The following is a 142,972-nucleotide window of genomic DNA, read 5'->3' as shown; positions in this document are numbered from 1 at the left end:
CTCCATAGCCTTAAGAATCAAGAAGAAGAAATCAAAGGAACTTTGAATTTGGCGAAAACCAAATCTAGCGTGAGAGAGAGATATGGGGCTGTTGTTTTTTTCTTTTTCAAAGAAAATGAACTAATGAAAATCACTCTCTTTTACAAATAATCATTTTCTTTTATAGTAAAACTTTAATGCCCTATTCCCATATGGAATAGCCTTGGGCTCCAACCCAAACACCTCATGTTACCAAACACTCCCAAATTAGATATTTTATTTATTTCGTCATTGTCTCAATTAAACTCAATTAATATATATTTAATCTATATGTTAACATTTAACAATAATGATGATTTCATTAAATATATGCGAACACATATTTAAACGTAATTTCACTTATTTAATTTTTCTAATAAATTAAATAAAGGCTACGACCTCTGTAAATTTAATTGCACTGTGAAATTATCAAAATACCTTTTTGCCTTAAAAAGACTAAAACTCCCTTCCTTCTTCTTGGATCTTAAATTATCTTCTATGTGTGTGACCCATAGGCTCCTCATCATACCGACAGTGTATAGTATCGCGATTAACACCAATTAATCGTCTCACTAATACATAGACCAAGATTAGCCCCTAGTAAGGCATCATGGCCACCTGATAGATTCAGATTCAGCAAAGTAACTACCTGTCAATGATATGGTTACCGTACAATTCGATCCTTTCATCATTCGTTATCTCGACGAGACGAAGGCATAGAAATAGTATCAACCTCTGGTTACTCTCGATATTATGTATTCAGTTTCTGGACTAATGACCTGTATTATAAACCGGATAGAGCAACAACTCAATCCCACTATGGCCACAGTTTTAATGTCACTGCCATATACTGAATTACGCCGTGAGATAACTTCTCCCATACCCAAGAGTGATGAATCCTCTGTCAATCCACCATAGTCTTGATACACTCCTTGATGCAGCCAATCACTATCGTATTGACAGCTCTGAAAAGAACTGCGTTAGGCTAGTGTCAAACTACACCAATTGGTGCACAAGGCACTCTGGTGATCTTAAGTCTAAGGATCACATGCACCACCATTCGTTAGAGGATTTGTTCCACAGACACTGGGGTTACTATCCATATGGAATCCTCTGGTGGGTCAGTCCAGTGAACTTGCTGCGGTGTATTCACCTACAGCAAGCACCCATGTGTTGCACCAGGTTGTCACCAAACAACCTTGACAAGTGAGATCAGTCACTGCCTTTCGATAGGGTCGTTCAACACTATAATAGCCTTACTGTATTATCTATGCCCTTACTTCAAAATAATACTGGGGCTACAGACGTTTCTAGAATGGTCACCATATGTGCTCATAGGGTTCTCACTATCAAGATTTGAAACACCTGATACTCTCGTCACGGTTCTACCATTCTAAGGACATATATCAATACATATTGCAACAATAATGATTTACGCGATATAGAATAAAATGCCTTTTATTGATTAATGAACATTATTACAAAGAGTCAATTCTACAATAATTGATTGGCTCTAGGGCATCTACTCTAATAGATTTGTACTACCGCTCCAAACAACCAACGATCAAGGGAGGAATATTTGGTTATCCCAGCAACGTGGGAGCTTACGAGACCTAATATTTTTTCTTTAAGAACGACGATATCTATAAATTTCAGGAACTGAGTAGGTTTTTCCCTTCAATTTTTAGGTCGTTTGTCATTTTTTACTTAATTTTTTTTTTTCAGAGTATAAGCTAACGAACTCTTTCCTTTGTAGAAAACAAAATGAGCAGATTGCAGCTACTGACTGATCACAGCTGCATTCAAGCATTTGGCCAACTTCTTGACAAAGGTCGCAACGCGAAGCTGCTCATAATGACTGAAGGTTCGGAAGTATAAATTTTTCCCTTCAGCTGCATACTTAGACGGTTTAGCTCGTAAGTTTTTCTTAAACTGAAAAACCCAAGTCTTTTACACACTTAGACTCCTTTTGCCGATTGCGTTTGTATGCCATGCAGTCGAAGAAATCAAAGGGATCTGCGGGGATCGCTTTCCTGAGATTGAATCCAAACTCGCGAGCTGGGCAAACTTCAAGCGATGTCCTTTTGATGGGGACCCAAGCTAGTGCCAGAAGGCAATTGGTTACGGAGCGGCATGAAGAAGCTCCCTAGCCTGCTGCGACACGTCCGACGAAGAAGAAAACCATAGGCTCAAAGAAAAGGAAGACGATAATAATCGAAGCATCTGAGTCAAAATCAGACGACTTCGGGATACTGCTGGGTGGTCTGCAACCTACCCAACTTCCTACTTTTAAGGTCGCTTCGAAAGATGTGCCGAAGGCATCGCAAGGGAAGGAAGGTGCAGCCACTCAAGGATAGGCTAGCCAAGAAAAGACCGAAGAGATCCCTGCCACGGGAGGTCGGGACCAATCCGTTTTAGACCTCCTTGGGCAGATACCAGATCACCTAATGTAGGTGGTCTTCACTCTCCTTGAGTGCCAGTTGGAGTCAAGCTTCAAAAGGTACATAGCCTCCAGGCTAGGCCGTTCGATCTTCTGACCATTGCGCTCTAGATGCAAAGCCAAGTAAAACAAATCATTTTTTCTTTAACATTAATTGAGTTCCTTAGTTTTTATAAAAAAAAAACTAACTCTTTATCCTTTTTCTTTTGCAGCCTGTGCTCGCCTTGAACATCGCTCACAACAAAATGAAGATGAACACCAGGGGACAACTTCATGGAATGAAGGAAGGGATCACCAAATTGAAGCAAACTTTTGCAGCTTCAAACGAAGCCGTAAGTGATGCACAGTTTTAGGCAAGCGCGTTTCAGGCAAGTGCACTGCAGGTGATGAGTGCTGAAATAATGTATATATGTATATATATTCCGTGCTTTTATGGGTAGATTGCGGGGAATTCATGATTTTAATAGATTATTTTTATACAAGTTTCTTTATAGATTTCTATTTTCAAGAATTACGAATATGTGTATGAGTTTCAAGTTTTTAGACAGAAAAATGGTGACTTTATACTAATATGATGGTTGGAGGCTTTGGATGTGCTAAGGAGAGAAATTAGATCGTCAAGCAAAAGAAATAATGTGAAATTGCTAGATGGCACTACGACATGGTTTTTTTGTGCCACGGTCTGAAAAGATTAGGGTAGAAAGTTTATGCCACGACGCGAAAAAGTTGGTGCCGTGGCATGACAAAGCTTTAAGGTTGCGGAAGAATTCTGTGTCGCGGTGCCAGAAAATCACGTTTTGTCATGGATCGCGAGAAAAATAAAAACCTCACCTTTTCCAACTCTGACTTGAACTTGTATTTTCCCAAAAACACTCCTAGCAAAGGAAAAGTTAAATAAGACTTTGTAATTTATTTTATATACTCTTTTACCTAAATTGAGAGCCACTTTGTAGCAAGAAAGAGAATGAGATTCTTCCTAGGGTTTTGGATTATTCATGCTTTTAGGGGAATTGAGGTTTGCTTTCTTTATGTCAATGTGTAGTTAAATTCTTCTCTAGGGATCCAATGTAGCCTAATTGGAAGGCTCTGTGTTAAACATATGTTATTGTTATCAATTTAATGAAAATCTTGATTCATTCATGTTGTTAATTTAATCTTTAATTTTCATTATTGTGTGACAACACTTATGTGAATTATTAGGTTGTATGTGTTGAGATTAGGCATATATTATGTTTTAGTCTTGAGGCTGATTCTTTTCTGCCGTAGGATGAAGAGTCTCATAAGTAGTGAGCCATTTTTCTAGCATGAGGGTCAACAATTCTGGCCGTGGAATCTGGCGTGGAACATAGGTACAACTAGGAGCACATTGACTGTCAACCTTGAGGAACAAAGCCTTATCAATGAGATCTGGATGACGGGGTGAAGCAAGATCAAAGGCATGATTCTGAACACGGTAGACCAGTTGATAATGAAGGGTTGCCATGAACTAACTGGTTTTAGGGATTTCTCCAGCAACTTGAAGTTTTTATTGCTATTCTGATCTGCCTTCGCTTTTATAGGGAAAGAAGGAAACCTTACAAGCGACACATATTACATTGGGATAAGATAGAACAAAATCTAAAGGGCCTCTTATTTACGCCCATATGTTCCATACCAAACCCCATCCAATTTTCCAAACTACTTATTTTGCACGTTTTTAGAATGGTTCTATCCCGAGTCGTCTGCATGTTTAGTGACGGCTTGTAAGAGGATTTGGCTATAGTCATGCGGAAGTGAGTCCCATGGTGGGGAGTCTGGATCATGTCTGGGCCAAAGAAAGGGAAGAATGTATTTGTTAATGTGACACATGTGGGTTTCGAAATGTTTAAGTTTGTCAAGGTGGAAGGGCCTACATATGTTTCTCTCACACTAAAACTCCTCTGCATTAGTTTTGATAAGAAATACACTGGTCGGAAACTGCCCCATTATCACAGACGATTCTTCTCTTAAGAGGCTCTCAGTTCAGCTCTGCCGCGGTTGCCTCTTAGGCTTAGAATATTCTTGTGAGAGCTAGTTTGAGGAGGGCCCCAAGGAGGTGCATTCTTTTTTAGCATGGCTTGGAGGGGCCGAACCAAGGGGGACAACTTTTTGATGAAAGGGGCCTAAAAAACACTGTCCCTGTTCAACAATATACCTAACTCATCAATCACAATCCTCCTCAGACTCTTTATGCATACGCCCTGACAGAGTATTAGTAGGTTCATGATTTCTTGAATAATTAGTGTCTATGCATACGCCTTGACAGATGCGCCTTTGTTCTTGATTTCGAGTATACCTGTGTTTAATGGGTTTTTAATTCATAGGCTAGACTAAACACCGTAGCTAGTCTTGTGTTAAAGATACTAGGTTAATCCTGAAAGCCTTACGATAATACCTTGATTTTGTGAATGCGAACCCTAGAGACTGAATTGATAAACAATAGAGAGATATTTGACATAGAGTTGGATAGTTACAGTGAAATTGGAGCCATAGGTTTTGATCAATTGGGTTTTAGATAATTTTCATAGTTGTTTAATTTTTGTTTTAATCAGTTGTTGTTTTTAAAGTGATCGTCCTTAATTCTTCATTATTAAGTCTTGTTGTTAGTTTTAATTGAGGCATAGTTATTAGGATTAGTAAATTGCTTACGAAACTCTGTGGGATGGACCCTTGCTTTTGCACACTAGATTACGATAGCGATTCGTGCACTTGCGAGGAATTAAAATTGTTCATCAGCAGGCAGAAAGGGATTATGCTCGGCGAGCAATAGAGTTCCAGAATTAGGAGCTTCAAAGGAAGGACTACCAAACCAAAGAGCTTCAGTTGATAGTGGCGAAGCTCGCTAGAGATCTAAGCTCGCGAGAGCAAGAGCTCTAGCAAAGAAATCAAGAGCTTCAACAAAGAAATAAAGAGCTTCAAGAGAGCTTGGATCATGAGAAGGAGATCGAAAAGACTCGAGATGCTCTGTGGGAGAAGACAGAGAAGAAAATAAAAGCAAAAGACACAGAGCTCGAGATGTCTCATGGGCAGATCACTTCGTTGATTGAGTAGATGCGACAACTTAGCAATGAGGTGGAAAGAAAAGCTAACCATTGGTTGCTGCAAATTATGCATAGTTTGAGAGCAGACAATCCAAACTTAGACATTTCTAACCTCCCTAAAGAATATCAGGTAGTTCTCACATTGATGCAGTCAGCTGATGAACAAGAAGACCAAGAGATTGCTCAGGAGGAAGATCAACAAGAGACAAAGAACCTTGAAGACCAAGCGACTAATCTCGAGATCGTAGCAACCGAAGTCAGGGATCTTGATATTCAAGAGAAATGATCAATCTCCCTTCTGCCTGCTCTCGAAGAACCTCTTTTGTTTATTTTCATTTTTCTTTTTGATACAGCTCGCTGGTCATCTATATGCATATTTTTTCAATATATAAAAATAGACTTTTTGACATTTGTGAGAGCACTTTTATAACTTAAGTACTTCACGAAATGAATATAACCGTTCTGATCATAAAACTTGTAAAACATTGTAAATAATCAAGATTATTAAAACTTGAGATTACGATACAAGTAATTCTTGAAGAAGAATGAGAATAATCTTATTAACGATATTTACAAGTAAAATAGATCGCATAAGCTATACAAGAGTTTGGAATTACTAATAATAAGGGCATAAATGTTCATCATTCTAAGCTCGAGGTACTTCAAAACCATTAAGTCTCTTGAAATGATATAGCGACTTGATATGGACCTTCCCAGTTAGGCCCTAATACCCATGCACTTGGTTCTTTATATCGAGAAGGACTTCTTTGAGGACCAGGTCACCGACCTGGAAGCATTTTCTCCTGACTTTGGAGTCAAATAATCTTTAAGCTCGCTGCTGGTAAGAAGCTATCCTTAACCGAGCTTTGTTGTGGTGTTCTTCAACCAAGTCTAGACTTGCATGCATAAGTGCTTCATTATCTGCCTCATTGTAAAACTCTCTCCGAAGTGAATAAGTTCTTACTTCAACTGGGACCATTGCCTTGCAGCCATACGCTAGCGAGAAAAGGTATTCTGAAGTAGAGGTCTTCGGAGTTGTTCCATATGCCCATAGAACTTCCAGGAGATCTTCGACCCAATTGCCTTTTGCTATGTCAAGCTTGGCCTTCAAAGTGTGCTTAATGGTTTTGTTGACAGCTTCAACTTGACCATTGGCTTGCGATCTTACTATTGAGGCAAATTTCTTATAAATCCTTAGCTCTTTGCAAAATTGCTTGAACTTTTCATTGTCGAACTGTTTCCCATTATTTGAGATGAGTGTATGAGGAACTCTATAACGACACACTATATTCTTGAAGACAAAGTCTTTGAGTTTCTTTATGATGATCGTGGCCAAAGGTTCTGCCTCGACCCATTTAGTGAAGTAATCCATTGCGGCCACATCATATTCGATGCCACCCTTACCGGTAGGCATGGGACTGATGAGATCAATTCCCCATATTGCGAATGGCTAAAGACTGGTCATCGTTGTTAATTGGTGGGAAGGAGCTCATGGGATGTTCGCGAATCTTTTGCACTTATCACACTTCTTCACAAAGTTGTAGGTGTCTTTATGAAGCAAAGGCCAATAGTATCCCTGGCGGATAATTTTATTGGCAAGAGATTGTGCGACAGTGTAATGTATCTTCATTTGTCACACATCGGATGAGAGGAGTGCTAAACCCTTGCTTATACAACTAATCTTCGATTAAGGTGTAACAAGCAGCTCTAGTCTGTAGGAGTCTTGCCTCAGTTTTGCTGTTAGGAAGAACCCCTTCTTTGAGATATTAAATTCAGTTGTAGCCACTGTCTGGTCAGGTGAGTTGATGCTGGAAACTTCAATATACTTGATCGGGATATTATTTGGCACATCAGAGTCCAGCGATGAAGCTATCTTTGCCAAAGCATCTGCGATAGAGTTGCTATCTCTCGGGATCTACCTGATTGTATAGTTCTTCAAAGGCTTTAATGCGGCCTTGGCTTTCTTCAAGTAACTAATCATATTTTCTTTTTTGGCTTGATACTCTCCCAATATTTGATTAACTACCAGCTGGGAGTCGCTATTGATGTCAATCATATATGACTCCATCTCTCTTTCCAGTCGTAAACCAGCAAATAACGCTTCATATTCAGCCTTATTATTAGTGGCTTTGAATCCGAACCTAAGGGCTCTATAAATATGAGTTCCCTCAAGACTAATGAGCAAAAGACCAACTCCAACTCTTCTTTTGTTGGAAGACCCATCAACGTAAAGACTCCATGTTGACAAGTTCCGAACAATTTTTTGGATGACTTCGCTAGCTAGCTATTGGCGTTCCCGATCTGGCTAATAAGAGAACTCCGATATGAAGTCAGTTATAGCTTGCTCTTTAATAGCGTTTTTGGTTTGTAATATAGATCGAACTAACTTAATTCCATGGCTTACTTAAGTAATTAACCCGAGATCTTTGATTTTTGAAGGACATGTCTGAGCGGATAATTTGTTGATACATGGATGGTATGGGCATGAAAGTAAGGTCGTAGCTTTCTAAAAGCGATCAACAAGGCAAAAGCTAATTGTTCCATTTCTGGATACCTTGACTCAACATCTAATAACCATTTGCTTATGTAATACTTTGGCCACTGAATTCTGCCTTCTTCTCGAATAAGAGTTGCGTTGATCGCATACTGAGAGAGAGATAGACAGGTAGAAAAACAATATTTCCTTGCGAAGTGGCTTGGATAGAAGAAGTGGTTTTCTGAGGAGCTCTTTTATGCTCTAGAAGGCTTGCTTACACTCTAGAGTACATTCAAATTTCTTGTTGGCCCTACGTATATTGAAAAACTGCAAACAACAATTTGTTGCTCTTGATATGAAGCAACTGAGAGCCGTTATTCTCCCATTCAAGCTCTAAACTTGTTTGTGATTTGCGGGACTTTTTATATCTTGAAGAGCTTGGATCTTCTCAGGGTTGACTTCAATTCCACGATGGTTAACCATGTACCCTAGGAACTTTCCTGAGGATACTCCAAATGAACACTTAAAAGGATTAAATTTCATTTTATATCTCCAAAGTATATCAAACATTTTCGCGAGGTGGACTGTGTGATTTGAAGCAACATGCAACTTGACTAGCATGTCATCGATATAGACCACCATTTTTTTCTCGATCTACTCAAAAAATATACGGTTAACTAGACACTGATAGGTCGCCTAGCATTTTTCAGATCGAAGGCATGACTTTATAGCAGTATAGTCCTCTATCTGTGATAAATGAGGTATGTTTCTCGTCAGACGTGAACATCAAGATCTGATTATATCCCGAATAGACATCCATGAAGCTCAGCAGCTCATGTTCGGAAGTGGCATCAACGAGCTGATTTACTCTTAGTAGAGGGAAACTGTCTTTTGGGCAGACTTTGTTGAGATTGATGAAATCAATGTAGGTTCGCCACTTGCCGTTGGGTTTTTTCACCAAAATAGGATTGAAGACCCAACTGGAGTAATGAGCTTCCCGAATGAACCCAATTGAGAGCAGCTTATCCACCTCAACCTTAAGAGCCGCATAATGCTCTGGGTCCATAGCTCTTATCTTTTGGTGAACTGGATTGACTCCATTGTTGATGTTGAGTGTATGACATATAACATCTAGGCTGATCTCAATCATGTCGACATAAGTTCATGCAAAAACATCTATATTCTGTCTGAGGAAGCTCGCTAAATTAGCTGAGAGTTGAGGACTGAGGTTACTTCCGATTCTCAGCACACAAGTCAGCTCATTTTCATTTATAGATACCTTAGATAAAGTCTCAACCGACCTATTATGGGAATACTCCTCTTAAACACGAGGATCAATACTGTTTTCCACTGGACTAGGCTGTGGTTTGATCCTGTTGATCGTCATTGCCTGCTTGGGAATGCCTTCAGGCTTCTATTTCCCTTTGTATGCCATCTGCACTGCTTTATTATAGCACTCGCGAGATTCACATTGTGATCCTCTATCTTCCCCACACCCTATCAAAGTGGAAAACTTCATCTTCTGATGGTAAATTGAGGTGATAGCCTTGAAATTCCATAGTAGAGGTCGTCCAAGGATGCCATTAAATGCTAAAGGACAATCCACTACCAGGAACTTTGTCAATTTAGTCACTTCATGGGGATCTCCTAAAGTGAATGGAAGAGAAATCATTCCTCGGGGAGTTAGATGGTCCCCTGTAAAACCATAAAGAGGAGTGGTGATAGGCTTCAAGTTTGTCTCTTCCAATTTCATCTCCTTAAAAGCCTACTAAAATAGGATATTTACGACGCTCCTATTGTCCACCAACATTCTGTGGACTTCGTACCTTCCTATCTCAGCCATGACAACCAGTGCATCCTCATGAGGGTGGTACACTCGTTTCGCATCTTTCTCAGATAAGGTAATCTCCTCTTCTCTACACAACTTGCTAGGTTGCGATTCTAAATTTAGAACATTTAAGAGCTCATGCTGAGCTTCTCGGGGATACTTTTCTTGTGTATTCCAAGAATTCTCGGCTATATGAGGTCCCCCAAAGATAGTCCCTACCAGGTAAAGACCTTTGTGACCTTTGCGCCTTTCCCTGCCACCTTCCTGATCCTTCTTCCCCGTGGGAGTTGGACCATTCACATACTCCTTAAAGTGACCATTTTGAATAAAGTCTTCAATTGCTTACTTAAGAGCTTGATACTCATCAGTGTGATGCCCATTATCCCAGTGGTAATGACAATATTTCTTGCCATTCCTTTTAGATGCGGGTTTTTTCATGGGCTCTGGCTCTGGCTCTCTGAGCAAATTAGCTTCTTTCGATTTATCCAAAATAGCTAAAACCGATGCATTGAGTGGACTAAAATTATCACGGTCATGATAACAACGAGGGACTAGAGCATAGGATTTCTTGGGCTAAAAACATTGTTTCTTTCCCTTTCTCTGATCGTCATTAGCCCATTTACGATAAGATCTACTACTACTCTCTCCCAGGTATTCCTCCCTCCGACTGGGAGCAGTGGTCGAAGATTGGGGTCATGGCAATTTAAAGCTGCCACTGAGTTTTCTATCCGTATACTTCTTTGTTAGATTGTAGAAGTGAGTTAGGGAAATATCGTCCTCAGATTGCAGTTTCTTCCACATGTTGGTTTGCGGACAAAGTCCTGTAATAATCAGAGTCCGAATTGAATCCTTGAGTGTATTAGCCACCTTGTTCAATTCCCTATGAAATCTGACAATGTAGGACTAGAAAGACTCATTCTTCTCTTTCCGTATGTTGCTGAGGTAACTTAACGGCATTGAGAACTTCCGATTGGCATAAAAGTGTCTCAAGAACAACAAGTTCATCTGTTGCCATGAGTTGATAGACCTTGGTGGAAGTGATCTAAACTAATGCTTAGTGTGGGCAGTTATAGTCATTGTTAAGTAGAGGCATTTCACCAAGTTGGAAACTTGGTGAAGCTCCATGAGGTCGTTAAACTCATAGTGGTGATCTTGTGAATAAGGATTCCCATCAATTGCCTTTATGTCGAGCATTCTGAATCTTGACGGGAGAGGAGCAATCAGAATTGCTGGAGAAAAGGGTGATGCCTTAGCGACCTACCTTTGCTCATTTTGCTGAGCTCTTAGCTGATTCAGAGCTCACTGCAACTCCTCTATTTGAGGAAGTGGAACCCTCTGGGGATCACTCTCTGTCATGTAGGTACGCTCCCTATAATTGCGATTAAGGAAATACCATAGGTCGGAGCTTTCCCTGCCTTAGTTAAAGCCTTCAGCATGCCTTGACACATGCTAGCCAAAGCCTTGTGAAGGCACTGAATGGCTTAAGGAGTTTTCCCTACCTCTGTGGTGGCCAGAACTGACCCGTTGATGTGGGCACTTCCCTCGCGGTAATGGTTGGGACCATCATTCCAGCGATGGTGGGAATCTTCCTGCCGAGTACTCTTGTGGGGGTGCCATTGTGATGTGGCATGGGACAACTCTTAATTCGATATGTTGCCAAGTCGTAGGGCCACATGTTTTCTAGTTAGCTTGTGACTAATATTCGCTTGCATTTTAGAGCTTTTTTGCCCATGTCCGACCACTTGCTTTCCCTTGTCTTTACGCGCAATAGTGTACGTGGTATGAGTTTTTGCCTTTTTCTACGCTTTAGCGCGACCTATAAGCATTTTTGGAGGTGGTACTACCTTGTCAAAATTTGGTGGCATGACCTAATCAAACGATCTAGCCTTTGTCTCATCGTTTGGAGGGTGTTGTCTAACTTCTCTAGGTAGTTGATCAAAACAAGTTCTACCTGGGAAGTTGAGGGGATGCCCACCACAATACTCTAGGGAGGTGGAGCTACTTCAGGAGGAGTAGTCTCTTGAATGTGGGGAATCTCCTCGTTGTTGGTGCTAGTACGCTCGGTTTCAAGACCATGAGCCATGAGTTGTGTGGTGAAACTGATTAGTCAGTTGAGAGTACTGGATAAAGAGCTAATGTGAAATCTCGCCCCCATTCTAGCGCCAAACTGTTGATGCGTGATTTTGACACTAACGACCTCGCACGTGCAAAGTGCTAAGCAAGTCTTAGAAATTACATGTGTTTAATATGAGATTTAGGTTAAGGGTACAATTGCATGCAAAGACTAAATAATAAATGAGACAGTGAGAATTTTTATAGTGGTTCAGATGCTTAAAACGATTCCTACATCCACTGTTTTCTTTTATATGAGTGTTCTTGGTTATTAGCCAAGTTACAAGAGGTCACGAGTTGCGAACAGGATTACAGGGGCTTGGTATTCAGTGAGAATACTAAGCCAGTCTCTTTTCCGTAGGTTGTCTTTGCTATTTGTTTTGTTGAAGTCAGAGAATCTGATCATTCATTCATGCATCATGATTTTGTGAGGAGGAGTCCTTTATTTATAGCCGCTGAGTTCAAGGTAATGATTACAAGTCTACAAGTTGGTAGGTGCTGTGCAAGTCCTTCCTTGCGTCCCATTGGCTGATAACTTAGGAAATATCCTTAAATTATGTGGGGGCTTGGATAGGTGTGTGGACCACATTCATTCATAGATAAAACTTGAGCTTGTTGGGTTGGTGACAGCCGTAATCTTTTTGTCTTGGGGCGACGTGGTAGATTCTAGGCGGCGCAAAGCCTTCTTGAACTCTGATTGGTGCTCACTGATGTAAGCTTATGTCAGCCTTGATTTTTTAGGCATAACAGTTTTCTTTAAGAAAGTCTTTCCAAATGAAAAACTTATAGCTTCATTATGAAAAAACTTTGTATAAGATAGACATATAATAAAATCTTATTATATGTATTTTATTTTAAATTGTGTTATATTAAAAATAGAATATTCAAATAATAAGAGTTTATCCTTAGGAGACATAATTGAATCGATTTTGTCTAATCGAATTGCTCTATTATTAATTTTATTGATTTTCTTAATTTCAAACTTCAATTCATCGTTTGTCACATTGATTTGTATATGTGTTTGCTACAGAAATTTGCAATAACCAAAGAGATTCGATTGACCTTGACAGAATCGAAACATATGTGTGCGTGATTACTAGAATCAGTAGTGAATAGTAAAATAGTTGCAAAAATGAACACATAAAGATTTTTAAAGTGGTTCGGCGAGCTATATCTCAAACCTACGTCCACTGTTTTTCTTTTTGCTTTTGAGAGTTACAGGTAATGTATTGGGGTTTTTATAGAAGAATTTTGAATAGGTAAGCTCGACAAATCTGAGATGGTGATCTTGTTCGATATGAATCCTGTGATTTCCGTGATTGCGCAATATCCCTTGACCTATCAAACAACTGTTAAGTAGGTCGCAACAAGCTTCATAGACTTCCGAGCTTCATACCCTTGCGAGTTTTAGAATGCAACGAGCTTTAGATCACTATGAGCTTTACGTTGTAGTGACGGGCTTGGTGTTGGTCAAGCTACCAGAACTTTCGAGCTTTACAACAAATTCACGCATAACAATATGTAACACAAAACGATATAAATAAAGAAAGGAAAATAAGTGATTCAATGAATGCAAATTATGTAACGATAAAAATATATTGTGAAGTTATCATATAAAAATTCTTATGAATTATTAAGCTCGAAATCACCAATGTAGCACCTCATTTGAATAATGTTTTATTCCTCCGATAAATGCATAAACAATTTGCATGACGATCCAACCCACCGTGAATAATTTTTTTCCTTTTTCTATTAGCCGAGGACAGTGGTTAGATGGCTGAGATTATTGCAAAGAGATAAATCATGTAAGGGTGTAGATCTTGTTGATATGGATTAAAGTCCACGCATCAAATACGAAGACCAAAGGTGGATTTGGCCTTCTCAATTAGAGAGTCGGAGGAATAGAGACGAAATTAGAGGTGAATGTGTTGAGGTTTGAGTCTTAATTTTGGAATTTATAGTTTTATTATATGTATTTTTTTTTTTTTTTTTTTACAATGTAGGCTTGGATGTATGAGGCCATACCTGTCTTCGCTAGGGGGGGAAGAGCAACAGTTTGGATGTGCAACAGCAATTTCCTAGGATGTTGCGGTGGCATGTCCAGAGGTACACCCATTCAGATTACGAGCAAATAGACATTGAGATTCAAGCGGCTGGGGTAAGATTAAAGGACTAAGCTTTTGCATATGCAGTTGCTTTAAAATGTCGCTTTAATCTGATTGATTTTGTTTCTTATTGCTGGGACTCGTCCGTCCCTTTCTCACCGCTATTGGGGCTGAAACGGAAGAGGACTATGTCAAATCTTTCAANGTATTTTTTTTTTTTTTTTTTTTTTTTGTGATTTAATAAATTCCTACACACTATTATAGTACCGATTTCTTATATAATAAATATGATTTCCAAAAGTAACATAAGTGAGTTCTCTCAATGTGAAATCTAAATAATAAACAAGTTTTATAACCAATGATCCCTAGTCAGTAGCGTGAATTAAATCTATTTCCTCCCTAAGAAAAATTATAATTTCTGGACACTGCCAAGAAGATGTGTTTGTTTAGAAATTTTTTCATGAATTCTCAAAATTTTTCATTGTAACCAATCATTCTTCAAGCCATGAATCTTAACTTAATTTGTTTGTTAATTATAATCAGTTTGGAGACTTTTCTTTGTTTTTGTTTTAGTTGAAAGAGTGCACAAATTTAAAATACACTGAAAAGTCTTAAAAAAACTGTTAATTTCAGTAAAAAATTTGGAAAAAAAGATATATATATATATATTCTTAAACCAATAGTTAAAAAATTATTATTTTTTGTTAAAAACATAAAAAAGCATAAAAAATAAATTAATTTTGAGAATTCATGAATTTTTTTTCATGAATTCTCAAAATTTTTCATGAAAAATAAAAATTAATTTATTTTTTTAATATCAATTTGTTACTTATATTACTATTATGTAACTACCAATTGTTGTGTATGATTTTTCCATCAAGCTCGGAGAAGTTAGAGGTCAGCGAGGTTATAGCCCGATTTAGAATCAGTTCTACTCAATCAATTGTTCGACCCCAACATAAGCTAGTTGCGACCAATCTCAATAGTTGTTCAATCAGCTCACAGATAACTTCAGATTTCGGAAGGGATCAGATCAATAGCAATCTTGGCGCAATCTTAATGCTCAATTGCGAGAATATTGGAGTTGCAGTTCAATCTTAATTGTAATCCCTTTATTTTCGCTCTTTCCTTTGTACAAAGTCTGTATATAAATCCCCTCCAACGATGAGAAAGGGGTTAGCAAATTGTCCTAGGATTATTATTGTAAGCTCTCATAGCAAATACAAAAACAATGGACGTAGGTGTTAGTGTATGCCCTAGGAACCAATTGTGTTGTCGGTTCCAAGGCATTATGTTTTGTATATATATGTTAATGTATATATTTTGTATATACATTTTTATCTTATCAATAGAAGAAAGTGTTCTTATTTCACATGTGGTTTATTGCTTCATTTATATATATGTATTACATGTGAAATGTCCGGATGATACAAATATTTAGAAGATCAAAATCATCAAAGTATTCCCTACATAGGTAATATTAATTGGGCAATAATATTACATAGTAGACATGCTGGATGCCTTTGTAGAATATCATGTGATGGTATTAGTGTGGATGTTTATAAAAGTTATATCATTAGGGCATTAGCATGGATAAGCCGTTAGTGAACTGTTTATTGAATATGGCCATTTATGATGAATCACATGGACATTTAAAATGTAGTCAATGATTCATCATAAGATCGTACTAATACATTATTAATCCTTATACCTAAGATATCATAGTGGGATTCTACATAAACGCATACGGTTCATATGGTGTATAAACACGAGGCTAATCATGTCATGTGTTAATAAGTCGATTTGATCATGTGTTGTTTATGTGTATGGACAAGTGATAGTCAAGATGGGATCCGTTGACTTGGTATAGATTGATATCAAGTTCCTAGACAAATGTCAAGATACATTGGAAAAGGGAAATCTCTGGCCGGGATATATAAAATGTTACCTGAAAGGTTGTTTCATGGTGACACGTTCCATATGTATTGATTGCCAATTTGATATAAAATTAAGATAAGGATTTTGACATACCATGAATCCATTCTTAATTGGGATTAGACAACGGAAGGATTTGATTATACAATGCGTATGATTCTAAAAGAGTTCGTTGGAGTATATCTTCATTGTGACTTAGGAGTTATGGAGCATTGTTAAATGCCTACCATAATTGGTGGGAGTTTTGTTCATAAAGAATTATGACAAAACATATTGGAATAGACTATGATATTGGGCCCACGACTAGCCCACAATATACCTAAGAGGTCACACATAAAAATTAAAGAGAATGGAGAAATAACCAAAGAGAGTTAATTATCCAAGATTGGCTAGTACCTACCAAGGGTAATAAAGTTATTTATATTATTATCATTAAATTAGATTCAATGGAGAGTTATATTAATTATTGTGAATTTAAGAGTTAAATTGCTAATTGGAATTAAATGGAATTCCAATTTATAATTAATCATTTTCTTTATATTAAGTTGTATTTAACAATGGGTTGTAATTGTAAACATATGAACAATTTAAGGGTTAAATTGTTATGTAAACAATTTAAGAGTTAAATTGTTAATTGTGATTAAATGTTAATCCAATGTTATTATTTAAAGAAGTTTAACAACTTTATAATAATTATGGAATTATTGACAAATCCAAAACAATCATGGAATTGTTTAAGGAAGTCCAAAATAATTATTGAATGGTTTACCAAGCTACACATATAAAGAAAATGATATATCAATTTTGATATAGAGATCAAAATTTCTAAGAACCCTAAATGTCTCTCTTGGCCTAATTCTTCTTTTACCTTAGTGTGAATACTCTTTTGTTTAATTTCTCTTGAAATTAAAAGTCTCCAAGATTGCTAAAGACTTAAGGTAACAAGTTATACCTTACGTGTTTTCAATTTGATTGATTTTTTTTTTTTTTGCAAAATATGAATATACATGTTATAGTATCACATGCATCATTCTCCATGCATTCCATCTTTCAGTAGGCTCAAGAGTATAAATCGCCGAACCACTTTAAAAACTCTTTGTGTCATTTTCTTTACTGCATTTGATTTATTATATTGCTAGTTATTCATAATCATGCACACATCGGTTTCGATTCCATCGAGGTCAATCAGATCGCTCAAGTTAGTGCAAAATTTTGTATCAACATTTTGACACTAGAAGGAGGGCCCGGGTTTACTTGGGCTAAGCGTGCCGGTTTGTGCCCATGCCAAACCTCCCAAGCCCCTTGTTTTGGGGTTGTATTGATGTCAAACTCCCACATTGGCTAGGATACGAGTGCCTTGCTCGCTTATATAGCACAAGTATATCCCACCACCTAGAGGCACATTTTCAGGACAAAACCATGCGGGTCTGCTAGCAGTCCAACCTGTGGCCCAAAGCAGAAAAGGAACCCACCTACCATGTGACTGAAGACGACATAACAACAGTTGGTGCTAGAAGGAGGGCCTCCGCCAAATATCAGAATTTTTGGCAAACAATCTCAATGACCCAATCACTCAAGGCCTACAATGGTTGATACAAGATCACAAACCACTACTGAAAGCAATGACAATGTGGAAACCACCCATCAGGAGGTGCATCATGACACCATCGGGCGTCAACCATTAGTGCCACTGGTGTAGCAGGCTGCAAACTAACAGGGTCAAGGATGTCGAATCCCGAGAATGGTCAACTGGTGGAGATGATAAGAACAATGGTTGCACAAGCAGTGCAACAAAACGTGACTGAGTTGAGAAACCAGCAGCCAGCCCTCTAAGACCTTGACCGGCCGCATTGCATAGATGTCATCCTAACAGGTTGGAATTCAGCCAACGACAAATCTGGTTCATCGACACCAAGGAATGGTCGACGATCTTGGCATCACTAGGCACATTTCACCCATGAATGAGAGTCCCGTGGGCAAACTAATCCCGAGAGGTGATCGGGCAAACAACCCATAGGGGAGGATGAAGATAATGGTTGCTAGAGGGAAACTCGACCTTCTTGATGATATCCCTAACGTCAACGTGCCAAATTTAACCCACGCCAAAGGTAGACTTAGACCTCGCAAGCTCGCGAGATGAGTCATGTGTGCCAATTTGGCAATGATCGACGTTTCGGTTTTAACCAACGTCACGAGCAACGCATTGATGAGTATGATATCGCCTATTAGCCCAGCCATCATGACCCAACCTCTCATATAAATGCGCACAATGGAGGGGGCTCATAAGCAACATATTTGTGAACTCACCTACTCAAGGTAAGACTGAATAGGGTTAGCCAAGGCAATCCCCATAAAGAAGACTTAGATCGGGTACAAAGAATGCTCGATGATCTAAGGTCCTATTAGAACAACGCGGCAGAAGAAATAGTGAGCTCTCTATTCACAGATGAAGTTTGTCAGGCCTTACTTCCCCAAGGATTTAGGGGGCCAAAGAGCAAGTTCAATGGGAAAGGGGATCTTAGAGACCACCTGGACTCTTTCAATGACCTGATGGAGCTACACCAGGTTTATGACTTGGAAAAATGCCGCTGTTTCGCGGTCACATTGGTAGGGGATGCCAAGAGGTGGTACAAAAGGCTCAAGGCAAACTCAATTAGTTCTTAGCGATAGTTCTCCTCGTTGTACCTATAATAATTCCAAGCAAGGAGACATTTCGCAATGCCGCTCAGCTATCTGAGCAATATTTGTCAGGAAAGAGATAAAACATTGACCTCGTATTTAACGAGGTTCCAGAATGAGCAAGCAAAGGTCGCAGATACACTTGAAGAGTCAATCTGAACTTTGCTAATCGCGGGTATTAGGCTGCAGACGGAGCTATGAAAAGAGCTCCAAAGTAAAGACCATGTGAGCTTGGAAAAGTTCTAAAGGCATGTTCATCGCCGCTTTATGGATTCATCGGGGATAGCCTAGTCCCTAAGGGAACAATCGACTTGCCTGTGACCTTGGGGGCGGAACCCAAGATCAGGATGGTGATGACATAATTTTTAGTGGTGGATTGCCTAACACTTACAACGTCATTCATGGAAGACCGATCCTGGATGATTTGATTGTAGTCACCTCGTTACATTGCCAAACAATGAGGTTCCCAACTCTAGGTGAGGTCGTAACAATCAAGAGCTATAGGGAAGAATCTTGGGAATGCTACAACCAAGCTATTCATGTTGCACTGAAATGGTTGCTCCCGAGAACCATGGTCATCACTGAGTTTGAGCCAAATCCCAGACCTTTGGAAGACACCATAGATTTTGGCATCCATAAAGAAGAGCCTATAACAGGGCCAACAGAAGAGTTGCGAGAAGTATCTGTTAGCGAGGAAGACCCAACTTGTGTGCTAAAATTTGGCAACAGTCTGAGCAACGAGTTGGCAAAAAGTCTTGTAAGGTTCTTAAAAAAAAATATTGATGTGTTCGCTTGGGTACACATAGACATGGTGGGGATCAGCCCTGAGGTAATGTGCCACAGACTAAACGTCGACCTAGGAGCTTGACCAATTAGATAGAAAAGAAGGTCTATGGATGCAGAGCGGTCCAAAGTGCTCAAAGACGAAGTTGACAAGCTCCAAAACATCAATTTCATCAGGGAAGTGAAATACCCAGACTGGCTCGCCAACCCAATCCTAGTGAAAAATTCGAATAGTAAGTGGTTGACTTGCTTCACAGATATGAAGAAAGCCTATCCCAAAGACATATTTTCGCTGTCCGGATCAACCAATTGGTAGATGTGATAGCCGGGAACGCACTACGTAGCTTCATGGATGCATACTCGAGATATAACCAAATCCCCAGATCAGCCCGATAAGGAACACACCTAATTTATTACTGACCGAGGCATTTACTATTATAGGGTAATGCCATTTGGCTTAAAGAACGCTGGAGCGACCTATTAGCGTTTGGCGAACAAAATGTTCTCCGAGCAAATTGGCAAAACAATGGAGGTGTATATCGATAATATACTTGTCAAATCAAAGGTCATCGAAAGCCACATTGAGCACTTGGGGGAAATGTTTGACATCCTCAGAAAATACAGAATGAGACTCAACCCTCTGAAGTGTACTTTTGGAGTAAGCTCGGAAAAGTTTCTAGGTTTCCTTGTTAATCAACAAGGTGCCAAAGCCAACTCGGACAAGATTCAAGCTCTCCTAAACATGAAGAGCCCGACTAGCATAAAGCAGGTTTAGAGCTTAACAGGGAGTGTGGCCGCACTTAGCAGGTTCATGTTTGGAGCAACAGACATGTGCCTACCTTTTTTCAAAACCCTGAAGGGAAACAGGGTTTCAAATGGATAGAAGAGTGCGAGAAAGCATTCCAGGAATTGAAGAAGCACTTGGGGCAACCTCCTTTGCTATCAAAGCCCATCTAGGGTGAGCCTTTGCTTATATATTTATCAGTATCTAAGTCCGTGATTAGCGTGACTTTGGTACGTGAAGAGGGGAGAGTGTAGTGACTGATGTATTATGTGAGCAAGAGGTTACTCGACGTTGAGACAAAATACCCTGAGATGGAGAAACTCACCTATGCACTAGTCATCACTACTCGAAAGTTGTGACCCTATTTCCAAGTGCACTCCATACATGTGCTGACGAACTTTCCACTAAGAAAGATAATGCAAAAACTTGAGGTATCGGGTAGATTGATTCAGTAGACCATGGAGATAAGTCAGCATGTGATGAATAATTTTATAACCTCGCAAGTGCACGAATCGCTCTCGTAGCCTAGTGTACAAAAGTAAGGGTCAATCCCATAGAGATTTGTAAGCAAGTTACTAATCCTAATAACTATGCTTCAATTAAAACTAAAAACAAGACTTAATAATGAAGAATTAAGGAAGATCACTTTAAAAACAACAACTGAATAAAAATAAAATTAAACAACTATTAAAATTATCTAAAACCTAGTTGACCAAAACCTATGGCTCCAATTTCACCATAATTATCTAACTCTATGTCAAACATCTCTCTATTGTTTATCAATTCATTCTCTAGGGTTCGCATTCACTAAATCAAGGTATTACCATAAGGCGTTTGGGATTAACCTAGTATTTTTAACACAAGACTAGTTAGGACGTATAGTTTAACCTATGAATTAAAAACCCATTAAATACAGGAATACTCGAAATCAAGAACAAAGGCATATCTGTTAGGGCGTATGCACAGACACTAGTTATTCAAGAAATCATGAACCAACTAATATTCTGTTAGGGCGTATGCACAAAATAGTAATCATTCATTCAATAATCTCAACACAAACAACCTACTAATTCACACTAACTATCGTTACACAATAATGAAAATTAAAGGCAAAATAAATACATGAATGAATCTAGATTTCCATTGAATTGATAACAATAAATATATGTTTAAACAAAGAGCCTTCCAATTAGGCTACATTGGATCCCTAAATAAGAGTTTAGTTACACATTGACATTAAAGAGAGCAAACCTGAAATTCCCCCAAAAGCATGAATAATCTAAACCCTAGGAAGAATCTCCTTCTCTTTCTTGATAAAAAGTAACTCTCAATTTAGGTCAAAGAGTATCCCTAAAATAAATTACAAAGTCTTATTTATACTTTTCCTTTATTAGGGGTGTTTTTGGGAACATACAAGTTCAAGTCGGAGTTGGAAAAGGTGAGGTTTTTATTTTTCTCGCGGTCCATGCCACGGCGTGATTTTTTGGTGCTGCAGCGCCAAATTCTTCCACAAACATAAAACTTTGTCATGCCACGGCGTTAACTTCTCACACTATTGCATGAACTTTCTGTCTAAATTCAGCTTCTCGCGCCGCAGCTCAGAAAAACCATGCCATGACTCCATCCAACAATTTCATATTATTTATTTTGCTTGATGACCCGATTTCTCTCATTAGCACATACAAAGCCTCCAACCACCGTGTGAGCATAAATTCATCACTTTTTTTGCCTAAAAACCTGAAACTCATACACATACCCGTGATTCTGGAAAATAGAAATATACAAAGAAACTTGCATAAAAATAATCCACGAAAGTCACGGGTTCCCTAAAATCTACTCATAAAATCATGGAATATATATATCATTTCATCAATCATCAGCATGATATCAAGTACATCTCGAGAACAACAATAAAGGGGCAAGTTTTGGTAGACTTTATCTCGAAGTTCTCCTATCAACTCGAGGGCGAAGTAAGCTCACTAAAAGCAGGCACTTCAGAAGCAAGTGATCTAGAGAAACCAAAGTTTGACAGTCAATGGTAGTGGACTTTGTATGTAGATGAGTCCTCAATTGAGAAGGGGGCAGGAGCTGGTTTCTTGCTTAAAAGTCCTAAAGGAAACTCGATCCGAGCTGTAGTTAGATTCGGATTTGTTGCTTTGAACAACGAGACAGAGTATGAAGCAATGCTCATGGGGATCTGCCTCGCCAAAGAAATGGGAGTAGAGTCCATAAAGATCTATAGTGACTCTCAGCTTATGTTCCACCAAATTTCCGAGGAATATCAAGCAAATGAGGACAGAATGGCATCCTATCTCTGGCAGGTAAAATCTGAGCTCGAGTAGTTCAAATCTTTCATTGTTCTTTAGATCCCGAGAGAGAGAATTCAGTGGCTGATGCTCTAGCTCGCCTGGCTTTGACAATGAGTCAAGAAAAGACTGATTCAATACCTGTCGAATTTCTCACAAGTCCCAGCATCCTTGCTTCACAGGAATAAGTCTTACTAACAAGGTAGAGATACAACTAGATGGATGCAATAATTGCTTACCTAAGAGATGGAATAGTGCCTGAAGGAAGAAACGAAACCAAGACACTTCGAGCAAAGTCAATTCGATACACGCTCATCAATGACAAACTATATAAGCGTGGATACAATTCGCCACTCTTGCATTGCATTGATCACGAGGGTGTAGAATGTCTTGAGAGAGATCCAAGAAGGCATTTTTAGAAATCATGCAGGAGGAAAATCTTTAGCATACAAGGTGCTTTGCCAAGGTTATTACTAGGAGACAGTCTTTAATGACGTAACAAACTTCGTATGCAAGTACAACAAATGTTAGGGATTTGCAGATGCTCCGCGAGCTCCACCCCAAGAGTTAACAACTCTGACAAGCCCTTGGCCATTTGCGATCTAGGGAATCGATCTAATAGGCCTTTTGCCTTAAGGAAAAGGGGTTGTTAAGTTCGCAGTGGTCGCAGTTGACTACTTCATCAAGTGGGTAGAAGCCGAGCATTTGGCTACCATCACGTTAAACAAGCTGAAGGATTTCATCTACAAAAATATCATTTGTAGATTCGAAATTCCTCATATTATAATAACTAATAATGGGAAGCAGTTCGATTGCAAAGACTTCAAATCTTTCTACAAAAGGCTTGGCATCAAGAAAAGCTTCGCCGTTTTTTATCGACCTTAAGCCAACAACCAAGTAGAGGTTGTAAATAAAGTGATCAAACATACCATCAAAAAGAAGCTCGATGCCCTTAAAGGAAGATGGGCTGAGGAATTGCCCGAGGCTTTATGGTCTTATAGAATGACAACTAGAAGCTCGATAGGAGAAACCCTGTTCTCACTTTCATACGGGTGTGAAGTAATGGCCCCAGCTGAAGTGAGGATCAGTTTGTTTCAGATAGAGGTCTTTAATGAAGAAACAAACAAAGATCATCTCCACCCGAGGATAGATCTAATCGAAGAACATCGAGCCAAGTCTCAGCTAAGGCTCCCCTTAAATTAGCAGCAAGCTAGACGATACTTCAACTCCAAGGTCAAAAACAGGGACTTCAAAGTGGCGACCTGATCCTCAGAAAGATCATCCAGGGTACACAAAACCTAAACTTGGGGGCACTTGGGCCCAAATGGGAAGGTATTTTCAGGATCTCTGAAAAGCTTGCACTAGGAACTTTCCACCTAGAACACCTTAATGGTGAAGCTGTATTGCAAGCATGAATTCCCGAGCATTTGTGAAGATACTACCAATAAGTAGCTCGGGTTTCAATCATGTTTTGTTTTTTATTATTTGATGTAAGGTCTTTTACAGCCAAATTTCATTCAATAATAAAGAGGTATTATTCACAAACTCCATTTTGTCTGTTAAGTTTTATTTATTGTTATTTTGTTCATCATTCATTGTCTACTGTTTCAAAATCTCAACCTAAGTGATCACATCTAAAACTCAAAGTCAAGAGTTCAAACAAGGCAGCTTAGTTTTATAAACCATGCCAAAATTCAACTCATGAAGGGAGAAATTCCCAAAATTGAAGCCAGCGACCAAAACTCAAGACGGACAACTAGTCTAAACTTGGAGTAGTCGCACATAAGATTTCCTTATAAGTTCGAAAAGTTCCTCAAGAAGTGAGATACGCATAACTTGGAGTAAATTCGAATTTTCTACAATTAAGTCCAATTAGGACGATTGAAATGACTCTATAGAAATAAAAACATTGCTCAACATAATGGGCAAAATAATTTTTTTCATTAATTGTATGTAGTTTAGTTACAAGCTAAACTAAAGAAGAAAAAAAAAAAAAAAAAAGAGAAAAATCTAAGCAGTAGGACCGGGGAGATCATCACCAATGGGGCAGGAGGATTGTCGACAGTGGGAGTCTTGGCAACCTATTTAGGGGTAGGAGCTAACATATCCTTTTGAGGCTCGATTGAGAGAAGGTTGACAATAATAGGAGGGAGAGTAGCTAGAGGAGGCGGATCTTTGACCTTTTGCTTAATACCAGCATCATCCTCTCCCTTCTCGACCTCTTCTTCACCCTCACCATCGGGCTCAAAGTCATCCAAATAGACGTACTCTATGCCCTGGGCCTCAATTTTCATCCTATCGACCTTCTTTTGATCAACTCTTAGAAGGAAGGAAAAGTCGAGTGAAGGGTGAGCTTCCCACGACTTTTGTATGAGAAAGACCGACGTTTCCCAAGCATGACTTGTGATGGCCGAGTTCAACTCCCCAATATCGAGCCTGAGCTGTTCAACCTTAACCTCGACCCCTTTGCGACCTTCCACCTCCCTGGTAAGCTCGAGCGAGGCCTTCTCATACTTGGCCTTTCAGTCTTAGGTAGCCTTTTGAGCTAAGCTAAGCTAAGCTCGAAATTCAGCTTGTTGTTGGCACCTCGCTGTTGTGCCAAACTCTTCTCAGCCTTGATCATTTTTGCTACAGCCTTTGCTCGAGCGGTCTTGCTCGTCTTGATTTTGTCAAGGAACTCCCTTTCCTTGACCTCAAAGGCCTTGACCTCTTTCTTGAGCCGCTCAAGCACGACTTGCTTTAAGTCATTTTCCTTCTCTGTCACATCGGCCCTAGCCAAGGCATCCTCCTTTATCTTCTCTGCCTCTTGCCACCTTAGGTGAGAACACTCTAATATGAGCCTTCAAATGGATCGGGGGTTTTCTTTGCTGGGCCCTTTTGGAGCTCAGGGGCAGCCTTCTCCCTAACTACCTTGGAGGCAGTCGCAGGCTTCTTAGCACTTGGGCCTTCCCCAAGCTCACCACCATTGCACTTGAGGACTAGGTGTGAGGCACCTTGCCTAAGCGTCCCAACAGTATCAGCGTGCTGCTTCTTCGTTGAAGTGATCGACGGTTTCTTGGCAACCCCAGGCGCTGTTGTCTTTTTCTTTAAGCCCTTGTGTTTTTCGGCCCACATATATGCGAAGGAGAAGGAAATAGTCAGCAACCTAATAGAGCAAAAAAAAAGCAAGCAAGCGAGCACTTACCTTTCTCAAGAATGGTGTTGAATTTGGTGTCGCTGGCACAAAAATCATACTCTCTCAACCGAGAAAGTGTGATAAGCTTGGTAATGTTGTGCTCGTTGTTAGAGAGATTACTATAACACTAAAGCCGCTCCAAGCTCATTTCAGGAAGAAATTTTTGCTCGATGTATACTACAAAGCTTGAAAATTCAGCGACCTATCCACAATTTGCTTTCAATTTAGGCACCTAGGGTAGCCCATGTCGGACAACAGACACAAGCGAGCTACCAGGATTCTGGCTATTGCCACCGTAAACCCTCCTTAAACCCAAAACCGGCGGAAACACACTCAAAAAACCCTAAAAAGCATTATATGGCCATGGAAATGGCCACCCTCAACCACAAAAAGGTGTACAAACAAGTAAATAAGGACAAAGAAGCCTTACCAAAGTGAAAGATGGAAAAAACTCGCTAGAAAAGCGTCGTGAAATCGAAAGAGCAGTAACTGAGTAAGCAAAGAAATCTGGAAACTTTTGCAATGTCTGTAGGAATTCTGATGAAGTTGCCCGCTTTTATAGAGGTTGCATGGAAGACGAAGGGGCGGGATTTGACTGTAGCTGTCAATCTACAGTGAATCTCAACCCTCTATTTGGCGAGCAATCTTGGCCATTGGACGTGGCCACGTGTCAATCACCCACGAGGGTCGATCAATCGTCAAATTGCCATAATCATAGTCATCATCGCACATTGCCTCCACTTCCCGCATGGACAGTTATAGTCGCCCATGCGCGACGAAAAGTAATTGCCAAAGGCTACTGCATTTAATGTGACATGACCATGTGGAATTTACACATATACCCTTCATTTAAATTCCAAGTTTGTCAAGAATATCATAGCAAAAGAAAAACCAAGTGTTGAGTACGTTGACCGAAGGTGAGTTCGACTCACGAAGCTTGGTCAAATCTGTATTCAATACACAACCGACGAAGTCTGAGCTTGATTTCAAATCGAGCAATAGTCTTCGAAGCTCAAAAGAGCACCGAACATTAAGGGGTAGATGTTGTATGTGATTTTTCCATCAAGCTCGGGAAGTCAGAGGTCAGCAAGGTTATAACTTGATTTAGAATCAGTTCAACTGAATCAATTGTTCAACCCTAACATAAACTAGCCGCAACCAATCTCGACAATTGTTCAATCAGCTCACAAATAACTTCAGATCCCGGATATCTCAGAAGAGATCAAATCGACAACAATCTTGGTGCAATCTCAGCGCTCAACCGCGAGAATATCGGAGTTGCATTTTAATCTTAATTGTAATCCCTTTATTTTCGCTCTTTCCTTTGTACAAAATCTGCATATAAACCCCCTCCAACGATGAGAAAGGAGTAAGCAAATTGTCCTAGGATTATTATTGTAAGCTCTCACAACAAATACAAAAACAGTGGACGTAGGCTCAAGAGTATAACTCACCAAATCACTTTTAAAACTCTTTGTGTCATTTAGTTTACTTAATTTGATTCATTACATTGTTGGTTATCCATAATCATACACACATCGGTTCCGATTCCATCAAGGTTAATCGAATCGCTTTAGTTGGTGTAAAATCTTGTATGAACACCAATTACAAATTTGTATTTGTCAAAGTAAAAGATAAAATCTTTATTTTTTGTCAGAAATTTAAATGGGAAAGTAAATTTATTTGGTGGCGTAAAATTTTGGGAGAGAATCTTGGTCACTAAGGAATAACCTTCATCAGGAAAAAAAAATTTGTGTGGTTTTAATTACATATTCACAATTTGAGTTTAAGAGGGAAAGTAAATATATTTTTTCTCAATTAGAAAACTCAAAAACGTTAAGTTCCTGTAATTTTCCTAATTATTTAAATATCCCGTTTCAATTTCATTGTGTTTTAATGTTATATATAATGTCCATATTATTTCACAACTGAAATTATCGGTTTTCATTTTCGCTTCTGCAATTTCTGAACATAATAGGTAACCGTTAGCTACTTTTTTATTGGATTTTATATTCTCATTCATTTGAAAACTCTCATTGTTATTATTATTATTATTATTTTTAGCTTATTGTTTTGGTTTCAGAAAAGCAATAATGGACTGGGAAACAGCATTGGATTTGTTTGTTCATGGTGATGGTGATGGCGAGTATGAACCTCCAGCAATTCCTAAGGTGGAAGGCTTGAAAGGGATTATCGAACATAGCATTTGCAGCGACCCTTTTGAGAAGCAGCTGACAAATAGTGACTTGAGCCTGAGTCAACGTGGATTGTTACTATGCAAATCTGACGTGGAAGAATGTTTGCTTCCTCTGTTGAATGACGATGAGGATATTCGTGGAGGAATTCCAGTAATTACATATAATATGGATGGGAAGAAGTACCGCATGGTTTTCCAACTTCGGATTTCCAGAAATTTTTATGTTCTTGGCGACGACGGATGGATACAGTTTCAGCGGGAAAATGACCTTGAAGTTGAAGATTTTGTAACAATATGGATGTTTCGCCATGTTAGGACTAAAAATCTTTGCTTCGTTATTGCTAGATCGGCCTACTTCATCAGGAACTAGAAAGTTAAAAGATTTGAGAAGTTAGATTAGATTATTAGTTGAGTTCATTTACTTTAAGTGGTGCTTATTGAAATATTTGATATGATTCTAAATATTTATTTCTTTTAATAATAGACGATAATTATTATTTTGGTAACTTTGATGGCATTGTCAAATCAGATTATTAAATTTAAAATACACTGGAAAACCTTAAAAAACATAAATATTCTTAAACCAATAGTTAAACAAATAAATCTCGATTAAAAACATAAAAAAGTATGCAAGTTATAAATTGGAATTCTAATGACAGTGCCAACTTTGCTATTAGAGATGACCATTACAGCTTTTACCCGACCTAGGTCCCAGAGATTAGTTGAGGTATCGAACACTCCTAATCATAAAAAAAAAAAAAGAAAAAAAAAAGAAACTTTATTATTTCTTTCAATTTTTTATTTTCATAATTGGTTTTTATAATTATTTTCATTAAACATTGAATAGAAGGTAAAATTATATTAGTTTTACAAACTTATTTTGGTTATTGATGTAATAGATAATTAACAAAATTTATAACCCATGATTCTTATTAAAGAGAATTAGGATAATCTTCGGACTTGAATTTTCTTGAGCTTCCAAGGATCGATTTATTTGTTATATTACTATTATGTAATTAACAATTTGAGTTTAAGAGGGAAAATAAATAAATAAATATATATTATCTTCAATTAACGAGATTGATATTAGAAAACACAGAGAGCCTATTTGATTCCAATAGAATAACTTTTATTTTCCTAATTATTAACACATTTATGATTTTCCCATTTATTTCCTTTTCGTTGACGAATTTAATTATAAAAATAAAGTGGATATTTTTGTTATTATAATTAGTTTATGAGGAAGATGTGTTTGTTTAAAAATCTAATTGAATAGCCGATTAATGAGATTGGTATTACAAAACAGTAAACAAGGGTTTGATTCCAACCAAACTTGCCTGAGACAATTTTTTATTTTTCCTTTTCTTTAACCAATTAATTTGGATGATATAAATAATGTCTTTTTTATTTCTTAACTCTCTTCTCTGCTCTTGGTGTTATTCTGAACCTTCAAGGTTAGTGTTACTGTCTCAAATGAGTAAAATATATATTTATATATCATATAATTATTAGACTAACACTAAAAACTGTTGGTGGTAATCAAATATATATTTATGTTTTTCTGCTCGAAATATATAAACTTAGAAAAATTGGCCTTGAATTTGTTATTGTTTAAGGTTCTATTCTATTTTAATGAGGGTATTTGAAAGGTTGATCGAAATTTAAACCAAAGGGTGGCAAAATGTTGTTGGTTGTAATGATTAAACCATCAACTAATATGATTTAGTTTTGATGTAATCTTGGTTTTTGCAGAGGAAACAAACCATGGACAATGATTCTCATCAAGAGTTGAAAGCTGCTCTTACTCTTGTTCGCATGAAGAAACAAAAACTCGACAATCAAACCGCAGTTGCTTTGAATAATTTGATCAAACCCAACGCCAACTCAGGTGACTGTTATCAGCCCCCAACAATTCCTCAAGTCCCATGCTTGAGACGACTTGTTCAAAATTCCATTTTCACCAAGCCCTTTGAAAAGCTACTCACAATAACCGATTTTAGACCCGATCAAAGCCGATTGTCATTGAACAAAACCCATGTCCAACAATGTCTAGTTTCGATGTTGACTGAAGATGAGAATCTTACTCTAGGAATTCCAGTAACCACATATAATATCAACGGGAAGCCTTACCCCATGATATTTAAACTTTGGTGTTCCAAATTTTATGTTCTTACCAGTGGATGGACAGAGTTTCAGCAAGAAAATAAGCTTACAGCTGGAGAAGATTTTATAACAATATGGATGTTTCGCCATGTCGAGACTGGAAAACTTTGCTTCGTCATCACTTCTAGGAAATCCGCACAGCTTCCACAACCATTCAAGACTAGAAAGTTAAGGATTAATTGAGAACTGATTCATTACTGGATTTTAGAGATATTTTTGTTTTAATTAACTAATCTATCCTATGAAGACGACATTCCAAATTTATTGCCAAAGAAGCTAAATTTTATACAGTTGAAACCATATGTACCCAAATGCTTGATAATATTTATCTGTTGAAATGTTTAATGTTGTAATGCAAAGGCTCATTAAGCTTGTTTTTGTGTTCAATCTTTGTTTTTTGCCTTCTCTTTCTGAAGCAAGTAATTTTGCTCGGCTTCAGGAACTGCTAGCATTATCGTGTGCAGTTTGAGATTCATTTCTTCAACTTTTTCCATAAGTCTGTCATTTGTAAACAAGCCGAGGCAAACACTTTGGATGGTTTCCCAACTTTCAATTAATGGCAAAGCTATAATCACTGCTGATCCAATTGTGCCCCATGCTATGGCTACCACCGCCCAGAATTTGAAATATCCCAAACTGAATTTCCCTACATTACGAGATAGTGAGAAAATTTCAACTCAAAGAGGGGATTAATTGCAGATTGCTAATGAAATTGACATTTACCTGCTGGAAGAGAGAGAATAGGCCACAATATGACAATCACAATAGTGAAACCAACACCCCATTTCACTATCCATGATTTTGCTTTTATTAGTTTTTCCTCATTGAACTCTTCTTCTGGTAGCTCACTTTTCTCTTTTTCAACCACTGTGATCTGCTTAGTGGTATCCCAGTCATAATTTTGAGGCCATAAAAGACTACACACTGTGTGAACAGCTCCTCCGGTGAGTATGGAAACAACGTTTCCGGCAAGCATCGGGGCATTTCTGCCAGTAGTGTCAAGGTTTATTCTGCCATATTCAACTGCTGTGACCGATAACCACGTTACAATGCCAAGAACGCAACCAGAAATCGTTCCAGCAATGGCTCCGATTGCATTCGCCTTCCTCCATAGAAGCATGAAAGCTATTGGGAGGACTGCTGAACCGATAAGCACTCCCATCGCAAGATACATCCAACCCAATGAAACTCCAGCTTTGTTCAGAATCACTGCTAACAAGCCCATGAAACAACCAAAGCCTAATACAACTCCTCTTGAAACTTTGAGAATCTTTTTCCCACTTGCTTCTGGATTTATGTAAGTGCGGTAGATATCATATGTGCATAAAGAGGAAACTGCAATTAGCTCAGAGGAGCCAGCAGATGTCACTGCCCTGCTCATTAATATCAGAAAAATTTGAATTTAAAAAAAGATTTCACAGTTGGCAGTTGGTTCCAATTTCAATCTAGGTAATATAAACTTCTAACTTACATGAAAAGCATAGTAAGAAGAAGAATTGATCCGCCTTTTCCCATCAAAGCAATAGCAGTAGCAGGAGGAACAAGTCCATGGCCCGCCTCACTTGCTGTTATTGGTAAATCAAGTGCAAGAGCTCCCAGACCAAGCGCTGTTGCCAAAGAGAATGGCACTGCAAACCACACCAGTCCACCCAACAAGTAGCCCTTGTGTGTTGATGAAGGCCTTGCAGCAATAGCACTCACCCAATATCCCTAAACATTTCCATTTTGAGTTTTAGATATACATAATTGATGGTGTGTTTTTTTATATTCAGTAATGGAAGAGCAGGGAGTTGCAACTATGACACCAAATCAATGGTACTGAAGCTTACATTATCAAAAAAAACAGTGCCGAAGTTGCCGACGATGTTTATGATTCCAAACACAAGCCCTCCAGAACTCAACATTGTTAAGTAAGAGCCTTTGTAATTTCCATTAACAGGGCCACAGGATTGCCCATCATGGGAAAATGGCTCTTGACATATCCTTGACTTGCTTGCAACCTCCAGTAGGTGGTTGTATACCACACTGGGACTACCGAGCTCACTGCTCGCCGTGTAAACTAGGTACACAAAGATGACTAATACCACATGAACTGAAACCAATCTTGCAACAAAATTAACTATCAAACTTGTAAGAATTTGTATAGATGAAATGTTGTATGGCTAATATGTATATAGAAAGGAAGAGATTGAAAGAAATTTGAGAATACCTATTACAGAGTGAATATAGCTTGCCAAGAAGGTGGCTTTGAGTCCTCCTGCAAGAGCGTAGACAATGACTCCCAGCGGTATTAGAAAGCTGGCAGCGTAAATGTTTACTCCAGTAAGAGCATTTACAACAGCAGAACCGCCAAGGAGCAGCATGGCGGTCACTATGATATTTGTCAAGAAGCAGAAACCAAGAAAAACAAGATGTGCAGGAGTCCCCCAACTGGATTAAAGAGGAAGATTGTAATACTACATCTATATGTTTATAAAAATATGAACTTTTAGTGGCAGATTATAACATACCGGGCTTTGACAATTTCACAAACAGTATGAGCATAGGGAGCCTTTCTTTTAATCTCTATGGCCATTATACCAAACAGAAGTACCTGTTGATTTGCATACAGCAAAATTTAAGTACCCAAATCTTCAAAGTAAAGTATTTTTGAGTAAAAGATTCAAAACATGCCTGGATGGTGGCTCCACTTGCATACCAGAAAGGTCCACTTACTCCATACTCCCAAGCAACATTGGAACTTTGCAAAATTGTAGCAGCCCATGTCCACTGTACAAATGAATTCAACATTAAGATGAATTTAAAATCCATCTAAATTTACATAAGCAGTTGCAAGATGGAAAACGTTACCTGGGATACAATCACACTAGCAATTAGCCCAGTTTTAACATTCCTGCCTGCAGTGTTGAACCATTCAGATGTGTGGCGAGACCCCACATATCGCTTCTCTAGCCAAACCTGTTAATTCCAGAGTTTGAACAGTTAACAACCAACATGAATTTGTGCTAGAATGAAGACTGAAGATGCCAATCCTACAATGATGGTCCAAACCTTCCAATGTATTGCTATTAAAAGAATTTTAGACTTGCACTTAAACATGCTTGGTTTGTAATGTGAAACATCAAATTTCTTGGAAGTCAGTCTCCCCTTTGGCTAAAATATTGTTTTTAATTTCACATTACGTTCCATTTACTTAACAAACCCCAGTTTTTTTTTTTTAAATTTTGAAGTGAATACTGAATAGTAACATGATAGGATGTTTAAACAGTGAGTAAAACAATATTGAAGAAAGAAAAACAAATCAGGAAAGGGAGGCAAATGAAAAGACATACCAGAAGGAGATGAAGACCGCAAAGAAAGCGCCAAAACCAAGAATAACAGAGTAGCCAACGCCCTGATTCAACACAGTTTTTCCTTGGAAGAAACTGCTCTGTCTCACACATCCTGTTAGATCTTCGGAAACATGGTAATATTTTCCCGAGAAAGTAAGAGGTGGGCACTGAGAACCCATCTTCCAATTCCTTCAGTTTCTTCTGAGCTCTCTTCAGTCTTCACTCAGTTAACCACCATCTCTTTCTGTAACAAAATCCAAACGACTAATACGGATATACAGAGGCTAAATTTTCTTGTTGTAAAGATACCAAATTAAGAGTTATGACCAACTCTTTGCCTGCCAAAGAATCTCCTTGGCCGAGGAATCTCTTGGTGACGCATCATTACCCATTATTTTAACATAGTATTTTGTCTAGCTTGAAGGAGTTCGATGTAATTTGAGTGGTTTGATTTGACAGGTGAACAAGAAGTGAGGCTGCCATTGGTGCTTGGAGTGTCTGATTATTGAAGCTGGGTTGGTGACTTGGCGTATTATTTTGACTTGATGCTTCCCAAGTCAATTATTCTGCTCGAAAAGGAATTTCCATTTTTCTTCATTTTTTTCTTTCTATTGGGACATTTAGAAAGAAATGTGTAAAAGCTTGTGTAAGGAGAAGAAAATGCAGAGTGAAAGTGATAACAGTCGATGGAAAAAGCTATTATTTTTTAGGTCAAATAGTGTTTGGGTTTGAAAATTAATTCCTAATTTGGCTCTAGTGATCATAAGATGAGTTCGAGTATGGAAGGTTTCCCACCAAAATTAATTTTGAAAGAAGCTGGGCATGGCCAAATAATTTGATGATGTGTGCGGGGCCAAAAGACTTAACATAGAAATATAATGCACTTGCTGTTTTCTTAAGGTGTGAACCCAAATTATGGTTATGAGGAGTGATTCAAAGTCAAGGGCGTGGGGCCACGTCTTGTTGATTTTTTTTATCTTTTTTTATGGTTAACTCCCTTGTGGTTTGCCTAAATCCATATAACTCTATGTAAAGCTTGTTTCAGGGAATTTTCTATTACTGAAAAAATAAGATTACTTTCAAGATTAATGAAGAAATGTTATACTAATATGTATAGTTAGATAAATCAATATAAATAATTAATATATTTAGTTAGGGAAAATAAAATATTATCGAAAGAGTTTTACTGAATTGTCCTTCCATATTAATATTAATACTATTATATTATTATTATTTAGAACATTCTATTTAACCCCCTCACATTTTGAGAATTTAGCTAAAACACCCCAACAACAAAAGTTTAAAATTTAATAAAATACACCTAACCGCCCAAGATAACTGCTAGCTACCAACCACCACCGTTGGATGTCGCCGACAGTCGTCGAAACTAGTGCGTGCTTTCACAAACATGCATATGTAGCAAGTGCACTAGTCGCAAAAAGTAATAAAATGATCAGTAAAATATCGTTCTCATGAGGATAGTGTTACTAAGTACCGATTTCTCTAGTTTAAATCCTAATTGAAGCAACAATAAATTGGATTGATGAAAAATTAACAACTAAATACAAATTAACAAAATATAAATGAATGATAATGAAATTAAAGCAAAACCCAACAAGTTAACTAATTAAACAATGCTAAAAAAATGTTAGTGTATTGATTTCACCTAGATACGGTAACCCAAATCATAGAATCTATTACCCAAGTTCTAATTCCTTGATTGAAAATCGAATTCCCTAAGTTGTTTGGTACTCCTTCTCAGGTTATACCACCCCACCTATTCCTATTAACCTTCCGAACCCAAAAATTGAAGTTTAATAGTTTAAGGTCTCTTAAGTTTTGAGGAACTCTATCTAGATTTCATAAATCGCGTTTATCTATCTCTATTTTTTGCTCAATCTATGGTATTTATCCCAAGAGACACAAATCACAAATCACTTCTCAGTTTCATTGTGAACAACATACATTTGAACGATGATCAAGCATCCAAAAGTCATTAAGCAAAGAGATAAACACTCAATCATGAAATTAAAACTCAAGGTAAATCAATTCATATAAATTTGAATTATTGTATCAAGGTTATATCAAACCCTAGCTAAACAACTCGGTTCACACCCAAAAACAAAATAAAATTACAAAAACAAACTGAATCAAGGTTCATCATTGAAAAACAAGCAAAAGATGGAGAAATCTTCTCTAATTTGAAGCCCAAATCTTCAATAATCTTCTCCTTCCATGAGCTGCCTCCCAAATCACGAACCAAGCCCCCTTTTCTCTTCCTCTTTTGCTCTAATTTATACCTCTCTCACTTAAGGACGAAGCCCTAGCAAGCCAAAACGCGTCGTTTTATTTTTCACATCTGACGCAATTTCGTTGTAGCAAATATTTTTTCTTGCCGCGGTGAGATCTTTCATGCCAAATTTGAGCATGCTAGAATCTGAATTTGGAAAAGTGGAAAACATTGAATTGTATCCCTTTAAATTATCTTTCTATGAGTTCAAGAATCAGCCCAATCAGAGGTCTACAGATCAAGTTATGGCCAAAATACTGAAGCATGTCCAAAGACGTTTTTCTTCAGTTCCCAACATACTGTTCACGACTTCAAGCCAAGTTTTCACCCTCTTTCATTCAGAATTAGGAAAAACCCAAAACATAAAAGTTGTAGCTCTGCTTCTCAGCTTTTCATAGCTTCTAACTTTAGGTCATTCCAAGTTTTCAAGCTCAAGTTATGCAATTTACACTCAAAACCATCATTTATGCTCAGAATCATCGTTTAGGCTTGCAAAGAAAAATTAATAGAATTAAGTAGAAATTATGGCCCAAATTATATGAGAAGTATCCTAAATCCTATTGAAATTCAATGCAAAATCGTAGGGAAAAATAGGATTATCAAAAACGGCCCACGATCGACCAGATCTAGCCAAATGGTCGGAAAGCCAGATCCATTCTGGCCATTAACAGCCAGATTTGTGGCCGTTTATAGCCATTGATCTGCTCGTTTTCTGCCAAATCCACCGCCATCTGGCCATTTTCGGCTTCCGATCTAGCCGAAAACAGCTAGATCGGTGTACTGTCGGTCAGATCCACCGCCATCTGGCCATTTTCGCCATTTCGACTACTGTTAACAGTGACCGATGGTGGTGGCTGACGGCCGATAGTTGTCTTGGGTGGTTGGGAGTATTTTGGGTATTATCTATGTAAATAGTGAGGGTATTTCTATTCCCAAAAATCAATAAATGAGGTTAAAGAAGTCATTTCACACATTTGGGCTAATTGTTATTTAGTAGACATATGAGGGCATTTGTATCCAAAATGTTTATTAATTAAGGGTAAAATTGGTATGAATAGTTTATTACCCCGGTAATAAAAATAACACACTTTCAGACAGTAATCAAACTACCCCTTGTATTACCTATAGTAACCACTATTGGTATTAGTTGACTACCAGAATCTTTGATTACTTGATAGTCAAACATGATAATTACCAAATTAAAAGATAGATTACCGGTGTTATCTTTTATGACCCTAAACCAACGTTCACTGTTAGTTTTAAAAATTAGCACTAACCACCCTTGCCATCCATGTACACTAAAAAAATTTGCTTGTAAAAGCACAATTGTTAGACATAGAATGACTATATTATCCTCACAATTTACCTATCACTACAAAGTTATTTTCTCCACACTTCTTTTTGGGTCTAGCAAGAGAAAATTCACAATGGACATGATCTCTATCATATTTATAGATAACACAATCATATAATACAACTTACTAAATCTAATATAAAATTTCTAAATCTTTTCAAAGGGTAGAAGTAGAACGATATGAATAAAACTCTAATTTTTCTTTTCTTTACAGAGATAGGGTAGGTTTTGCAGGTATTTACCTTTCCCTCCCTTGGTTTGGGGTATAATTTTCCTCATCTCCTCTCCCAACCTTGAATTTTTCTGGGCCCGATAGAATCGAGTTTTTCTAAGTATCCAACTCCATTGATTTTTTATTATCATCTCTAGATGCTATTTGGCCAGTAGCAATATGGAGTGTTGTGTGGTCAATCTGGTGAGGATAATTCCTTATTAGGAGAGAAGATATTTAGATTGGCTCAATTTGGAAGGAAGATATTCAGATTGACTTAGATTCCAACTAAGGTAGCCGAAGATCATGCAACTTCCTAATCCTACGTATTTGAATCTTATCTCACCTCTATCATGTAAATGGGTGCTATATAAACCCATCATAACTTATTTTCAAGGGGGTTGGGCAATTTTTCTAAGCAATTTTTCCTAGGAATTATACTATTCTTTGTAAGCTCTAAAAAACAATAAGATAACAATGGACGTAGGCTCAAATTCTAACTTGCCGAACCATTTTAAAAATCTCTCTACCATTTACTTTATTGCATTTATTATGCATCAACTGCTGGTTATCTGTAATCCCGTGCACATTCATTCTGGTTCCGACAGGGTCAATCGAAATTCTCTGGTTGGTACAGATTTCTGTATCAACATTTTGGCACTAGAAGGAGGGCCTGATTCACAGCAGCTCTCCATGTTTTTCCCTCAAGTCTCAACTTCTTCAACAAATCCCAACTTCTTGATCTAGAATCATGTCTTCAAATGTGAAAATCTAAGCAGGATAAAGCCTGAATCTGGCTAAGTGGTAAACACAAGAATTGTAGCCCTTCGAGTTAGCTTTCTAACGGTCTAAGAATCATCCAACTATGAGGTCTACAGCTCAAGTTATCATTAAAATACTAAAGCCTATTTCAAATCAAAGTTCTCAGATTGCATGGTCAGATCGCTTAGATTGTGCGCTTAGATCACTCTGATCTTCAGCTTCAAATCACGTGGCCAGATCACGTGCTTAAATCTCTTAGATTAGAAAGAGCTCGCTAGCTCTCTAGCTCTTAAGCTCTTCAAGCTTTCTGATTGAGCAATGCTCTCAGATCAAGCTCTCCATACTTTCTGATCAAGCTATGCTCTCAAATCAAACTCTCCATGCTTTCTGATTGAGCAATGCTCTCAAATCAAGCTCTCTAAGCTTTCTAATCGAGCAATGCTCTCAGATCAAGCTCTCCATGCTTTCTGATCGAGCCATGCTCTCAGATCAAGCTTTCCATACTTACTGATCGAGTTATGCTCTCAAATCAAGCTCTCCGCTCTTTCTAATCGAGCAATGCTCTCAGATCAAGCTCTCCACTCTTTCTAATCGAGCAATGCTCTCAAATCAAGCTTTCCACACTTTTTGATCGAGCTATGCTATCAGATCAAATTTTCCACGCTTTCTGATCAAGTTATGCTCTCAAATCAAACTTTCCACGCTTTCTGATCAAGCTATGCTCTCAAATCAAACTCTCCACGCTTTCTGATCGAGCGATGCTCTCAGATCAAGCTCTCCAAGCTTTGTGATCGAGCAACGCTCTCAGATCAAACTCTTCATGCTTTCTAATCGAACTATGCTGTCAGATCAAGCTCTCTATGTTTTCTGATCGAGTTATGCTCTCAGATCAAGCTGTCCATACTTTCTAATCGAGCTATGCTCTTAGATCAAGCTCTCTGCGCTTTCTAATTGAACTCTTCGCACTCTTAGATCGAGCTCTTTATACTCTTTGATCGAGCTCTTTATGTTCTCAGATCGAGCTCTTTATGCTCTTTGATTGAGCTCATAAGTTCGGTCGTTTGCTTGAGATCACATGTTCAAGATCTCTTAGATCGTGCTAGGCATAATTCAAGCTCTTCAGTTCGAGACTGCAGCCTATAGTGTGATAGCCATCCAGATCAAAGACATGAGTTTTTGAAGCGCGATTATGCACTCCAAAAACTGGGGGGCTATTATTGTGTAGTCAATCCGGATAGGATAATTCCCTATTAGGAGAGAAAATATTTAGATTGGCTCAATTTGGAAGGAAGATATTCAGATTGACTTAGATTCCAACTAAGGTAGCCGAAGATCATGCAACTTCCTAATCCTACGTATTTGAATCTTATCTTAACTCTATCATGTAAATGAGTGCTATATAAACCCATCATAACTTGTTTTCAAGGGGGTTGGGCAATTGTTCTAAGTAAATTTTCCTAGGAATTATACTGTCCTTTGTAAGCTCTCAAAAACAATAAGATAACAATGGACGTAGGCTCAAGTTTTAATTTGCTGAATCACTTTAAAAATCTCTCTACCATTTACTTTATTGTATTTATTATTCATTAACTGCTGGTTATCTATAATCACACACACATCTATTCTAGTTTCGACACTGTCAATCAAAATTTTCTGATTGATGCAGATTTTTGTATTAACATGAAGCAACCAGGAAGTACCGGGGCAATAGCAATCTATTTCTATAGCAACCAGGATTGACCTTGACCTTAAAGTTACGATCTCAGTGACTACGTGCTTCTCCTTAACTGCTTGTAACGTCAATTCCACCAGCAAAGACAAATCAAATAGAAAACTCCTTCTCTATTATTGAATTAATCAAAGTAATAATAAATAATTTAAGGGTCCAATTAATAATGTTATTCTCTATTTTTTCTATAAATATTTTTGTTGAATTTCAGGTTAACTAGTACACGATTATTGGAGCGTGTCCAACAAGGCGTGTCCAACAAGGACTTACGACTGTTCACCTGTGAACTTTCAACCGTTCACTTATGAACCTTCTTCCTTTTTTTCCAATCTGTTCAATATAAATCGTTGTCGTTTCAAATCAACACTCATACTATATAGATATATACCAATCTTCTACCTTCAAACTACAGAAAAAGAAAAAAAAAAAAAAATCTTGCCTTCAAGTTTCAGATTTTCCATTTTTATATCTCAAAAGCTTTGAAAATGAGTCATCATGCTGCAGCAAAATTATCCAGGTCGATTATATCTCAACTTGGTACTCGCGGCTTCTCAGTAAACATTTTTGAAACCACCCAAACCTTTGCCAGACTGAGGCCTGCATTCGCGATTCGGAATTTGAGTACTTCAGTTTCCCCCAGTGGCTCGCCAAAGGACGAGAAGAATAACTCTATCAACTCTGATAAGCAGAATGATAAGATCATTCCTAGCTATTGGGGCATGGCACCCGCTAAGCTGACTAAAGAAGACGGTTCAGCCTGGAAATGGAACTGCTTCAGGGTTAGTGTGTTTGTAATTGTAGTTTAATTCATTGCTAAAACAAATTATTTGGCTAATTTTTAACATGCTTCAAATTTGACAGCCCTGGGAGACCTACACGGCAGACGTCTCCATTGATGAAACAAGGCACCATAAACCAGAAAACTTCAGGGATAAATTTGCTTATTGGACTGTCCAGGCTCTCAAATACCCGACTCATTTATTCTTTCAGGTACTAATACGATCCTTAATTAATGTCGATATAATAACACTAAAGATTCAATACTGTTAATTTTTCATGGTGAAAAATTACAACTTGGAAATGCCTGCAGAGGCGCCACATGTGTCACGCAATGTTACTAGAGACAGTGGCGGCAGTTCCTGGAATGGTTGGAGGGATGCTTTTGCATTGCAAATCGCTGAGGCGATTCGAACACAGCGGAGGATGGATAAAAGCTCTACTCGAAGAAGCCGAAAACGAGCGAATGCATTTGATGACATTCATAGACTTAGCGAAGCCTGCGTGGTATGAACGTGCCCTTGTTTTTGCAGTCCAGGGAGTGTTTTTCAATGCATATTTTCTGGCGTATTTAGCTTCTCCAAAGCTCGCTCACCGCATAGTGGGCTACTTGGAAGAAGAAGCAGTTATATCTTACAGTGAATTCCTCAAGGATTTGGACAATGGTAGCTTTGAAAATGTCCCCGCTCCTGCAATCGCCATTGATTATTGGCGTTTGCCTCCGGATTCAACTCTCCGAGATGTTGTTGTGGTCATCAGAGCCGATGAGGCTCATCACCGCGACCTTAACCACTATGCATCGGTAAAGCAAGAACCCTTCATTTTCCTAATGGTGATTTTTCTTTTTTTAAATTTCTTGATTGATTTTGTTACTTGCATTGCAGGATATTCAATGTCAAGGACATGAGCTCAAGGACGCACCAGCTCCGATTGGATATCATTAAATTGATCCAAATGCTCAAGGACTATTTATCATGTAAAACTTCTTATGTTATGAATGAAGTTTTGTGTTTTAATTAATTATAATTTGTATAAAAGGTTGTAATCTTTTTTAAATTAAAATATTTATTTTCGAATTAATATACATATTTCTACCAATTATTCATTCCATTTAATTCAGTGATTTATAGTCAAAGTCAAAAATTAACATTTATTCTTACCGTTTTGAGCATATTTCTTAACATTTGTCTTGTATTAGTTAAAGGAATTTTTTATAAGAAATTAATGGCATTTGTTGATACAAAATTCTGCACCAACCAGCGTGATCCGATTGACCTTATCGGGATCGAAACCGATGTGTGCGTGATTAGTGAAAATCGACGATGAATATGAATGAAATGAACTAAGAACAAAGAGATTTTTAAAGTGTTTCGGCCAGGTTAATAGCCTACGTCCACTGTGTTTTTGTATTTGTTGTGAGAGCTTACAATACGGTTTTTTTATCTAAAATTCATAACCCCCTCCTCATTGTCTGAGAGGGTTTATATACAAAATTGGTACAAAGGAAAAAATGAAATTTAGGGGATTACAACTGTTTCGAATCATAATTCCAATATCCTCACGACTGGGCGCTGTGATTGTGCAGTGATTACTGTTGATCTAGTCATTCCCGTAATATCTGGGATTTGAAGTAATCTAGGGATTGATTGAATGATTCCTTGAATTGGTCACGACTAGATTATGTTGGGTCGAGCTATAGCTCGACGAGCTTATGCTGGGTTGATCAATCATAGTTGTCGAGCTCATTCTGGGTCAAACTATATCCTCGAGTTGGCCCGAGCTTGGCAGAAAAATCACACACAACATTTGCCCCCTAGTGTTCAATGCTTGTTTCGGGCTTCGAAGACTATTGCTCGATCTGATGCCAAGCTCAACTTCAACAATGAGTCTTCGAGTGCATGTCTGACCAGGCCCCCGTGATCGACCTTGTGCTTAGCTGACGTACCTCACACTTGGATCTTTATTCCTCATGGTACCTGTCAAAACTCAAAATATGAATAGTCAGGGCATACTGACAATTTATGCATGGTCGTGCAGCATTAAATGCGGCAGCCTTTGTCAGTTACGTTTCGTCGTGCATGGGCAACGTTAGCTATTCACGCGCGAAGTCAAGGCGATGTTCGACGACGGTTATTATTATAACAATCTGACAGTTCGTCACTCCTCGCAGATGGTCGACATGTGGCCACGTCTATGGGCTGAGATTGCTCGATGATCGAAGGGTCATGATCGACTGTAAGTCAAGGGCCACGATTAAACTCTACCCCTTCGTCTCCCATGCAAACCACTATAAAAAGTGACGAAAAACCTCAGAATAGTCACTCTGAAAGTTATTCTAACTCTAATTCTCCTTCGTTGTTGTTCTTACATCATCGTGGTGGTTTTTCTCACGAGTTCCCAACATTTTTCTTATTCCGGTAAGGCTCTTTTCCTTATTTTCTTCTATTTTTCTGATTTTTGTGTCAAAGGGTGGCTACTGTAGTGGCCACATTGGATGTTTTAAGGTTTTAGTAGGGTTTTTGGTTGCGTCTCCGATGATCTCAAGTTTTAAAGGGGTTTAATGCGGTGGCCGCGAGTATCCCGGGTAGGTCGTGTCCCTTCGTTGTATTGCGCGAGCTATCTCAGGTGCATAAAATAGAAGCGCGTGTGGAATGGTCGCCAACTTGTTCTAGCTCTGACACATGTTCGCTTCTTTTTTCAAGTACCTAGAGGCGAGCTACAGCCATGTCTTCATCCAATAGTCGTACCATAGACCGAATGTTCGACTCGCCGGTAGACTCGGCAGCCCTTGGGGATGTGTCCCCCGAGGTTTCTAAAGAATTCATCGATTGAAGCTCAGACCCCGACACTGTGGGCTTGTCCGACCGTGTTTCGATTCAGCTGGCCCAATCCCCACCATCTCCATCCCATAGGCTACGAAGAGAACCACAATCCTTGATTACCCTCAGGGATCTTGAACACATAAGAGCAGTCTACACATTGCAACTTAACTTGATGGTTCCGAGGGGATATTTTCAGAAGAACCCCCATATAGATGGGTAGCCACCTCTGAGACTCTCCTTAGGTGAGGGGTATCCATTCCCCCGCGCTATTTCATTGATAATGTGTTGAGGCGATTCGACATTATTCCTCTTCAACTAACGGCCAATTCTTATATGATCATTATCGCGATGTACATCGCGTACATGATTGCTGACTTGGGCGAGCCGTCTGTCGAAGAGCTTGTTCACTTGTATAGGCTCAAAAAGGGGCAAAACCAGACATACCACCTTTCCAAAGTGAGGAGAGTACTTTTTAACGGGCTGGTCGACGTCTTGAAGAAAGTTCCACACTGGGATTCACAGTTCTTTTTCTACAAAGCCCGAGAGATTGGTGTCTTCGCTGCGGAAGTGAGTAAGGCTCGGACTTCCCGTGTTCGTGCGAGGATTGTTCTCGAGCTATACATTCTAACTGATCGTCCTGTCTTGTTTTTGTAGTTAATGTCGAGCAGAGTTATCTTCCAACTGTGAGCTTACAGAGGCTACAGTGTTTTAGTGATCTTTTGGATGATCAGCGCAATGTTAATGAGCTTCTTACCCTTCCTCACCTGAAAGCGTACGGCTTTTGTCGGGACGAGGCCAATTTTCTAGCACTTTTGGAAAAAGGTTAAGTTGTTACTTGCTTGCGCTTGCTTTCCCACACAAATAGATTGCTAACTCGTTTGCCTTTTTCCTTGCAGAAATATGGGATGAAAAGCCAAAAAAGAAGAAAACGGCTACCTCTACAGCCATCACGAAGGCTTTGGCTACTTCGAGGACGAAGCAACCCATGGACATTGCCGGCTCGAAGTGTGCCTGTGGTGAACTTAGGGGAGGGCCAAGCACGAAGAAGCCTGCGACTGCCACTAAGGCAATTGGAGGGAAAAGCGTTACGAAGCCCCGAGAAGTGCCAGCGAAGAAGACATCCGAGCCGATTGAAGGCTTGAGAAAAAATAATACACCCGAGCAAAAAATTGGCTCAGGCAAAAAGGTTGCCACGCAAGCCAACGACTTTTGAAAAGAAGCGGCCAAAGGCTTAGGCAAGAAGAAATCTGCTCTTGCTGGCGAGGCAGGTGCTTTTGGGGGGAGTAAACCTAGCCATAGCTAGTAGACTTCTGTACAAGGAATGCAATGACACTTTAGAAGCGAACCACCAGAAATGGCAGGCTGTGAAGACGATGAAGAAGGATGCTCTAGCTAAGGTCGAGCTTGTAGAGAAGGAGAAGGACGCCAAACACACTGAGCTCTAGCAGCTCAAGGGGGAAGTCGCAACCTTCTAGGTCAAGGAAAGGGAATTCCTTAACAAGCTTAAAGTGAGCAACACTGCTTGCGCTAAGGCGGAAGCTAAGGCAGCAGAGGTTGCAGAGGCTTTGGAGCAGCAGCGTGGTGCCAACAACAAACTGAACTCTGAGCTGTCATCGGCTCAGAAAGCTATCGTGAGTTGGGAGGCCAAGTCCAAACAGTCTTCGATCAACCTTGGCCGGGAGGTGGCAAGTCGCCAGTAAGCCGAAGTTGAGGCTAGATAGCTCAAGCTTCAGATTGACGAGCTGAACGAGATCATTACTACTCAAGCCTGGGAGACATCCGTCTGCCTTGTCCGAAAATTTTGGGAAGCCCATCCTTCAATCGACTTCTCTTTTCTTCCCCGGGCTTATTAGAAGGAAGTGGAAAAGATGAAGGTCGAAGCTTGGGGGGAGACCTATGTTTACTCAGACGAGTCCACGGAAGAGAGTGAGGGCGAGGACCAAGGGGAAGTCGAAGGAGGCGAGAAAGAGGCCGGGCCCTAGTTGTAGGTCGAGGATCCAACTCCCCTAAACATGATTCCACCAGCTGAGGTTACCGACCTTAGAAAGGAAGTCACCACCCCTCTTATGGACAAGTCATCTCTTCCTCTCGGCGATGACCTTTTTGGATAGGTCGAGGTTAAAGCTCCTACTCCCCCACCCACCTGAAGAGCTACTTTTTTTTTTTTTTTTTTTTTTTTTTTTTTTTTTTTTTTTTTTGCGTTTATAATTAAACTTAATCAATGAAAGAAACTTTTATCCTTTCCATGTCGAACAATATTTATTATACTTCTACGGAGTCGATTTGTCGTCTTAGTAGGACTTGTAACACTAAAACCTGAATTTGCTTAAGGTTACGCATAGCTCGCTTTTTAATAAGCTTTTTCAAATTTGTATGAGGAGATCTTATGCGCCGTTCAACTTCGATTTTGGACTTTATCGCCCTTTTCAATTTTTTTTTTTTGGGCGTCGGCTTAAGGTAGATTTCCTTCGACATGTTTTTCCTTGAAATTAATTTCAACTTTAACTTCGTCAATTTGGGGGTGTTTCACCCTCAAAGAGTTGGATTTTGACGTGACTTGTTCGAGAGAAGCTGCCTTTCTTAAACTCTTGATTCCGAGTTTTTTTTAGAACACCATTGCTTAGGTTGCGATTTAGTAAAATGCTAATGGTCTTAAGATGTTAACAATGAATCAAAGAAAATAATGAATAATACCTCGTTTATTGATCAAGTATTTTGGCCGTGAATGGCCTTACAATGAACATGAATGCAAAACATAAGAACAAGTGAAACCCGAACTGCTTATTAGTAATACCTTCGCAAGTTCTTGGTGTTCCAAGCTCACATTATTTCTTCGCCATTGAGGCGTTCTAGGTGAAAGGATCTTGGTGCAAGCTTTTCAGATATCCTGAAGGGACCCTCCCATTTGGGCCTAAGTGCCCCGAAGTTCGGGTTTTGATTACCCTAGACGACCTTTCTAAGGACCAGATCGCCCACTTCAAAGTCTTTGTTTTTTACCTCGGTATTGAAGTACCGCTTGGCTCGCTGTTGATATGAGGCGAGCCTCAACTGAGATTTGGCCCGATGTTTTTTGATCAGGTCTAGCCTCAAGCAGAGAAGGTCTTCGTTTGCTCTTTTGTCAAAGACTTTTCTTTAGAACAAACTGATTCCTTCTTCAACCGAGTCCATCGCCTCACATCCATAAGATAAAGAAAATGGGGTTTTTCCCATTAAGCGACTGGCAATCGTTCTGTAGGACCATAAAACTTCTGGCAGCTCGTCAGCCCATCTCCTTTTAAGGTCGTCGAGCTTCTTCTTTATGGTGTGTTTTATTACTTTATTCATAGCCTCTACTTGTCTGTTGGATTGAGGCCGATAGATGGCAGCGAAACTCTTCTTGATGCCGAGCTGCTCATAGAAGGTCCTGAAATCTTCGCTGTCGAATTGCTTCCCATTGTCGATTATTATTGTGTGGGGAATCCCAAACTGACAAACTATGCTCTTATAGACAAAATCCTTCAGCCTGCTCGACGTTAGTGTTGCCAGTGGTTCGGCTTCTGTCCACTTGGTGAAATAATCCGCGGCAATTATCACGAATTTAATGCCCCGTTTTCCCTGAGGCAATAGGCCAATAAGGTCGATGCCCTAGATCGCGAATGGCCATAGGCTTGTAAGAGTGGTCAATTCTTGCAATGGAGCCTACGGAATATCTGCAAATCTCTGGCATCTGTCACATCTGCATACGTGTCATCATAAACTGTTGGCTAGTAATATCCCTGGCAGAACACCTTGTAAGCTAGAGATCGACCCCCTACGTGGTTCCCGCAAATTCCCTCGTGTATTTCTCTCATAACATAATTTGCATCCTTATGGTCAATACATCGCAGCAACGGTACATTGAATCCATGCTTATACAGTCTATCGTTGATGAGCGTGTATCAAGCTGCCTTCGTGTGGAGTGCTCTAGCTTCGGTTCTGTCCTTTGGCAGTATGCCGTCCTTCAAGTAGGTGGTGATTGCATTCATCCAGCTGTACCTTTGGCTTGTGGTTAACACTGGATCTTGTGGAGCGGAGATGCTTGGTTTTGGGAGGATTTTAACTAGGATTAAATCGGCCTTCTCATTATTCATTGCTGAGGCCAAGCGAGCCAATGCATCTGCCTGCGAGTTTTTCTCCCTTGGGATCTGATGAATGGTAAAGGATCTAAACTGTCTGAGCTTGGTCTCTACTTGCTGAAGGTAGGATGCCATCCTATCTTCTTTTGCCTGGTATTCCTCGGTAACTTGATGGACCACGAGCTGTGAGTCACTATAGATTTTGATGGACTCTACCCCCATTTCCCTAGCGAGTCAGATACCTGCAAGTAATGCCTCATACAACAATGCCTCATACTCAACTTCGCTATTGGAGGTGTTGAACCCGAACCTTACTATGACTCTGATTGGGTCTCCCTCTGGACTTTCAAGCAAGAGGCCCGCTTCTGCTCCCTTTTCATTCGAGGAGTCATCTACATACAGAGTCCACAGCCATAAGTCGTCATTCTTTTGTTTCCATTGCTCGATCTCTCCCGAGGTATCTACTTCTGGCAGGCTTGGCTCGGCCTCTGGTTGATAGGAGAACTCGGATATAAAATCCACCATGGCCTGGCCTTTGATCAATGTGCTCAGGATATACTTGATGTCGTGTTGACTCATCGCCATCCTCCACTGGATCAGTTTACTCGATGCTTCGGGCTTCTACATTATCTTCTTCAAAGGGAAGTTTGTCAGCACATGGATGGAGTGTGCCTGAAATAGGGTCGTAGCTTTCTGACAGCAATAACAAGGGTGTAGGCAAGCTTCTCCATCTCCAAGTACCTTGTTTCCTCGTCGAGCAGTCTCTTACTCATATAATACACTAGCCATTGTATTCCTTCCTCTTCGCATATCAATGCTACGTTGACAGCAGATTTTGATACCGACAAGTACAGTAGTAGTGGCTCACCCTGAATGGCTTTTGATAGCAGGAGAGGTTGTTTGAGGTGTTTCTTCAGCTCCTAGAAGGCTCTTTCATACTCCTCTATCCATTTGAAACCATTATTCCCCTTCAAGGTCTCAAAAAATGGTAAACACCTATCTGTGGCTCAAGAAACAAACCTGCTAAGCGCGGCCACACGTCTAGTCAGACTCTATACCTGCTTTATGTCAATCAGGCTTTTCATGTCAAGCAGGGCTTGAAACTTCTTTAGATTAGCTTTTATACCCCGTTGGTTCACGAGAAAGCCTAAGAATTTTCTGGAGCTTACCCCGAAAACACATTTTAGTGAATTGAGTTTCATTTGATACTTTCTGAGGATGTCAAACATTTCCCTCAAGTGCTCAATGTGACTTTCAATGACCTTTAATTTGACAAGCATGTCGTCGATGTATACTTCTATGGATTGCCCGATTTAGTTGGCTAACATTTTGTTCACCAAGCGCTGGTAGGTCGCCCTGGGGTTCTTGAGGCCAAATGGCATAACCTTGTAGCTATAGATTCCACGATCAGTAATAAAAGAAGTATGTTCTTCATCAGGCTGGTACATCAGGATCTGGTTATATCCCGAGTATGCATCCATAAAGCTATGTAGTGAGTTTCCCACTGTCTCATCTACTAGTTGGTCGATCTGTAGTAGCGAAAAACTGTCTTTTGGACAGGCCTTGTTTAAATCTGTGAAGTCGATGCAAGTCTGCCACTTGCCATTCGACTTCTTGATTAGGACTCGGTTGGCAAGCTAGTCCGGGTACTTGACTTCCTTGATGAATTTGATTTCTGGGGGTTTGTCGACTTCATCCTTGAGCACTTGAGAGTGCTCTGCATCCATAGCCCTTCTTTTCTACCTTGTGGGTCGAGCCTGTGGGTCGAGGTTCAACCTGTGGCACATCACCTTGGGGCTGATCCCAACCATATCCACGTGCACCCATGCGAATACGTCGAGGTTCCTCTTCAAGAACCCCACCAGATTACTAGCTATTTCTCTAGTCAAGTTGTTACCGATTTTCAACACGCGAGTTGGATCTTCCTCGCTGACACTTATTTCTAGTAGCTCTTCAGTCGGTCCCACTACGAGCTTTTCTTTGTAGATGCGAGGATCTATAGTGTCTACTAGTGACCCAGGGTTCGGCTTGGATTCTGCGATGATCATTGTCTTTGGGTGCAGCCATTTTTGTGCCGCGTTTATAACCTGATTATAGCATTCTTGAGATTCTTTGGTGTAGCTCCTGATCGTCGCGACTCTTTTGATAGTCAGAAATCTCATCACTTAGCAGCGCACTGATGTGACTACGCTTAAATCATCCAAGACTGGCCTTCCAAGGATGACGTTGTATGTGATCGGGTAGTCCACCATTAAGAATTCGACCATCACTGTTTTAACCTTTAGTTCTACCTCTAAGTTACGGGAAGGTCGATAGTACCTTTGGGAACCAGGCTATCCCCGATGAACCCATTGAGTGGCGAAAGGCACACTCACAGGTTCCTTTATGTGAATCTCACTCCTCGGAAGGCTCCCAAGAAAATAATGTTTGTCGCGCTCACGTTGTCGACCATAACCCTTAACACTCTTGCATTGCCAATCCTGGCCACGATTACAATCGTGACATGATTATAACGTGGGCATGTTTCGCACTCATCAACTGTGAATCTCACTACCTCGCTTTCCTGTTTGGGCCGCTTGAGTGGCTTCCTCTCGTAGCTCATTATTCGGGGGACCAAGTCTGTCCTTGCTTCCCGAACATACTGCTCGCGAGCCCGTCTCGAGCTCCCTGTTATGTCGGTCCCTTTGTAGATCATATTCATGAAAACTTCATCGGGATTTGGTTAAGCCTGTTGAGCTGGAACCTGAACCTGTCCTGGGGCCTGACTACTTTGCTCGCCAGGGTTTTCACGAGTCGGTTCTACCTTAACAAATTCTTTCAGGTGGCCTCTTCTTATCAGGTCTTCGATGGAGTCTTTCAAGGCTCAACAATCATTCGTGTTGTGCCCGACATCTTTGTGGTACCAACAATATTTTTGCCGATCTCTTCTGCCTAGAGGCCCCCTTATCCTTTCTAGAGTAGACAGTCTATTCCCCTCTCGGGACACTTCGTAGATGTAAGCGATGTCTTAAGTGAAAATTGTGTATTCTGCATACCGCGGGAAAGGTTGTTGTCACCATAGTTATCTATCATTTGTTTCTTCGGGGACCTGTTGCGATCCCTGTTGTTGCGATCTTGATCCCCACGCTTATTTGAGAGGCGATTTTGTCTCTTGTCCGAACCCTCCATGTTGATCTTCTAGCTAGCGCTGCCAGCGAGCTCTCTACTCGCTGGTATTTCACGGCCATCTGGTAGAATTTGGCCAGGCTTACATGATCTTCACTCTAGAGCTCTTTCCACAGCTCTGTGTTAGGTTTGATCCCTACGATCAGCAAAGTTTGAATGGATTCTTCGGGGGCGTCAGCGACTTTTGTCTGCTCGTTCTTGAACCTTGTTAAATACGAGGTCAGTGATTCGTCTCGCTCTTGGCGAATGTTGCTCAAGTAGCTAAGTGGCATCGCAAACTACCTCCTCCCCTGAAATTACTGTAAGTACAGTGAGGAGAATTGTTGCTAGGAGTTGATGGAGTTCGCCTTGAGCCTTTTGTACTACCTCTTGGCATTTCTAACTAATGTGACTGCGAAACACCGGCATTTCACTAAGTCATTGACCTGGTGTAGCTCCATCAGGTCATTGAAGTTGTCAACGTGGTCTCTACGGTCTCCTTTCCCATTGAACTTGTTTTCTGGTGCCCTGAACCCTTGTAGGAGCGAGGCCTGAAAAACTTCTTTTGTAAAGGGGGAACTTATTACTTCCTCTGCATGCGATCTAAGTCTTCATTTTGGTTGCCCTGGCAGGTTCTGTTAAGCCTCACCTCGAGCATATGAGTCCGCAAGTCGATTGCTTGCGAAGCTCCTCCTGCGTGCACATTGATGCATGAGGTTGAGTCATGATGGCTGGATTGATATGTGCTATCATACTCGTCAGTGCGTTGCTTGCAACATCGGTCATTGCCAGATTGATGCACATAACTCGCTTCGTGAGCCTGTAAAGATCAATCTTGCCTTGGGTGTGGGTTAAAACCGGCAAGTTGACGTTAGGGATACCGTCGAGCTTCTCGGTGGTGCTCGTCGCCTTCGCTTTGCCTCAGCGATTGCTTCCCCGGTCGCCTCTGGGGGTTTGTTTGCCCGCGAGATTCACGCTCGTGCGTGAAGTGCTGCCTGCGAGGTTGGAGGTGTTGATCGCCCCTTGCCGGTGACGAAACAGACTGTCCACCTACAGAATTCATACTTGTTAGGATTGCGTTGGCGAAACGTGGCTGGTCGTGGTTCTCGGCAACTAGTTGTTGGTTCTTCAGCTCAGCCATGTTCTGTTACACCGTCTGTGCAACCACTGTCCCAATCATCTCCATTACTTGGTCATTCTCGAGGGCTGATGTCCCTGCCCCCTGGTTGCTCGTAGTGTGCTGAGTTGCGGCACAGGTGATCGACGTCCAACATTCTCCTGTTGCACCTCCTAGTGGATGGTTTCCACGTTCTCATGATTTCTGGTGGTAGTTTTTGATCTGGTGTACACCACCTTGGTCTTAGAACAAATAAATTGCAGTGAACGTTTGCCAGAATCTTTGAAATATTGGCGGAAGGCCCTCCATCTAGTGCCAAAATGTTGACGCAGAATTTTGCACCAACTAGCATGATCCAATCGACCTTGCCGGGATCGGAACCGAGTGTGGGAATCGAGTGTGCGTGATTAGTGAAAATTAACGATGAATATTAATGAAATGAATTAAGAACAAAGAGATTTTTAAAGTGGTTCGGCCAGGTTAACAGCCTACGTCCACTATGTTTTTGTATTTGTTGTGAGAGCTTACAATGCAATTTTTTTATCTAAAATTCGTAACCCCCTCCTCATTGTCTGAGAGGGTTTATATACAAGATTGGTACAAAGGAAAAAATGAAATTTAGGGGATTACAATTGATTCGAATCATAATTATGATATCCTCGCCACTGGGCGCTGTGATTGCGCAGTGATTACTATTGATCCAGTCATTCTCGTAATATCTGGGATCTGAAGTAATCTGGGGATTGATTGAATGATTCCTTGAATTGTTTGCGACTAGCTTATGCTGGGTCGAGCCATAGCTCAACAAGCATATGCTGGGTCGATCAATCATATTTGACAAACTCATTCTAGGTCGAGCTATATCCTCGAGTTGGCCCGAGCTTGGCAGAAAAATCACACACAACAACATTAATAAGAATATACACCATAATAAAAATATGTGTGTATGTGTGTGTGTGTGTTTTGGATAATTAATAATTTTATAACGAATAAAGAATGACATTAACTGGGAAAACCCTAAGCTCTACAACTCGCATGTCAAAGCACACGAGGTAAAGAAGTAGAAAACCTAGCTAGAAGGCGAGGATTTACAATCTTTTACGAGCAACTCAACCCAAAGCAGGTCAAAAGCAAGGGGAGCCAGATCAGAGCCAAAAACAAAGCAAAAACCAGAAAAGAAACACCACCACCATCTGCACAGAGGATCAGCAAAGAACCAGTTAAGAGCTTATATATATACACACACACACACACACACACACACACACACATTAGAATAAAGCACCTCTTCTAATGCAATATGACGTTGGGAGAGGTGATTTATCTTTTTCGACAAAAATTATAATTGGAGTAGTCTTTAGGCACTACGATACAATCTTAATGTCAGTCATGTACTTTGTCCTCAACATCAATGTGATTCTGGTTGGATATAATTTTAACGGGAGTGTTTGAGCCAATTTCCGTACACCTTAACTAATTCCTTGAGACCTTGAAATTATCGACCAGGTAAGAGTTTTAGTGGTTACCTCTATTAGCACTTAAGAAGAAACTTAAACTCGGTACATCTTAAGTAATACATCCAAAAATCCTTATTGAATCACTTGATCACATCGGTCAGAGATAATTAATTAATTTCCAAGTTTATTAAAATCAATTATTGATAGTGTTATTTTTTTATTAATTAAATTTACTAGTTACATGGCCCCGAGACATCATCGAAACGGCCAGTGAAAGTTGAGTAAATTAAGGTGGCTCTGGCTTATTTTGGGTCAATAATTAAGCTAGTTTAATATTAAAATCGTGTCGATTAATTAACTAGTCACATGACCCTGACATGACCACGTTAAGTGGAAGCCCCTGACATGATCACGTTGAGTGGAAGCAGATTGATTAAGGTGGCTCAATTTGGGTCAGTAATTAAGCCGGTCAATTAACTCAACCCGGTCAGCCCCCACACAAATTGGACTCCTTAACCATAAGACGCCAAACCAGACACGTTCCTTCCATTTCCATTTTTCATAGAAAATTCAACTTTTTCATTTATTTTTTAAGTCTTCTTGATCCCCAAGAAACTTCTATTTCAATATTTTAAAGTTTAAACTTGCTCTCCAAGAAAGTGTAACCAGAAACGCACCGCCTCTAAATTATAATGAAATAAATATCTTGGTCTCCAGAAATTTCTCAATGATTTCTCCTTTATTACCTTTCCAGGTTGGCAACTTAATTGGCTACTATAAATTAAACCTTCCTTAAACCCTCCGTAATATAACCAAGAAACAGTCAAAATTACGTACAAAAAACTCTGATTTTGTTGGTTTTTGATCTCTGAATCTGAAGATGATGAGCCGTAGTGGAAGCAAGTTATTGGGTAATTCCATGTTGGCCGTGCTGGGGCCTCGCTTGTTCTCTTCTGTAGCCACTCGTACGGTGTCCGGAGAGTCGGCGGCTACCGGGATCCTGACGGGTTACAATTACAAGCTTGGGATTGTTGCCGTGAGAAATAGGAGTACTTTGGTTTTGGGTGAGAAGGAACAGGAGGAGAAGCAACAAGCGAAGGAAACAGCCGGTGACGGTAACAATGACGAAGAGAAGAGGATCGTGAGTTACTGGGGTGTTGAGGCTCCTAAGGTCACTAAAGAAGATGGTACGGAATGGCGATGGAGCTGCTTTAGGGTACACAGATCAGACCTTTCTTCTAGTTTAATTTTCTGCATTTTTTTTATATAAAATATTTATGATTTAATTACGTTTATTGTGTATTGCAGCCATGGGAGACCTACAGAGCTGACTTATCAATTGATCTGAAGAAACACCATGCGCCTGCAACATTTTTGGACAAAATGGCTTTTTGGACTGTCAAATCTCTCAGATGGCCAACAGATTTGTTCTTTCAGGTAATATACCCTATAATTCTCTTGTCAAGACGTCGTGTTATAATTGTATAGATGAGTCCAGATTGTCTTGATGTAATTTTATCATCTGAATTGCGAATATGATTAAGTATACGATCCGGACAGTTTATACCTGAACTTTCTGACAATAGAACTACTCCATGTTTACAGATCTTCTGTTTATTTATTTATTTTAGGGTTCTTCTGCTAAACCAATTTTTGTTTGCTTTTACGTACAGAGGAGATATGGATGCCGGGCAATGATGCTTGAGACAGTTGCGGCGGTGCCTGGAATGGTGGGAGGCTTGCTGTTACACTGCAAGTCATTGAGGAAATTCGAGCACAGCGGCGGCTGGATCAAAGCACTTTTGGAAGAAGCAGAGAACGAAAGAATGCATCTCATGACTTTCATGGAGGTGGCGAAGCCCAGATGGTATGAGAGGGCTCTAGTTTTTACAGTCCAAGGCGTATTCTTCAATGCCTACTTCTTGGGGTATTTGATTTCTCCGAAATTCGCTCACCGCATGGTGGGGTACCTGGAAGAAGAAGCAATTCACTCTTACACAGAATTCCTCAAGGAATTGGACAAAGGAAACATTGAAAATGTACCAGCTCCGGCAATCGCCATTGATTACTGGCGCCTGCCTCAGAACTCGACTCTTCGTGACGTTGTGATGGTGGTGAGAGCCGATGAGGCCCATCACCGTGATGTGAATCACTTTGCATCGGTAAGGCGTGGGTGATTTAATTGAGAATTTCGGTGATTATTAGTGTTAATTATTGATTATTAATGGAGTTAAATTTGGATTTGCAGGATATACATTATCAGGGGCGTGAATTGAGGGAGTCTCCAGCGCCAATTGGGTATCACTAAAATTGATGTTAAATGTTTGGTAGAATAAACATATTCTTTGAGTATTCCTTCTCTGTTGACTATTATGTAAATATAATGTACACTTTTGGAGTGTGTTACTGTTACTAAACTAATAATATTATTAAATTCTTAAGAATTAAGGTAAAAGATCTTTTGGTTAAGGGATTATATATTTTGACAGCCATTTTCAAGGCAGATCCTCGGTTTTAATTTGATTAATTTCTACTGTTGTATTCTTCATAATTACTCATTTAAGTAAATAAATATGTACTCGAGGATAAATTGGTTATTACATATTGAGTAAACTACATGTTTCCAAGTTTCTGTCCTGAACTTCATAAATTTCAGATTTTTACCGTTAAATTAATAGAAAATTATGTAAATTAACGGTTCAAGGGTATTTAAGTTTTTTTATTCAGAATAACCCTCACCTCTTTAAATTTACTCATAACCCAATCGTTCCTCTTCGCCTCCAAGTTCAACTCTTCCACCACCACCAACCCTTTGTCACCTCAAACACCATCTTCTAGCTGCCAAAAAACCCCATATGCACAACTTTTCGTCTTCCACTGCCGTGCTACTTTCTGGCCAGCCTTTGGTGCACATTAGCAAGCATCGCCCTCTGTCGTTTTGCCACTTTTTTAGCGACGAAAATTGCTTACGACCCTATTTTTTCACTCATTGGCCCTTCCTCTTCCATCGCTACCCACCTCCTTATTGCTTAAACTCTCTAATAGCCGTTGACCGGCTTGTTAAGGATTTGCGACTTTGTCACAGTTTCTTCTCCTTTCTTTGGTTGGCCTATTCACAAGAAATACCTCCAACCATTGGCATTCGAACCAACTGCACTTCAAAACCCCTTTTGAACCTGTCCTCCATCTATTGTCGATTTGCCACCGCCTCCTCTCAAAGGTGCTTGGTTGAATGACGAATTGGGATTTGGTTTTTTTGACATTTTAAGCATTTTTTTGAACTTGTTTACTGGAGATTGTTGCATTGTTGTGTTGTGTTGCCATGTTTGTTGTTTTTCCGATCATCATTCAACTCCAACTATAGCTTTTTTTTATCGTCAAGGTTGGCACACCAATCGTTCAACTAAATTTCGTTAAGAAGCCAACGCACATTTGTTTGAAGTTTGGTTGGATTTTGGAATTGGATTGTGTTTGAATTTATTTTGGAAGTGTAGATTGTTCTGTGTTTTGTTTGTACAGATAATGTCAGAGTAACAAGCTTGTTCCGTTCTCTCCATTGGCCCACAGTCACCCCCACACAACACTCTCTACACTCATTCAGGAATTTATTATTTATTAAGAGCAGTTTGGTAATAGCACTTGTTATACTGTATCAAAATCCAAAAATCACTAACATCGTTTAATGGAATTTATGAAACATAGGTGGGAACTTGCCGATTCACAAAACCTTGGTGAGAACATTTCGTTTACTCTTACATATTTTCTTAGAATTCATTTATTGTACGATGCCAAAATTTTAAAAGTTGGGGTAGGATATTGTAAATTTATTTTTAACCTAAAATTGTGTTTAATTTGACTAATGGTATGTTAAAATTTTAAGGTTTTTTCTTTATTATTTTTCCAAATATCAAATCGACAACTCTTTTAACATTGGATAAAAAGATGATTATTAAATGATGCCAATTTTTTTTTTAAAGAGATGTACATAACAAATAGGATTTATAAATTAAACGCAACTTGAACCATTTTAATAAGCTTAATTAGAGCATCTGTACTCTTTATTTTGAAGAGTATATTTCTTATAAATAAAGTGCATCTTCATTCATTTTTAAATATAAAGAACACAATTTTTATTCAAATCCAATAAACTCTTTAAATTTAATGAGGATCCTCTTTATTTTCAAGAAATAGACTTAATGGGAGAAGAAATAGACTTAATGGGAGAGAGAAATAATAAATAAAATGCATAGAAAGTTGTAGTTTATTAATTAAAATTAGGATAGAGAGTGAAATTTGACTCTCTACATGTGGAGAGTCAAACTCACTCTTTAATTTATATTTTAAAGATAAAGAGCCTGTTGGACTCTTGTTTTATGGATAGATTCTTTATAATAAATAGTTTAGGTCATATAAAGAGTCATTTGGAGATGCTCTTAGTACACTAAACAATGTGATATAATACACTGTTTTAGCAGGCAATAACATATAGAAATTAAATTAGTTGTAACCAAAATTTTATTAATGACAATGTGTTAAGTAAACAAAATTAATTTATTTTTTAAAATACACTAGCTATTCAAAATTTGAAAAAGTAGACTGCTTCATAATTCCAAAGTCAACATAAATTTAATGGATTAGTTATATAGTTTATACTTAAATTATATAATAAATATATATATAAAAAAAAACCTTTCTATGACCTAGATTTGAACAAAAATAGGTATTTAGAATCAATTTTTGACACAAAATAAACTTTTATTGTAGATTCAATTAAATTAAATATTGATCTACAGTAATTTTTGAATTAAGAGAAATAACCATAATTTAAGAGATTAAACCTTAAGGTGTTGCCCAAGAAGGTTTGTTTCTTTCAATTCTTAGGTTCAAACTTTTAACCATCTACCACAATAACATTATGGCTTACTTGGTTTTTTGTGCTTGTAAGATGTTTAATGGACCTTAGAGATTAATTGGGATACGCGTAAGCTGACCCAGACACTCTAATTACCAAAAAAAAAAAAAAAAAAGTGAGAGAAAGATTTTCTAACCATAAAATGATTAAAAAAAACCAAAATTTAAAACAAAAATAACCAATGTTCTAAAAACCGAACCGGACAATGACCCGTTCAAGGGTCCGGTTTTCGGTTTGACCTGTTGGATCGGTCGGTTGGACAGCAATTTATAAAATTACTTTTAGTCCCTGAAGGTTTGACATTCATCAAAAACACCTCTATAATACTCCCTTAAGGTTTGAAATCTATCTAAAACACCCCTGTTGTTCGAAGATTCTGGTGAGTGGTGGCGGCAGCGATGATCGACGCCCAATCGAAGCTGGAATCTTGGGGCTTTTGATGTGTAGGTGTCGGAGACTCTGATGGTGGTGCTAGGGAGTTCCATCGTGGTCAGAACTCGCCGAAATCAACGAAAGAAATCCGACGTCGTGTCACGCGTGAACTTTAGGTGGACGGCATCGACATAGGTTGGACGACGGCGGCTGAAAATGGATGGTTTTGGTCGTGGAGATGCCGTCTGTCGAATGGGGGTGTTTTCTCCGTCGAAAGATGCCGGAATCCGGTGGGGTTTAGCTGCGATTGGACCGCGATTCGACACTATTCCGGCGGTCCAACCGCAGTCCAATCCAGTTTAAATCAAAATGACGGTTTTTTATATATACCGGACCGGATTTGCCGCCGGTTGCCGGTCGAACCCGTCCGACCGAGTGGTCCAGTCCAGTTTTCAGAACATTGAAAATAACCATATTTTCACCAATGTCACTAAACATTAGACTTGGCAAAACGGGTCCAAACTCGCGGGTCCACCCTATACCCGAGAAAAAAAATATAGGGTGCAGGTCCTTGAAATTGAACCTGTTTTTTTTCGACCCGTACCCGGCCCGACCCGTATTGTCAACGGGTTAGACAGGTAAACCCGTGGGTGCCCACGAGTACCCGTTTATTATTTTTTTCAAAATAAAAAATTTTGAAATCCCTAATATCCTAAAAGTCTATCACTATTAGTTCGACTCTCCTCCCTCCTGCCTCTCATCTCATCCCACAGACGCAACGCAACTCTCTTCTCTCACCGTCGCCATCTCCTCTCTCACAGTCTCACATCATCACACCGTCACCAACTATCCTCCCTCCCACACAAACGCAACTCTTCTTTCTCACATCGTCACCGTCGCCGTCAACATCTCCTCTCTCACATTGTCACCGTCGTCGTCGCCATCTCCACTCTTCATTACTTTTCATTTTGAGTCCATCACACCTCCACCATTGTAGATCTGTGAGTTTTTACCAAAGATTATAGATTATATTTTTATTCATTTTTGACATCTGGGTTTTTCTTATTCCATCAATTGCTATTTGGGTCTTGCTATTACTTTAGAATCACATGCACACTTTTTTTTACCCTTACATGAGCTTTTCATTCCAATATACAGCTGTTAGTGAGCCCTAAAAAGATTCAAAAGTCTTGACATCTGTGTACCCAGTTGTTGATGGTCTATCCGAGGATATCACTCCTTCTCTCGATGGTCTATCCGAGAAAGAGATGGGTGTTTTTGATGATTGGGAGAAGAAGTTTGAAGCTAAGTACCTAGTTGTTGGCTGTGTTGCTTCTTAAAGTTATGTGGGTGTTGGGTAGGAAGGATTGTGTATGATCTGAACTTGCTGGTATAGCGAATAATTGGATTAATAAAATAAATGGGGGTTGTGTGAATTTGGCTTTATTGTTCTTTTTATTTTGTTTGGTTTGCAGTTGTGTGCTCTGGCCATAGTTTGCCCCATTTTGTTTGTAGGATGATTCATTTAATTCTTGCAATGAATTTGAGATCCTTGCTGGTCTCTTTGGTTTACTAAGATGCCTTTAATTCTTAGTATCGGTAGGAATTGTGTGGATGCATGAATGAAAAAAAAAATAAAGGACGATGGAGTGAGTTTGGGATTTTTGTGCACTTTCAAAAGTTATTCCTAGGGTGAATGCTTATGTCTATGTATCTCAAGCTTGATTCTGCTGATCTCTTGGGAGGAGCTTTAGTTTCTAGGATATGTGGTTTTGTTGACTTCATGCGTATATAGATGTTAGGAGTGAATTTTACGGGTGTAACTATCATAATTGAAAACTATTGGGGTGAAAATAATAATTAAAACCGAAGAGAGAAAAAATGGGCACCCACTGGTCCACCCGTACATGCATAAGGTAGGATACGGGTTCAATATTTTAGACCCGTATATCTCGACCTGTATTAGGTCCATACCCATGTCCTTTGGGACCCGTACCCATGATAACCCGACCCCAACCCAGTCCACCCGCCCGTTTTGCCAGGTCTACTAAACATATAAGTATAGTTGAAGTAAATTTCTAAAAACCCCTCATAGCATTGATAAGTAGAATGCCAACCCAACTACTATATCTGCCTTCTGTAATCACCCCATTTTTACTGTTCTTTATTAAACCAAAGGTGATGGGCAAGGAGGAAGGTGAGGCATATGACAACAACAAATGATTAATGGGCGATTTAAATACTAGTAAATGAAGACCAAAGTGAAAGTGAAAGTGAAAGTGAAAGTGGACCTTCCAATTTGAACGCACGCCCTCAACATAAATGTCTTCTTCCTCCCAAAACCCATATCTCCAATCACCAGATAAATGGTGCCGGTGACTCAATTTCACCCTTAATTTCCATTAATTTCACTTATGGATTCCGTGCAAATCCCTCACTCTCAGACTCAGACCTCCAAGAAGAGTTTAAATTATGTACTGTTTCGGATGATCTTAACCCTCGTTTTCCCAATCTTCATCTTCTTTTTCTTGTCGTTTTCGATCGGCCTCGTCGCAATTTTGTTCGGGGAATTATCGGTTTCTAGTTCCATTTTTGTTCAGACTCAGTGCAAGATAGTCTCCAGTAGTAAGTTTATTTATTTATTTAGTATTAATATTTGATTATCTGAATACAAAGCTTGTTCATTTTTTGGTTTATTAATCTTGTTCAGGTGTTGATATAAGGTCATCGAAGGTTTGTGAACTTGGGGTGTTGAATTATAAAGCGAAGCGTGTGTTTTACCCTTTTGAAAAAAGTAAATTTCGGTGTCGGTATGATTATTACTGGGCTTCTGTGTTCAAGGTAAATGCCAGAGCTTTGGTTGATATATTGTTTTTGGGAAATATTATTGTTCTTTCAAGAAAGCATGCAACTTTAGTATGTTCACTAATCACAAGTTCAGTTTGAATCTTCAACATGTGTATGTGCATATTTTAGTTGTAGGTTTTTTATGGGTATCGGAATTGGGACAATGAATGTATTTTTTTATGTTTCTTTTGTTGATTATGTTTGTGACTTTTAACAATTTCAGGTGCAATATATTGATCATTCTCGGGGTCAAATACGATTTGCTTTGGCAGAGGCTCCAAATGAGGCTCTTCCAGTTAATTGCAGGCCAAATTTTGGTGCTGCGTGGTTGACCAAAGATAAATTTAAGGTAGGGGTTGCGAAAACTTGAGGTCTCAATCTTTACTTGCTACGGAATTTAACTTCTATGAGTAATTGAGTTGAAGCTTTATAAAGAAATTTCTAATTTGGTTAGATGGTAGAGATGGATACATGCTGCTATTTTGTAAATTCTTTTCTGTTTTTCTTAAGAGAAATGAATGTTTATGTACTTTTTCCGTTTCTTTTATTTTTTTAGGTAAATGAGACCTATGAATGCTGGTATACATCTGACGTCTCCAAGGTGAGCTTGTATCATGATGGTTTTTTCAGCTGCCAGGCAAAAGAACCATCCGCAGTTGAGATGTTTAGACGATACTCTATCTTGTGAGTAAATATGCTTTATTATTAGTCGTATAGTTGTTGCCCTTCTTATTTGCTTTGTATATGGCCTTTGAGCATTGTAGGCATATGGTTGGCCTTGTTTGCATTTCATTGTAGTATGCGAGTAGGCTCTAGTTGTTTTATAAAGATATAAAGAGACTAAAAGCAAGAAATCCTTCCTATTGGCTATGGTGGATAAAGTTTCCTCAAATGGAAGAGAGAGGATAGAAGAGTTTGGGAGCTCCATGCTTTCGAGATGTTTTCTTACAAATTCTCCATTTTTGGTTAACTGATGATCATTGTTTTAGTCTTTCTTACCGGCTTGCATGATTTGTGAAGCAGAAGTCATGATTTTTGCTTGGACCAGTTCTTCTTGCATTGTAGTGTTTCTTTAAGTTTATGTTTTAGTGGGTATAAACTTATTGAGACAAAAACAATGAGTTCATTTGGCCTCTTGGGGTGACTTTCATGCAAGACTCTTTTGTGGTTTTGGCAAAGGAGAAAAGACCGAAGTCTGTGTTGTTTTAGCTGGTTTGTGGGTAATTTGGCAAGTAAGAAAAAGAAGAATTTTTGAAGATGGATGTGAGAAAGATGCTGATATTTTGTAGGGTAAAGTCTATTGTTTGTTTGTGTTCCTGCTTCGGTCTTTAAAGCTTTTAAGGATACTTCTCGCTTCTGCATTCACTTAAATTGGAAAGGGATGGAAGGATTTCATTGATTCTTGCTTCCAGCATTTTTATTTGGGGTGGATTGGTATTGGGGGATTACTGTTCTTTTAAAGGAAGAAGGGAATTTTTTATAAGACTGGGGAATGTTGTGGAGGGTTTGCTCAAGGGATCAAAGAACAAAGACTATGTCAAGCTGTTTAAGGTTAAAATCAACAGGTGATAGCATCATTTATGTTAATGGCAACCAGACTATGGAATCAAATCAAATTGGTTATGATATTTCGTTTGAGCGAAGAGGGCAGGTGTTTAGCTCTCTTTTGGGCCACCTACATGGGATAATATACAGTTTCCTTAATTACAAGAGTTGAATGGGGTCCAGCAATTATCAACAATTTTAAAATAAGGGCAATACATGAGAAAACTAAAGGTATGTCAAAGTAACATAGAGATATCTAAGAAGTCAACTAGGTCAATACCCCTGCTATTCAAGGATTGCAGAAATCACAGTTCTGTCCCTAGATATAAATTTAACCTTGAAACCTGAAGTAACATTCCGAAATAGAAACTGAACTAATCCTAAAGTGCCCCTACTGTGCAATATCTCATACATTGAACTGTTAGAACTAGATATAGAAGCAGCCATAAATCCTATTCTCCACGTCTCCATGATAAGATTTTAAATCCAGTGGGTTAATGGAATGGAAAGCAGGAAGGAAACATATCAAATTGCCTTTAATATTCTGGATGTTATCTTCATTTTGACTTTATACATCAGTATGTGCTCCCTTTGTGATTAATGACTGCATTCAACTGAACTGCATGTGTGGGCATGCGTGTTTGTGATTTTTTAACGAATTCTTTCTCTAATTCAATATTTTTTATATGGCTCTTTATCATCAGGTCCACAAAGATTTTACAATCTTGGTTTACTCACAACAGAAAAGCCAAGTACTGGAGGTGGGAGACAATAATTAGTGTTTTTTCTGGTTTCTTAACTTCATTGATCACCATCAGCGTTGTTAGAATTCTACAAACAGTTAAGTCTTGGACGCTAGCTCGGGTTTTCAATACTGTCTTCTTCAAGCGTGTTTGTTTTCTTGTGGTATACTTATTAGTCATGGGTTGGTTGGCCATTTGTTATGGAAAATGGCTTGGTCTTCTGTAGATTTTTCACAGTTAATAATTTCCTAGGGAGCATTCTCTTTTACCGGTGCTTCTTACTCTTTCTCCTCCTGAGGACCAGAGTACTGCCGCTTCAAAATTGCAATATATGTAACATTCCTTGTGCAACATACGTGATAAAGTACCTAGATAAAATGAAGAATATGTAGCTGAGGTGAATAGGAAATTCTGAGTATATAGGAGATTTGTGTTATGAAACAGCCGATGTAACATATAATACATTACGTTTAAGCATTTGATAAGTTTAGAGTTGGAAGGCAAGATATAGTATTTAATGTATAGCTGTAGTCAGATTGATTATTGCTTCTCATTTTCCATTTGGTGCGCTTAAGAGTACCGCAATTTTATAATTCGATGTGGGTCAAGGAAAAAAAAGGAACATTTGAATGTTTTCATACTACTTTTATACAGTCAGTTTGCTAAAGTTATTGCACCATATCAATGTTCTCAAACACTGCAATTTTACTTGAAAGAAAGCAGCTGGGTGACTACATTGGTGGACTGATTGCTTTCTTGGCCATATATGATTCTCCAGAGAAAACTGAGCCCTGATATATGAAGTCAAATGGCTTTTGCAGCATAGTGTCTTTTACTTTTATCAGCAAGAGAATGAGAGTAAAGAACAAATTTATAGATGCTTGTTGGCTTCAGGAGCAGCAAAACTTTCTCTGAGATATGAATTTCTCAACAAATTGGAGTTTGAACTTTCCAAAATCTACTACAACCAAAGTTAGAAACTGGATTACTACCCATATGATATGGGTTTTCTTTATCTGTATTTACCAAGTAAGCCACCCTGCCTATACAGATACATCAAGGGCAGGCTTTTAGTCTTTCTTTTGCTTATTCATTTGCATGTTGATTCCCGATTGGTTTCTGAACTGGATCTTTGGAATTGGAACCTTTGAAGTTTTGCTTACTGCTAAAACATATGGGGAGCTGGAAAAAGACTATATAAATCAGTTCTACATCTTTCCTGTTTCTGAGATGATCCGTTCGATCTCTTCCAGGAGACGCTCCTTTTCATCCATCAAATCTTCATTCTGCTTCTGAAGTTCTTCTATCTGCTTAGTCTGTTCAGAATCCTTCCTGAAATTTTATAGTGCAAAACTTGGTTCATAAACTAGAATGTATTCTAGTTAATATTGCATGAAGTTTTTCAAAGAAAACAAAGTTTAATTTCTTTACCCATTACCTGTTCATGAAAGACAAGTTAAGTTTGAGTGATCGCACTTCCTTTTCAAGATTTTCACACCGCTTTAAGACAGACTGCAGATCAGATGGAATTGCTGGTGTCAAATTCCTTTCCTTTGCCTCTGCCATCCTACACCACCAAGCCATGATATATAATTATAATTTTAAAATACAAAACTTTGGAGCATTGAAGAACAAATCATAATGCAAGTTTTGGGATGGTTTTACATACTTTCTCGACCGCTCCACCCTTCGCTTTTTTGTGGGATCTCCTTTGTCTGCTGCACAGTTTAAGTTGGTCAGAGACGTTAATAATTCTATCTTATAGCTGTTCAAGTTATTTTTCCAAATAAACAACTTGTATCCAGGATCAGTGGTTGAATAGGGAAGCTACATTTTTCATACTAGTGGAGCCTAAGCATAACTTATTACCTGAACCAGCTGAAGTCACAGATCCACACCGAACTAGTTCTCCCCTCTGTTAAACATTCCAAAACAACCATTAAAGCAAACTGGAAATCAGTAAAATCTTGCTAGTTTTAAAGAAAAATTGTCCTTATTATCCAGGTTTGGAGAATACCTTCCGGTCATCTTTCAAATTGTCAATTATTCGTTCTCGGATATCTGCAGTTTAAGAAACAATAGTTAAGAACAAAGAATGAATGTGCATAAGTCAACAAAAGGCTTTCCTCATCTCTATGTGAACAGTGTACCTTTTGCTCTGGAGCCATTTTCTATGCTTCTAGAGTTTCCAGCTTGTCTCCTGGAGCTCTCACAGATGCTTATAGTTTGACTTGAGTTACTAGGACCATCACATACTTCAAAACCAGATGAGATTACCGGTGCAGCCGCAGAAGATTCACTCTGCGAAGGTTCCCGAGAAACTGTGCTCACCTGAATTGGGTGAGCAGGATTTACAAAACCTTCCAAGTCAAGGTCCAGAGATCCTTGTAGAGTTACAGGATTCTTCACTTGGCCTGCAGATAATCCTTGAAAAGTTCCAGGCAGTTCATGAATCTGATTTACATGTCCCTGACTGAAACTAGTATGAACTATAACTTCTTGAGCTGGATGATAAATCCCATTTGAGCATTCTTCAACAGCTTCTTTCTCAATCTGGTTACTAAGTTTCTTGCGTTCTAAGGTACCCTTTAGCATGCTTACAACAGAGGACACTTGATCGACATTACCCGTTTGCGGAGTGTTGAATGTAGATGAGGGTGAATTGGATAGAGACATGAATGAGCCTATTTGGTTGGGAATCTCACACATAGGAAGATCATTGAAACTATTTGGATTTGCAGATTCTTCTCTCATTTTTTTGGGGCCATACAGCGAAGCATTGTGCACAGCTTCCACACCTAGTGTTGTTTGAGTTGTTTGCATAGCGGCATACCTCCTCCTACAAAAAGAGCATTCATATCAAATCAAGCAATACTAAATCTAATTAACCAGAAGGATAAAAATGATACCGCAATTCGGAGGATCGACTTCTTGTCATTGGTTGAGAACTATGAAACCAGGCCTGCACAAAAGTAGAGATGCATCAGAAGATCTTGAACCTTTCTGAACCTGATAGGTATAGATTTTTCCCAGCAATTCAATATCAACAAACCTTGGCTAAATACAGATTACTGGCCTGGAGTCCTCTCTCAACAGCGTTCCTGGTGAAAATGGAGACCAAATATGATGATTTTTTCGTAACACACATATTAATATTAATAGTAAGCATTGAAATAAAAAGAACAAATCTTGGAAGCTAGTGATTGCTACCTGATCGAATGTTGATTGAGGTCGCCGGGGATTTCTTCGACCGAGGGATTGTTCTGTGAAAATAAGACATCATTGCTTTTTTTCTTCTGTAGCATACTTCCATGTTGGTGACTAGACAAATTGTTTAGCTCTGCGGATATCCTGAAAAGTAAACATGTTTTAAAGTATGTAACATGACATTTTGAAGAGAGAAATTTATGATCAATTCTTGAAGGAGATCTAATAAAGATGACTCATTTCAGTGTCAAATCAACTTAAGAAAACTTTTATGGTTTCTTGAACTGACTACTTGACTTCTAAACTTAAAGAGTGTTCATTGAATATTTTCCAAGTTGCCCGCAACAAATTCAAAAACAGGACTGTGGGGTACGAACCCCCTCGGGGGCTTCTGCATGGCAAATGGCGGGGCTTCAGTTTCAAACTCACACTCACGTGATATTTCTGGATTATAAAGAAAAGAAAATCCCAAAACAGGGAAAGCTTCCTTATCTAAGAGAATTCTTTTTCTTGAATCTACTCACCTTCTTGATGCCTGTCTCGTTCGATGTGCTATGCCTGATGAATTATAGCCATGATTCTGCAAATTGAACAAAAAACAATTCAATCAGAAAAGCAAAAATCTTAAACGTCTGCTATAATATTGCTACATTATAAATACTCAAATAAAAATAACAACTTGCCTCTCCATTAGTGAGCCAGCTTTTGAAGAGCTCTTCACTATCAGTTCTTAAAGTCTGAGAAAGATTTTTAAACCCTAACATTTCCATAGTTGGAGCAGGCATTCCCATGGAAGTCTCCATTAACGACTTCAAAAACATCTCCTCGCTTGTGTTCCTACACAAATCTGAAAACCCTCTTTCTTCAGCCTCCATTAAACCCTTCTCCCCCTCACTCCTCTGAACCATCTGTCACTTGAAAAAACTAAACTTGACCTCTAAAATCCACCCATTTTTTCAAAACAAAAACACAGAGAACCCAAGTTGAAGATGAAGCTGAAGCTGAAAAATTAATCTGCTTTCAGTTGACCTTTACTTAAAGCAGTTCATTACTATGATTGATTATATGCATATTCTCATAATTTAGTATAATGCTAAGCATCTAGCAGGCATGAATTTTCAGGTTTCTTTTTTGATTCTATAAACTAGATATTTGTCTTTTTCTGTTAATTTCTGAGGCTTTCAACGGATGGAAATTGGCGGCAAAATTACTGCATCAACTAGACCCTTAATTTTTAATATTAAGATTTTATATAAATAATGTAGTCGTTGAACACCTTAATTGTTTATTAATTATTTCGCAATCACAATTAATAAATAAATATAAACATTGCAAAAATTAATTTCTTGTGTTAACATCACTCCACGCCACCCCACCATGGAAGAGAGAGTACGTAAGTTAACAATAATTATGGATTTAAATATGAGAGATTGATATTTATATCTACTCCTAAAGTGCTTTTTTTATACCTAATTATTAAAAAATTTTCATTTTATTCATCTCCAAATCCCAGAAAATAAATAAATTCATTTCTCCGTTCTAATATGGTTCATATTCGATCTCAATACAATTAAAAAAATTCGTAATATAATAAGATTTATTTAGAAAAGAAGTATTAAAAACATACCCTTTCAAAGGGAGGAAGGAATTGTTTGACTCGAGTAAAAGGGACATATTAACGGGTTTGACTGGGTGAGTTTAGTTGTTAAATATAATATAATTTGATGACACAACAGATTACGTAATTGTGGCATAATTCCATCAAATTTTGATTAATTTAAATTAAATAACCATTAATGTTGGCCGGCAGTATTTATAATTATCTTTAATCAACAATGACACATCTAATAATAATCTTAATTTTTTTTTTTTTTTTTTAATTAGCTGAATCGTTTCCCATTAATCATTTATAATTGCCCTTGTACTTGCTTCTTAAATTATGTAATAAATAATTTGAACATCATTTTTTTATAAAACTGAGATTAAATAAAGACACCAAAATTTATAATTTTTGGCCGGTTTTGAAACAGGTTTTGACTCATGACTGGTAATTTGCTCATGAAAATCTGGTGATGTATGTATATCGGATCAATAACGACATATAAGTAAAACGTTTTCTTATTGGTTCACACTCAAACAAATATACTTCACAGAAAGGAAATGGGATGAAGAGAAGTCTTGAGATAAAAACTTGGCCAGCCAATTCTCATTCCAATAACTCTTTACAAAAGTTGAGTGTGATTCTTAGCAAAAATCAATTGTGCATGAATAATAATGCAAACATGCACAAAAGATATACTCTACACCTCAGCCAGTCAGCCTCACGACTGCACCACATTCCTAGTAGCCATCTGGGCACTGGCATTAACAGAAAAAACCATATCAATATTCAATAACTGACCAATGAAGCAATAGAAAAAAGAAATGGAGCCAATGCTTAGTGTAATGCCAAGTCTAGGACTGAAGAACACAAGCTCTTGGGGTTCAAGCCTTGAAAGTGCCTACTTTGTTGAAAAAATGCTAAAGGATACAAACATAAACAATAGTTCCTAAGAGTTGGCTACTATCTTTTAATTAATATTTCGTTGAAACAATTCTCTAAGTTCATTATTTTTGCAGAATCACACGATAGATACACATATTAAATTCCATATATGATTTCGTATTTTCTACATTTAGATTGGATAACATATACTAAGAAGTAAAAAGCAAACATTAAAAACAATTACGATGCACATCACATCACATCAGTACCTATTTCAAAGGTGCAGGATACATACTCGTTCACTGTGGTCCGACAAATCGGTGAACCATGAAACAAGAAATCTCCTCCAGCATCTATCATTTGGCAATTTCTCGAAGATTATACTTGGTAAGTGTGCTTAGCAACAAATTGTCAGGCATGATTCCATTTCTCAACATATGGTCATACAATTGCATAGCTTCAGTAAGTCTCCCAGCCTCGCAATAAGCATGAATTAGGATTGCATAAGTAACCATGTCAGGCAATAACTGATAATCCAAAGCACAATGAAAAACATATAATGCTTCCTCCATAAGTCCTTTTTTGCAGAGACCATCAATGAGGATGCTATAACTAACAATATTTGGAGATATATTGCTTTCAAGCATCTCTCCGTAGAGCTCAAAGGCTTTCATATTTTGAGATTTGAAATAACCATCAATCAAACAGCTATATGTGACCACATTCGGTTCAGGACCCTTTTCCAACATTTTTGAGAATATCAGCATTGCATCATCAATTCTACCTTCTTTGCAGAAAGCATCAATCAGTATAGTAAAAGTAACAGAATTGGGTTTGAATTGTTGACTTTCCAGCTTTTCAAAAACCCGAACTGCCTCATCCAACCTTTTCAATGAGCAGTAACCACAAATCATAGAATTGTATGTTATAATATCAGGTTCTAGACCTCTATCAGCAAGTTGTTTAAAGAGTCCCAATGCAGCATCTAATTGGCATTCTTTAAAAAGCTTATAAATGAGAACATTGTATATCGCAATATCAGGATCTAATCCAGTTCTTTTCATCAGCTCAAAAATCTGCAGCCCAGCAATGGAATTTTTCTGCTTGCAAAGCCCATCAATGATAGCACAATATGTTATGATATCTGGTGACAAACCTTTCTTCAGGATTTGGAAGAAAAACAATAGAGCCTCATCCAATCTTCCTTGGTTAGCTGTCTCTCTAATAAGCATAGTATATGTAAATATATCTGGTTTTGTATTATACATCCCCATCAACATGACCAACTTCACAGCATCTCTTGTACGCTTCAATCTAAAGCAACCATCAATTAAGGTGTTAAATGTGTAGGTATTTGGATTTAAACCCCCACTTACAGCCTGAAAGAAAAATGTAAGAGCATCACCCATCAACCCTTGTTTGCAAAGACCATTTATTAGCAAACTATAAACAACAACATCAGGTTTAAGGCCATTCTTTATCATACTGCCATATAAACAAAACCCATCTCTCAATTTTCCTGATTTGCAGAAGCCATCAATGAGACTACTATAAGTTAACAAAGATGGCTCAAACCCTCGTTTCACAATTTGACCAAATACCCCATATGCCTCAACAACCCCACTCTGTTGACACAACCCATTTATAAGGATACTATAAGTAACAACATTAGGCAAAATCCCTTCGTTCAACATTCTACTGTACACCTGCACTACCCTTCCAAAATCCCTATTTCCCACGTACGCAGCCATAATTGAGCTGAAAACAACCACATCCAACTTTATACCTCTATCTAAAACCATCATAAAAAAATCATGTCCCTCCTTCAATCTACCTGCCTTCAGAAGGCCGTCAACAAGAATACCATAGATGATTAAATCAGGCACCACACCCTTCTCTATCATAACATTATAAAGCTCAAATGCTTTATCCAATTCCACCTCCTTACAATATGCATTAATCAAAGTGCTAAATGTCACAACACTTGGCTTCGGACCAACCATTAGAAGCATCTCAAATAAACTAGAAGCAATTCCAATCTGACTAAATAGGCAAAGACATTTCAAAATTCTATTACAAGCAACAATATTAGGCATAAAACCTCTCTGAATTATCTTTCCATGAAAACTCAAACCATTTTCAATTTCACCCCTCTTCAAAAAACCGTCCATCACAAACTCATACACACAAATACTCTTCACTCTCATTGCTTTACATAACTTATAATACTTTTGTACAACTATATCAACACAATTTAAATCAACCAAACAACCCAGCATTCTCTGCACCACATCAGGGGATACACAAATACCCATCTCACAAACATTAGCAAAAATCTCAACAGACTCACCAACCAGTCCATTTCTACAATAATTATCTATCAAGAAGCTATAACAAACACTTGGGTTCAAATCAAAATACTTGAGGCCATCACAAAACACAGGAAAGAAGTCATATTTGTTCCCAAATTGATTGACCATTTTGTCAAAAACTTGCGAAGCAACATCGAACATGCGGTGCTGCAGCAACATGTGAATGAGAGAACAGAGGGAAGGCACAGTGAGGGGAAAGTTCAGGGAGCCTGGATGAGACTTCAGTAGTTTCACTAGAAGGGGTTTAATCAGGTTGGGGGGTAATTGCAAATTTGAGAAATGTTGTATTGAGTTGTTTTTCGAGGAGTAATATTTGTTAATAGTAAAATAAACGGGAATTAAAATGTTTTTGCATTTGGGTACCTTTGAAGAGCAGAAAGAGAGCATCTCTGAGTATTTCCATTAATTTTCAGAGACTATTCTGCTTTTGCGACTTCAAACAAACACACGGGAAACCAAATATTCAAAGGATTTAAAGCTTCTATTTCTTTATAACCAAAGCCCTTCTCTTCGGGCTACGCAAAAACATCAGTAGATTTGTCTTACTGTTTAGTTCCTTTACCTTATAAAATTTATAATGTGAGGTTTGGACTTTGGAGGGATCGGGACTTTTTGGCAGCCCAAAAGGTTTTGGTCAATGATAGTTAACCCCCTACGAGTTTTATAATCTAGGAATTTGTTGATATTTTTTTAATTTGGGGTAGATAGATGTATTGTTTTTTACAGTATTTGGGTAGACTGGGGTTCTGAGAATAGTGGTTTGAGTGATTTGATTGAAATAGGCTTTTGTAGATTTTAGGGTTTTCTTTGAAGGGATTGGGGTCTTATATAGTTGAGGTTTGATTCAGAAATTCGGTATTTTTAATTACAAAGATGCAAATTTTTTTTTTTTTTTTGGGGTTATATTTTAGAGTAATAATAATCATATTTATAGTCATTAAACTTTTAGGATTTAACTAATATTAAACGAAAAGTTTAAAGTTTAAAAATTACCGATTACCCTATTTATAGTTTCATAAATTTTGGAACAAGTCCGTTTATTTCAACTAATTAGTCACTAATTACCCCTATCTCTAACACCATCCAATTGAATTTAATGTTGAAAGGGTAAGAGCATCTCACATTGATTTATTGAATTTACTTTTTATGGACCAGTAAGTGAACACGTGCTAAATGGATTGATGGCCACAAATTAATCTAATCGAGCCAGCAAAATCTAAACGAAAAGTGGCAGTTTAAACAGTTAGCCTAGAAATATCAAAATACCATTGTAGACTTAAAAAAAAAAAAAATACCAAATGAGATATAAGCAATGACCAAAATCCACAAAACAAACAGGTGAGGCATTAAAAATTCTATGAAAAAAGCAAAAATCTAACAAGCAATGCAAGGCCTAAATTGGGTGCCAAGACATTTTACAGTATAGGCTCTTGCTTTATCTGCTCCTGTTAAGAGTTGTCACACAGCTGCCATTTCGGCTCACAAGAAGGCAAAAATGTTTGAATAAATGATCTATATTGCCAGAGACGAAGATAGAAAGTGCAAAGCTATTCTCAAACAATCTCTAATTCACAGAAATGAAACGGAAAGATCATAAACCACCCTTAGCATTGCTTCCAAGTTCTGCAGTAGGTCACCCCGGTCAATTTTCAGAAGAGCAGATTACCATTCACCCAAATTTGCAAGGAATATATGAGACAACAGCTAGCTGAAGAATCCACTGATTGATTTAAAGACCTAGAAGAAAAAAGGAGGAAAAGAACTTTCTGTCACATACATTTTCAAGAAATTCAAAATAAGTGACAGCATCACAACAACAGTTCAGCCACCAAAACAACCAAAATAATAAAACCAACAATTATAATAATAATGATGATAAACTGTTATCCATATTCATGCTTGGAACTCATACAATAGTTTACAAGAAAAAGCCAACAACAAAATCAAACTTCTTCAGACCATCAGAAAGTAATCAAAATAACATATCTGACCTCTATTCCAACTGTAACTTGACTGGCCAATTGTTTTTAAACATCTGACCAAGAGATACTGTTTCATCACTCTTAATTTTCAGACATAGGACTTCTAGATTTCGAAATGAGAATTGTTAAGACTACGTGGAAGCTAATCCATAGTTTTCCCATCATAATTTTACCCCGAATAGCATTACAAAATAAAACATATAGGGAAGAGAGAAATAGAGATGCTGATTATGTGTTTGTAACTTTTCCCAGCTTATTGAGCACAGATACTAGTATTGTGCCATTAGCTGCAACAATCATGATTCTAGCTTCAAACTTCACAGCCAATGAACATAGCAGAAACATCTGATTGAGAAAATTTGCCACTATTCAGTAACTTTGTGGATGGTGAGACTGAGAAAATAGATAGAGAGTAAATGAGAATAGCAAACACAAAACCGTGTTTTAAGAGAAAGTAAAAACCCCACAAATCACGACTTCGTCTTTTGTCCTCAAGACTTTTTGAAGAAATTGCAAAAATGAGCTACATTTTTAGCACATACAAAGTATGAAGGGCGATATGCCCCAGTATTTCTGCATTACTAGCAGGACCAATGAATATAAATGGGGAACAATTTCTAGGTGTTTTGAGGGGAAATACTTCACTAACTCCCTCCAATAGTACAACATGAATAAACAATCTTCAAAAAACAAATTCAGTACGTAAAGGTGGCATTTACTTGAGAAAATTGTGCCAAAACAGCTGGGACCATTCTCACAGCCACCTTTAGAATTAAGAAACCTATGAGGCAAGGAGACGAAACCTGTCAGAAATTTTGACACTCTAAACAACCCCCTTGGCGCAGAAGCTAAGTCATTTTCATCAAGGATATAAACGAGATACATGTTACACTAAGATTCAGACAACTTTCTGTTAATTTATGAAAGTTCAGTTCCTATGTGACCACATATTAAACTGAAGTTAGGAGACGACCACATTAAAATGGATGGGGGCCAGTTGCCACCCAGAGAATTTTGGAAACAGAAAAATAGGTGCAGTGGGCTTTATCCATTACTTTCTTAACTCTTGCCACCACATACATAACTTCTTCCTTTAAAGAAATAAATCAATGACATCTTAACTTTGATAAAGATTTGGTGAAGACAAGTTTACATCTAAATAGATGTTATGACCATATATCGCAACCAGTACATCATAAACTAAAATTGTGGATATCTGATAAGTCATTCATTCAGAACTGTCTTATGCATCAAAACATTAAGACACTTTTAAGAAGTCCATGGCATGTTCCCCAGGTTTCTATTAACAATTCACAGTGAATAAGTTGCTCTATAAAAAAATCATGAATGCATATTGCTGATACAACTAGAACTTGGGGACGGATATTAACATCATCTTCTTAAAGCTCATCCCAACAAACTAGGTAGAACACATGGCAAATTAGAATAATGCATGAATTATAGCCTAAATGCACAACAAAAAAGAGATTGAAAAGTTATCATACCACTAAAAACATTCCATGCTAGTAAATCTCATCATCAGGAACATCTGGTGTCAAGTATTTCCTCGGATCTTTACTAATTTCCTCGTAATTGAAGTTTGGTTTGACCTTATCCGGCACAGGCATCAAAGGAATGATGCTATCTCTATCAATAACTCCATCAATAATTCCATATTCAACCGCTTCAATTGGAGACAAATAACGGTCCCTATCAATCTCTTTTTGAACTTGTTCAAAAGGACGACCAGTGAAACCAGATATAATTCTGGTAATATTATTCTTGTTATGCATAATTTCTTTCGCTTGAATCTCCACATCAATTGCCTGCCCACTAGCCCCTCCAAGAGGCTGATGAATCATAATTCGTGTGTTGGGCATTGCGAGACGCTTGCCTTTGGTGCCACCACCAAGAATTACCGAAGCAGTTGATGCTGCAATGCCAAGTGCAACTGTGGACACATCAGCTCTCACCAACTGTACCACATCATATATAGCCATTGTGGCACTGCCATACACAAACCAAAATAAATAAATTAAGGGCTTCTTCAATATAGAATCTAAATACGAAGTTTTCGTTTCCAAAAACAAGGATATAAGAAATTTCATGAAAACGCTTCCGGTTCAAATGAGTTAAAATGTTTTCAAAAACAGTTTATAATGCAATCCTACAAACCAGTGAAATAAAAGGACGAAACTATTTGTTTTCTATAGAGTTTAATTACGAATATTGAGATACAACTCGTAATACCTAAGAATATCGAACGCAAATTCAAAAATTCCTCCAGTTACGAATTGAAATAAGAAATTGATAAAATCAAAATATAAAAATAAATAAAAATAAAAATAAAAAAATAAATTGCCTAAGAGATCCGCCAGGAGAATTGATGAAAAGTCTGATATCTTTGGTGGGGTCTTGAGCGTCAAGTAACAAGAGCTGACTAATAATGGCATCAGCTACGAAATCGTCGATTTGGTTACCCAAAAAGACGATTCTTTCCCTGAGAAGTAGGCCCATGGCGTCGGACTCGGCGCCTCGCATGGCGGTGGCGGGGGTCTGAGGAGCAGAAGATAAATGCACATGTGGATGTTGCTGTTGAAGCACTAGGGTTTTGGCAGATAATTTAGGGGTTTTAAGAGAAGAAATGGGTTTGAAAGAAAGAGGAAAGGAATTGCAGCGAAGAGAGAAAGTGGGTTTATAAATGAAATGGAATTGAGAAGATAAAGGCGAAGAAAGTGAGAGCAAGTCCATGCTTAGCTTCAGATACTTCAACAAAAGTTTGGGTAAGGTAAGTGGAAGACGACTCCTCTGTACTGTGAACTCTTCAACTGAGGTTCACGTACAAAAAGGATCAGATTAGACCCACCAGCCCGCCCGAATCAGGATTCATACGAAAGGTCGGTTCGGGTCTAGATTCTAGAAATATGAACCCATTTTATAACTAGGAAATACCTTCAAAATGTGAACAAAATGCATTAGTTTATAAGAATCTTTTTGGTGACTCTAAAATACCCTTACAACCTTCTTTAAGAAGACTAATATACCCTTAAACTCTTGGTTGCTACCATAATATCCTCGAGTGTGTTTGTTTTGTTATTTTGGGTAAGATTTTTGAAATAGTATTATTAAGTTGAATTGGGTTATTATTACGAGAACATAATTTGAATAAAATGTTTTTAGTTGAATATTTTGACTTTGTTATTAAAGTTGAATAAATTGTTGAATATTTGTTTGGTATATTTTTTTATAAAGGATTTATTGGTACAATATTTTGGTGTATTTTGTTAAAATAATTCATTATTATAACCTAAAAACTAATCAATTTACATTTTAATAATATTAAACATTTGATTGGTAATTTCGTAACCACTAAATTAAAAACAAATTTCTCATATTAATTTAAAGTACTAATCTCACTGTTTAAAAACACCACATTAATACATGTATGACAAAGCTACTAATTATCAACTTTTAGAGTCGTTTGTACACCTATAATCCATTAACAACTACGACATGGTCATATGTTCTGCCCACATTTCAGTCGTTATGTTATCTCACAGAGTCATCATGTCGTCTTTAATACGCTACTGTGGTTGACTCGATTCCTCTCCATCTTCGCCATCTTCTGCCCCGTTTTGGACATCAAAATATACTTGCTCATTACCCATATTTTCAGTATACAATTGGTAGATAGGGTCCTCCATATTGTACCTTCTGATAAAATTATGAAGTACACAACATACCATAGCAATCTTAGCTTGTTTCTCCAACGAGTAATTGTTCATTCCATTGAGAATATGGAACCTTTTTTTTTAAACACCAAAGGTTCTCTCGACAACATTACAGAGTGATGCATGTTTGTAGTTAAAAAACTCTTATGGCCCCCTCCGGTTATAGCGGTGATCATGAAGATGGTAAGGTATTCACCTATGAGGGGCAAGGAACCCCTCTCTATTTGGATAACCCACATCAACCAAATAATATTTTCCTGTAATAAAATCACACATGTTATTTGAATTCCAGGGTCTCAAAAATGGAGCCAGTACGCTATAATATGTAAAGAAGGTACTTATACCTAGTAGAGGATGTGGGAATCCAGAATTAGGATTATCAAGAACTAAATTTAAAACACTTGAATCATGCACAGATCCTTCCCACCTAGTGACAACAAAAGTGAACATCATCCTAAAGTCGTATACAACCATTACATTCTACGACAACATTCCTTTGCAATTTTGATACCTATCGGCCAACTCTTGTGGAACCCAAGCATGGACATGTGTGTCATCAATGGCTCCAATACAGTCCTATCATCAAAATTGAATTTTAGTAATATGAACTAACTATCAACATTAATAACACAATGAACTTAACTACCCAGTAATATAAAAAATAATGAAGAAGTACCTTAACGAAAGGGTAATATTTTCAGTTGGTCGATATTTCCAGTGGAACATCACTGAAGTCAGGTGGCTTGATAAACTCTGTCTTCAACTCACATATCGCCTTGCAAACTTCACCAATATATCTAGAGATCACCTCACCTGAATGTTGGAAATCCTCCATCATCATACTGTTTGTCTCATTTTTACCTACAATTGTCGAAAATATAACTTGTTCTTTAATACTCATCCTCTTGGTTGCTCGCAATTTCCCTTGCTGTACCAAAATGTAACATAAGTTTGTAAAATAGTTTTTGTCCATGGGGCACTTCCTAAAGATTTTGTCATCATGACCATTTAGTACTTCCAACATGTTATCATGACCAATTAATATGGATGTATGTCGTAATTGACGCCCATGTGTTCTGAAGTCTGTTTCCAACGCAGCAATAGTGCACAATACAACTGTTACATCTGCCAGTATTTCTTCTCCTTCATCTGCAGTATTTCGTCTTCTTTATGTACGCCTAGACAACACCATCTAAACATATACATTTGTAAAACATTAGTACTTAGCAAAATATAACATTAAATTTTTAATTCTAATTACAATCCCGAACTTATATGAAACATGTTCTCTCAGATTAAAACAATAGCACAATGAATAAGTTCATACAATAGCAAACATTAAGGTACATTTTTCAAATCAAGGTGCTGAAAAAAGTTTGGGTTAGCTGTAAAAGGAATAAGTGCCAACTGCCGTATACAAAACTGTGGGGAAACACTTAGGACATACAAGCTCATCTACAAATTGCGAAAGTCATTATAAATCCAATTAGCCTTTTCCTCGGGTGGCAGGTGTACAAATATCTCCTGTCACCCTGGATTTTGATATAAGTACTTGACAACCGGCATGTACAACTCTGAGGGTGCTTGCATAGACATCAAGATGTCAATACAATGGCCCATGGAATACAGATCAGATGGAGCATCAGTGTTCTCTTCATCCCCCTCATCTCAACTGCGATTGTTAGCCCTAGATCTTATACTACTCTCAACAAGCACGTCTATCAATTTGCCAATGACATTCACAAGTGCGTGTCCTGGGCCACTTCTCTTTTTCCTATTTCTCAATCTTCCATGACCAAATATGTTTGACCCTTTTTCCCCTATCGTTTGATTCGAATCAAGTTCGAACTCACTATCATCAATGTCAACCGGTCCTTGATCGGAAGAAGTGAAGTTCTCCAAATATGGCAAAGATGTGTACGCATATCTCTCTATGTCAGTTTACTTCTCAAATATGACTTCTTAAAGCTCCTTGTGAGGAAGTCATTTGTGGAAGAATTGCTACATCTAGAGCTGGGCATTTGGGACCGGGTCCAAAAACTAGGTCCTATCTGGCCTGGTCCCAAAATCAGACAAGGCCTAAGGAGGAGGGCCCAGTCCCAAACACTTTTGATTTTTTTTTAGCCCCTTAGATAATTAATAAAACCCCCTATAAATTTTGAAATAAACATAAATTGTAGGGGTTAAAATAAAATTTTAAAAAATTAAAAAAATTTGTTTAATAACTACACTATAAATATCCCCTAAATTTCTCATTTTTTCCACACCACTCAACTCTCATTCTCTCAATCTCTCTACTCTCTACTCCAAATCTCCAATCAAATTCTCATTCAATTTATATTTATATTTATAATTTATAATTTATAATTTATTCATATTATTTATTTATTTATTTATATTTTTCTATTTTTTGATGTCATCTTATATTCATATTATTATTTAATTTTTTTAATTTTAATTATTTATTATTTTATCATAAATTCATAATGAATTCCCGAAATGATGCATTCGGAGGATCATCCCCAAATGAGTTTTACGTTCCATCCACTGAAGAAATGGAAGGGCTCAATCCATTTTCACCTTTTCCTCCAGAGACAGCAATTGCAGTTCAACAACCACATTCGACTAAGATGAGGTGTAGCCAAACACAAGCGAGCAGCGACTCAACGGGCACGGGCATAACCCAACCCCCCGACCGTCAAAGAGGGTCGTGTCCGATGTATGACAACACTTCATCAAATCAAAATGGCCAAAGACAAATGGGGAGGGAGAAGAATCGTGTGGGGTATGTAACTTCTGTGGAACCATTATTGGCGCTGAGAAGGGGACTTCAACGATGCGACGACACTTGGAGAAGAAGCACCCCCAAATAATGCAGCTGTATGGTACATCTTCAACCAGATCAGGTAGGCAAATTCAAACTCAACTTAATTTTAGTCTACAATCCTCAACTCTCTACACATGGCAATATAATGCACATGTTGCACGAGAGGAAATAGCAAGATTCATAGTTGCTAAGGACTCTCCCATTTGTTTATCTAAAAATCCTTATTTTATTCACATGATTAAAATTGCATTTTGTCCAGCATATACCCCTACTAGTAGAAGTACAAGTAGAAGAAATATACTAAAACTTTATAACAAAATAAATAATAAACTTAAAAACAAATTTCAAAATTTTAGGAATATACCTATTGCACTTAAATTAGATATATGGGCTTGTAGATCAAAAACAGATTTTTTAACTATCATAATACATTTCTTATATCATAATTGGGGTTTACAGCAAAAATTGATGGGTTTTAAACCATTATATGAAAAACATAGTGTTGACACTATTTATTTTACAATTCTTGAAGTTTTGCAAGAATATCTATTAACTGATAGAGTTGTAGTGCTAATACTTGATAATGCAGTTGCTAACACTACGACAATCTCTTTATTTGAAAAGAGACTGCATCCGCGTGGTGAAGACAAATTTTTTCACCAGAGATGTGTTTGCCACATCATCAATTTGATTGTTAAAGTAGGTTTAGATGCTATACATTCGAAGATGGAGAGGGTGCGCGTAGCTATTGGATTTATCATCGACGGTAGCAATAAAAGATGGCAAGAGTACGTCAAATATTGTAAGCAAGAGGACCCACCAGTTCAACCTTTGAAGTTATCTACGGACATGCCTATCCGTTGGAACTCCACTTACTTGATGTTGGAAAAACTTTGCCAACTGCAAGACAAATTACATATTTCGTCAACCAGAAGAACTATCCAGAGGAAGTTGTTAGCTATGATGATTGGGCGTTTGTGAGCTTTTTTATTCATTTCTTAAAAAAATTTATGATTCCACTAATACATTAAGTGACATTTATTATCCGACTACTAATTTAGCGTTAGATATTTTACTTCAAATTTCTAAAACTTTTGCTAAATATTGATATAATGACGTTTAAATGGAAATTATTTCAAAGATGGAAGAAAAATATGAGAAATATTGGTTAGATATTCCATTCTTATATGTAGGGGTGCAATCGAACCGAGTAGCTCGTGAGCTACTCGAATTCGACTCGTGACGAACTTAGCCTCGACTTGTCAGAAAACAAGTAGTTCATGAGTTTGAGCTCATCTTCAAGCTCGTGAAAAATGTCGAGCTTTTCGGGCTTGATTCAAACTGCTTGCGAGCTTCTGAGAAACTTGAGATGTCATTCAAGTAGGAAAGCTCATGAGATCGATCAGTAAGGCAAAGCTCGCATATTCATATTTGCCCTAAAATCTGAAATAAAGTCATTCGGCTGAAAATAGAGACATTCAGCTACTCACCTCTGCCAAAACACACCGCAAGATCTGAGACACCACCATTGTCCAGCCTTCATTTAGCTACCACTGACCAGCAACCAGCTTCAACTACTACCGTCCACCGTCTTCTTCCCTTCTTCACTTCTATTTTGTTATTTTGTTAATGTTATGTAGGTAAGCAAATTGAGCCTACTACTATTGTTGAGTTTATTGAAACTTCTTTAGTTTTCTTATTTGGTTGCTTCCCTTCTTCATTTCTTATTATGTATATGTTTCAGGGGAACTAAGATCAATTAGAAGCATTATCTAAGAAGCTCAAGGCAAAAACTGTTAGAACAGAGGCTCCTTCTCAGTCTATTACTGCCACAAGGTACAGTTTCCTTCATATTTATGTTGCTTGAAGATATTGGTAGCTACCGATATATCTAGGAAAGTTCATACCTGTTTGGGAGAAACCAGTACTCTTCGTTAACCCGGATGGTGAATTGGATTTGGGTTTTATAAAAGGCATCAAACTCTTGTTCTGTCTTCTAAACTGGTTCTTTCTAAATGATTGTAATGATTAGTATACTTGCTTTCATATAGAAGCTAGGTATTTGAGTTTGAGTTGCGAGTGTGTTCTATGATTACTTTTGAGTTAGAGATTCTGCTGAAAACTTTCTTATATGATGATGGCATCTTTATCCAAACTAATTAACTTTGTAGAGGTCTTAAAGCTTGATGATGATGGGATCTTTGTAATTATGATCATAAAGTGTCAACTTTTTTTCAAGTTATTCAGCTTTAACTGCTTTGAACGATTATGATCCACAAAGTGTTCTACCCATTTTAGCTTTTCTTCAGTTTAAAGTTGACTGAGATTCAACTTTGGATTGTTCTACCCATTTCAGCTTTTCTTGCTCACTATGTTGGATGCTTCAGTTTAAAGTTGATTGAGATTCAACTTTGGATTGTTCTACCTATTTCAGCTTTTCTTGGTCATTGTGTTGGATGCTAAAGTTTGACGTGGAAATAGAAATACATACATAAAGCTAGCATAGTATCCCAGACAGAGATGGAGATAGGAAAGGCATGTGAAGAAATTACAGAATTAGAGCTAAAAGAACAAAAAGTTTTGCTAGTTGTGATGAATAAGTTGCCTCCATAATTAGTACTTCCTTCTTTTAATGACTTTTTTGTAGTTACTTTTCTTTTTTATTCTTTTTAATAACTTTGTGTAGTTGCTCTACGCTTAACCTTTTGATCCATAAAAGCAGGTGCTTTCAAAAATCCTTCATATCAGCTCCTATTTTATGTATAATAATAATGTATCTAAATTGAATTAATGTTTTAATTATGGTATTGTATTAATTAATCAAGCTCTGGCCCTGCTAGTCTTTTCTCTAACTGTAACCTATATTTTCTTCCGCCAACTTTGTAATGATATTGAGTTGGTAAGACTAGAGGTATCTTCTCTTCCGCTAAAGGATCCCCACTGCCATATGATTTTCATATTTTGATTTAGACAACTTAGTTTTAATGATCAGAAAGAATCTAACTCTTTCTACTGCCAGTTTACCTTAGATGTTTGTTTTTGCTAATCTACTAGTTCCTCTTGTTTTTGCTTTTCCCTACACATCAACACTTGGTAACAAACTCTATAGTTCAGTGCAGATTTCATTTTTGTTTGTGGGGACTGAAATATTATTTTAATTGGCTTCGTTGGGTTTCAGTCATCTGTAGTTCTATAGTTTGCTAGAATGGTTTTTGGCTTACTGTTTCTGACTTTATATTCTTTTTGTAGAGGGATTTGTTTATTCCAATGGAGCATATGTCATTCCCCCCCAATCGAAGCCACCCTTCCACTTCACGAATGCAACTAGTAGAAGATATCTTTGAAACCTGGTCTGATGACGATGCCACACCCGCAGGCACACCCGGTGATGGTGTTAATGCTTCTACCCCTCGTACTAACGAGGAGCAAGTTAATCATTTTCAGAGGAAAAAGAGACCAAAGACATCAGCGGTTTGGAATGAATTTAAAGAGGTAGTTCTACCGGATGGTTCTACAAAGGGAGAGTGTATTCATTGTAAGGCAAAGCTCGCAATAACGGAGACCAAGAGCACAACTCAGTTTGCAAGACATTTGAAATCATGTTTGAAGCAAATAGGTAGTCAGAGCCAAACACAATTGTTTTTTCGGCCAGCTAGTTTAACAGATGAAATCTCAATGTAATCTGCACTTGCATTTTTAGATGCTAAGTTTGATATGAACAAGATGCGGGAACTAGCTGCTAACTGGGTGCTCATGCACGAGCATCCATTTACAGTTGTGGGGGAGGAGGGTTTTAATATGATGCAAAAATGTGGCATGCCACTATGGGAGAAGATAACACGTACTGCTTTGAAACAACATTGTGTGACTGTGTATGAGATACAAAAGAAGAAGTTGGTTAATTTGCTTAAGAGTATTAACAAGATTAGTTTGACAACTGATATATGGAATTCTTCTAATCAGAAGCTTGAGTACATGGTTCTCACTGGACATTTTATTGATAATGATTGGAAGTTGCAGAAGTGTGTGCTCAATTTTGTTCATATACCGGCTCCTCGACCTGGTGTTGAGATTGTTGCTGTTATTCATAAGTGTTTAATTGAATGGGGAATTGAGAACAAGGTGTTCAGTATCTCGGTTGACAATGCTTCAAGTAATGACGCGGCAATCAAGATTTTAAGAGAGAATTTAGGAAGAAACAAGAAGCTAATGTGTGGTGGGAGGTTGTTTCATGTGCGGTGCGCAGCACACATATTGAATCTCATGGTTCAGGATGAGCTTTCCCAAATTAAGCCCATCATTCAAGACATGCGTGACTGTATTTTGTATGTCAAGCAATCAGAGACTAGAGTAATTATGTTTTTAGAGATTGTTCATATGTTGCAGTTGCCCAAGCGGAAACTCATACTTGATTGTAAAACGAGGTGGAATTCTACTTATGAGATGTTGGCACTTGCAATTCAGTATAGAGATGTGTTTCCAATGTTAGTTCAATTGGATAATAACTTTACTTGTGCCCTAATAGATGAAGATTGGGAAAAACTTGAGAAAGTGTGTGAGATTTTGGAAGTCTTCAACTTGGCAACTAATGTCATATCGGGGAGTGAGTTCCCCACTTTTAACTTATTTTTGTAAGAAATTGTTGACATAAAAGAGTTGCTAGATGAAAAGTGTTCTAATGATGATGATTTCATTCGATCAATGGTGGGAAAGATGAAAGAAAAGTTTGACAAGTATCAGAGCGTTGATGTTTCTAACTTCCAATGGCAAGATTGGCAAGAAGAGGAAGAAAATGATTCCATGGAAGAAGATGATGACGCCAAAAGAGAAGAGGAAGACGAAGAATGAAGCCTGAAACACTTGTTTTGTATTTTCTGTTTTCAATTGTTCTTGTTTCTGTTTTATACGCAAGAACTAATTTTCTTTTCTTTTTAGATTGTTAATTGTTGTTTGAATTTTCTAGTTTAGTTTGTAAGGGTGAGATTAGGTTGTAATTTTTCATATTATTCCGTGGAAATTTCTAACACAGTGGGCACCATAGAATTGCATTTGTTTTACAGATGATGATAATGAGGAAACCAAGGAATGGGTGTGCATGATGTTGAACGAAAATCAGCCTTCACGAAGTAATCAGGGAACTATCTCGTACCCTTTAATTGTGTTTTTCTATTCCTGAATTATGCATGATGTGACATTGGGGACAATGTCATTTTTAGTTTGGGGGTGGGAAAATTTGAAATTTTGTTTTGTGTTTAGGTTTTTTTTTATGTTTTGTATTGTTGTTGCCAATGATGAATTGCATAAGTCTATGATGAGAATATGATTGTTGAGATTTTATTTATGGAAAATGTTAAGCATTGCTTCAAGTTTGGGTTGGTTGATTAATTTTTCCTTTCTAGAGGTATGTTGAGTGGTTCAACCATCATTTTCATTTTTTTTCGACATGCTTAGAAACTTTGTATGTGGTTAGATGAAGTCTTGATAATGTGGGTGGACTCTAGAACTTAGTTAAGAAGTGTTTGAGGCAAAATTCTAGGAATATACATTATTGAGGAAGTGATTTAGGCAGTTTTTCGGAACGTTTGAACCTTTCCAGCCGACCATGAAATTTTTTCCCTAGTCACCCATTGGAGCCTTATGAAATCATCACTGTCCTATTCTTCCTGTTCAACTAAAAATGCCCAAACATTTCACCTAAACACGTGTCACAACCTTTAAAAGAATTCTGAACCTAAGGCAAACACAAAAGAGTTTGAAAAGTTGTGTGAGATTTTGACGAACCAAAATAACAAGTTTGGGGGTCGCAAGAAGGGCAAGAAGAAGGGGTAATTAACCTTAATAAATGGATGTTGTTTCTTTTTTTTTAAAAAAAAATGAAATAAAGATAAAAAGAAATAGAAATTGAGAGTTTCATCTCAGAATAAAAAAAATAATAATAAGAATTACACATGTTGAGGTTTATAAAATGGTTGACACCATGATCGGTGGTTGAGAAAGAAAGCGAAGATTGATGTTGTTCTTAGTGTTTGCTTAAAGGAAACCGAGTTCTCTTACTTTGTTTATCTTATCCTTTTCTTTGGAGCCCACTAACCGAGCCTAACGTTACAAGCTTGTAAAGACTTTTTGATCCTTAGTGATGTCTAGTTCTCATTAGTGGAGAGTAGTTTGATACTTAGGCTTATGGAGTCAACCACCATTTGATAAACTTTACATTTCTGCCTAAAATAATCCGGAAAGTCGGAAGGTGGACTGAAGTAGGGATTACCTACTTAGGAGACCGATAGAGAAAAATAGTCAATCAACTTACAACTTCTTGGAGTGTTAAGCATTTTCCAGTAATAATGTTTCAACAATTTTTGAGACTTGTATAAATTCTAGGTAGTTCTTTGTGTTTGATTTTGATTCTAATTTCTCTCATTTCATTTTCAATTTTGTTGTCTTTTTCCATTTGTTAGTTGTTTTCTTTTAGTCGTATTTTGTACCTGATGCTCGGGGATGAGCATATCTTAAGTTTAGGGGTATTTGATAATCCTAGGATTATACTGTTTTGTTTAGGCTTTTTGGCCGGATTTTGGATACTTCTTATTTCTTTTTCGCCTGAATTACAACTTAATTGCATATATTTTATGTTTTAGGCCAAAACGTGCAGTTAGAGCAAATAATGAGCGGAATTGAGTTTCTGGACCCAGAAGCAAGCGAATCTCACAATTCGGGGAAGTTCTGAAGCGGATTTGATGCACTATGAAGCTTGTTCCTATTGGAGAGCACCAAAGATTGAAGATTCAAGCAAGGAAGCAAGTGGAGGGCAGTTCTGTAATTTTAGAATTGTTTAAAAAAGTTCACCGCAGCGAAGTACTTTTCGCCTCACCGCAGCGATAAACTCTCAGGATAGATTTAGAATTTTAAACCAACTCGTTGCCACGGCGAAGAATATTCTTCGCCGCGGCAAAGTCTGCAAGTTTCAGTTTTTCAAAACTGTGTGTTTTATTTTAGGCGAAAGTTTTAGGTTTCTTTTGGACCGACTATATAAGTGAGACTTAGCCATTTTAGAAAGAGTTCGACATTTTTGTGAGAAAGAAGAGAAGATTGGAGATTGAACTCTTTGGAATCATCAAATAGGGAAGATTTTGTTCTCTTTTCTTAATTCCAACATGTTGAATGCATTGTTTACTATTTTTATTTCTATTTGTGTTAATTTTAGTATGAACTAACTTGTTTTGGGTTAGGGTTTTGATGTAATTGGGATTTTTATGTTTAATCAATAAATTGATGTTGCCTTTACATTCTATTGCATGGATTGTGTGATTATTCTTGTTCTTATTGAATTTACTTGTTGAACATGATGAGACTGAGAAGTGAATCATGTATTAGCTTCTTAGGGTAATTGCCATTGTTGTATTGAACGCTGGAGATAGGTTTGAGAATCAATGAAATCAATTTAGGATTCCATTTAGCTTAACGAACTTGAACTATTAACCTTCAACTTGTTGGGTGCGGAAGCTTAATAAGGAAAAGTAGGAACACATAGCCTGAGAATGCATGTTTTACACATTAAGGAGTAGGATTTATAATCCGTGCATGTGAGTGTAGAGGTAGCATAATTCGTAGATTAATTCATAAAATCCTAGTGAAGTCAAAACCCTAACCGTTTGTTTTAATTGATATTTCTCTTAAATTAACTTTGCTGTCTTTAATTAGTTTTCACTTTAGCTTAATTTTCTCCCGCAAATCCAAACATTTTTCGGTTTCTCCAACTTGACAAACAACTAGGAAAATCAGCGCTTAACAAACAATCCTTGTGGGAACGATACTCTACTTATCACTTTATTACTTTTTGTGACTAGTGCACTTGCTACACATTGCATGTTGTAATTTCAACGCATGAGTGATTTCTGAATTGGATGTTGAAAGCCAATTAGTGACGACGGAAAAGTTGGCATATAACAATTTGCTTTTTAGTTTATCCAATAAATTGTGATACCAATAACTCCTTATAAAAAGTGTTAGTTATTTCAAAACATCATTAAATGTTTATAAAATTATTATTGACATGTTTTTTATTAAAATAGAAAACCCTTTTCATGTTACACATATTAGTAAGTTCAAGAAATTTAATAGAAAAGATGTTACCTTTTTTCAGCCTCAAATGTTTTTTACTTAATTATTTTGTTTGAGTTTTGTTGCATTTTTGTTTTCTAAAGTAAAGGAAATGGTATTGTTGTCACTCACATATTGATGATGAAAAATTAGCCTGGCAGAAGGCTATTGATGAATGGCTTCCTATTACTTCTTTAAGAAATGCAAAATGGTAGTATTCAGCTTTCCACAATATTACAGTGCTTTGTTTACTTCTTGCGGCCTGCCCCCAGAAAGAGAAGATGATTGAAACATGCTTTTGGGACTCTGAAAGTGAATGTTTTGGGTTATGTCTATAGCTCCTATTTGTAATATATCTTTATATTGGTTTTTATGTGACACATTAAATGATATTGCTTATGGGATAATTCAGACGCATTTTTCAGTAACATGATTTCTATTGCAAAGACTGACTAGATATGTATCTTATGGCCCTAATCTTTTAAGTCTACATATTATCATGGATCTTCCAAAATCTGCTATAGATATTTTTTTATCCAATAATTCTTAGTTTAAACCATAGTTGTTTGCTACCAATTTCAAGAGCGATGGAAGAAAAACCATGCAACCTTTATTCGTTCAAGTAACAATATTTTCAAGGCATTAACCATATTGTCTTTATTTAATTGGTGAACTTATGTGGAAAAGAATGACTGATTCTTTATTTAATTTAGTTGATCTTCTATCAAGTTTTTCGGCTTAGTTATCCAAGCATAAGCTGGTTTGTTTTTCAGTTTGACAAATCTATATAATATTTTGCTCAATAGAAAACGCATGGCTCGAGCTCGAGCTCGGCTCGACTCGGCTCGTTTAATATATAATCAAGTCGAGCCGAGCCAAGCTCGAGCCATGCGTTTTCTTAGACGAGCCGAGCTCGAGCTCGTGAGCCAAAGCTCGAGCTTGAGCCCTTCGCTAATGCATCCGAGCCGAGCTCGAGCCAACCACTACTCGGCTCGACTTGGCTCGTATGCACCCCTACTTATATGGATTAGGTCTTGGTGTAGATCCTATGTTTAAATTATGCGTAGTTAACTGTATAATTATTGAGATAGACCAACATTTAGGACATGATTATACGTTTTATTTGACTGACTTTAAGCAAAAATTGGAAAGCCTTTTTTCTTTATATTAGAATAGGTACAATGGAAGTGGAAGTGGAACGTCCAGGAGAGACAATCAGGACCCTGATGCAGACCTCCATCAAGGATCGAGCAAGTGGACGTATATGGAACATGGCGGAAGTAACAGCTCCAGCTCGTACATACATGGACCATATGAGCTGAATCACTACCTGCAAATGGACATGTCCTACATGATGATGAAGGAGAAACGTGAGATGGATTTGCTTCAATGGTGGAACCAACATGAAAGTCAATTCCCCATTGTAGCCCAAATGGCACGTGACATTTTATCTATGCCGGTTTCTACAATTGCATCTGAGTCAGCATTTTCAACGAGTGGCCGGATTGTTGAAGACAAAAGTTGCTCTTTAACCGATGAGATGATTGAAGTGATAACGTGTTTACGGGATTGGATTCATGCAGAGAGAAGACTACAACAACACCCTGAAGATCCCGAACTACTCGAACTCTTTAGGAACACAAATTTTAATGATTTAAATATTGTTGACGATGAAGATGAATAATTTAATTAAAAAAATTTATTTAATTGTTTATTTGTGAAGTGTGATTGTGTGAATATTACATTTATGTTAAAATTAACTATTATTTTATTAATTTTTAAAATTAATTAAACTTTTAAAAACTTACTAATCTACCCCTGAAAATTACTAAACCCCCTTACAGAATTTCATTTCGCCCTTAAAATATAAAAAAAGATAAAGCGGAAAAAAGAAATTTTGCAGGCCCATAGGACCGGTCCCTAGGTCCTAAAATTGCTCATGGGCCTGGGATCCCATGAGCGACTAGTCTCAAATGGGACCAGTCCCAAACAGGCCTAAACTCGGGCCCGCTTGGGACCGGTCCTTGACCAGCTCTAGCTACGCTTGTGGGTTTTGCTGGTAATGACAAACAAACATACATTAATATCTATTAGTCCCAAAAAAATGCGTAAAAGTACGGTGTCATAGATTAATATGAATTTAAAATTTTTAAATTTACCTTGATATATTCTTGCCAAACCTCTAAGGGACATGTTAGAGTTTGGGACTCATGATCCCAATCGAAGCCCGTGTGTTGAAGCAATTTTCGCCATGCTTAATATACTTTTCTCAAGCGAAAGCACTTAGAGGATGAATGTGTGACGTTGAGTCTCTTCCTAGCCAATGATGATAAATCACCCAACATATTCTGGTAATCTACTGATTTAATTGAAGTATCGTGGGAAGTTTTTCGCACGCTCAAAAATTTGTGGGTCATCTCAGCAGACCAGTTGACATTATCGCTCATGTAATAACAGTACGGTGAGAACGACAACTAAGATTGAGACATCATAATAATTAGCAAACATATCTCCAAAAAACATACGCACATTTAAACCGTATAAACTAAACATAGATAAATTGTTACCTGGTTCGATCCAACACTACTTGAAGTCGTCAATGTCGGGGAAGCTATGGGCAGAGTTGACCAATATAGTGTATGACAGACTCCAAGTCTGGAAGAACATCGAAACTTCTTCTTTTGCCGAAAGTAGTAATCAATCCTGCGACGGTGGGCCAAATTATGCTGACATTTGTCATATGATCGTAATTTGTTGTTACGATCAAATTACAATACCAAATCTGCAAAATAAATATATAAGTTAGACAAATCCTAAAAAAAAATATTTGGAATAATGAAACAAACACAAATCTTTTCTTTTTCTTTATTTTTTCCCAAAAAAAAATTTCTCCTAAAATTTATCCATCTCACTGGCACACAACACTCCCACACCCACTCACTTTTCTTTTTTCTTTTTCTTATTTCCTATTACTCCCCCTTTTCTTTTTCTTTTTTTTTCCCAAATCTTTTTTCTCCTAAAAGTTCTCCATCTCACCGCACACACGCTCACCACCACCACCACCACTCAACTCTCGATCCCTCACCACTCACTTTTCTTTTCTTTTTTCTTTTTCCTATTACTCCTCCATTTCTTTTTTCTTTAGTTTTCCCATCTTTTTTTTCTCCAAAAAATTCTCCATCTCCCCGGCACACAACACTCACCACTTACTCAACCCTCTATCGGCAAGCCACCCACTGCATCAAATTCTGCCAGACTAGTTGAACCCATTTTTGAAGAGAGTAAAATGAAAAACATGGCTAATATCCTCCTCATATTTGATGATTCTAAAACTCTTAACTTAAAAATTACAGTTAAAAAAGAGAGTTCAAGCACTTACGGATCTAAGTCGAAGCTGAGATAAATGTGAAAAGCATAGAGATTTGGCAAAATAGTGAAGATCAACTTGATTTGAGCTTCGCAAGAGGTTAAACGACATGGAGGAGGAAGAGATTTTCGATGCTAAGTGGGAGGGTGGCCAGTGATGGTGGTGGTCACGAGGATCGTGTGCAGGTGGTGTGGAAGCCTTAAGTGTGTGGGCTTCGCAGAGGTTGAGTCGTGAAGGAGGAAGAGTAATTTCGGTGCTGAGTGGTGGCTGAAGACGGTAGCTAGCGATGTTGTGAATCAATGCAACTGCCACTTTTGGGAGGGAGTTTTAGGGGAAGGAGAGCTGGAAGATCTTGGGTTTGTTTTTTAATCCGTGGAAGACGAGTTTTAGTGGTGGTTGTAACGAAGAAGAAGAAATGAAGACAGAGTGTGATAATCCTAGGATTATACTATTTTATCTAGGTTTTTTGGCTGGATTTTGGATACTTCTTATTTCGTTTGTGCCTGAATTGCAATTGAATTTCATATATTTATGTTTCAGGCCAAAATGTGTAGTTAGAGCAAATACTGAGCGGAATTGAGTTTAGACCTAGAACAGCGAATCTCAGGATTTGGGGAAGTTCTGAAGCGATTTGAAGCACTATGAAGCTTTTTCCTATTGGAGAGCACCAAAGATTGAAGATTCAAGCAAGGAAGCAGCGAGGGTAGTTTCATAATTTTAGAATTGTTCAGAAAAGTTCGCTGCGGCGAAGTTTCTTTCTTCGTCACGGCGATACTCTCGGGATAGATAAGAGTTGTAAACACTCATTGCTGCGCGAAGTTTGCAAGTTGCAGTTTTTATTAAAATTGTGCGTTTTAATTTTAGGCGAGTCTTAGGTTTCTTTTGGACCGACTATATAAGTGAGACTTAGTCATTTTAGTAGGGGTTCGACATTTTTTGGAGAAAGAAGAGAAGATTAGAGATTGAACTTTTTGGATTCATCAAATAGGGAAGATTTGTTCTTTTCTTTATTCCAACATGTTGAATGCATTGTTTATCATTTTTATTTCAATTTGTGTTAATTTTAGTATGAACTAACTCACTTTTGGGTTAGGCTTTTGATGTAATTGGGATTTTAATGTTTAATCAATAAATTGATGTTGCTTTTCTATTGCATGGATTGTGTAATTTCTCTTGTTTTTATTGAAATTACTTGTTGGGCATGATGAGACTGAGAAGTGAATCATGTATTAGCTTCAAAGAGTATTGCCATTCTTTTATTGAACGCTGGAGATAGGTTTGAGAATCAATGAAATCAAATTAGGATTCCATTTAGCTTAACGAACTTGGAACTACTACCCTTCAAATTGTTGGATCGAACTTAATAGGGATAAGTAGGAAAACATAGCCTAAGAAGGTTTGTTTTACACATTAGGGAGTACGATTTATAATCCGTGCATGTGAGTGTATAAGTAACATAATTCGTAGATTAATTCGTAAAATCCTAGTAAAATCAAACCCTAACTGCTTTGTTTACTCGATATTTCTCTCGAATTAGCTTGTTGTCATAATTAGTTTTTAAAGTACGTAGTAAATTTTGTTTTAACTTTAGCTTGTTTTCTCCTGCAAATCCAAACATCTTTCGATTTCTCTAACTTGATAAACAACTAGGAAACAGTGCTTAACAAGCATCCTTGTGGAACGATACACTACTTATCACTTTATTACTTTTTGCGACTAGCGCACTTGCTACACATTGCATGTTGTAATTTTCACACGCATCAGAGTGTGAAAAAAAAAAGAAAGAAAAGAAAGAAATAATAAAAAATGAGAAAGAAGGAAAAGAAAAAACTACAAATGCTAGCCCCACAGACAGACAACGATAAAAAAAATGTCAAGAATCAAATTTTCACAATAGATTTTCTTGAGTAATAAAACAAACACAGATTCTAAAAATTGGATTCGAAATAGATTACAAATAGTAAACCAAACACACCCCTCATTGTCATCACACACCTTAATTCTAATAAAATCAAAACATAATCTCCTCATTAGATATCTTAATAACTGCTTTAAATCCTTAAACCAACAAAATCAAAACATATCTTCTACATTAATTATTCTTTTACAACCCTCAGGATGTGTTTTATTGGGAGTATAGAGGATTACTGAGGTATTGTCATCTTATATTACTTGATTACCACGTTGGGTGCGTTAGTTCGGGTCATATAGATTACTCCGGTAATCTTCATTTAATTTTCAATATTCTCTTGTTTGGTGAACCAAATTTAATGAAATGAAGTGAGATGATGGCAACACAACCGTAACCACACAAGACTACTCCAAAACAATCTGCCAAGCTTCAATCACCTTGCACAATCTCGGCTAAACCCACAATTGTAACTAACAAATCAACACACAACAAGCATAAACATAATGCTAATGTGATCCAAGGCTTAAAGGTTACACCATCAGCCAAGGGATTCCACCGCAACCCTTAGCAAAGTTTGGATAAAGAAAATAACACTCTCAAAGCAACTATTTTTCATTCATCAAATCTGAATTACACTGGGAAAATTTGGCCTTTCAAATGGCCTTAAAAGCTGCCCTAAGCTACAAAGATCTCTAAGCCATCCATGTGCGCACAAATAACTCTAGTCAATCATGACCATGAGACTTTGAGATTAAAATAGTTCAAAATTACATAAAAAATGCAACACGAAATAACTTAAAATACTTGTAATCAAATCCTAAGAGAAACAAAGAATCATGTGACTTTCATTAATTGATGTGAGTTGTGGTGGCAGGGTCTTTGTACCGGTGTAGTTATTTTGCTGATTAGCGATGGTAAAAGTTCGCATTTGTTAGTCTTCAGTGAAGATCTGTTCTTTATATATCTTTTGTCGCCTATCCTATTTAATGCAGGGTGATTTTGTTGTGTTATTGCCTTCAACTCATATGCAAAGTATATTTGTTCTTTGGCTTCTTTTTACTATCCTGTTATTTATGGTTGTTTAAGTTTTAAATTCAACATAGAAGTCATGCATAATACTAGTAAACTTTGATTAGAGGGGATAAACTGTTATGTAGAATAGATGGATTTAATAATTTGTTCCGGTTTCTATGGATTATTTTCGGGTTTGTTTAAGACGATTGATGGGTTATACTACTGTGTTCCATTTTTATTACTAATGGATAATTGCCAAATGCTAAGCTAATTTGTTTCTGATTCCATAAGTTAATGCAATGTATTGTCATATTGCTTGGCGTATTATCTTTTTGTAAGATGTAAAATATACATGAATTCCAATCATATTGTAACTATCAAGCTTACTGATAGTAAACTTTTGTTTTGGGTCCAATAGCAGATGACTTGCCTTTTTTTATAAATGTTTGTATAATTCAAGTTTCTGATTTGGATTCTGGAAACATTTTCCTTTGTTATGTCAGACAATGTAGACTTGGGGACTGCTTGTGGAAAATTTTTCAGAGTTTGCTGCCTAAGCATCATCGGTCCAGTGGATGGCAATAGCACTTCAGACGAAACAGCTGCCAATAAATTTCAAGAATTGATTAATAACCTTGATGTTGTTGTACCAGAGGTACTCTCTTCAGTTATTTTTACCTGATCATATAAGTAATGTTGATAGAAGATCCAGATAATTATGTCAGAGGTACTCCTTTAATTTTTGTACATATTTCTTGAGATATCTTAAATTCCACCTATAGTGCAACAATACTTTATGAATGCAGCAGTTGAAGGGATTGGAGATGTTCGTGCTGTGCAACTCATCTCTAAATTTGGTATGTTAATTCATCATTTAGGATGTTTTCTTGTTTGATGTGACTTTATGTTATGAAATTCATTAATTTTTTGTTAGCATCTAGAAATTTGAAGATGAATGCACCCTTATAGCATGTTTTTATTGTAAAATCTTGTTTTCTATATGCCTAACTATGATAATAAAAACTTACGGATATGCTAATAAATTCTTTTGTTGTTTTGGTAAGGAAGATCGGAAAAAAAAATACATATATAAATTGTATAATATTGACAAAGGTTTAAACCTAAACATACAATCGTTGTTGATATTTAGTTTTTCCTCAATTACAAATTGGGGCACCCTTACTACTATACGTTTATAACTTGATGTATTCTTGAGCATCAGTCCCAACTACTTGATGCCAAATTCATTCTTATCTATCTCTTCCCAATTAAAAGTTCTTATTCTTGATATCTGACATGTTATATCTTCGCTTGAATGGCAGGCACATTGGAGAACTTGTTGAAATGTGTTGATCAAGTTGAAGGAGATCGTATTAGAGAGGTAGAATTTACCAGTTACAACATAAATCATAAACTTTTTCTTCTTATTCTCTTCCCTAGTTGGTTAGCCGGTGTAAATTAGGTTAATAGATGGAGCTTGTTGGCTCTAATCTGGTTTGGACCATATGCCCCCAGTTTAGGCCTCTGTAGTGGGACTGAAATTAATCAATTTACAAAGGTCACCCATGATATGTTAACTTAGCATTCTAAGGAATAAAATTTGTTTCATTTTCATTCTATATATCTCAACTGGCTGAAAAGTCTTTGCATTTCTTTCTATTTTTCTTTTTTAATAAGATGGTTTGTAGATGTTTTTCTGCAATCTTTATTTTTCATGTGCACTTGCAGTGTTGTAGAGAGCAGTTTACTATACAATAATGCTATTCCTAATTCTCTTTTTATCTCTTGCAGACCTTGATAACTCATGCTGATCAAGCTATCCTAAGCAAGAACGTGGTATTGTTGTCTACCTTTATCTTTGCTTGTTAAAACTATATATTCTTCTCATTAATTATATTGAATTCATAATTATCTGGATGGCAATAGCACTTCAGAGTTCTTTTTTATGTGTGCTTTAGTCATTTACCTTAAGAATTCATTATACAATAAACAAGTGCTAAAAAATATCTGTAAAATATTATACAGAATATGAAAGGAGAATATTTGACAAAAGGGAAAGGGATTATCAAAATCATAAAATAGATTTGAGGGGAGTAGAATCCATGTGGACAAGTGATTAAAGCCGGATATTTTATTTGTAATCAATTAACATCTGAATGAAAGAAACTTAGCCATTATGATGGTTTTGGATGTTAAGTGTGAAGGTTGGAAATAACAAAAATATGTGCTCCTTAAGCTAAGTGCTGCTTTAAAAGGTGCTACTGAAGAATTGTGGTTAAAATGTGTTGATTTTATGCACTAGTGATGATATCAGGGGTGGACTAGGAATCAGTTAAAACAATAAAACTGCAAAGGGTTCTAAGTAGTTGTGTTCAATTATGAATTGATGTTATCCACCATCTTTAATATATACAGTTATTTAATATTTGAATTATAAAATGTCATTGGCAAGTATGAAGGGAGAAGTGTAAACTAGCAAACTGGTGAAGAATGTGACTCCTGTTTTACTTTATGCTTACTGCATGGTTTAGAGGCAGAATTTAAGTGCATATGGATGGGCTGTGCATTCATTTGACATGTTAGTTATATTATCATTGTTATTTGTTATTAGTATAGGGTCACATTTAAGCTGGGATGGCTAATATCATTTTATATAGTAATCTTTTATCATACTTTTTTTCCATGATCCTTTCCCTCAAGTACAAAATAGACTCCCTCACAACCGAGAGCCCTTTTTAAAACCCAAGACTCTCACATTATCTTGCTGTTTGCAAAGTTGCTTTGTCTTTAAGACCAAGGAGCCATAGACCTCTTCTTGTAATTGAATTTGATTGTCTTTTTATGGTTGCAGAAATGTTATTCAATCTTCCTTATCAGACAAGGACCACATGGAGAAGGCAAAGAGCTGCGAATTTGTACAGGGACTGATGTTATCCACCATCTTCTATGAAGTTGGAGGAGAATGGGCGATGCACATATCAAACTTTTTTTAATTATTGATGTTTTAGTGATGTCAAAGCGTCAATGAGGGAAAAAAAATATGTATCAAACTTTTAATTATTGATGCACTAATAACATGGGTCTTTTATTCCTGTATATATACTATTGTTCAATTTCATTTACTAAATTAATTGAAAAATTGTTGAATGTTTATATTTATCATTGAATTGTGATAATTGTTATTGGTTGAGGAATATTATGAAGAATTTCATTGCATTATTTTATTATAATTGGTAATAATCAGAAAAATAAACTAATTACAAAATAAAAATATTTATAAAACAATATTTGCAAAAAAAAATTCTTGACAGTTTTAAAACTATCAAGGATGAAAAATTATTATTAACAATATTTAATTATTATTATTATTATTCAATTTAAAAATAAAAAAAAACACTTAAAATTACGCCAAATCTTTGACGGGTTATAACTATCAAGAATCTGTCAAGAGATTCTTAACAATTCGAAAACTGTCACGACCATTTTGTTAGAGTAGGTGCACTAGAGCTAATCAATTATTGTAAAATTAACTCTTTGTAATAATGTTTATTAATCAATAAAAGGTAATTTTCTTCTATATCATGTAAATCATAATTGTGTGTATTGATATATGTCCTTAGGATGGTAGAATCGTGACGAAGGTATCAAGTGTTTCAAATCTTGATAGTGAGAACTCTATGATCACATATGGTGGTTATTCTAGAAATGTCCGTAGCTACAATATTATTTTGATCAAGGACACAGATAATACAATAAGGCTATCATAGTGTTGAACAACCTTGTCGAAAGACAATGACTGATCTCACTTGTCAAGGTTGTTTGCCGACAACTTAGTGCAACACATGGGTGCTTGCTGTAGGCAAGTTCACTGGACAGACCCACCAAAGGATTCCATATGGATGGTAACTCCAGTATCTATGAAATAAATCCTCCAACGAATGGTGGTGCATGTACCCTTAAACTTGAGATCATCGAAGCACCTTATACACCGATTGGTATAGTTTGACACTAGCCCAACGTAGTTCTATTTAGAGCTATCAATACAGTAGTGATTGGCTGCATCGAGGAGTGTATCAAGACTATGGTGGATCAACAAAGGATTCATCACTCCCAGGTACGAGAGAAGTTTATCTCACTGTGCAATTCAGTAAATGGCAATGACATCAAATCTGTGGCCACAGTGGGATTGAGTTATTGCTCAATCCAATTTATTTACCCGGTCATTGCTCTAGTAACTGACTACAAAGATATCGAGAATAATTGAGGTTGACACTATTTTTGTACCTCAACCTCGATGAGATAACGTATGATGAAAGGATTTGATTGTACGGTAACCATATCATTGATAGGTAGCTATTTCACTAAATCCGAATCTATCGAATGGCCATGATGCCTTGCTAGGGACCAATCTTGGTCTGTGTGTAGTGAGACGATTAATTGGTGTTAATCGTAATACTACTCACTATCGATAAGATAAGGAGCCTACAGTTCACACACTTAAAAGATAATTTAAGAATCAATTTGTGAAAGGGGTATTTTCGTCTTATGACGATAATCTCACAATGCAATTAAATTTGTTGAGATTGTTAAAATTAAAATTAGTGACATTATATGTAAATATATGTACACATATATTTAAATAGATTTTTATTATTAATTAAATGTTAATATATTTTTATATATTAATTGCTTTTAATTATAATAAACAATTAATTAAATTTAAAATACTATTAATGGGGTGTTTGGTTGCAAGGGTGGATTAGGGTTGGAGCCCATGGCTATTCCTAAGTGAAATAGGGTTTTAATTGTTGAACTATGTAAGTGCAATTTAAATTAAAACAACATAATTTTTTATCATTCAAAACCCTAGCTACTTACCCCACTCTCCCTCTCACGTTCTTCTTCATTGAGTGGAGAAGAAAAAAAAATTTCTTCTTGATTCTTGACGCCATCAAGTGGATCTAGCAAATCCCTTTTTGGTTCTTCAGATTGTCTTCGTGTGGATCAACGTTTGTGCGGTTCTACATTAAATTGAAAGCGAAATCAAATCAAAGACTATTAAAGGAGCCTCCAAACGTACGTAAGTGAATCTAAATCCTTGTATGGATTTGCTGTTAATTTGATATTATATAGATTTTATAATATATGCAAACAATATAATCGATACCCTGATTTTTGGGATTGAGTAATTGATCGATTTGTTTTAAAACTCTGATTTTCCTGCTGCGCAAATCTGATCATTTACTTATAATGGTATCAAAGCTTCGGGTATCAAATTATATTGTTTAATCTATGTTTGATAACATGTTATAGTGTAAACTGATTTTTTAAATCTGTAAAATTCAGTGTTTAATGCATGATTTGTATGATTAATTGGTTAATTGATGTGTTGATGAATGATTCTTGGTTGGTTGATATCCTGGTCAAATGTTGTGCATTCGATTTGATTTGGATTCACGTTGTTACGTGAAAAACTAGAAAAAAAAATGAACTACCTTATTACTGGTCTGCACCGGTCACTGCGGCGAAATAAACCTTGGCCACAGCGACAAGCTCTGTTGACTGGAGCAGCGCTAAAAAATCAGCGTTCGCCGGGGTGATGGAAATCATCGCCACAACAAAATAAAACTTTACCACGGCAATCGAGCTTCTGGAGCGACATTAAAAATCAACGCTCGCCATGGCAACCGCAAGTTTGGTGAACGACCGCCGCAACGAGCGAGCTTCTGGAGCTCGCTAATCATTCACACTCACTGCAGACCGTGGTATTTTTTACGTTTGCCACGACGATTGTGCTCCTGAAGCAGATCGCGTTTTTTACGCAATGGGACCAAAGTGTAGTTTTTCCAAAAACCTTTAAGCCAATAATTATTCTGCACATCTAAGAGGGTAATTTAATAATTTCACCCACCCAATTCAAAATGTTTATTTTGAATGTATGCAATATACTTGTTTGAAAATTGCATGGTGTCTGGTATATGAGCCTTAGACCTATGGTTTGTTTATTTAATTTTGGGTTTGTTTGTAAATTTTTAAATAAATAGGACCTGCTACTACCTCTAAACTCTTTATGTACTTCTTCCTCACATCTTACTTCTCTCCTATGTAACGTGAGGTTTCTGATTTATTGATGTAAATTAGAATAGGATTTGCTTTTTATAAATTCCTTTTGTAACGATCATGATGAAGAAATGAAAGAGCAATGAAGAGGCAAACTTGAAAACCCAAGGTTTGTTTTGACCCTAGGTTGACCTACCGATTCCTTTAGGCTCGAAGAAATTGGTTTTAGTTGGGTCATGTACTGGCACGTTTATATTTTGCTTAGAATGCAAGCTAAGGTTGAATGTTTAATAACATGCCGATCAATGTCATTCTAACAAAGATAATAAATTAGTGAGGCGCAAAATAAAACCCCTCAAATAAAGGATATTTAGTTATTAAAACGCCTTCCATCACCATGTCTTTAATCAAACCACTGTTTGTTGGAACCTTGTTCGCCAAAGCGAAAGGTACACTTCTACTAGTGGGAGGTTAAAGTTCATTGGAGTTTTCCTTAATGGTGATGGGTCGACTTAAAATGACATGTTTTGCTTGTTCATCAAACGAAGATTGATAAGCACGTCATAGGCATAGTAGAGAAGTACACTTGTTGTGTGTATGTGGCGACATGTAGTGTCCACTCTACTAATACTGAGAATCACACTTGAGGATAATGGCTTCGATCATTGTATTGTGTGATTGGTTTGTTGGCTTACTTCACATTTGAGGTTGGTAGTGGGAGCTATCAACTGGTGTGGATTAAGTTTGTTGGCCTACCTAATCAACCCATGTTGGCTTGTTCGCCAAAGCGAATGTTTGAAATGGGCTAGATGGGATCTCAGTCCACTAGGAAAGCCAACAGGCTTTCTCGAGTTAATAGTAAGGGCTATTGGCTTAAGGAAAATAGTGGAAGCGATTTTAATAAAAGACCTTATTAAATAATAATGAACGTTATAATAATTTTTACTTATTCTGCACTTGTAGATTCACTTAAATTGAGCAATATGATCACATCATCACTGCGACAAATCATCGAACTGGGAAACAAATGGAATGGTGAGAATTTCGTTGACTGGTATAGAAGTATAAACAATATACTTCAATCAAGCGATAGATTATACACATTGAGCAGGCTTTGTCACCAGAGCCTGCTAATAGTTCTATCCATCAAATTGGGTATGTATATATGAAGCATATACATGATGCAAAATCATAAATGACAAGATACATTGTGCTTGCATCAATGACACCACTACTGCGACAGTAGTGCCAGAATATGTACTAAGCTTTTATTCTTTATTTTCTTTAGAGAAATGAGAAGCATATGGTGTCTTAGTCATTGTTCAGATGCAAGATGGAAGAGGGTACCAAAATTGGCGATCATATACTCAAGTTGACCGAGTATATGAATAAGCTTGAGATTTTGGGATGTAGACTTAATGAGGGTTTAGCAATAGACCTAACATTATAGTCTTTGCCAGATTCTTGCTCTCAAATTTTCTATGACTTCATTGAGGATGATAAGAAGAATAGCTTTTCTGAGCTTATGGATATGTTGAAGGCTACTGAGTCAGGTATGAAAATGTTAGAAACTTTGATGTTGGTTTAAGCTAACTCAAGTGAGAAGGAAAAAGCTTAGAAGTTGTTGGAAGAAACTATTGTAGATAGGAAGGGTGTTTGTCCTCACTGTGGGAATCCCAGCCATTGGAGGAAACATTGCAAAGCCTTCCTAGCAAAAAGGAAGAAGAATGTTACTTCTTCGTCAGGTACGTTCTTGATTGAAATTAACTTCTCCCATCAACATCTTGGGTCATTGACACAAGATGAGGTACTCACATTTGTTCTAATGTGCAAAGACTACGACATAGTAGATTGCTCGCCGAGGGAGGGGTGGACCTACCAATTGGAAATGGAGCACATGATGTTGCATTAGCTGTAGGATCTTATTGTCTGATTTTGCTTACGGGCTTGTTACTTGGAACTTGTGGATTGTTATGATATCCGTTCAGTTTCTAGAAATAATTTTTCTGTGCCCACTTTGGATAAGTAAGAATATTGCTTTACTAATGGATTGTTGTTTTTTAGTATAAATAATATTTTTTATGGAACTGTTCCATAATAATATGTTCTTAAAATTGACAATAAGGATAATTTCAAAATAACAACCATGCCAAGTGTGGCAAGTTGAGTTAAACATAACTAAAGGAATGTGGGACAGTATCAAAACTCACCTCTCCAAATAAACCCCAACATAATGGTGTATCTGAAATGAGGAATAAGACCTTACTTAATATGGTTAAGTCCATGATGAGTTTTAGTGATCTACCTGCATCATTCTGAGGTTATGCCCTAGAGACTACGACTCACATACTAAACTGTGTGTCGTCAAAGTCTATAAATAAGACTCTATATGAACTATGGAGTGGGCGAAAGCCCAACTTGGCTTATCTAAAGATTTGGGGTTGTGAAGCTTATGTCAAGAAATTGACTTCGAACAATCTGAGCCCGAAATCTTACAAATGGATATTTGTCGGGTATCCTAAGGAGACCAAAGGATACTATTTCTACCACCCAGAAGAGCGCAAATTTTTTGTCGCTCATGCTGGTGTCTTCTTAAAAAGGGAATTTTTCTTAAGAAGTACTAATGGGAGAAAAGTAGAACCCGATGAAGTTCTAAAGCCACAAGATACATTAGACGAAAGACGGGAGGATGTGCCATAAGAAGGGGTTGAACATCGTGAGAAGGTTACTCCATACTCTTTGGATCAAAGTAAACCATCTCAAGTAGCACAGGAGCTATGTAGGTCTGGGAGAATACATCATGAGCCCGAGAGATATGGTTTCCTTCTGACTCAGCGTGGCGACGTACTGCTCTACCAAGACAACGAATCCAGGACCTACGAAGATGCTATATCGGATCTAGATTCCATAAAATGGCTTGAAGCCATGAAATCTGAGATGGACTCCATGAACCAGAACCAATTATGGTCTTTGGTGGATCCACCTAAAAGGGTAAAACCCATAGGGTGTAAATGGGTCTTCAAGAAAAAGACTGACATGGATGGCAAGGTGCATACCTATAAGGCACGACTAGTTGCCAAAGATTTCAAACAGATTCATGGTACTAACTATGAAGAAACCTTTCCGCCGGTTGCCATGATTAAGTCTATCCAAATTATGCTTGCAATTGTTGCATATCACAACTGTGAGATTTGGCAAATGGATGTTAAAATGGCTTTCCTAAACGAAAACCTTGAATAGGATGTGTATGTGACACAACCCGATGGTTTAGTTCTTGATGGACAAGCTGATAAGATATGCAAGTAGCAGAGGTCCATTTATGGACTCAAGCAAGCTTCAAGGACTTAGACCATTCGTTTTGATAAAGCCGTAAAAGAATTTGGTTTTATCAAGAACGAAGATGAGCCCCGTGTTTATAAGAAGGTAAGTGGGAGCGTAGTGGCATTCTTGGTTTGTATGTCAACGACATACTTCTCATTTGGGAATGACATACCAAACTTGCAGTCGGTAAAGACATGGTTATCCAAGTGCTTCTCCGTGAAGGACTTAGGAAAAGCAGCCTATAACCTCAGAATAAAGATCTATCGTGATAGATCTCGTAGGTTGCTTGGCCTAAGTTAGAGCACATACATAGATAAGGTACTGAAGAGATTCAGTATGGAAGAATCCAAGAAGGGATTTCTTCCGATGTCACATAGTGTCTATCTCTCTAAGGATATGTGTCCTAAAATACACGATAAGAGAGATGGAATGAAGAGGATCTCATATGCATTAGCAATTGGATCCATCATGGATGCCATGTTGTATGCTCGGATTGATGTCTCATATGCATTAAGCACTTGCAGTAGATATCAATCAGATCCAAGTGAGCGATTCCATGTTGTATGCTTGGATTGATGTCTCATGTGCATTAAGCACTTGTAGCAGATATCAATCAGATCCAAGTGAGTGATGTCATATTGTGTACTCAGATTGATATCTCATGTGTATTAAGCACTTGTAGAAGATATCAATCGAATCCAAGTGAGCGACACTGGATGGGTGTCAAGGACATCCTTAAGTACTTAAAAATGACTAAGGATATGTTCTTATGTTATGGAGGGGAAGATGAGCTCACTGTAAGAGGATACAGTGATGCTAGTTTCCAAATGGATAAAGATGATTTTTGCTTGCAATCTGGGTTTATATTTTGTCTTAATAGAACTGTAGTGAGCTGGAAGAGGTCGAAGCAAAATACTGTAATGGATTCTACAACTGATGCTAAGTATATCGTATTATCTAATGCAGCCGTGTAGGCGGTTTGGATCAAGAAGTTCATTACTAAACTTGATGTGGTTCCAAGCATTACTGATCTAGTAAAGTTCTACTGCGACAACAATGGAGCCATTGCTATGGCTAAGGAACCACAGTCTCACCAGTGATCCAAGCACTTACTTAGTTTATTCAATCTGATCTAAGATATCGATCAAAAAAGGGGATGTGCGAATTCACAGAATACCTACTAACCCATTGTTAAAGTTTCTGTTGTAGCAGAAGCTTGATGGGCACTTAGGGTCATCCGGTGTTAAGTATATGAATGATTGGCTATAGTGCAAGTGGGAGATTGTCAGAGTAGGTGCCTTAGAGCCAATCAATTATTGTAGAATTGACTCTTTGTAATAATGTTTATTAATCAATAAAAGGTAATTTTCTTTTATATCATGTAAATCATAATTGTGTGTATTGATATATGTCCTTAAGATGGTAGAACCGTGACGAGGGTATCAAGTGTTTCAAATCTTGATAGTGAGAACCCTATGATCACATACGGTGGTCATTCTAGAAATGTCCGTAGCTCCAGTATTATTCTGAGCAAGGACACAGATAATACGGTAACTCTATCATAGTGTTGAAAAACCTTGTCGAAAGATAGTGACTGATCTTACTTGTCAAGATTGTTTGCCGACAACCTGGTACAACACATATGTGCTTGCTGTAGGCAAGTTTACTAGACAGACTGATGCGTGTTTCCTACAACATGCAATATGTAGCAAGTATACTAGTCGCACAAGTAATAGAGTGATGAGTGAGTATCGTTTCCATGAGGATTGTTGCTAAGCACTAAGTTTACTACCGTTTTCTAGTTGAAGTAATCGAATTCTTTTGGATTTAAGGGAGTAATTTAAACTAACTAAAACAAAATTTTACTAAAATAAAATTAAACTATGAAAGCAAGGTTTAAAATGGGAAAAAATCAATTCAAACAAACAGGTAGGGTTTTGACTTCATTCGGACTCTATGGGTTAGACCTAAAGAATTAAACTAAAATCATAGTCACATGCATTGATTGTAAATCGAACTCTCTAAGGTGTCCAACATACCTTCTCAGCTATTTTCCTACTTCCCTATTAACTTTCCGCACCTAACAAAATGAAAGTTAATAAATCTAAGCTCATTAAGCACAAGAATCCTAGATTGATTTCATTGGTTCTTGAATCTATCTCTAGCATCAAAATACAATGGTGATTACCAAGAAGCTTAACATGAATTATTCTCTCAATCTCATCATGCACCACATAAAAATAAATACAGAAATCACACAATAAAGCAAAATCATATGAAATTATAATCATCAACTTTCTAACCCATTAGAATCCGAACTACATCAAAACCCTAACCCTAAAAAGGTTAGTTCATGGCTAAATCAATAAAACAATTAAAAGAAACAGAAAACTCCCAGTTAACATCATGGAAACAACAGAAAAGAAAAGAATCTTCCCAATGATGAATCCACTGATTTCACCTCGAATCTTCACACTTGTTTATCCAAAATCACTCAAAAATGAATCTAAGAAAATGTAAAAACTGCTGTCTAACTCTCCAAGAACGCCCTAAACAAAAAGACTAAGTCCCTCTTTTATACCTCGCCAAAATCTTACAACTTCGCCTAAAAACGAAACTGTGCGTTTTACAAAAAGTGGAGTATGCAGCTTCGCCGAAGCGAAGAAGGAATCTCGCCGGGCGATAAAGGAGCTGAATCTGGTGCGTCACTGGCCCATTTCGCCGCGGCGAAGAAAAACCTTCGCCACGGTGAAGCTTCCCGAAGAATTCTGAATTCCAGAATTGCCCTACGCTTGCTTCTGAGTCCAAAAACTCCAAATCTGCTTTATTAGTCAAAAATTTCATTTTAACCTGAAACCGAAATGTAAGGAATTAAGTAGCAATTCAGGCAAAAATAGACTAGAAGTATCCAAAATCCGGCCTAAAAGCTAAATAAACTAGATAATCCTCGGATTATCAAATACCCCCAAACTAAGGACATGCTCGTCCCCGAGCATCAGTAACAAAACAAGATAAAAGAAAAACACAAATGTTCAAAAACACAAAACAGCAAATGACAAAAATTAAATAAGAGAAACAAAAGACTCGACTCACAAAACAACTACCTAGAATTTATACCAATCTCAAAAGTTGTTGCAAAATTATTAATAGAGAAATGTTTAACACTCCAAGAAGTTATAAGTTGCATCGACTTTCTTTCTCAATTGGTCCCCCGAGTAGGTAATCCCTAATTCAATCCACCTTCCGACTTCCCGGATTATTTTATACAGGAATGTAAAGTTTATCAAATGGTGGCAGACTCCATAAGCCTAAATATCGAACTACTCTCCACTAATGAGGACTAGACAAAGATAAGAATCAAAAGGTCTTTATAAGCTTGTAACGCTAGGCTCGGGAAGTGGGTTCCAAGAAAAAGGATAGAAATAACAAAGTAAAAGAACTTAGTTTTCCTCATGCAAACACTCAAATCAAATCGAACTCCACTTCTTCTCAACCACCAATCAACGTGTCCACTAATTTACAACCCTCAAACTTGTATCTTTCTTATTTCTGATACCATAAATTCACGGCCGAGAAGTGCGTCTAAGGTGTACGTAGCATTGTTAAACCAGAGGTCGCCAAGTACTGCTAGGCAGTTTTTAAGGCGGTTACTGGTTTCCAGCCGAGATACCCTTAAACTTGGCAAAAGAATTTTTTTTTTTTTTTTTTTTAAAGCAAAATCATTTGAATTGAGGTGAACTGCCTCTTTTACTTTTATTGCCCTTCTCACGACCCCCAAACTATTCTTTTAGTTTATTCTTTCAACTCTTCCCTTTCTTTGTGTTTGCATTAGGATCGAATTCTCCTAAGGGTACGACAGAGTGTTTAGGGTATACGGATCGGACAATTTTTTGTTAGCCAAGAAAAATAAAGCAATAATGATTCATACGGCTCAAACAGGTGACTAGGGACAATTTCATTCCTGGGTTGGCTAGAAAGGTTCAAACGTTCCAAAAAGAATGCCTAAATCATCTCCTCAACCATGTCTAATCCTAGAATTTCACCTCAAGCACTTCTCTACTAGGTTCTAGAGTCCACCAACATTATCAAAACTTTACCTAAGTACATAAAATGAATCTAAGCATGCCGAAAAAATGAAAATGGTGGTTGAACCACTCAACAAACCTCAATCAAAATTCAGTCAATAAACTTAAACTTGAAGTAATGCTTAACATTTCTCAACAATAAAAACGCAACAATCCAATTCGCATCATTGATTTATACAATTCATCATCGGCAAAAACAATCAAACCAAAGTAAAATAAACAATATCAAAAATTTTCTTCCTACCCCCAAACAAAAGGTGACATTGTCCCCAATGTCCCATTACGCATAAATTAGGAATAGAAAAACAAAAATAACAAAGGTACGAGATAGTTCCCTGATTAATCCGTGAAGTGTCACTCCATAGTGCACACCCGATCTGTGTCCCTTTTATCACCCAACATCTGTCAAAACAATAGAAACTATGGTGTCCACTATGTTAGAAAAATCCATTGACTAATATGAAAGTATTACAATCTAATCTCGTCCTTGCACAAACTACAAGTGAAAAGAAAAATGAAACAACGAAAACAACTACAACAATCCAAAACAAAAATATAAATTGAGTTTCATGTTTGAAATGAAAAAAAAAATCAACTAAAAACAAATAAAAATAAAGAAAACAACACAGGTGTTCCGGTGCTCATTCTTCGCCTCCCTCGTCTTCCTCTTCTTCCTCTTCCGACTCGGAACCCATCCACTCATCTGAATCCTAGTCAGCCCATTGGAATCCTGAAGTGTCAACGTTGAGCTTGTTAAAGCTACTCTTCTACATATCATACATCATCTAGGTCAGCTCAGCCAACCACTCCTGACGTTTTTCCATATGTTTCATCATACCCATCATCTGCTGTATCATCTCCTTCTGTGTAGCTGTGGAGCTGGAGGATATGATAAGGCCTTGTGTGGTTCTCTGCCGTTTTGTTCCTGCCCTTGGTTGCTCAGCTTCTGGACGTTCAAGATGCTTCTGAAAATAATCTGAATCGAGGATAGGGGCAGCATGAATACGTTGCACATCACCTTCCACCTTAGTCCAGCTCTAATGCACAAGGCTGTAATGAGATGTGGGAAAGAATAACTTGATCGCCCTGTTTTGGCGGCATGATGAATGCTGTTCAAGATAATTCGTCCCACATTTATACTCTTTCTTGTGGCAATAGAATAAAGCAATAATGTCTTCTCGTAAGTTACCGCGCTATAGTGCGTTTCCGACATCAATCTCGCACTAACAAAATATTGCCACAGTCGAGCCATCGGTGTCAAAGAAGTTCCCTTAATGGTCTTCTTTTGTTTCTTCGACACCGACCAAGTTGCATCCGGTTTTGCTATGACCGGAAGAATGATACTATCCTGAAACTGTGTCCCCCTAAACCTTCCGTACTCATCCTGATCAAACCCAGACAGGTTGTAAAACTCATTGATCACATCTTCTGTAAACGGCACATCAATCCCTCTCACAAATGTAGTACCCTTGTCACAATCCGGGAGATTGACATAAAACTCCCTTACTAGCGGCTCTATAGCTGGTTGTGCAGGAGCACTCATAAACAGTTCCCATCGTCTCCCTCGACTCCAGTCCAATTCCTTACTTGCTGTCAATCTGCGCCTAGGAATAAAGCCCTTATCTCTTCTTTGGATAGCCCCTTGATATCGTTTCTGGGCCTCTTCATTCACAAAACGGCTATCCATTTTCTTTCCTTTTCCCTTGCCGTTGTATGGAACCTTAACTTTGGGTGCCATTTTCTATTATTCAACTCACAGCGCAACCCCAAAAATTCAAGCCTAGGTTCCCCTCAACAAACAATTCAAACCTGGAAAAGGAAATTGAAAACACTTCCAAAAATTCGCAATCAGACCCCCAAACTATGATTTCTCGAAATTCAACAAAACTCTCCAAAACTCAAAACCCACACTTCTCAATATCACAACATGCCCAATCAACCCTTCTTCAACAAAATCGAACTTGCAAACACCCAAAAATTCGCAACTCAACCAACAATCAATTTTTCAGATCTACAAATTAAAACTTGAAATTGTGCGAAAATGAGTTTATGGAACATGAGATCTTACCAATACGAAGGATTATTCGCCACCAATTTACCCAGAATCAGCCCAGATTGGAAAGCCCCAAATTTCTTGAACCTGGAATTTTCGTGAAATTTTCGAAAAATTTGTTGTTGAAATGAGTTGTTTTGGTGTTTATGAGGGTTAAGGAGTGAAAACTTTGGTTGGGAAAACACTTGGGAGGCAAAGGATTGAAATTAGAAAATTTTTCTCTCAAAAGGATATGAAAAGTCGCGTGAAAAATGAAAAATCAAAGTGAGTATTTATAGAAAACAGTCTTTGCCGCGGCGAAGTTCTTTGTTCATAGAACCCTAATTTGAAACCCAGGTTTTGCCGCGGCGAAGAAAAATACTTTGCCAGGGCGAAAAATTACAGTGGCTAATTGCCTCGACGAAGTAAAAATCTTTGCCGAGGTGAAATTGCCTTAGTGGAATTTCGTCCAATCTGCTTTGACGCGGCGAACCAAAATACTTCACCGAGGCGAAAAATTACAGTAGCTGCAACATATTTTTCAAGTTGCTTCGCCCCGGCGAAGAACAATCTTCGCCGCAGCGAAGTCTGGGACTTTTCAAAACTTATTTTTACACAATGTGCTTCGCCGCGGCGAAGAAGCCTGGCGAAGTCTGAAGCATTTTCTTTCCTTGCATTAGCTGAAAACTTCACCTAAAACACCCAAAACACACAAATTAAAAAGAATCAAACACATTCAAACACACTGAAATAAAAAAATAGAAGAACAAAAATTAAAACACTTGGGTTGCCTTCCAAGAAGCGCTTGTTTATAGTCGGTAAGCTCGACTCTCAATTTTTCACGTCGGAATCTCAAGCCGTATTGGGATGGATTTGCAACTCATCACCCCATCAATGTATGGCTTCAATCTCTATCCATTGACTGTAAAAGTGCCCTTTTCTTCATGTGTAACTTCCACCACTCCGGATGAGTGAATTCTTGTAATCGTGAATGGTCCGGACCATCTAGACTTAAGTTTTCCAGGGAATAGCCTAAGTCTAGAATTGAACAACAACACTCTTTGCCCCACTTCAAAATTCTTCTTCCTGATATGCTTGTCATGCCACCTTTTTGTCTTCTCCTTGTAAATTCGAGCATTTTCATATGCTTCGAGATAGAACTCATCGAGTTCGTTCAAAGTCAGCATCCTTTCCTCCCCAGCAGCTCTTAAATCCATATTTAGCTGTTTGACTGCCCAGTATGCTTTATGCTCGAGTTCCACCGGTAAGTGACATGCTTTCCCATAAACCCTCCTAAATGGGGACATACCAATTGGATTCTTAAATGCAGTTCGGTAGGCCCATAATGCATCATCCAATTTCCATGACCAATCTTTCCTAGACGTATTAACTATCTTTTCTAAAATGCCTTTAAGCTCTCTATTAGACAGTTCCATTTGCCAGCTCGTTTGTGGATGGTAAGGTGTTGCAACTCTATGTGTCACTCTATACTTACCCAACAGTGCATCCAACTGCCTATTGCAAAAGTGGGAACCTCCATCACTGATAATTGCCCGTGGTACCCCAAACCTTGAGAAAATATGCTTTCTCACAAACTTAATCACTACCCTAGCATCATTAATCGGCAATGCAACTGCTTCAACCCATTCGACACGTAATCCACCGCTACCAAGATATATGTATTCCCAAAAGAATTTGGGAAGGGACCTATGAAATCAATCCCTCACACATCAAAAAGCTCAACCACCAGGATGTTGTTCAACAGCATCTCATCTCTTTTTGAAATATTACCACTCTGTTGACACTGGTCGCACTCCTGAATCATCCGGAAAGAATCCTTAAAGAGGGTTGGCCAATAAAACCCCGATTGTAGAACCTTGGCTGCTATCCTAGTTCCTCCAAAATGGCCACCTACTTCCCTCTCGTGACAATGTCGTAGAATGCTTTTCATCTCCTCCTCCGGGACACATCTCCGTATCACTTGGTCAGCACAGTGTCTGTATAGAAATGGCTCTTCCCAAAAGTAGTACTTCAAATCTGAGAAGAATTTTCTCTTTTGTTGGAACGTCATACCACTTGGGAGCACCCTTGATGACAAATAATTTGCAAAATCTGCATACCATGGTGCTTCATCCACTCTCATCAACTTCTCATCCGGAAAGGTTTCTCTAGTTGGGATTTCCTCCACATTTCCCTGAAGTGGTCTCTCAATTCTCAACAAGTGATCTGCCACCACATTTTCTGACCCCTTCTTATCGCGAATTTCCAACTCAAACTTCTGAAGCAATAAGATCCATCTTATGAGCCGAGGTTTCGCTTCTTGCTTTGTCAATAGGTGCCTAAGTGCTTAATGGTCCGTGTAGACAATCACCTTTGCACCTAACAAATACGAAAGAAATTTGTCAAAAGCAAAAACCATAGCCAACAATTCTTTTTCAGTGGTGGTGTAATTCAATTGTGCATCAGTGAGTGTTTTGCTAGCATATTGAATTACATGCAACATTTTGTTCTTCCGCTGTCCTAACACTACCCCTAAAGCAAAATCACTAGCATCGCACATTAATTCAAATGGCAGTCCCCAATCAGGAACTGCAATAATAGGTGTAGATACTAATAATTTTTTTAGGGTTAGAAAGGCATGCATGCATTCATCATTAAAATCAAACACAACATCTTTATTCAATAAATTGCAAAGGGGTTTAGAAATCTTAGAAAAATCCTTGATGAATCGTTTGTAAAACCCTGCATGCCATAAGAAACTTCAGACCGCTTTGACATTTGATGGTGGTGGCAGCTTCTCTATCACTTCTGTCTTTGCTCGATCAACTTCTATTCTGTCCTTTAAAATCCTATGACCTAGCACTATTCCCTCATGGACCATGAAATGACACTTCTCCAATTGAGCACCAGGTTCGTCTCCTTACATCGATGTAAAACAAGAGAAAGATTAGTTAGACAACTATCAAAAGACGAACCAAAAACTGAGAAGTCATCCATGAAGACTTCTATGAACCGTTCCACCATGTCTCCAAAGATCGACATCATGCATCTTTGAAATGTTGTTGATGCATTGCATAACCCAAAAGGCATCCTTCGGTACGCAAAGGTGCCATAGGGGCAAGTAAAGGTCGTTTTCTCTTGATCCTCAAGAGCAATAGAAATCTGGTTGTATCCTGAATATCCATCCAGGAAACAGTAATAGGCATGTCCTGCCAACCTCTCCAACATCTGATCAATGAAAGGTAGTGGAAAATGATCCTTCCTTGTTGCCTCATTCAATTTCCAGTAATCAATGCACGCTTTCCAGCCCGTCACCATCCTAGTTGGTATCAATTCATTACTATCATTCCTTACTACTGTGATACCTCCTTTATTCGGAACCACTTGTACCAGGCTCACCCATGGACTGTCGAAAATAGGATAGATAATCCCCGCATCTAAGAGTTTCACCACCTCCTTTCTCACCACTTCCTTAATCGAAGGATTCAATCTTCGTTGTGGTTGCACCCTAGGCATAATATCATCCTCCATGAGTATCTTATGCATGCAAAATGATGGTGAGATTCCTCTAATGTTTGAAATAGTCCATCCAATTGCTAGTCTATGTTCCCTCAACACCCTAATCAACTGCTCTTCCTCCAATTTACTCAATCCTGAACTAATGATCACTGGGAAGGTTTCTGAGTTCCCAAGATATACATATTTGAGGTGGGAAGGTAAAGGTTTCAACTCAAGCTTTGGAGGTTCTTCATTTTTTTCCTTTTCCTTCTCTTTTTCAAAATCAAACTCCTCAAATTCTAAATCTTGACTCTCATCAATCGGTTAAAGTGCTTCTAACAACCTAGCACATTCATTACTCACCGAATCATCTACCTCTACTATTTTGGATTTGGCTATACACGCTTCTAGAGGTAATTGTGGTGTGTTTTCTTTAATAGATTCCACAACCAATTTATCCACCACATCGACACTTAAACACGACTCTGATTCGGATGGTGATAATCCGTGAATTATACACTTTTCATTATACCTTTTTGTCGGATTTCAGGTACTTTCTAGTGCATTTTGACCTGAATTATTACTTAATTCTTTACTTTTCGTATTTCAGGTTAAAATGGACAATTGGAGCAAATAAGGACAAAATTAGATATTTTTTTGACTCATAAATTAGCGGATCTCAGAAGATAGGAGAGTTTCGGAGCAGGGTAAAACACGATGAAGTTTGTTTCCAAGGGAGAGCACTGAGAATCGAAGAATCAAGCAAAGAAGCAAGCAGAGTGGCAGTTCTGTAATTTCAGAACTCTTCAAGAAGCTTCGCCCCGGCGAAGGAATTGCCTTCGCCGCGGCGAAGTAAGCCAGGGACGAGCGTGTCTGCTTCATTCTTCTTCGCCGCGGCGACAGTCATTTATTTCAGTTTTGTTAAACGCACAGTTTCGTGCTGCGCGTGTTGGGTTGGGTTATTTAGACGAAGTATAAAAGAAAAACTTAGTCTTTTTGCCCAAGGGCTTCGTTTTTGTTTTAGGTTTAGCTACTTTTGCATTTTTCTAAGAACTTTGAGCGATTTGATTTGTAAAAGGAAGAAGATTCGATTTCTAACTAGAGGATTCATCTTTTGGGGAGATTTCTAATCTATTATCTCATTTTCATTATGTTGAACTTGTTTATTTCCGATTTTCGTTTTTGTCAAAAACTTGATGCGTGTTTCCTACAACATGCAATATGTAGCAAGTATACTAATCGCACAAGTAATATACTGATGAGTAGAGTATCGTTCCCACGAGAATTGTAAGCAAAGCACTGAGTTTCCTAATGTTATCTAGTTGAAGCAATCGAATTTCTTTGGATTGGTGGGAGCAAATTCTAATTAAAAACAACAAAATGAAATTTAAACTAAGATTGAAACTTAATTAAGAAAGCAATATGAAAACACGAAATATCAATTCAAGTAAAACGGGTAGGGTNACAAAAGAAAAGGAAAAGAATCTCCCCAAACTGATGAATCCACTGGTGTCCTCGAATCTTCCAACTTTGTTAATCCAAAATCACTCAAAAAAATGAATCTAAAATAATGTAAAAACTCTCCCTATCTTTCCACGAACGCCCTAAACAAAAAGACTAAGTATTTCTTTTATACCTCGCCCAAAATATTGCAACTTAGCCTAATAACGAAACTGTGCGTTTTACAAAAAGTGGAGTACGCAGACTTCACCGCGGCGACAAAGGAGATGAATCTGGTGCGTCACTGGCCCATTTCGCCGCGGCGAAGCTTCCTGAAGAATTCCATAACTGCCCTCCGTGTGCTTCTGAGTCCAAAAACTCCAAATCTGCCTTTATTCGCTCAAGATTTCCATTTTAACCTGAAACACGAAATGTAAGGAATTAAGTAGCAATTCGGGACAAAATAGACTAACAAGTATCTAAAATCCGGCCTAAAAGCTTAAATAAACTAGCATAATCCTCGGATTATCAACATATCTTCCAATTTTGACACTCTTAGCTCTACCGGTTGAAGATTCACCACTGGTTGATGGTTTGGCACTGTCCTTTGATTTAACTGATTGCTCCAGGACAAATTTGGGTGATTCCCCCAACCAGGATTGTGTATGTTGGAGAAGGAGTCATTTTGCAGCCTTTGTGAACCAACCATGTAATTCACTTGCTCGGTTGCTGAGAAGACTAATTGGCTTCCATCTTGGCATTCCACACTCCCATGGTTTCCTGCACAAAATTCACAAGTTATAAAAGGTGAGTGAATAGAATTTACATTCACACCTCCCAATTGGCTTTGAAGTGATGCAATTTGTGCAGATAATGTGGCGAACTCATCGACTTCATGTAGACCCATTGTTCTCTTTGGCATTGCTTTCTCATTAGGTCTTTGGTAGTTATTGTTGGCCATCACCTCAAGCAATTCATAAGCATTTTCTAGGGTCTTGTTATTTAAGGCTCCACCTGTTGCCACATCTATCATAGATTGAATACTTGGTAGCAACTCATTGTAAAATGTTTGGACTTGTATCCAAAACGGTAGACCATGATGTGCACATTTCCTTAACAACTCTGTGTACCTCTCCCGAGCTTCATAAAGCGATTCATCGTTGCCTTGCATGAAAGAGACTTCATTCGGACTCTATGGGTTAAACTTGGAGAATTAAACTAAATTCATATTCTCATGCATTGATTGTAAATCGAACTCTCTAAAGTGTCCAACATACCTTCTCAGGCTATGTTGTCCTACTCTTTCCTATTAACCTTCCGCACCCAACAAAATGAAAGTTAATAAATCTAAGTTCATTAAGCACAAGAATCCTATATTGATTTCATCGGTTCTTGAATCTATCTCTAGCATCCAATAATACAACGGTGATTACCCACGCAGCTTAACATGAATTATCTCTCAATCTCATCTTGTTCATCACATACAAACAATAAATACAGAATAATCACACAATCAAAGCAAAATCATATGAAATTAATAATCACCAACTTTCTAACCCATTAGAATCCGAACTACATCAAAACCCTAGCCCAAAATAGGTTAGTTCATGGCTAAATCAATAACACAATTAAAAGAAATGAAAAACTCTAGGTTCAACATAATGGAAACAAAAGAAAAGGAAAAGAATCTCCCCAAACTGATGAATCCACTGGTGTCCTCGAATCTTCCAACTTTGTTAATCCAAAATCACTCAAAAAAATGAATCTAAAATAATGTAAAAACTCTCCCTATCTTTCCACGAACGCCCTAAACAAAAAGACTAAGTATTTCTTTTATACCTCGCCCAAAATATTGCAACTTAGCCTAATAACGAAACTGTGCGTTTTACAAAAAGTGGAGTACGCAGACTTCACCGCGGCGACAAAGGAGATGAATCTGGTGCGTCACTGGCCCATTTCGCCGCGGCGAAGCTTCCTGAAGAATTCCATAACTGCCCTCCGTGTGCTTCTGAGTCCAAAAACTCCAAATCTGCCTTTATTCGCTCAAGATTTCCATTTTAACCTGAAACACGAAATGTAAGGAATTAAGTAGCAATTCGGGACAAAATAGACTAACAAGTATCTAAAATCCGGCCTAAAAGCTTAAATAAACTAGCATAATCCTCGGATTATCAACATATCTTCCAATTTTGACACTCTTAGCTCTACCGGTTGAAGATTCACCACTGGTTGATGGTTTGGCACTGTCCTTTGATTTAACTGATTGCTCCAGGACAAATTTGGGTGATTCCCCCAACCAGGATTGTGTATGTTGGAGAAGGAGTCATTTTGCAGCCTTTGTGAACCAACCATGTAATTCACTTGCTCGGTTGCTGAGAAGACTAATTGGCTTCCATCTTGGCATTCCACACTCCCATGGTTTCCTGCACAAAATTCACAAGTTATAAAAGGTGAGTGAATAGAATTTACATTCACACCTCCCAATTGGCTTTGAAGTGATGCAATTTGTGCAGATAATGTGGCGAACTCATCGACTTCATGTAGACCCATTGTTCTCTTTGGCATTGCTTTCTCATTAGGTCTTTGGTAGTTATTGTTGGCCATCACCTCAAGCAATTCATAAGCATTTTCTAGGGTCTTGTTATTTAAGGCTCCACCTGTTGCCACATCTATCATAGATTGAATACTTGGTAGCAACTCATTGTAAAATGTTTGGACTTGTATCCAAAACGGTAGACCATGATGTGCACATTTCCTTAACAACTCTGTGTACCTCTCCCGAGCTTCATAAAGCGATTCATCGTTGCCTTGCATGAAAGAGACTTCATTCGGACTCTATGGGTTAAACTTGGAGAATTAAACTAAATTCATATTCTCATGCATTGATTGTAAATCGAACTCTCTAAAGTGTCCAACATACCTTCTCAGGCTATGTTGTCCTACTCTTTCCTATTAACCTTCCGCACCCAACAAAATGAAAGTTAATAAATCTAAGCTCATTAAGCACAAGAATCCTAGATTGATTTCATTGGTTCTTGAATCTATCTCTAGCATCCAATAATACAATGGTGATTACCCAAGAAGCTTAACATGAATTATCTCTCAATCTCATCATGTTCATCACATAAAAACAATAAATACAGAATAATCACACAATCAAAGAAAAATCATATGAAATTAATAATTATCAACTTTCTAACCCATTAGAATCCGAACTACATCAAAACCCTAACCCTAAAAAGGTTAGTTCATGGCTAAATCAATAAAACAATTAAAAGAAACAGAAAACTCCAAGTTCAACATCATGGAAACAAAAGAAAAGGAACAGAATCTTCCCAATTGAGGAATCCACTGATTTCACCTCGAATCTTCACACTTTGTTAATCCAAAATCACTCAAAAAATGAATCTAAGAAAATGTAAAAACTGCTGTCTATCTCTCCAAAAACGCCCTAAACAAAAAGACTAAGTCCCTCTTTTATACCTCACCTAAAATCTTACAACTTCGCCTAAAAACGAAACTGTGCGTTTTACAAAAAGTGGAGTACGCAGACTTCGCCGCGACGAAGAAGGAATCTCACCGCAGCAACAAAGGAGCTGAATCTGGTGCGTCACTGGCCCATTTCGTCGCGGCGAAGCTTCCTGAAGAATTCTAAAATTCCAGAATTGCCCTCCGCTTGCTTCTGAGTCCAAAAACTCCAAATCTGCCTTTATTAGCTCAAAATTTCCATTTTAACCTGAAACACGAAATGTAAGGAATTAAGTAGCAATTCAGACAAAAATAGACTAAGAAGTATCTAAAATCCGGCCTAAAAGCTTAAATAAACTAGCATAATCCTCGGATTATCACAGACCCACCAAAGGATTCCATATGGATGGTAACCCTAGTGTCTATGAAATAAATCCTCCAACGAATGGTGGTGCATGTGTCCTTAGACTTGAGATCACCGGAATGCCTTGTGCACCGATTGCTGTAGTTTAACACTAGCCCAACATAGTTCTATTCGAGCTATCAATACGGTAGTGATTGGCTGCATCGATGAGTGTATCAAGACTATGGTGGATCAACAAAGGATTCATCATTCCCGGGTACGGGAGAAGTTTATCTCACTGTGCAATTCAGTAAATGGCAATGACATCAAATCTATGGCCACAGTGGGATTGAGTTATTACTCAATCCAATTTATTGGTCCAGTAACTGAATACAAAGATATCGAGAATAATTGAGGTTGACACTATTTTTGTACCTCAACCTCGATGAGATAACATATGATGAAAGGATTTGATTGCACGATAAGCATATTGTTGACAGGTAGCTATTTCGCTGAATCCGAATCTATCGAGTAGCCATGATGTCTTGCTAGGGGCCAATCTTAGTCTGTGTGTAGTGATATGATTAATTGATGTTAATCGCAATACTACTCACTATCGATATGATAAGGAGCCTACAGTTCACACAGAAGATAATTTAATAATCAATTTGTGAAAGGGGTATTTTCGTCTTTTATGACGAAATAGTATTTTGGTAATCTTCCAATGCAATTAAATTTTTTGAGGTTGTTGTATGTATTTAATTTTAATATTAAAATTAAAATTAGTGAGATTATATGTAAATATATGTGCACATATATTTAAATAGATTATTATTATTAATTAAATGTTAATATATTTTTATATACTAATTGATTTTAATTATAATAAACAATTAATTAAATTTAAAATACCATTAATGAGGTGTTTGGTTGCAATTGTGGATTAGGGTTAGAGCCTATGACTATTCCTAAGTGGAATAGGGTTTTAATTGTTGCACTATGTAAGTGCAACTTAAATTAAAACAACATAATTTTTTTTCATTCAAAACCCTAGCCACCTATCCCACTCTCCCTCTCACGTTCTTCTTCATTGAGTGGAGAAGAAAAAAAAAATTATTCTTGATTCTTGAAGCCATCAAGTGGATCTAGCAAATCCCTTTTTGGTTCTTCGGATTTACCAATATATTCATAGACTATTTTATCCTTATATACAAATTTTTTAAGATATAAATGTCCTTGAACATTATAAAAAAAGTCATCGGCGACGACAGAATGTCATATGATCGATCGAATCTGGCTAGTAGTGCGCCGAAAATAGCCAGATCTCCACTATCGCCACTGCAGCCAATAGCCTGGGGTGGGTGGGGGTGTTTTTGTTAAGTTTTAGACTTTTTTATTGCTGGGGTGTTTTAGCTAAATCTGAAATATAGGGGGTTAAAAAAATTATTCAAAAAATAATAATAAAAATAATATTATATTAATATTTAAAAAGGAGGGCAATTTAGTAATTTATATAACATACCAATCAAATTATTCCTCCCAACCAAACATATTAATATAACATATACACCAATTTATTGCAACCAACCAAATACATTTCCTTAAACATTCCCAGTAATCTTCAAGGTAAAATATTTTTTTATTAATGTAACATTCCTAATAATATAACATTCCCTTAATCAAACACACCCTTGGTCTTATATAAATATTCCCCTACCCCAAGTTAATCTGACGCAACACATAAACATTAGTAATAAACTCTCAAAAACTAAATGGAGAAGACTTCATCAGATTAGCTTTGTTTATCTTCTTGATTGTTTCATCGAGCTTTTCTTCTCCTCTCGTTTATATCTTATATATTTATTCAAATTGTTTGTAAATCAATTTATTAACACTTCATTTTGAATAAAAAAAAAAATTGAGAATTAAATTAAGAAAAATTGTAATATTCTTTGATTTTTTTCTTTTCCATACTTTTTGTAGGCATGCCATCCTCAATGGTGTTAGGGGGTGATCTCTTAAATGTGTTGGGTTGTTCTATCGATCCTGATTGTTTAATTAAGAAATGTCAAGTAGGGCCAAGCTTTTGTCTTCTTGGCATATGTATTTGTGGATCAGCCCAGGCCCATTTCCCAGCCCCAGCCCCAACCCCGTCCCAAGATCTAGTCCATTCTGCTGCTGAAGAAACAATTTCAATTATAGAAAATGTTAATTGTATCAAGGGCAGGATTACGTGGTAGAAGTTAAATATTTAAAAGATTAATGCTATATCCACAACCTCTTTTTATAAACTTTTTCTTACAATTTTGATGTAACAACTCATAATTGGTCAACCATAATTTATCAGGTGAAACCCATTACGAGCTTTCATGTCAAAGTTGTAAGAGAAAATTTGTGAGAAAATATTGTGAGTGCAACCTTTTCCATACTTAACTGCTCGAAATAGATTTTTCTTTTACCATCAATTGATGAAAAATAAGATATCTTAATGAATTTTATCTTTTATTTTAGCTAATGTCTCTAATTAAATAATTGAAACAGTTCTTAAAAACTAAATACAAACACAATCGTTTAGAAAACTTGTTTTAACAATACAACTTTTAGTATGGATCTTATAAATTTAACCTCAACTTAGACCAAACAATAAAACTTTTTTTTACTTCTTCTGAAATAAAAAAAAAAATAAAAATCAAAAGTTATGTTAATTCCCCATCTTCAAAGGTAAAAAAAATCCTTAGACCAAACAATAAAACTTTTTTTTACTTCTTCTCAAATAAAAAAAAAAAAAATCAAAAGTTATGTTAATTCTCCATCTTCAAAGGTAAAAAAAATCCTTAAATCTATTACTTCAAATCCTTGAACAATAATTACCAAATAAAACCATGACACAATCTCCTCATTAGATACCTTAAATTCTTAAACCAAATTTAATGATGGCATAATCTCCTCATTAGATACCTTAATTAAACTACTTTTTAAAACCTTAAACAAATCAAATCAAAACATAATCTACTCATTACATACTAAGGGTGTGTTTGGTTTAGTATTTTGGGGATAGTATTGGGTTATTGGATATGGGAGTATTACGAGGTAAATTTTAAAAATTTATGAAAAAGCCCTTAGGTTTACTAATTTAATTAAAGACCCTAACATATAAAATGACAAAAACACCCCACCACCTGCAGTGCCAGATTCCGGCCACCACCGCCAGAATCTGGCCGAAAAATTTCATTACGGCACAGACCAGTCACGTCGTTATGGCCTTTTCCAGCCAGATCCATGGTGGATCTGGCCGGAAAAGGCCAGATCTATGGTCTGTTATGGCCGTCAACGGCCGGAAAAGGCCAAACGACAGCCATCTTTGGCCGTCAGCGACGGCCAAAGATGTGGCCGTCGTTTTCGGTCAACGATGGCCAAAAATGTGGCCGTCGTTTTCGGTCAATGACGACCATTTCTTTGGTCGTCGTTGACGACCAGATCTGGCCTTTTCCGGCCAGATCTATGGTGGATCTGGCCAGAAAAGGCCACGTCGGTGAAATTTCGGCCATTTCTGGTCGGAAGTTAGGCCATTGTACATATTCCGGCTATCAACGACGGTGGTTACCAGAATCTGATAAGTTGGGTTGATGGGGGTGTTTTTGTTAATTTTTAAACTTTTTTTTCAAGGGGTATTTAGTGAAATTAATAACTTTATAGGGACTAAAAGTAATTAAAAAAATAGGGTAATATTTCTGGAATAATGTGTCAAACAATATTTGGAGAATAGGAATAAAAATACTAAGCCAAACATGCAGTAAATTATTTATATTTTTATTGGTAATTAATTCTTTCACTACCCTCTGTCTTTTATAAATCCTCCCCTCCCCCCTACTTAATTTATTAAAATATAAGCTCACAAACTCTCAACAACTAATTGCAGAAGGCTTCACCGAAATGGGCTTTTGTGATCTTCTTGATAGTTTCATCGAGTTAGTCTCCTCTCCTCGTTTATCTTTTACATATTTATTCGCGTTATTTATTAATTGATTAACTAAAGTTTCACTTTGAATGAAAAAAATTATTTAAATTGAGAAAAATAGTAATATTAGTTGTTTATATTTTTTTCAATTTTTTTTTAAGGTATGACCAAGATTTTAAAACTCAATCCCAAGGAGTGACCTGGTCAGGTCACCGAGTTGGTCGGTCGAACCGGGTCAACCGTTGAGTCAAACCGTGATGTCATTATAACATCAACATGACATATAAAAAAATAAAAAAATAATCAAAAAACAGTTCAACCATTGGGTCGAACCGGTTGGACCGACGGTTCGCAACAAAAAATCCGGTCCAACCGTGATTCAAACTAGGTTATTTGAAAATTCTGGTTTTTGGGCTGAACCGACCCGGCTCGATCACTGGTTCTCGATTGAATTGGTCAGGCCGTGCCGGGTTTATGACATCCTCAATGGTGCTAGGGGATGATGTCCAAAATTTGGTGCATTGTTCTTGAAATGCTGATTGTATGGAAACTATAGAATAGTATGGGAAGTGAACATAATTTCATGTGGATATTACGCAAACTTTGTGCTTTACACAAACATTTAAATAAGCAAGTAAGATTTCCTAATGAATCTAATCTTTTTATGGCCATTTAATTTTAGATAATATTTCAAAGTCTAAAAATTAATAAATAATGGTATTTTTGCTCTCAAGTATTTAAATGATAAGAAAGTTTAGTTTTATTTTACATATGTGGAAATAAAGACGTTTAAATCAAATAAAAACGCAAATCTCCTCATTAAAAACAAAATTAATTATTTTGTTTAATGATAATTAATTCTTTATCTACCCTATTTCTTCTATAAAATTTCCCTCTTTTCCAATACACAAACATTACCAGTAACAAGTTCTCTAATTTCCATTTTCTCAAATCGCTTGATCATCAAGGACAAATGGAGAAAGTTTCGTTAATGTCAACTTTCCTGCTTTTCTTAATCGTTTCATCTTGTTAGTCTCGTCTCGTCTGCTTAATTCAATCTTATATGACATTAACTATGGTATCACTTATGTGAGAAAAATATTTTTATTTTTGGGAAAACACCTCGACTTGCAGGATTGTAACCAATGATGATTGTTGTATGTTCGGGGGCTTTTGTATTCTTGGCAACTGTATTTGTCGTTCACAAGACCATTCTGATTCTGCTGTTGAAGATATAATTTTAGATGATGGAAAAATATAGGCATCATTCTCCTTCTCCGTGTAATTTTACATTGAAGCGCGTTTAAGAAAAATATAGGGGGTTTCTTGATAATGACCTTATTTTTTTGTTATACTCAAACGTGGGAAGACATNATGCACAAACATTACCAGTAACAAGTTCTCTAATTTCCATTTTCTCAAATCGCTTGATCATCAAGGACAAATGGAGAAAGTTTCGTTAATGTCAACTTTCCTGCTTTTCTTAATCGTTTCATCTTGTTAGTCTCGTCTCGTCTGCTTAATTCAATCTTATATGACATTAACTATGGTATCACTTATGTGAGAAAAATATTTTTATTTTTTGGGAAAACACCTCGACTTGCAGGATTGTAACCAATGATGATTGTTGTATATTCGGGGGCTTTTGTATTTGTCGTTCACAAGACCATTCTGATTCTGCTGTTGAAGATATAATTTTAGATGATGGAAAAATATAGGCATCATTCTCCTTCTCCGTGTAATTTTACATTGAAGCGCGTTTAAGAAAAATATAGGGGGTTTCTTGATAATGACCTTATTTTTTTGTTATACTCAAACGTGGGAAGACATTTCTCACTTGGAGCCAAAATTTCCAAAAAGCAGACCTTCCATTTTCCCTCTCAAAACATTCACTCGCCCTGGCGCTTTAGTTTCTCTCTCCTAGGGTTTTCAGAAAAAAAGCTTTAAACTTTCCGTTCATTTTGGATCAATTCCCCAGTTCCGTTACTGGATGGCGATAAATTTGACGGAGGGTGCGATAGAGTTGATATGCAAGGGCGATGTTACGACGGACAACCACTTGATACCCGTGCTTCAAGTGATGGATTTAAAGCTCGTTGTTTCTAAGCAACAGCAGCAACAGCAACAACAGAGATTCAGAATGGTGCTATCGGACGGATCGCTGAGTCAGCAAGGCATGCTCGCCACCCAGAGAAATGAGTTAGTCCATTCCGGGCAATTGCAGATTGGCTCCGTTGTTAGGTTAACCAAGTTCACCTGTAACGTTATCCAAAACCGCATGTGAGTTAATTATCTGCAGGAAATGTATTCTCTATTTTCGTTGGTATGGAAGTGAAATTATTATTATAAAATTTTCTGTATTGGGTGTGCTTAGAAAATGGAGTTAGGTTATAGAATTTTTATAGCTCTAAAGGGAAATGGGGCTGTTCATAAATTTATTGATAAAGGTTTTTTTTTTTTTTTTTGGATGTTCGTTTGTATTATGATAGTTTGTATGTTAGATTTGTTTTGATGAGATGGTGATTTTATTCGCTGGGTTCAGGATTGTTATTGTTATGGATTTGGAGGTGATAATGCAAAATTGTAAGCCAATTGGAAAACCTGTACCTGCGCAAAGACCTTCTGCACCTGCGCAAGTGTCCAATGATCAATTGAGGGCAGTTACCGGGAATCCTCAACATTATGGTGGAAGCTCGCTTGCTGGTGGGTCAGTTGATAAATCAAATGTGACTGGTACATCTCCACAACATGCTAACAGGAGTATGAATCATTTATCGGGTACTTCATATTCCAGCAATTCTGATCCTGCAAGTTGTGTTACAACAAATGAAACACCATGTTATTCTAAACCAGAGCCTGGTGCTAGATTTTCTGGTGTTGGTGCGCCAGTTGATAAACCAAATGTAAGTGGTACATCTCCCCAACATGCTAACATGAGAATGAATCAATTACCGGGTAATTCATATTCCAGCAATTCTGATCCAGCAAGATATGTTACAACAAATGAAACATCCAGTTACTCTAAATCAGAGTCTGGTGCTAGATTTTCTGGTGGATCAGGATCATTTAACAATCAGAACATGAGTTTTGGTGACCCTAGGCTGGAACTTTCCCGGTCTTATCAAAGCAATTATGCTCGTACGCCTCAACCAGCCTATATGCAGCCACCTGCTATGTATGGGAACAGAGGACAAGTGGCTAAGAGTGAAACACTTCCCAGGATAATTCCCATTGGTGCTCTTAATCCCTACCAGGGCAAGTGGACAATCAAGGCTCGTGTAACATCCAAGGGAGAACTTAGGCACTATAACAATCAACGTGGTGATGGTAAAGTTTTCCATTTTGATCTTCTTGACTCTGATGGTGGCGAAATCAGGGCAACCTGCTTTAATGCAGTGGTGGACCAATTTTACCACCAAGTTGAAGCAGGTAAAGTTTATTTGATTTCTAGGGGAACTTTAAAACCTGCTCAAAAGACCTTCAATCACCTTCATAATGATCTTGAAATTTTTCTTGATACTACGTCAATGGTACAGCTGTGCGTGGAGGATGACAATTCAATTCCACAACAGCAGTTTCATTTCTGTTCCATAAGTGATATTGAAGCCATGGAGAACAACTCTGTTGTGGATGTTATTGGTGTGGTCTCATTTATTAGTCCAGCTGCTTCAATAATGAGAAAAAATGGTACTGAAACTCACAAGAGAACCCTCCATTTGAAAGATATGTCCGGGCGAAGTGTTGAATTAACCCTATGGGGAACCTTCTGTAATGATGACGGACAAAGACTGCAAGAAATGTGTGATTCTGGGATCTTTCCAGTTCTTGCTGTGAAATCAGCCAGGGTCAATGATTTTAATGGGAAAGCAGTGGGGACTATTTTGTCAAGTCAGCTGTTTATGGAACCTGATTTTCCCGAGGCTCACAAGTTAAGAGAATGGTTTGACAAGGAAGGAAAGAATATCCAGTCAGTCTCCATTTCCAGGGAAACATTGAGTGTGGTTAGGTCGGATATCCGAAAGACTATATCTCAAATTAAAGATGAGGGTTTAGGGACAAAGGAGAAGCCAGATTGGATCACTGTCAATGCAACAGTTGTATACATAAAATTTGACAATTTTTGTTACACAGCTTGTCCTATCATGATTGTGGATCGACCATGCAACAAAAAGGTTACAAATAACGGAGATGGGAGGTGGCATTGTGATAGGTGTGATCAGTCTGTTGCTGAATGTGACTATAGGTATATAATCCAGTTCCAGATACAGGATCATACTGGCTTAACATGGGTAAATGCATTTCAGGAGTGTGGTGAGGAGATCCTGGGCATTTCTGCAAAAGATTTGTACTACTTGAAATATGTTGATCAAAATGAAGAGAAATTTTCAGAAACCTTACGGAATGCTACCTTTTCAAAATATATATTCAAGTTGAAAGTAAAGGAGGAAACATTCGGTGATGAACAACGTGTAAAGTCAACAGTAGTCAAGGTGGAAAAGTATAATCATTCATCTGATACCAGGTTTCTTTTGGATATGATGGATAAGCTTAAATCAGGAGATTTAAGTTCTTATACCTCAAAGGCAGAAAGTTCAGTTCCTAATTCTGGAATGAGTAATAGAGGAGCTGGGAGTATCGGAAACAGACAACCTGCACCAGCATTTGCAAACTATGTGGGGACTAACAGCAATGCTAGTAGAGATTTCGGGTTAATGGCCAATCAAATGGGGCAGTATGGAAACCAGTACAGTGGTTCAAGGCTTGCTGTTGCCGGCACTCCCATGCAGGAATGCTGTAGCAGTTGCGGGGCTGCTGGTCATAGCTCTGCAAATTGCCCGAGCATTATGAGTGGGCCTGGACAGTCCATGGCAGGAGGCTATTCCAACAGAGTATCCCCTGGAGTAGGCGGTGGAGTAGGCGGTGGTGCATCTGGTGAGTGTTATAAATGCCACAAATTCGGACATTGGGCAAAAGACTGTCCTGGACGGAATACAGCTCCTCCAGCTTATGGAAGCAGCGGCATTGGCATTTCCCCTGGGAGATATGGGAATGCCCCAAGGCAACAAGTTGGTGGCTTTTGAAGCGACTAGAAGAAATCTGTACAAATTGATGTCTGGTTGTTAAATATCATGTTATCTTGATTGGTATATAGCGATTTCAATGCTCTGTTTTGATTTAGGTTGATGGGTCCTATGTACAGCTGTTTTGGGAGCTCATGTATGGCATGGCAGGCATCTTGTTTCTACAGCTTCATCATCTCACGAAGCGTGTACTTTTGTGGAGGGTATTAAGATATTTTGTTTCCCCCTTATTTTATTATATTTTGTTTGTAGATAGATGGTTTTGCAAATTTTGTAGTGTTTCATTGGTTGTGTGCAAGTTTGAATGAATCTAACTTGAATAAAATTGTTAAGCTCAATTTAGAAAGTTAAACGGTTGATAATGCTACAAGGGTAATACATAAGTTTTGTTAATTTATCATTGCCTCTGGTTCATTAATATTCTTGGTTCACATAATCTAAAGAACAATTGTTATTCTAAACCAGAGCCTGGTGCTAGATTTTCTGGTGTTGGTGCGCCAGTTGATAAACCAAATGTAAGTGGTACATCTCCCCAACATGCTAACATGAGAATGAATCAATTACCGGGTAATTCATATTCCAGCAATTCTGATCCAGCAAGATATGTTACAACAAATGAAACATCCAGTTACTCTAAATCAGAGTCTGGTGCTAGATTTTCTGGTGGATCAGGATCATTTAACAATCAGAACATGAGTTTTGGTGACCCTAGGCCGGAACTTTCCCGGTCTTATCAAAGCAATTATGCTCGTAAGCCTCAACCAGCCTATATGCAGCCACCTGCTATGTTTGGGAACAGAGGACAAGTGGCTAAGAGTGAAACACTTCCCAGGATAATTCCCATTGGTGCTCTTAATCCCTACCAGGGCAAGTGGACAATCAAGGCTCGTGTAACATCCAAGGGAGAACTTAGGCACTATAACAATCAACGTGGTGATGGTAAAGTTTTCCATTTTGATCTTCTTGACTCTGATGGTGGCGAAATCAGGGCAACCTGCTTTAATGCAGTGGTGGACCAATTTTACCACCAAGTTGAAGCAGGTAAAGTTTATTTGATTTCTAGGGGAACTTTAAAACCTGCTCAAAAGACCTTCAATCACCTTCATAATGATCTTGAAATTTTTCTTGATACTACGTCAATGGTACAGCTGTGCGTGGAGGATGACAATTCAATTCCACAACAGCAGTTTCATTTCTGTTCCATAAGTGATATTGAAGCCATGGAGAACAACTCTGTTGTGGATGTTATTGGTGTGGTCTCATTTATTAGTCCAGCTGCTTCAATAATGAGAAAAAATGGTACTGAAACTCACAAGAGAACCCTCCATTTGAAAGATATGTCCGGGCGAAGTGTTGAATTAACCCTATGGGGAACCTTCTGTAATGATGACGGACAAAGACTGCAAGAAATGTGTGATTCTGGGATCTTTCCAGTTCTTGCTGTGAAATCAGCCAGGGTCAATGATTTTAATGGGAAAGCAGTGGGGACTATTTTGTCAAGTCAGCTGTTTATGGAACCTGATTTTCCCGAGGCTCACAAGTTAAGAGAATGGTTTGACAAGGAAGGAAAGAATATCCAGTCAGTCTCCATTTCCAGGGAAACATTGAGTGTGGTTAGGTCGGATATCCGAAAGACTATATCTCAAATTAAAGATGAGGGTTTAGGGACAAAGGAGAAGCCAGATTGGATCACTGTCAATGCAACAGTTGTATACATAAAATTTGACAATTTTTGTTACACAGCTTGTCCTATCATGATTGTGGATCGACCATGCAACAAAAAGGTTACAAATAACGGAGATGGGAGGTGGCATTGTGATAGGTGTGATCAGTCTGTTGCTGAATGTGACTATAGGTATATAATCCAGTTCCAGATACAGGATCATACTGGCTTAACATGGGTAAATGCATTTCAGGAGTGTGGTGAGGAGATCCTGGGCATTTCTGCAAAAGATTTGTACTACTTGAAATATGTTGATCAAAATGAAGAGAAATTTTCAGAAACCTTACGGAATGCTACCTTTTCAAAATATATATTCAAGTTGAAAGTAAAGGAGGAAACATTCGGTGATGAACAACGTGTAAAGTCAACAGTAGTCAAGGTGGAAAAGTATAATCATTCATCTGATACCAGGTTTCTTTTGGATATGATGGATAAGCTTAAATCAGGAGATTTAAGTTCTTATACCTCAAAGGCAGAAAGTTCAGTTCCTAATTCTGGAATGAGTAATAGAGGAGCTGGGAGTATCGGAAACAGACAACCTGCACCAGCATTTGCAAACTATGTGGGGACTAACAGCAATGCTAGTAGAGATTTCGGGTTAATGGCCAATCAAATGGGGCAGTATGGAAACCAGTACAGTGGTTCAAGGCTTGCTGTTGCCGGCACTCCCATGCAGGAATGCTGTAGCAGTTGCGGGGCTGCTGGTCATAGCTCTGCAAATTGCCCGAGCATTATGAGTGGGCCTGGACAGTCCATGGCAGGAGGCTATTCCAACAGAGTATCCCCTGGAGTAGGCGGTGGAGTAGGCGGTGGTGCATCTGGTGAGTGTTATAAATGCCACAAATTCGGACATTGGGCAAAAGACTGTCCTGGACGGAATACAGCTCCTCCAGCTTATGGAAGCAGCGGCATTGGCATTTCCCCTGGGAGATATGGGAATGCCCCAAGGCAACAAGTTGGTGGCTTTTGAAGCGACTAGAAGAAATCTGTACAAATTGATGTCTGGTTGTTAAATATCATGTTATCTTGATTGGTATATAGCGATTTCAATGCTCTGTTTTGATTTAGGTTGATGGGTCCTATGTACAGCTGTTTTGGGAGCTCATGTATGGCATGGCAGGCATCTTGTTTCTACAGCTTCATCATCTCACGAAGCGTGTACTTTTGTGGAGGGTATTAAGATATTTTGTTTCCCCCTTATTTTATTATATTTTGTTTGTAGATAGATGGTTTTGCAAATTTTGTAGTGTTTCTTTGGTTGTGTGTAAGTTTGAATGAATCTAACTTGAATAAAATCGTTAAGCTCAATTTAGAAAGTTAAACGGTTGATAATGCTACAACGGTAATACATAAGTTTTGTTAATTTATCATTGCCTCTGGTTCATTAATATTCTTGGTTCACATAATCTAAAGAACAATTTAGAACTTTGATAGGCCTTCGGTTAGCAAGGTTTACCAGCGGCACAAGGTAAATATGGTACTGGAAAGGGTGCTGGAAGTGTGATGTAGTGAGGTTTGTTAGGGGAATAATTTTGGTAGTAAACAGTATATTAGGAGATTGAGCTATTTCTTAAGGTAGGAAATATTGTCAAATGTCTTTTGGGAGGCCCCCAGCTCCTTGAACTGCTGGGATCCATCCGTTCTTGTAATTGCATTTCTGTCATTGTTTTCCTTTATTTTCAATACAATACTGGTCTGTTGCGGAATTGGTTATTGTTAAATTGTGTTTTGAGCATTATTTGCTGGTGAGATTGGTTGAATTAGCAGGGGGTTCTATCAAACTCCTAAGATCATGCGGTTAAAATTGAACCGTCAGCCTATAAGTGAAGCAAATTAAATGAGTAGGCAACAACCACTGAAAAGAAAGATATACTTCAACTGTCAAACCTTCACTGTGACTTCAAGTTATTGGCTAAAGGTAGTATTTACATTATGTAACAAGTTCACAAAGAGATTTACAATCAACACAACCAACTAAATGAGACTTCGTATAATAAAATAAGCAAGAGAACTGAGGTTCATACTGCATATCAATTTAAAGCAGGTTCCCTCTCCGATACTAAATTTTAAATTTTACTAGTCTCAATACTTATTACATTGCTTACTATTTCACTCCACACTCTGCAACTTATGATGTTAAAAGCACACATTGGCTGAGGAAGAAGTGGATCTTTCAGCAGTGACAGAAAGTGATTCTGACATTATTCCCACTCGACTGCAATGATTTGCTGTAGTTCCATCAACCTGGTTTGGACTATATGCTGCAACAGCAGCAGCAATGGCTGTCTGCGCAGCCACCCTATCCCTCTCCATCACTGCTTTCAGCCGCTGCCGCTCAGCTCTTGAGCCAATAACCTGCCCCAAGATAGATGCTCCAATGGTCAGTACCATAGCCATCTTGGGCATCGCAACAGACTTCCTAAGCATAGCTATAAAGGGCACAGCCGCATGCACAGCTGCAAACCATGATAGTGAAAACTTTTGTGTATGCTCCTTCCATACACCCAATGGCACATTAACTGCCATTCCCAGGAGAGCAATGACAAGCATTTTTGCAGGTAGTGGCTGAGGGCGTAAGGTTTTAACAAGGGCAGTCTGAGCTAGGGCAGCCCTTGCAGCAACTACAGCAGGCGGGCATCTAAGCTTCATTCCAGGTGGTGGCTGAAAAGCCGTTGCCACAATTGGAAGGACCCGACTAACAGCTCTGTAAGACTTTGCAAGTGGGCAGTTTCCCATTTCTAACCACTCTTTTCCCAATGCTTCATGTTTTGATGAATTATGATTCTGATAGATCAGTAACAAAAGGCAATGTCAATTAAAGGATTATGATTATTACGAGATAATATATTTTATCATATATCATTTAAAATGAAATATTTGTTGTAAACCATCTTCGGGAGGAATCGGTGTAATTAAATTTTACAAAGTTAATTATGCAGCAATATGGATTTTCTTATGCCATGGAGTTCTGTATGTAAGATATGGCTGGCTTAAGATCCTGTCTATCTATACACACTGTTTAAAAATAAAGAATGGTGGATTATAGATAGTGTTAAGAAAACAACAGCAACTTGTTTTGATATCAGTATCTTGGATTCGTTCGTTGAATAAGAATTATTTGATTGACCCATCTTCATATCCCTTGCCTTTCCACAGTAGCAAGCCCTAGACTTCTTTCACAATGATACCCACTCAAATGAAATTTCCTTTACAATTAACTTATATTTAGATCAATTCCCTCATTAGACTATAATACCACATTTGCCAAAAGAACATATCTACCTGCGAAGACATGTCTCTATTGTTGGGTGCCTCAGATTTCTTCTGCTGCTTTCTCCATTTGTCATTAAAGGGTCCAAAGCTGAATGGACCTCCCAGGCCAAATGCTGATAGGCTGGTCGTGGCTGCTTTTGCTGCTAAGGGATTGAACTGAGATGCAAGCTCATGGTCATTATGAAAAGACGGCCTCCCTGAAAGAGGAACAACCCCATCCCTCCCATGAAAGAGCTTAAATGCTGTGCTAAAATTCGGACCATCTTCAAATATTGGACCCTTGGCTCCCCATATCTGTGGAAGAAGTAGCTCAAATTCAAGTGCACAGCGACAATAACAGTTCAGCATAATTAAATGCACATCAACACTCAAGACTATAAAGATCATCAAGGGAAAAAAAGCAATTTAGGAAGAGAGTAACGTACGGGCATTGGAAAATTCACTGAAGAGAATGAAAAGCTTGTGGTTTTGTTGATGTTCCTTAGAAATGGACATTTCTGAATGTCCTCCTCATCAAAGGAGCAGTCAGATGGCTCTTCATTCATTCCCTTAAAGAAGAAATCCATGGCTTCGCTCAAAGAATTTTATCTACAAAAAAAATAAAAGACTCTTATCCCTGGTTAATAAAAGTTTAAAGGCAATGAGAACGTAACAAGAGAAAGCAAATTCAGATTGTTTAATATCTCATACGAACCAATTATTTTAGTTAATAGGGAAGAGAAACACAAAAACGCTATTGCAACATACTCACAACAAATATTCAACAAAGCTTAGTCATGTAGTCAATTCTTCAATCTCTCAAAATGATAAAAAAAATAAAAAAGGTCCCTTCATAAAATCTCTCAATCTTCCACACCTTTAAACAGCAATTTCCTCTATCGGGAAAACACTGTCAAACTAAAAAATATTCACACAAAATTCTCTCTCTACTAAAAATTTTAAATTCAAACGCACGTTTCAAATATATCATGTTCATAACAATAATAACACTGAAAAAACACAACCCTCTAAATGTGAAAATTCAAGCAATAATTATCCCTTATTCAGCTTCTGAAATATGCATTGAACCAATATCAATTAAAATTTTACGAAGAGAAAATGTAAAGACAAGTATGATTAAATTAATTAAAAGTAAATAAATAAAAAACGAGAGGATTATATTACATGGGAATTCAGGATTTGGTTCAAAAAAAGAAATGAAATGGAGAGAAGGAAGAAGATTTTACCTCAAATTTTCAAGGAAAGAGAGCTGAACAAAAATGCGTGTGTCGATCACGAACCAGAATTCTGGGGATTTTCAGGCAGGCAGAATACAAAACAATTTATATCTCACGTGTATTGATTAGATTGTGTTTATCGATTAATTAATTTGGTTTCAGCCGTTAGATTAAGATTTTTAACACATGTCCATTTCTGGACCAATATAATTTAGGGATTTTTTATTTTTCTAATGGCAGAGCCAGTCACGACGTCGTTTTCTGTTACCACCCAAATTCTTAGCTCAAAAAGAACCTCAGAAATTCACTATTAATTAGGAGTTTGTATTTTTTTTATTAATAGAATTGTTTTGTAGAAGATATTAGATTTATCTTAAAATCTTATTATTTGATAATTCCTTAAGCCAATATTTTATGTCTTATTATTATTATTATTATTTGGGAAATAACTATTGTATTTATAAGTAAACTATATTTTATTATCATTAAGATTATAAAAAATTTCCCACATAGTGTTTTTACTCATATTATATCTTAAAAATTTACTATTATAATCCATGAGCTTTCTTATTATTTCACGTATTTTTTTATAATATCTTCAAAACTTAGTGCATATATATTTTATCATGTTTATTTATTTTAGATCAATTTGGTGTCATCAAGTCACGATAAAATATATTTTTGAGAAAATAGAAAATATAATTCAATCGTGTTTTGAATATCTACCGTATTATAATCTAGTTATTAAAAAAAGTTAGAAATAACATCTACAAAGGATTAGCTCGAGTTTCCTCCAGTTACATAATCAAAAGCTTTTTTTTTTATCGAATTTATAATTTTTTTTTTTTTATTTTGGTTTCTAATTTGAAACTCAAATTTGTGAAGTAATTACTAATTATGAAATTTATGGGATTAAAAGAAAAAATTCGAAATAGCGGCTGGTCCAGTTGGGCTTTCTTTGGGCTTTTATTGGATTAGAATGCATGAAATGAAATTTAGCCCCATCTTCTACTTTAAGCGAGAATTAAAAAAAACTATTCTTCTTACTCCATACTTTTTTATTTCAAAACTTTATACTTGTAGTTAGATAAAAAAATAATAAAGATTTAGGTCAACCATAATTGAATTAAAAGCTCATGATGATCCAAAATTACTTAATGTTTCTCCTCAGTGACATGAATTAATATTTTAGATCTCATATTTTTTTATATCTAACCGTATTCTTTTAAATAGTTATTTCTTCTTTTTCTTTTCTAAGATTTATAAGATACCTTTATACAGTAAAACCTCTATATAATCATAATGGTGGGACCAAATTAATTTATTAATATAAGGAGGTTACAACTTAATAGAGGTATAGTTATAAAAATTACTATTTTGATTTCTTATTTTATAATTTATATTTTAGTAATATGTATTAAAATTTCAATTCATTATTTTAATAATCATTACTGTAATTAGATAAGAAGAGAAAAAAAAAAAAATCCTGAATATGATAGTAGAGAAATACAAAAAGTTTCGTATCAAGAAGCTCTAAACATGTTTAAGAGGTTAGAAATATTTTGGCTTCAACAAGAAAATATTCGTGCTAGTGAGTTATTACGTATCCACAAATTAAAAGATATGGTAAATAACTCTAAAACATAAATCATTATCTCAAACAACTTTAGATAAATATTTTATTTTATCTTAAAATTTAATGTAACATAACATTTTTATTTTTTTTGGCAATATACAGATATGGAAGTAACTTTCTTAAGACATGAATTAGAAAAATTATAATTTATTATAACGTGGAGTTTATTTTTATTTATAACTATCTCAAATTGTGATTATAATTTTTTATAATTATATAAAAGTTATTTTTATATAGAATACCATTATAAAAAAGAAAAAAAAAAAAAGTCTTACTGTAATACTTAAACAATGTTAAATGTCACATGTTGCTTGATGCACAGCCTTTATAAAGTGATGACATGGGCCTTTTTCAATCTTTTGAGCTTTATAAAAAAATGGATATCAACAAAATTAAAGCTGGAAAATAATGCTCCAAACCTATGCATAGGATATAAGTTAATAATAGAAAATATAATGTTGCCTTTGTAATTTCCTTGAAATTAGTAGGAATGTGAGCTCTCTTTTTGTCTGTAGACAGCTGGGACATGGCCATAAAAGACCAAGGAAAACAATGTATGACATATTAATCATTAAAAACAATGCTGTAAAGTCATTGGACACAACAGTTCAAAGTTAATCCAATAAAATATTTTAAATAAATAAAATTTTAAAGCTTTCTGCTCAATTGTACGTAGTTATACTTGTAATTATAGTAGAAAAAGACGTGGTCAACATAAAGTAAGGCAATTCGCCCAAAACGGAGAACTGTGTCACATGGAGAGCACATGCCATGTGGACTTCCATCAATCAGAGTTTTACCGGATAATAACTAATAAGAGGGGCCCATGGCCATCTTTGTTTATAGATCTTGAAACTGAAAACGCGTCGTCTGATCTCTCTCTCTCTCTCNTCTAAACAGGTTCCAAACCAGGTTCCAAACCGGGTACCCCCTACAGGTTCCAAACAGGGTATCCTTTTTACAGGTTCTGGTTCCGGTTCCGGTTCCTCCACATGCAAGAACCGGAACCGGAACCGCACAGTAGCGATTCCAAAAAATTGGAACCGGAACCTACCCGCACAGTGCAGGTTCTGGGTAGGTTCCGGTTCTGGTTCTGGTTCTTACCCCCGGTTTCGGTTCTACCCGCTACCCATGCTCACCCCTATGACTCGTAGGTTGCTTGGCCTAAGTCAGAGTACATACGTAGATAAGGTACTGAAGAGATTCAGTGTGGAAAAATCCAAGAATGGATTTCTTTCGATGTCACATAGTGTCTATCTCTCTAAGGATTTGTGTCCTAAAATACACAATGAGAGAGATAGAATGAAGAGGATCTCATATGCATCAGCAATTGGATCCATCATGGATGCCATGTTGTATGCTTGGATTGATGTCTCATATGCATTAAGCACTTGCAGTAGATATCAATCGGATCCAAGTGAGCGATTCCATGTTGTATGCTTGGATTGATGTCTCATGTGCATTAAGCACTTGTAGCAGATATCAATCAGATCCAAGTGAGTGATGTCATATTGTGTACTCAAATTGATGTCTCATGTATATTAAGCACTTGTAGAAGATATCAATCGAATCCAAGAGAGCGACACTGGATGGGTGTCAAGGACATCCTTAAGTACTTGAAAATGACTAAGGATATGTTCTTATTTTATGGAGGGGAAGATGAGCTCACTGTAAGAGGATACAATGATGCTAGTTTCCAAATGGATAAAGATGATTTTCATTTGCAATCTAGGTTTATATTTTGTCTCAATAGAGCTGTAGTGAGCTGGAAGAGGTCGAAGCAAAGTACTGCAGTGGATTCTACAACTGATGCTAAGTATATCGTATTATCTAATGCAGTCGTGTAGGCGGTTTGGATCAAGAAGTTCATTACTAAACTTGATGTGGTTCCAAGCATTGCTGATTTAGTAAAGTTCTACTACGACAACAATGGAGCCATTGCTATGGCTAAGGAACCACAGTCTCACCAGTAGTCCAAACACTTACTTAGTTTATTAAATCTGATCTAAGATATCGATCAAAAAAAGGGATGTGCGAATTCATAGAATACCTACTAACTCACGGTTAAAGTTTCTGTTATAGTAGAAGCTTGATGAGCACTTAGGGTCATCCGGTATTTAGTATATGAATGATTGGCTATAGTGCAAGTGGGAGATTGTCAAAGTAGGTGCCCTAGAGCCAATCAATTATTGTAGAATTGACTCTTTGTAATAATGTTTATTAATCAATAAAAGGTAATTTTCTTCTATATCATGTAAATCATAATTGTGTGTATTGCTATATGTCTTTAAGATGGTAGAACCGTGACGAGTGTATCAAATGTTTCAAATCTTGATAGTGAGAACCCTATGATCACATATGGTGGCCATTCTAGAAATGTTTGTAGCTCCAGTATTATTCTGACCAAGGACACAGATAATACGATAAGTCTATCATAGTGTTGAAAAACCCTATCAAAAGATATTGACTGATCTCACTTGTCAAGATTGTTCGCCGACAACCTGGTGCAATACATGTGTGCTTGCTGTAGGCAAGTTTACTAGACAGACCCACTAGAGGATTCCATATGGATGGTAACCCTAGTGTTTATGAAATAAAGCCTCCAACGAATGGTGGTGCATGTGTCCTTAGACTTGAGATCACCGGAGTGTCTTGTGCACCGATTGGTGTAGTTTAACACTAGCCCAACATAGTTCTATTTAGAGCTATCAATACGGTAGTGATTGGCTGCATCGAAGAGTGTATCAAGACTATGGTGGATCGACAAAGGATTCATCACTCCCGGGTACAGGAGAAGTTTATCTCACTGTGCAATTCAGTAAATGGCAATGACATCAAATATGTGGCCACAGTGGGATTAAGTTGTTGCTCAATCCAATTTATTTACCCAGTCATTGGTCCAATAGCTGAATACAAAGATATCGAGAATAATTGAGGTTGACGTTTTATCCAATCATAATAACCGCTTAATTCTCATACTTAGGGTAATTTCAAGATTACATATATGTTTAACCAATCACGATAATGTCTATCAAATCACAACATACATTTTAATTTTCAAACTCAATGGTAGCCCCACATTGCATGTGTCTATCCATCATTGACATTTGTAATTTTTAAACACATTCTAGTTAATTTATAGACTCAAGGATAATTCCACCATACTTATTTATTAATCCAATCACAACATTTGTTTAATTCTTAGACCCAAGTATAACTTTGACATGGCATATATGTTATCTAATAACGACATTCATTTAATTATTGTATATTTTTCACAGTGGCATGAATATAAGATGCTTTCACATTGGCATCTTCAAATTTGGAAGGATGAATATTTTATATAATATATATATGGATTGGTATGGAATGATTTTGTAGATGCATAAAAAGTAGGTGATGTAAGTGGGAACATTACAATGGGCAAATAACAAAAGAAGGAAAGGCGGTGTTAAAGTTTGACAAATGGAGGCCACGAGAAATAGGGACCAAAGTCAATTAACTTGTTATATTTATGCTTCTCATGTTATCACCCTATTTAATTATTAAAATTAAAGTCTTTCTTTATGGGCTACTTGCAATAGTTTAAGCCCACCGTCGCTCCGCTACAGTCACTGTCCCGGCATCCCCGTCAGTACCGTGCCAGGAAATGAAATAAAATTTAATACAAGGGTGTTTTAAAAAATAAAATTAGATTGATAATTTCATATACCAAATACATGGAGTCTTCATCTTCACTTAACAATGATTTTAATTAATAATAGTAAAAGTTTTTATAATTAAGATGCGTTGCGTTTAAGAAATAAATGATGTAATTATTGTAATATGATTTGTTAATAGACTTTGTGTTTAGATTAGATATTTATAAACAAATGTTGGATAAATTTATAGAATTCATTGATTTCTGGATCTAAATTTTGCACCTATAAGCCTGGTTGGTGACAGAAATCATCAATTCAGAGCAGGCGTTGCCAATTTAATTATCTTCTTTTGTTTTATTCATCATATGAATTTTACTATTACTTATTAATGATAGGACATTTTTTTTTTTTTTTTTTTGATAAGATCAATATTCAACCATCACTGTGATTTGGGAGATTAAATGACCCCCCTAAGGTTTGATTTAATTCCCTATAAGGATATTAAGTTTCAAAAGTAATAATCACATATTATTTTAATTAAATTAATGTTTACTAACTTTTTAAAAGAGGAACAAATGTCTAAATGTCTTTGTTAATGCCATCGACACCAAACTAATAAGTGATCAATTTATATATTGTAGATGTAAAATCTATGGTTGCAAAAAGGTCTAATTCCGTGAGGTTGATGCCACTAGCAATTCGCTGTACCTGCATACAAAGCAAGCAAGCGTGGAGCTTACTTGGACACTGGTGTGATGTCTGTCGTAAACACTCCGATGCTCAATTCAATAAGGTTGAATGAGACAATTTAGTGAGGGTAGGGAATGAGGTTACCAAAAGTCAAGTCGGAGACTAGAACCACAGCGTAGTAGGATAGCTCTCAAGAGTAAGAGCTTGGGTGTTGGTAGGTGATATTAAGGCTCAATGCCTAAACAGAAGAGTGACCTCCGTTTATATAGTACTTGTAGGATCTTTGTATCATGATAGGACTCTGAATCCTTAAGAGAAGAGGTCTCATCAATAGGAAATATCCTGATTCACTTGACTTAATAGTAACAGGAGTCCTATCTACCTAAGATCACAATCTTGGCGAATTAGGATAAAGTAATTTGTTAGAGTAGATACTAAAACGATACAAAGACGTGACGTGCCTCTATGTATTCTCTCAATAGTCTCAATTTTTACTTTTTGGTTTCTATCCATGTGTTACAATCTCTTCTTTATCATTCTCTTCCATAATATCTGAAAAGAAAGGCCGAATGACTTAAACATACCCAAGGTTTGTCATCACAATAAAGTGATATTTAAAATATTTTGAAACAACAAATAACTATCTTCTATCATGTGATGCTAATGATTTTCGTTTGGTAATAGTGAAAAGACTAAAATGTCTTTGAAAGTTTGATATTTTAGTTTTTTACAAATTTAAAAATTTCTAAAAAATCCCATAAGTTTACTAATTTAACTAAATACCCCAATATATTAAAATTTTATAAAATAATAAAAACACCCTCACCACCCCCAGTGCCAGATTCCGGCCACCACTGTCGGAATCTAGTCAAAAAATTGTGTTACGACAAAGACCCGTCGGATCTGTATCGTAACGTGTCGATCTGGCCTTTTCCGACTAGATCCATAGCGGATCTAGTAGGAAAATGCCAGATCTACGGCCAGATCTGGCTGACGAGACCGCAAAACTCTCGATGGCCAGATCTGGACGTAGATCTGGTCTTTTTCGGTCAAATCTATGGCGGATCTGGTCGAAAAATGCCAGATCTAATGATAGATTTGCCGCCGAGGCTGCAAAACTCTCAACGGCCAGATCTGGACGTAGATCTGGCCTTTTTTGGCCAAATCTGTGGCAGATCTTGCCAAAAAAGGCCAGATCGACGCGTTACGGCGGTGGTGGCCGGAATCTGGCATTGCGGGTGGTGGGGGTGTTTTTGTTAGTTTACAAAATTTTTATATGTTGGGGCGTTTAGTTAAATTAGCAAACCTATGGGGTTTTTTTTAGAAATTTTTAAATTTATAAAAATCTAAAATATCAAACTTTCAAGGGCATTCTAGTATTTTCACGATTATCAAACGGAAATCACTAACAGCACATGACGGAAGGTACCTATTTGTCATTTCAAAATTTTTGGATACTACTTGTCGTTACGGCAAACTTTGGGTATGTGTAAGTCGTTTCCCCTATCTTAAAATTCAAAATCTATACCAATTGCATTTAAGGGATCAAGTTTCATGAAATGTAAAACTATGAAAGAAAAAAAATAATCTAAAATTTTATCTTGGGGGACCATGACTCACCACTATATATTTTTTTTATACAATCNCAATTTGTAAAAGGGGTATTTTCATCTTTTATGACGAAAGTGTATTTTAGTAATCTTACAATGCAATTAAATTTTCTGAGGTTATTGTATGTATTTAATTTTAATAATAAAATTAAAATTAGTGAGATTATATGTAAATATATATGCGCATATATTTAAATAGATTATTATTATTAATTAAATGTTAATATATTTTTATATATTAATTGATTTTAATTATAATAAACAATTAATTAAATTTAAAATACCATTAATGGGGTGTTTGGTTGCAATGGTGGATTAGGGTTGGAGCCCATAGCTATTCCTAAGTGGAATAGGGTTTTAATTGTTGCACTGTGTAAGTGCAACTTAAATTAAAACAACATAATTTTTTTTTATTCAAAACCACCCTAGCCACCTACCCCACTCTCCCGCTCACGTTCTTCTTCATTGAGTGGAGAAGAAAAAAAAAAAAATTATTCTTGATTCTTGAAGCCATCAAGTGGATCTAGCAAATCTCTTTTTGGTTCTTCGGATTTACCAATATATTCATAGACTATTTTATCTTTATATACAATTTTTTTAGGACATAAATGCCCTTGAACATTATAAAAAAGTCATTGGTGACGACGGAATGTCATATGATCGGTTGAATCTGGCCGGTAGTGTGCCGAAAATAGCCAGATCTCCACTATCGCCACCGCCGCCAATAGCTTGGGGTGGGTGGGGGTGTTTTTGTTAAGTTTTAGACTTTTTTATTGCTGTGGTGTTTTAGCTAAGTCTAAAATATAGGGGGGTTAAAAAATTATTCAAAAAATAATAATAAAAATAATATTATATTAATATTTAAAAAGGAGGGCAATTTAGTAATTTATATAACATACCCATCAAATTATTCCTCCTAACCAAACATATTAATATAACATACACACCAATTTATTGCAACCAACCAAATACATTTCCTTAAACATTCTCAGTAATCTTCAAGGTAAACTATTTTTTTATTAATGTAACATTCCTAATAATACAACATTCCATTAATCAAACACACCCTTGGTCTTATATAAATATTTCCCTACCCCAAGTTAATCTAACGCAACACATAAACATTAGTAATAAACTCTCAAAAACTAAATGGAGAAGACGTCATCATATTAGCTTTGTTTATCTTCTTGATTGTTTCATCGAGTTTTTCTTCTCCTCTCGTTTATATCTTATATATTTATTCAAATTGTTTGTAAATCAATTTATTAACATTTCATTTTGAATAAAAAAAAATTGAGAATTAAATTAAGAAAAATTGTAATATTCTTTGATTT

The 142,972-nt window shown here is 37.3% G+C and overlaps 11 protein-coding genes and 1 long non-coding RNA gene across 14 annotated transcripts; 7 read left to right on the top strand and 5 right to left on the bottom strand.

The window, feature by feature from the left end:
- Positions 1-30,307: 30,307 nt before the first annotated feature.
- On the bottom strand, positions 30,308-33,740 carry LOC116125186 (urea-proton symporter DUR3). 3 transcript variants are annotated; one of them, XM_031410923.1, is made up of 9 exons: positions 33,393-33,740; positions 32,911-33,018; positions 32,734-32,829; positions 32,571-32,653; positions 32,270-32,490; positions 31,890-32,152; positions 31,532-31,770; positions 30,784-31,433; positions 30,308-30,706 (listed from the first exon to the last, which is right to left on the bottom strand). In XM_031410923.1, the coding sequence occupies exons 1-9, from the start codon at positions 33,501-33,503 to the stop codon at positions 30,444-30,446; spliced, it is 2,034 nt and encodes a 677-aa protein (XP_031266783.1). In that variant the 5' UTR covers positions 33,504-33,740; the 3' UTR covers positions 30,308-30,443. The 3 variants fall into 3 exon arrangements, with proteins under 3 accessions (XP_031266783.1, XP_031266784.1, XP_031266785.1); XM_031410924.1 differs by having other exon boundaries at positions 32,270-32,358; XM_031410925.1 differs by having other exon boundaries at positions 30,576-30,696.
- A 6,483-nt stretch (positions 33,741-40,223) lies between these two features.
- Positions 40,224-41,491, top strand: LOC116125142 (ubiquinol oxidase 2, mitochondrial-like). The gene is made up of 4 exons (XM_031410858.1): positions 40,224-40,517; positions 40,600-40,728; positions 40,829-41,317; positions 41,400-41,491. Exons 1-4 carry the CDS (start codon positions 40,224-40,226, stop codon positions 41,457-41,459), a joined length of 972 nt encoding a protein of 323 aa, XP_031266718.1. The 3' UTR covers positions 41,460-41,491.
- Positions 41,492-53,837: 12,346 nt separating this feature from the next.
- LOC116125158 (ubiquinol oxidase 2, mitochondrial-like) lies at positions 53,838-55,493 on the top strand. Its single transcript, XM_031410883.1, has 4 exons — positions 53,838-54,365; positions 54,458-54,586; positions 54,823-55,311; positions 55,398-55,493. Exons 1-4 carry the CDS (start codon positions 54,030-54,032, stop codon positions 55,455-55,457), a joined length of 1,014 nt encoding a protein of 337 aa, XP_031266743.1. The 5' UTR covers positions 53,838-54,029; the 3' UTR covers positions 55,458-55,493.
- Positions 55,494-59,183: 3,690 nt separating this feature from the next.
- LOC116125132 lies at positions 59,184-64,235 on the top strand. Its single transcript, XM_031410845.1, has 6 exons — positions 59,184-59,434; positions 59,592-61,058; positions 61,144-61,274; positions 61,504-61,629; positions 61,837-61,964; positions 63,530-64,235. The coding sequence occupies exons 2-6, from the start codon at positions 60,848-60,850 to the stop codon at positions 63,792-63,794; spliced, it is 861 nt and encodes a 286-aa protein (XP_031266705.1). The 5' UTR covers positions 59,184-59,434; positions 59,592-60,847; the 3' UTR covers positions 63,795-64,235.
- A 129-nt stretch (positions 64,236-64,364) lies between these two features.
- On the bottom strand, positions 64,365-67,847 carry LOC116125131 (protein CYCLOPS-like). The gene is made up of 11 exons (XM_031410844.1): positions 67,459-67,847; positions 67,300-67,355; positions 66,779-66,919; positions 66,621-66,669; positions 66,478-66,530; positions 65,719-66,407; positions 65,586-65,629; positions 65,438-65,483; positions 65,238-65,286; positions 65,007-65,135; positions 64,365-64,900 (listed from the first exon to the last, which is right to left on the bottom strand). Exons 1-11 carry the CDS (start codon positions 67,681-67,683, stop codon positions 64,777-64,779), a joined length of 1,605 nt encoding a protein of 534 aa, XP_031266704.1. The 5' UTR covers positions 67,684-67,847; the 3' UTR covers positions 64,365-64,776.
- Positions 67,848-68,915: 1,068 nt separating this feature from the next.
- LOC116125166 (putative pentatricopeptide repeat-containing protein At1g31840) lies at positions 68,916-72,067 on the bottom strand. The gene is made up of 2 exons (XM_031410895.1): positions 69,530-72,067; positions 68,916-69,133 (listed from the first exon to the last, which is right to left on the bottom strand). Exon 1 carries the CDS (start codon positions 72,017-72,019, stop codon positions 69,617-69,619), a length of 2,403 nt encoding a protein of 800 aa, XP_031266755.1. The 5' UTR covers positions 72,020-72,067; the 3' UTR covers positions 68,916-69,133; positions 69,530-69,616.
- Positions 72,068-72,913: 846 nt separating this feature from the next.
- LOC116125205 (ATP-dependent Clp protease proteolytic subunit 4, chloroplastic) lies at positions 72,914-76,476 on the bottom strand. The gene is made up of 3 exons (XM_031410944.1): positions 75,977-76,476; positions 75,120-75,621; positions 72,914-73,369 (listed from the first exon to the last, which is right to left on the bottom strand). Exons 1-2 carry the CDS (start codon positions 76,363-76,365, stop codon positions 75,138-75,140), a joined length of 873 nt encoding a protein of 290 aa, XP_031266804.1. The 5' UTR covers positions 76,366-76,476; the 3' UTR covers positions 72,914-73,369; positions 75,120-75,137.
- A 7,014-nt stretch (positions 76,477-83,490) lies between these two features.
- Positions 83,491-84,807, top strand: LOC116125112 (zinc finger BED domain-containing protein RICESLEEPER 2-like). The gene is made up of 2 exons (XM_031410831.1): positions 83,491-83,788; positions 83,873-84,807. Exons 1-2 carry the CDS (start codon positions 83,491-83,493, stop codon positions 84,805-84,807), a joined length of 1,233 nt encoding a protein of 410 aa, XP_031266691.1.
- A 10,529-nt stretch (positions 84,808-95,336) lies between these two features.
- Positions 95,337-96,413, top strand: LOC116125125. The gene is made up of 3 exons (XR_004127287.1): positions 95,337-95,419; positions 95,885-95,943; positions 96,354-96,413. It is a non-coding gene; the product is annotated as an uncharacterized LOC116125125 (long non-coding RNA).
- A 28,262-nt stretch (positions 96,414-124,675) lies between these two features.
- Positions 124,676-128,071, top strand: LOC116125153 (replication protein A 70 kDa DNA-binding subunit E). Its single transcript, XM_031410876.1, has 2 exons — positions 124,676-125,047; positions 125,310-128,071. Exons 1-2 carry the CDS (start codon positions 124,758-124,760, stop codon positions 127,846-127,848), a joined length of 2,829 nt encoding a protein of 942 aa, XP_031266736.1. The 5' UTR covers positions 124,676-124,757; the 3' UTR covers positions 127,849-128,071.
- LOC116125111 (replication protein A 70 kDa DNA-binding subunit A-like) lies at positions 127,992-130,764 on the top strand. Its single transcript, XM_031410830.1, has 2 exons — positions 127,992-128,051; positions 128,292-130,764. The coding sequence occupies exons 1-2, from the start codon at positions 127,992-127,994 to the stop codon at positions 130,539-130,541; spliced, it is 2,310 nt and encodes a 769-aa protein (XP_031266690.1). The 3' UTR covers positions 130,542-130,764.
- A 663-nt stretch (positions 130,765-131,427) lies between these two features.
- Positions 131,428-134,160, bottom strand: LOC116125130. The gene is made up of 4 exons (XM_031410843.1): positions 134,071-134,160; positions 133,270-133,432; positions 132,854-133,138; positions 131,428-132,355 (listed from the first exon to the last, which is right to left on the bottom strand). Exons 2-4 carry the CDS (start codon positions 133,408-133,410, stop codon positions 131,708-131,710), a joined length of 1,074 nt encoding a protein of 357 aa, XP_031266703.1. The 5' UTR covers positions 133,411-133,432; positions 134,071-134,160; the 3' UTR covers positions 131,428-131,707.
- Positions 134,161-142,972: the final 8,812 nt, after the last annotated feature.

This window comes from Pistacia vera, unplaced genomic scaffold, assembly GCF_008641045.1.
Source record: "Pistacia vera cultivar Batoury unplaced genomic scaffold, PisVer_v2 Contig160, whole genome shotgun sequence".
NCBI classification, from domain to species: Eukaryota; Viridiplantae; Streptophyta; class Magnoliopsida; order Sapindales; family Anacardiaceae; genus Pistacia; species Pistacia vera.
Note: the sequence above shows the minus strand (reverse complement) of the source record. Positions and strands in the feature narration are given on the sequence as shown.

What these genes read in the sequence shown, in the direction of transcription:
- LOC116125111 (XM_031410830.1), top strand. Translation starts at nt 127,992, where the DNA reads ATGGCAGGCATCTTGTTTCTACAGCTTCATCATCTCACGAAGCGTGTA. An exon ending in AGCGTGTACTTTTGTGGAGG is followed by an intron (nt 128,052 to 128,291) that starts GTATTAAGATAT and finishes CATAATCTAAAG; the next exon opens with AACAATTGTTATTCTAAACC.
- LOC116125130 (XM_031410843.1), bottom strand. Translation starts at nt 133,410, where the DNA reads ATGGATTTCTTCTTTAAGGGAATGAATGAAGAGCCATCTGACTGCTCC. An exon ending in CAGTGAATTTTCCAATGCCC is followed by an intron (nt 133,139 to 133,269) that starts GTACGTTACTCT and finishes CTTCTTCCACAG; the next exon opens with ATATGGGGAGCCAAGGGTCC. An exon ending in ATAGAGACATGTCTTCGCAG is followed by an intron (nt 132,356 to 132,853) that starts GTAGATATGTTC and finishes CTGATCTATCAG; the next exon opens with AATCATAATTCATCAAAACA.
- LOC116125166 (XM_031410895.1), bottom strand. Translation starts at nt 72,019, where the DNA reads ATGCTCTCTTTCTGCTCTTCAAAGGTACCCAAATGCAAAAACATTTTA.
- LOC116125142 (XM_031410858.1), top strand. Translation starts at nt 40,224, where the DNA reads ATGAGTCATCATGCTGCAGCAAAATTATCCAGGTCGATTATATCTCAA. An exon ending in GGAAATGGAACTGCTTCAGG is followed by an intron (nt 40,518 to 40,599) that starts GTTAGTGTGTTT and finishes CAAATTTGACAG; the next exon opens with CCCTGGGAGACCTACACGGC. An exon ending in ACCTTAACCACTATGCATCG is followed by an intron (nt 41,318 to 41,399) that starts GTAAAGCAAGAA and finishes CTTGCATTGCAG; the next exon opens with GATATTCAATGTCAAGGACA.
- LOC116125112 (XM_031410831.1), top strand. Translation starts at nt 83,491, where the DNA reads ATGCAACTAGTAGAAGATATCTTTGAAACCTGGTCTGATGACGATGCC. An exon ending in ATCATGTTTGAAGCAAATAG is followed by an intron (nt 83,789 to 83,872) that starts GTAGTCAGAGCC and finishes TTGCATTTTTAG; the next exon opens with ATGCTAAGTTTGATATGAAC.
- LOC116125205 (XM_031410944.1), bottom strand. Translation starts at nt 76,365, where the DNA reads ATGGACTTGCTCTCACTTTCTTCGCCTTTATCTTCTCAATTCCATTTC. An exon ending in TCTCCTGGCGGATCTCTTAG is followed by an intron (nt 75,622 to 75,976) that starts GCAATTTATTTT and finishes TGTGTATGGCAG; the next exon opens with TGCCACAATGGCTATATATG.
- LOC116125186 (XM_031410923.1), bottom strand. Translation starts at nt 33,503, where the DNA reads ATGTGTGAGACAGAGCAGTTTCTTCCAAGGAAAAACTGTGTTGAATCA. An exon ending in CAAGTGGAGCCACCATCCAG is followed by an intron (nt 32,654 to 32,733) that starts GCATGTTTTGAA and finishes GCAAATCAACAG; the next exon opens with GTACTTCTGTTTGGTATAAT. An exon ending in CTATATTCACTCTGTAATAG is followed by an intron (nt 32,153 to 32,269) that starts GTATTCTCAAAT and finishes GATTGGTTTCAG; the next exon opens with TTCATGTGGTATTAGTCATC.
- LOC116125132 (XM_031410845.1), top strand. Translation starts at nt 60,848, where the DNA reads ATGGATTCCGTGCAAATCCCTCACTCTCAGACTCAGACCTCCAAGAAG. An exon ending in GTGCAAGATAGTCTCCAGTA is followed by an intron (nt 61,059 to 61,143) that starts GTAAGTTTATTT and finishes AATCTTGTTCAG; the next exon opens with GTGTTGATATAAGGTCATCG. An exon ending in TGACCAAAGATAAATTTAAG is followed by an intron (nt 61,630 to 61,836) that starts GTAGGGGTTGCG and finishes TTATTTTTTTAG; the next exon opens with GTAAATGAGACCTATGAATG.
- LOC116125131 (XM_031410844.1), bottom strand. Translation starts at nt 67,683, where the DNA reads ATGGTTCAGAGGAGTGAGGGGGAGAAGGGTTTAATGGAGGCTGAAGAA. An exon ending in ATTTGAAAGATGACCGGAAG is followed by an intron (nt 65,484 to 65,585) that starts GTATTCTCCAAA and finishes AATGTTTAACAG; the next exon opens with AGGGGAGAACTAGTTCGGTG. An exon ending in AGGGTGGAGCGGTCGAGAAA is followed by an intron (nt 65,136 to 65,237) that starts GTATGTAAAACC and finishes TTGGTGGTGTAG; the next exon opens with GATGGCAGAGGCAAAGGAAA.
- LOC116125153 (XM_031410876.1), top strand. Translation starts at nt 124,758, where the DNA reads ATGGCGATAAATTTGACGGAGGGTGCGATAGAGTTGATATGCAAGGGC. An exon ending in AACGTTATCCAAAACCGCAT is followed by an intron (nt 125,048 to 125,309) that starts GTGAGTTAATTA and finishes CGCTGGGTTCAG; the next exon opens with GATTGTTATTGTTATGGATT.
- LOC116125158 (XM_031410883.1), top strand. Translation starts at nt 54,030, where the DNA reads ATGATGAGCCGTAGTGGAAGCAAGTTATTGGGTAATTCCATGTTGGCC. An exon ending in GGCGATGGAGCTGCTTTAGG is followed by an intron (nt 54,366 to 54,457) that starts GTACACAGATCA and finishes TGTGTATTGCAG; the next exon opens with CCATGGGAGACCTACAGAGC. An exon ending in CAACAGATTTGTTCTTTCAG is followed by an intron (nt 54,587 to 54,822) that starts GTAATATACCCT and finishes TTTTACGTACAG; the next exon opens with AGGAGATATGGATGCCGGGC.